The sequence below is a fragment of the Sander vitreus genome, chromosome 8 (assembly GCF_031162955.1).
Source record: "Sander vitreus isolate 19-12246 chromosome 8, sanVit1, whole genome shotgun sequence".
NCBI classification, from domain to species: Eukaryota; Metazoa; Chordata; class Actinopteri; order Perciformes; family Percidae; genus Sander; species Sander vitreus.
In genome coordinates, this window is record NC_135862.1 from 20,482,424 (window position 1) to 20,589,842 (window position 107,419).

Genomic DNA, 107,419 nt, shown 5'->3' on the forward strand with positions numbered 1-107,419 from the left:
CTCTCTCTGCTGTAATGCTCTTTGCTCTTTATTTTTTATTTTTTTTTATTTCTATCTTTATTTTATTTTATTTAATTGAATACATACTGTGTACATATACTTATACTTATATTGTTTATACCTATACTTATGTTGTTTAATATTCCATCTAGAGAATGTGCACCAACAACACCAAAACAAATTCCTTGTATGTGTTAAAAAACGTACATGACAATAAAACCCTTTCTGATTCTGATTCTGATCAGTTGTTTTTACGAACGTCATTTGGGCAGAGCAGAGTTAACAGTAAGCTATGTGGTATGGACATTAACATTATTTTTACAGTCTATGGGCGTTAATGGATGTGGCATTAAAAAGTACTTCCTGATTGGATATGCGGTGCTTTCCTGAACAAAGTTCCTCAATGATGACTTAAAAGCATACTATAGGGGCTTTCCGACCGGAGGGATTTTTGCAGTTCTTAGAACTAAACGTTCCTAGAACACTTTTTTCGTCGTGTTCCGACAGGAAAAATGCTCTTCCTCTGGCCACAGTAGCGTACTTTTTTAGCTGGTACTCCAGAGCAGGGACTTTTCCCTTTTCCCTTTTCCTAGGTGTACTTGATTGGTCGAACTTATAAGTCACGCCCACTGCCAACTCGGAAACTTGCAGACAGAGCAACAACCAACAACGGGACATTTTTAACAATTTTCACCATCTTATTCATCATTAAATTCACTTCTGACGTTTTAGGCGAGAAATTAACTGTTTAGATTTTGAATATAGGCAGTCTTGCGAAAATTGATACCGAATTGACAATTTGCTTCAAAGTTTTCGGAGTTCAGAAGCTCCGTCAAGTGAGGCGACAGCCAGCAAGCGCCTGCCCTGGCCTCTAGCTCGTCGCTCGGCCAGTCTTGCTCAGACACCTCGCGGTAAGCTGGAGGTCTCTCAGACCGCTCTCGTAAATAAGAGGCTTTTATTTCGCCGTTGACGGTTCGTTTGTTTAAATATCACAACACATGTCCATCATAAGATGAATGGGAACCTATGGTTAACTGTCTTTTCGGAGTTAAACTCCACAAGCGTGTCCTGCGGCTCGCCGGCCATCACACACACACACACACACACACACAGTGTCACACACACACACACACACACACACACACGTCCAAAGCGCAGCAGGCAGAGGCTGGGTCTGTTCCGAGTATAATAAAGCCCCGTCTGTGTTGAGCAAAACATTACGTAAATTACTACGAGAATGGACGTGCATTTAATATAGGAAAAGTGCACAAGTATTAGCATCATTTGTTGTTGTTGTATGTGGTGCTAAGGTCTAGTGACGATGCTATAAAGACCGTTGCCGTGCTTGCGTCACTCCCTTACCCCTCCTACCAGTCCCTATGGCCACTTGGCCAGTGGGAATGCAAACGGAAAAAAAGATTTTGGGGGAGAGTAGTTCTTAGAACTGCTTAGAAGTGTACTTTTCCTCTAAAAAGTACAAGTACTATCCAGTCGGAAAGCACCTTATGTAACTTTTCCCTTGGTTGTCTCGTTGGAACTACAGCCAATCAAGCTGTAGTTCCAATGAGACAACCTGTAGGGGGACCGAAGAGGGAAAAGTTACATAGTATGCCTTTAAGAGCTGCTTTATTATTTTTCTACAGTATTGGTATGGCCAGTGGTGGAAGAAGTATTCGGATCCTTTACTGCAGTAAAAGTACTAATGCTGCACTGTTAAAATACTTACAAGTCCTGCATTCAAAAACGTACTTAGAAAAAAAGTATGTAAGTAGTATACTATAGTAGTATAGTAGTAGTATACTATAACCCAAACCCTGATATGTACTTAATGTAAAGTTAAAGTAGGCCTACTCATTCTGCAGTAAAATGTCCCAGATTAGAGTTTTTATATTATATATGATTTTTTTCTGGATTAATATTACTGCTGCATTATTGTGTATGTTGCATTTTTACTGCTATAGATGTTTAAGGTTGTGTTCATTTTAACTCCTTCATATAGGTACGGTAGCTACGGTTGGGTAGTTTAATATACAGCAATGCATCACATTCTATAAGATTATTATATGTTTGTAGCGTTGCTCTCCTGTGAGAACCACGTATCTCTAAAAAGCCAACTTTTCATGAGCTCAGAAAAACAGCCCTTTTTTCAGCTTTGGGACGATGCATTTTCCAGCTGATCCAGTAGGGTTTTTGATAGTTTATTTAGCTTAAGTAGTAGGAGAATTTTCTCAGCACATAAAGGAACACTTCAGCGTATCACAAACAAAAAAGATAAAAATCAACATATCTGGAGATACATGGTTTTCGCTGGACAAGAAGGGGAGGAGAAACTGTAATCTGAAAAGTACCTAAAGCTGTCAGACAAATGTAGTGGAGTAAAAAGTACAATATTTACCTCCTGAGATGTAGTGGAGTAGAAGTATAAAGTAGCATAACATGGAAATACTCAAGTAAACTACAAGTAGACCTACCTTGAATTTGTACTTAAGTACAGTACTTGAGTGTACTATATGTATTTCATTACATTCCACCACTGGGTATGGCTGGCACAATTTGTATTTGGGCTCATGAAGGAAAGGAGGAGGCAGGGAAGAAAACACCCTGGGTTTGATTTTATTGTCATTTCCTCTGCTTAAACCAGATGTCTTGCAATCAGCCATCAAGGACTGAGAACTTGTCCCAGCCATGTTCCCAGTCACGGTGCGAGTCCCCTAGACAGTGGGCTTGGTCCGCTCCCAGGATCCCATCTGTAGGCCTGATAGAGGACTCAGCAACACAATAAGGTGGGATAAACGCCAAACAGATGTTACCAGCCCCCACTTCCCACCCTGTTCTCCCCACAGCTATTGATGGACAAGCCAGGCTTTTTTAGATCTCTCTTGCATTTCAAAGGCGAGGTCAGGGTTTGGGCTCAGAGGTCAGCAGGATAGTTGCGCTGCAGAGGTGATGCTGTTAGACACTTTATAAAGGCTGTTCAGTGAAATGACTGTATGAATGCAGCTGGAGCTCCTATACATGCATTTGTATACTTAGCTGTAAAGTACATCTGAAGAGTAAAATGAAATTACAAGGCAACACTGATACCCAATCTTATGTGTGCTTGTGCAGTTTTCATGCATGTGTCTTTGTTCTTTTGCTTGTGTCCAGTTGTGCATTTTTTAGTGGTGGAAAGTAACTGTGGACAGATCATATACGCAATTACACAAGTACTGTACTTGCATGTAATTTTGAGGTACTTGTACATTAGAGTATTTCCAGTTGATGTTATACTCTACTTCAGTTTAGAGGGATTTTTTAAATTTTTTGTTCCATTACATTATTTGAGATCTATAGATAGTTAAGATATAAGATAATCCTTTATTAGTCCAACAGTGGGGACATGTACAGTACTACAGCAGCAAAGATGATAGTTCAATAAGAGGCATTATTAAAAAAAGAAATAAGAATAAAAACAAAAACCCCGGTGTAAATGTGTGTGAATGTTTATCTGATGAGCAGGTGGCACCTTGTACGGCAGCCTCAGCCACAGCGTATGAATGTGTGTGAATGGTGAATGGTCCTGTCCTGTCCTGTACTATGTAAAAGTGCTTTGAGTAGTCGTAGTTTTACGTTATTTTGGTACCATTTCATTGCTAACATCAGCTATCAGGTTCCCAAACATATGCAAGCTAATGTTAGTAAAGTATCAGTGCTATCGTTATTCTGTATATTGTACAAGATTGTAAGGCAATGTTTACAGCGTAGAAGAGAAGCAACGGAGGTTTGTTTTTTTTATATATTTCTCTGAGCAGTATGAACAATGTCAATGAAACCGAAATTAGCTCTTAGTATCGCTAACGTTTACACGCAGCTGTTCTAGCTGTAGCTAGTCAGTGTTACAACTGCAGTTGTCTGCCAGGGAAATCCCGACACATATGATTACGTTTATGTTACAAGGTAGACAATCCTTTTTCGCCAGGGAAAGTATCCTAGACGTCGTTCTAGCGTTATGCACAACCTTGCTATAGTTAGCCAAGCAACTATAAAACTTTACACAAATAGGCAGAATTACCTGTCGAGAAGAAAGCAGGCAACTTCGGCGTCCGTTTTAAAATCCTTGCTCCTTATGAGCTTTTTCCATCTTGGAAAAGCCACTTCAATATTAACTTTGGTCTTGTTGCTTTGCCTGTTGCGTTGTCGTTTTAATTCTCTTTTTAACTTCCTTGGCGACTCCGTTACATGTCCTCGAGAATAGGCGCAATCCTCCATTTTCAACAGGCTTTCAAATCTGCCAGCAGTTGTAAGTAATCTTCTCCCCCTCCCTGGCACTGAGTGTAAAAGCGCGAAAGGCGGAGGTCCCTCTTTGGCTAATGTATTTTAAAGATGGAGGCGCAACATAGCTGCCGCCATTCGAACGAGCCGCTTGTATGTATTCTGAATGATTCCGAATGGCAGATTTTACGAGTACGAGAATACTTTGATTGGTTGGTGGAAGTAATTACACATTAATGAGCACATATTTGTGAAAGAACAAAGGGGTTTTTGCTAAGAATCAACTCAAAACATTACACAATGGAGCTTTAAGTGAAATATAGGATGTCACTTTAATGGCAACCTTACATCAAATGGGAATTTCTAAGTGTCCTGTGCATCATTAAAAACCCATATATATATATATATATACACACACACACACACACACACACACACACACACACACACACACACACACACACACATACATTAGTATACCACATTTTCAATATAAAGATTGTAGGCTTTGAAATTGACCATAACATACATTTTAATTATCGACTTGCCAAAGAGGGCATGTGGGGTGGAACAGGTTAATTATTAATCATACTGGTCATCAGTATGCAGGCCAGCCTTGTTCCCTCTCTCACTCTTTATTTCTCTCCACTCTTTCCACAGGAGCATTGAGTTACTCTCCAGCCCTGGGCCCATGGAAATGAAATGGATTTCTATGCTTGGGCCTGATGGTGAGCTGGACTCCCCAGTTTGTATTCTCTCACTGAGCAGAGGTCAGCGGTAATCAAGGCAAACACTGCCAAAACACTTTCTGTCACTTTCTGTCTGAGCACACTTAGTCTCACCCCTCACAGCTTTCAGCACACACCACCTATGCTTCTGCACTACTTGTTGTTGTTGTTGTTGCTGCTGCTGTTGACTGGCACGTGAACCAGTAAACAAAGAGATGAACATGTTGTCCCCTTATTGAAAGAGGAATTGAGGCCCTTGGGCTTCTTTAATTGTCTCTAAAGGAGGCTGTTATTTATGTATTCAGTTGTGTTCAGCTTTGCCCCTTCCTGCTCCATTCCTCTCTTTTTTTTTTTGAGCAGGACACTCAGTTTCCCCGGCAACTAGGGCTCCAATCGGCCAGCCAGCTGCAGATTAGTTCAGTGGTTGGGGGGTTTAGGTGGGTGGGAGGAGATGTGGAGCAGGGTGATGATGGAAAATGGAGAGGGAGGAGAGAGAAAGGAGGGAGGAAGGGAGAAAGGGAGGGGGGTGGGAAAAGTTTGAGAAGGGGAGAGAGAAAGCGAAGGAGCCAGCGTCATTCAGAGATAGGAGTCCGAATGAGTGAGTGTGTGTTTAAGAGCTGAGTGTGGAGAAAGAGCTGTAAACATTTTAGCCTGGAGGCTGGACGGGAGGAGGGATTTCCCTGACTTTGTGCCTTTTTCAAACATTTTGTGCGCTTGGAGCAGCACTCTGTCTTTCTCTGTGTGTATATGTGGGAGGTGCAGGCAGGGGCTATGCAAAGTGAGAGAAGTCAGGGGCAGGGGTAGGGGTGTACAAACCGTGAAGGAGAGAGAGATAAATAAAGAGGGGAAAAGGCAAACTACTCGGAAGGAAAGGAACCATGCAAGTGAATGCTGTCTTCTGCGGGGTCAGGTTACGCAAAATGAGAAACTACTCCAAGAGCACTTCATCAGGGCTCACCCAGCTCAGAAAGGTAATGGGATGAGTTAAAATGTGTCTGTGTGTGTGACAATGTATGTTTGCATGTACTTTTTAAAATGTTCTCAAAAACAAAGTCAGTAAAGTTGTTGTACAAATTTGGATTTCCAATTAAACATATTGAACACATACTTTATATACTATACTTTCTTTGACCCAAAGTGAGCTGCTTAGTCTGACAATAATTTATATGGCATTGATTAATGATCCATCTTCATGCATGTGCATCAACTTAGCCTTCTCACGTATTCTCTGCACTCTAAATGCACATGCTTGCGCGTGACCTTGAATGTGTCAGCATGTGTGTGTCCATGTACAGAATGTACTTCTATGCTTGTTTGAAACAATATTGATGGTAAATGTTAGGATGTGGTTTTGTCTGTGTTTATTTCATTCTGTACTGCTTTGGCTCAAGTTAAAGTATGCCTGAGTGTTGCTCAAGTAGTCAGTCTCAAACTGTCTACACCAAGTCCATTACTGCTGCCCACAAGAGACTCATCTGTACCTCACTGAAGTGTCTGAACACACGTGAGCCCACACACACACACACACACACACACACACACACACACACACACACACACACACACACACACACACACACACACACACACACACACACACATAAACTCAATGGCTGTCAGCTCATATCTGCTTATTAAATGAAAAGAAAATGTAGCAAGATGGTTTGGTGACCATTTGGAGAAAAGTGTGCACACTAAAACCAACGCATTCCAAACCAGCTTGTTGAGGGGGAGAGAGAGAAAAGAGGAGAGGATAAGTGAGATGAGCATTCTTCACTGTGAACAAAGGCACCTCTTCATGCAGAGTCCCAGTGCCTGTATTGTTGTGAGGAGGCAGGCAGGGGTGGATACCTCCCCAGGGAGGACAGAGGAGTTCAGGGGGCTCCAAAAAGTCAGCTTGTCAAGGATCAGGGATAACAAGGTGTTTGCAGATTCATGATTAGGCATGATTTAAACAGTTGGTGCAGTTAGGTTTGAAAGTTTTACAATGTACCTGTGGTCATACAATTGCCAGTGCCAAAGTGCCAGTGAAAATGTGGAGGTATGATCTTAATAGTTAAACGTACAACTCGTTTTCTTATTTTTACCACCTTCTGCTTTGTGGCCTTGAAAACACTCTGATGAATTTCCAGCAGCAACAACCTTTTTGGGATGTATAGACAAAAAACAGCACTACCTGCAAAATCAATATTTTTCAGAATGAATGAAAAAGATATCACAATATTGGCCACAGTGTTTGATTGCCAAGTGATTAGAAGAAACAGCTGTAAAAAGCACAACAGCTGTTTAAATGTAACTTAAGAAGTTGATATGTTCCAGGAGAAATTAAAAGGATAATGATTCATATCCTTTACTGACAAAAAATATTATTAAACTCGCAAGACTAACTTCTTCTTCTCTTGATTGCTGTATCGTTACCTCACTGCCCCCAAATGATAATTTGTGGAATTGCAGGAAACATGCATGGCTTTTACATTACATTTCTTGACCCTTTCCTTCAATAGACATGGCTTATTTTTTAGGTAAATACGTTTTATTTACCAATGCATTGGGCAGGTTAATGTACAGGCCTGATTAGCAACTCATGATATGTTTTCCAGCGGCGGTGGCCCTTATTACTGCCCTCTGCAACCAGAATAAACATGTAATATTTAATTTATTTGCTTGTAGCATGCAAATATAATATGCCCTTTCTGCATGTGCTGGTAGAAGTTGTGATACAAAAAATATGGGGACCTTTTCGTCAAAGTATCGCTCTACAGTGCCACTAGTGGTCAAAAACTCCACAGGGCATCTTTAAGTTTAAAGCACATCCATGTATCTTTGTGTTGTGACTCAGCCATATCATTTCATGTGAGATAACAGATGCTCTGTTGCATGTCATAGCACAGTGCAACAGGAATGTCTGCTATGTCCTATAAGCACTGACCCTTAAGAGATGGTTATCAATCAGCCAACATAATCCATCTCAACAGCTTCCTCAGGCCTTTTAGTTCAGCCTGCTGGGCAATCATTAAACCCAAGAACAAGATGGAACATGCAACAGTGGAACATTTCATTTAATATGCTTGATTGTAATAGCAGCTGAGGTACTCTTTGATTTGGGACAACTTTGTGCACTGCCTCTTAAATTCAGTGTTATTTTCATATTGGCATACATGAACAGCTTCATCAGTGTAGTAGCAGTTTCTTACAGACCACAAATCAACATTACTCTGGTCTCCTGTTTCTGTCTGTCCTGACATTGTATTTACCTAACTGGGTAAAGTTAAGAGTTTATTGAATTGAGACTGGCTGTGAGGAGAAGATTTATAGAGTTGGAGATAAAGACAGAGGGGCTGTCTGTCTGCTAGTCAGCAAGGTAATAATAAGTGGGCTGCAATCTTGTAAAGTGTGTGTGTGTGTTTGTGTGAGTGTGTGTGTGTGTGTGTGTGTGTGTGTGTGTGTCAATGGTCTGTCAGAATGGGTCAGATGTTTACATTCTGAGTCAGGGGCAGAGGCTAACTGTCTGCATGACTGCTGTGCAAGACAATGTGTACTGTGGTGGAAAAGAGGGTATTTGTAACCTTGTATTCATCACTCAGATTATTAACACTCGCAATGCCCCAGTCTTCCTCTCTGAGTGATCCATTTTACTCTCAGGCACACACTCATTTGTTCTCTGGGCATTTTCTTTAATTGCATATTTCCCTCGGTTTCTTTCTCTCTTTTTCTTGTTTCACACCAAAATATTAGCTCACTCATATTCATGGCAATCTCACCCAACTCTCTGTGGCTCATGATTTCTAGTATAAACACACCCTGACAGGACATATTAACACATGCAATGCATAAGGTCTTAAATCTACTAAGTAGAGGTTAACAGATTTTTTTTTCTATTACTATGCATGCTTTGTAAGGAAAAAACAAGTCCTGAAACTCAAACACCAGATGTTTAGCACCTTGACTAAGTCTGTCATCTCTCACAACTGAATCAGCTTGTTATTTCTTTCTTGGAAGCATGCTGAAGTGAAGAAATCGGTCTTGATGATTGGTATGAGTCACTAGAGTGCAAGTTCATCCAGGAAAACAGTGTTTAGCTTTATGTTGACGCTATGGCCATAATTTACAAGAGAGTTAACTATTAGATGCCTGATTTACATGCAGATACGATTTACATTCACATTTTATATTAACATTTTACAAACATGTACGTACAATAGGTGTGTGTGTGTGTGTGTGTGTGTGTGTGTTTTTGCGGATGCTGCCAGTGACATCTGTCTTCTCTATTCTTTTCTGCTCAGAAAAGTGACAGAAGGCTTTTGGGAGGTTACAGCCTGTATATCCCTTCTCTTATAGGAACTGGCTTTTGACAGGCACTCCGTGGGGCGGCCTGCATTTTAAAGATCCCACTGGGCCAATCTCCTGCTGTCCCTGAGCTGCTGTTGTCACCACGGTGACATGCTCAGAAAGAATGTGTCCTGTGGTGATGGTGAAATAATTCCTCTCGTTTCAAAGATATGGTGGGGGACCACAGACATTGTCTGTGATGTTGGTAGATGGCCCTGGGTTTAGTCATGATCAAACCCCCCCCACACCCACACACACACACACACACACACACATACATGCAAGCATGGATAATGCATACCATCACTCTGGACATTGGATACTGGAAGCATTTATCCAGTTGGCAACTGCACGTTTTTTTTAATTAGATGCACCCTTAACCCTGCCACACATATATGCACACACTCTTTCTCTTACAGCCGGTCGCTTGCAAGCTGTTGCTCTGTCTGGCAGTTTCCCTCTGCTAGGTGTCTGAGTTGTATTAAAAAGAAATTTGACCATGACTTGAGAGAAAATGGTGGCGCCGACTCTAATTGGGACATTTAACAGGATGTGGCAGGATGAATCCCTGTCCTTCTGCGTTGTTTGCACAGACTGCACTACAGAATGTAAATTTCTAGCAGTTCAGTCTGGAGACAGGGGCGAAGACAAAGCTACAGTTTGATGGCAGGGTGTTGATGTGGGCTGAGAGAATCATCACAGCAAACTGATGCGACCCAAAAGCCAAGTGTTTCAAGCTTGGTTTGGCTTTGCAGCTCATGCCCACTGGCAGCATGTGGCGGTGGCATAAACCCAAAAAGACACACACACTCCAAAACACACACAAGCGCATGCAGAAAAACAGCCAAAGACAGGCTCAAACAGACATGGATATATAGACCAAAACATACTCAGACCCATGGACACAAACATACGTGAACATCCACTGACATATTGTACTTGCACGTGAACATGCATTTACCTTTTTACCTTGTATGTGGGGAAGGCTGCCGTCTGCAAAGGAATACGTCCATCTGTGTTCAAACTGTAACTCTAATGTGGCTGTACAGCTTGTTGATTTAGACTCCAGTTGCCATGTTATCTCATGTAATGAGCATTCCAAGCAAAATGGGAAAAAGGCTACCGCATGCTTTGTTAGTTTGGTTATGTGCTTTGTGTGTGTAATATTTGAGATGGAAAAAGTGGAAGAGCAATGACCTTCAAATCATCGTTCTACTTCTTTTCTCTGCTCTTCTTTTCTTCTTCTCTTTTCTTCTCTTCTCTTTTTATCTTCTTCTCTTCTTCATTATCTTGCAGCCGTGACTGAGAATGAGAATAATTTTGTTTACCTGTCAATTTAGGGATTCACTCTATAATGAGACTTAAAACAATGTCTGGAGGTTTATCTAAGTGAAACAACTTAATGAGTAGATACTGCAGACATACTGCAGACACAGAGGAGCTTTGATCATACCAAATCATATCTAAATACTGTCTTGTTAAGCTCCAGAGCTGGGGAAGTAGTAGTTTTCTCTGTGTGTCTCCAGTGTAATGATGGTTACAATAATCTCATACTTCCTATACTGCTATATAGTGTCAAGTTTTATTTGGTGAGCCTGGTGTCAGTCTATGTCAGTTTTTTTTTATAGTTTTTTTTTATTTCCTCCTTGTCATATTGTTCAGTATTTCTGATATAATGCTGAAATGATTAATCAATTAGTTCATCAACAGACATGTTTGCTCTTTGCAGTTTCAGAAATGCTAGTGTGACTTTCTTTTGCTTCATGTCATTATTTTGTAAATACTTTCTTTTTTAATCAGACTAATTTAAAAACCTTGCTCTAGGAATGTAGTATGGACGTTTAATTTGATTATATCACATTTACAATAGCTGTTTGGTTAAAATGTTTGACACCTCATGAATGTACAGCAACAGCAACAGAGGTGAAATGGAGATACAATGCAAAACAAAACAAAAAAAGCATGTTGCAGTTGCTCTTATTTAGTCTTTGCTAACTGCCTAACATTCTACTACAAAGTACATTTGCCATGTGTTGAGTACAATTTGTCCTGAGGAGCTTATGATGGAACGGCACACCTTTTGATCAGTTTAGTTTGGCTTGCTTTGGCGGTGCTAAACACCCCTCTCCATTTGACTCAGTTTTTTGTTCACTGGCGGTCTTGGCTTAGACTCACAGTTGTCGGTCACTGGGTGTGTGGAGGTCAAAAACGTCGGCTCTGACTCTGACTCTGGAGTTTACTCTCCGGAAGTGCATTTTCCCAAGCTCTCGCCTTGCTTGGCTCCCCCGGGGATCGGCGGGCGAATTATAAAACTGTTTCTGTGCAGGCATGCAGAGAAGCAGGGGAGCAGGGATGGGACGGGGGAGCTCTGGTGGGAACTCTCAAGGGGAACCCTTAAAATGTGAAAGGGGGAAAAACAGGAAGAAAAAGGAGAGGAGAGGATTTTGGCTTTGGAGCTCAGCTCAGAGACTGCGGCTTGGAGGAGAAATTTGATCTGGAGCCCAGAGAATAATGTTAGTGTGTTAAAGAAGCCAGGTTATTGTTGAAAGGATCTGTAGGTCCACTCACTGCTGCACATTTACTGTGGCTGAGCCTGTTTTAGAGAGGAAAGGTTTTACCATTAGGCTCAAAAATCCCACATTGTGTGTCAGCACAATGTAATATCAGATGCTGTAAATACTGCTTACTGTTGGGAGTCTTTTTTTCCCCCTGTGAATTATGGTGTATTCAATGATTCCTGACGTGTAAAATCCAGGCCCTTTGGGAGTTGTTAACAGCAGAGACAGGTATTGTGTGAGGTGCACATGCCATGTCTGTCTCCTGTGTTTGAAGGCATGGTGGGTGAAACAGAATATAGCTTTGGTTGCAGACGACAGAAGGTGTGTGTGTCTATCACCTGGCATATTACCTGTGGCTGTTTATGAATTACCTCATCCATTGAAATTCATCGCTGCCTGCCAAACAGCAAGGCTCACTGCCAGGAAGAGCTCCATGGCTTCTTTTGTTTGGCGAGCTTTTCTGTCAATGGCCTTACTTACTCTGTCAGTGATGATTTATGCTTGCTGCAACCACAGTGCTCCAACCGCAGGTGCATCTACACCAAGGTCTTGTTTCTTACTGCCGGATGAGTCCATGGTGTGCACTAATTTGTCTTTGGAAGGAAGGGAGCTGAATATAGGCAGATTTAAAGTGATAGCAGAAACTTTTCAGATACAGAATAGCTTCATTGTCCAACACAAATAGATGGAAATTTGACTTAGAGTATAACCACACTCTGTTAGGCTGTGCTTAGGTATGGCAGGGCTTTGAGGTAAATGCTAAGAGGTCAGCAAGCTAACATGCTAATGTTGATGTTTTGACAGGTATATATGTGCACCATCCTTAGCATGTAAGTATGCTAAAAAATTATAATTAGCACTAAAGTGTTAGAATGTCTGTAGCTAATTTAATGGTAATCCATCCAATACTTCCATCCAAAGCATTGCACTCAAAACCACAAATGAGATTTTTTTTTAGATATTTTTGACCTGATAAGGTTTGACCTGGTAGCAGTGCAAGAGGAAAAGTCAGAGGATCACCAAAGTATACAATAAAGAATATATCCTCAAGGTAAGCCGGATTTCTGTAGAACTTTTTATAGCTCTCCATCGTTGTCGAGATATTTCAGTCGGGACTAAAGTCATGGACAGTCCGAGCGACCAACTATGTGACAGACCACCATTGTTGTCCCTAGAGCCAAGCCGCTTGCATGGCTAAAACATTATGAATAGAAACAGTAGAATATGGCTGTGCAAGAAGTAGCAAAGTATTAAAAATAAGCAAAAATATGTATATGTCTTAAGTAAATGAAGCTGGTTGTACAAGTGAAAAGTGTCGGACGTAGTTGTGTAAAGAATAAAAAAAGAGAACTTTAGAAAGAAGTTCTAACCCTGCTTACTTTCTCACCACTGCACCAGTTACTGAGTAAAGTCACTGTGACTGTTGGATTATCTGTTTCTGAAAGTCATAGAACTTGTCCCCCTCTGATTTCGCCATTGTGGTTTCAGATGCTGTTAGACAATCCAACAAGCACTTTCGTCACTTTCGCATACTGAGGCCTTTAACATCACCGAATCTTTCAATATTGGCTGAAGCTAGAGTAGTACTTCAGCTTCAAATACCAAGTACCCAATTTTTGGATTAAACAGAGGCAGAGTTGGATGTGGCTGTGCAGGCCAAAGTGAGCGCTGTTTAAAAGCAGGCCCCGGGATGTGTTGGCATGGGCACTGGTCTGTGGAGCCAGCGGGGTAATTGGGAGCAGACTAGGGATGAGTCAGGAGCTCTGCTGATGGGAGCTTTCTGTCTGTGGGGAGGAGGGGCTGACATGTCTGTGGGAGGGAGTCGAAGGACAGATGCTCCACCTCTCCAAAAAGACGTAACATGACACCCTCTCCCAGATGGGGGGATAGAGAGAGATTTGTTTGCTCTGCCTCCAAGACAGATTCATCCTCCTCCTCCACTTCTTTTACTCTGTGTGATGATCTTGTCTTTTTCTTTAGTAAAAAGTAGCTTCTCTTCATTCAGCTAGTAAAGGCCTGTTTGTATTTGTTGGTGATAGGTAAAAGTCATTGTTGGGAAGGAAGAATTCATTTATAATCCAATTTTCAACCAGGTCAGTCCAGGTTTAAAAACTCCTCTGTGCTTAAAAACTTCCACAAATCTTTTTTAATTATCCACTTAATATTCACCTTTCATCAGGCCAACAGTGTCAAAGGCTCCCACTCAAAACTCATATTTCTAGAAGGACTTATCACTTTGAAGACTTTAGAGCATCATTAGCCTGCAAACTGCACCATTTGCAGTCAGTGGAATGTGGAATGGAAGCCACAAACTCCAAAGGGACAGGGAGACCTTCTCCATTAAAAGCCTGTGGTTAAACTGTTACTGGATGGTCATTTGTAAACTCTAACAGGTGGAGTAAGTAAGAAGGGTTTTTAGGAGGATTTTGCTGAGTTTGTCTGAGGTTTCCTTCCGTTTGCTGCCATTTTGACCTTGTGGTAGTCAGAGCTGTCCCATTTATCAACAATGAACTAAATTTCTTACTGTACGGTATGATTTTTTTCAGCAAAACAAACTTGCTGAGCAAAAGCTTGATGACTTCATTTCAGGAGACACATGAGGTCAGTCTTACTTCCACTTCCTGCAAGTCACATCACACTTCCTGTCTGTTTGCGTGCACAAACACAAACAAGTAAATAACTATTAATTTAATGCATAAGGAACCTCCTAAATGATGTAGCATTCGGGTTTCTTGGTTGTGCCTGTGCATAATTACATCCATAGTGGCTAACTCTGTGGCTCCAATTATAATTAAGGTTTGTTTATACATTTTCTGAGGTAATATTTTGGCCCATTCTTCCAGCTCCCAGCGGGATAGACTGTCGACACCCAGCCCATCAGAGTCTCAGTAATAGTAACAACAAACACAATAACAAGAAAATATGTGTGGTGATAGAAATACAACAATGGACTCTGTTGTGTTATATTTAGAGTGGATTGATAAGCAAAAAGCATGCAGGGAGAAATTCATTGTTTGTGGTGTCCCCCGTCAGTTCCTGTCTGGTTCTGTGGCTAACCCAGTTTCAATGCTGTCTCACGTCCATCCTCTACTAACAATGGAGGGAGCAGGGGGAGAAGTAGAGGGGCAAGAGGACACAGCACAGCAGGGCAAATAGGACACTGGGCAGCAGGATTGCTTGTGCAAGAACTGTATGTGTTTGTGTGTGCTTGTCTTTTGTCCCTAAAGGCCAGCTGATAGGCATCTTTACCAGTGTACATCATACAGCACAGTTCCCTGTGGTCTGTGGTAAATAAGGATGGAAAAGTAATGTGTGTGAAAAAAGAGATAAAAAGATTAGGATGAGAGAGAGGTAAACATGGCATGCAGGAAAAAGTAATAAATTCATTTTTCCGAGTTTTGCAGCTTCCAGGCTTGTAATACACTTTCTGGCTGTCAATCGCATGTATGAGCAGATACACATGCAGATACAGGCACACATAGTCAAAGAGTTGGCCTGTTTGGCTCATGTCCAAGGCCTTGCTATGAAATCAGCTTGGGAAAGCAGCAGGGGCCCTGAACAGGACACAGAGACAGTAACTGAGAGGGGAAAAAGAGAGAGGGAGACTGGAGAGCCCAGATAAAATTCCATTGTTTATTTGCCTGACCCTCTCCTTCCCTCCTCCTCTCCATACATCCCTTCCTTTGCCATCAACCCTTCCTTTTGTACTTCTTCAGGAACCAAGCAAAACCCTGTCAAAGCCTACCAGGTCAAGGCAGCATGTCAGTCACTGTGAAATCCCCATAATGCTCAAACCAAACACTTCATGTCAGATCTGGCAACCTTGCAGTGCTCAAAACAAATTGGCTGTACATGAATAATCTCTGCTCCAAATATGCAGAAGCTAAGACATACGTTTCAGTATGAAAGAGAACGACTATTACGATTAAAAACCAGTCCACCTCCATCCTTGCCTCCTATCCATCACTCCCTTCTTCATCATACTTCAGTCCCTGCAACTCCAAGCCTGAGTGGGACTGGAAGAGAGAGAATGAAAGGGAGAAATAAAAAAAGCAGCCAAGTTTGCAATTCCAGAAAGAGAAGGCTAAATGTGCAGTGGTGCGTTAAATTGATTGCAGGCAAGGCTTTGGCACATGCTATAGTGAGCCGTATCTTGTAGGGGATAGGGTCCTCAACTCAGCGTGGGTGCCTAAAGAAAAAGAAGGAAATAATCTTTTTTTTGCAGTATATAAATCCCATTTTGAACTATCATGTTCTGTACTTGTCCCAGTTCTACGTAAAGTCTCACTCATCAGGATGACAAGGTTAGGGGCTGCCTCTTTTTGGTTCCTTTCTGTATTTTGTGTGACTCCATGTCATTATAACTGTGAAATTCAGCGTGGGCTGCAAGAGACTTTGCCCTTTTTAGGTATTTCGAAATGACGGAGAGAAAAAGAGAGCGCTTTGGGGAAGAACAAGCATGGATGATGATGTCATGGTGTTAGCTGTTTCTGCAGGGCTGGACAGAGGGATGTAGGGACAGAGGGATAGAGGGGAGGATGAAATCTTTATGAGAAGCAGCTGTTGGCGAGAGGCAGGCAGGCCTCCAGAACACTATAGCAGCAGCCAGCCAACAGCCCGCTGACAACAACTCAGAGGCCTGATAAAGCTAGCTACGAAACACTGACAGCACCACCTGCATACAGTGTGATAAAGCTAATTCAACTCCACCAGAAAACTTGGTCTGATTATCACCAAGAGTTAACACTTAAAGATAACTAGCACAAAGGGCTCAACAACACAGATACAAACTAAAAAGGCAGACTCAGAATATCACTGTCTGAGTTGATATTGTCTACACTTGCATTGCACTGTGAAATATAACATTTTACAGTATATCACCGACAATAGGATTCGCACAAGTCCTGATAACAGAGCTGTTACTGTATAAGCAGAGCTGTTATATATGAGGAACAGCTTGTGGAGTGTGTATGTATGTGTGTGTGTGTGTGTGTGTGTGTGTGTGTGTGTGTGTGTGTGTGTGTGTGTGTGTGTGTGTGTGTGTGTGTGTTTTGTTTAACTACATTTGTGGGGTCCAAAAACCGGGAATTAGGGCTGCACGATTATGGCCAAATATATTGATCACGATTAATTATCACAATTATTTGTTGATTTTAACCAAAACAAATTGTATTGTCACATAGGCTAATCATAACTGCTTTCACATCCATATTGTGCTACATTCCTCCTTTGTTGAAGGATACTATGAAGGAGTATGCCATTTCAGCTGTTGTGCGACCGCTTTCCAAACATGCGCGTTTGCCGTGAAAAGATACAGGCAACGCAATTTTCTGTTCACATTAACGGTGCGTGTTAAAATCCGGTGCCAATAGGGCACCGGTGCCCAGTATCTACCGGACGAACTAGCAACGCGGATTATGGTGTCACTTAAATGTCTGCGTTGTGCTCTGATGCTCCAAAACAGACGTTAAAGGCAACAGAAACATCAGCCTCTTTCCGACCAAGTAGTTACAGGAACGTAGTTATAGGAACAGTCCACTTCTAAACAGTTCTACTAACTACTCTCCCCCAAAAACTGACCTTTTGTTATTATAATCACAGCCATTTAACCCCCACTATGCAGAAAAGGGAAAAGACCCTGCCCTGAAGTAGGAGCTGAAAGAGTTACAGGAACTGTGGCCAGAGGAACTTAATAATCCCCAAATTGGTCCAGTCAGAACAGGAGAAAAAAAGGGTTCTAGGAACGTTATGTTCTAGGAACTGCAAAAATCCCTCTGGTCGGAAAGTGGCTATCGCTGCATGTCACGCTAGTAAACACTAATAACACGTTACACAGCAGCTAACGTTAGCCTACCATTAGCTACAGTAGTAACTGGATTAAACACGGCTAAAATGCTGACAGCTAAACGGTGTAGTGTGACTGTATTTCACTGTAGAGGATTCCAACAGCAGGACGTACAACAGTCTGCCGCTAAAGCTATGAGCTAAAAGACTCAAACTAGCACTGGTCACTGCTGTTGTCTGAAAAACAACACAGACGGGACACAATTTTGCGTTTACTGGTAAACTGGTAAACGTCGTGACGACTTATGACCGACTATCTGCTATCTGTTGTGGAATTTTCCTCACTCTGTCCTCTGTGACTGTCTACTAGTGATGGGCGGATCGATCCAAATATCGATAATATCGATACCAATGTTGGTATTGATATTGATCAATACCAGTGTAATGAGATCGATACTTTAGTTTTAGTTTCTCTCCAGTATGCACTGCGATCTGGCTGTCTGTGTCTGTGTAAGTGCCGCTGCTTTCAAGTGCCACTCCTGTCACAGTGCAGAGCAGACACACTTTGCTCCTCCTCCCCCCTCTTGTGATTTGATGTTGTACCATCAGGTGACTTAGCAGCGCCAGGCAAACAAGCAAGAAAGCAGCCAGGCACGGCGGCGGCCAGCAGCACACATACACAAGCAGGATAGAGATGGTGCAGAAGAATGGCAGAGAGGAAGAGGAGCGCTGTGTGGATATATTTTCAGGCCAAAAATTAAACAATGGCAAGCTGTATAATTTGTAAAAATGTTAGACACTGTAAGATACAGTGTTGACACAACAAATTTATAAGCATATGAACATTCTGTACTGGGTTTTAATGTATTAATAATCCAAAGGAAAAATCACAAAACCACTCAATTCATTCAGAATTAGCAATTTCATGATGCATCCACCTAAGTTATTAAAAAGTATTGGTATCGTATCGGTATCAGTGATACTGGCCCTGTATTTACTTGGTATCGGATCGACACCAAGTTTTGTAGTATCGCACACCACTACTGTCTACATCTAAACTAAGCTGTGCTGTGCAGGGAACAACTCTGATTGGCTCATGGAGGCACGTGATCAGAGAGTGGTTTACGGAGCTTTGAAAAAAAAAAACGTTGATACAGAGCGTTCTATGAACGGAATGAAGCATTTTAAATATCGCTCGATCACGTGAATTTGATCGTGGGAAGCCAAAATCGTGATCGTGATTAAAATTTGATTAATTGTGCAGCCCTACCAGGAATACAGTATACTTGTGGGGTCCTGACAGCTTTGTGGGGCCAAAATGCTGGACTTTAAAGGGCTGTTTGAGGGTTAAGACTTGGTTTTAGGATTAGGGTTAGAATTAGGTTATGGTCAGGGTGAGGGTAAGCGTTAAGGTTAGGCATTTAGTTGTGATGGTTAAGGTGAGGGTAAAGGGCTAGAGAATGTATTATGTCAATGACGGGTCCCCACAAAGATAGTGAGACACACTGTGTGTGTGTGTGTGTGTGTGTGTGTGTGATCACATTGCCATTGAATGAGTCCAGGATGATTCTTTAACTCCCTCTGTGAATCAAAATTGTCTGAGTTCATTATAACAAAAAACAATTAGGCTAAGTGTCCTCAATGAAAGGCCTGCATGTGTGTGCCGCTGAGTAATCTGTGTGCTGGCTAACATACTCTACACAAGTGTGCCAAGTCCTTGTGAATCAGGGACCCATTTACAACTCTATGACCAGACCATGGTAAAATAGTATTTAGTTTACACGGGGTGCCAAATGTTTGGATTCAACAAACATAAAACCCAGAGCAATTTAAAAGAGAATTATTTGGTTTCATAATCATAGTTACAACATCAAGGTTTTCTTTTCTTTTAGGGTCTCTGAGGAAACTTGAATCAGTAATTTCCCCCTGAGATATCCTCCGGATTGCATGACTGTTGGTTTTCACATCCAGCAATGTCATCAGAAGTAACCCAGCAAGGCCATGTTTCCTCTGTTTGTTGGAAATTCAATCATTTAGACCCTTCTGTGGAGAAGGGTCTAACTGCAGACCTCTCTGGGGAACTCTTGGTCTCTCATATATATTGGAATATATTGGTGTAAACGTTTTAATCTGAAGGGTCATTAGGTAAATAAGATAAAACCAACAAAAGAGTCAACAGGGGATTCTGGGTATAGAAGGTTTAGAATGACTTAATTAAAAGGTATACATGTCTCTTTGAATATCAAACAGAAATCTCAGAAATATTGTGTTGTGTTTGAGTTATTTCTATTCTTACACACTCTCTGCTGCCATCTTCTCCACCCAGCACTCATCCATCCAGCTGCTGAACAATACCACTTCACTTCCTCTGTCACAGTGTCCGCTGCCTGTCACACCTCACAGGCCTAAGGCTGAAGGGGGCAGTTTCCTGTGATGTTTTTATTGGCCTCAGCAGATGGCTTCCCTCAGCCTCTGCGTTGTTATGGTGGCCATCTTGCTCTGAGGGTCAGGGTTAACAATAGTTGCCAATAGCTGTAGGAGACAAAAGCATGCCCTACTCCCAAAAAGAGTTTCCTCAGTAACTGAACGCTGTAAAACTAACAATGCTGTCAAATTTACTGCTTTTACGAGATGCGAAGACACTGCTTGTCAGGTTCAGGCGAGTGCTCGGAAGCACTGTCTTGCATGTATAAGTCAAGTTTGAGATGTGTTCAAGCCCAGTAAGTCAGAATTGTGTGAAAATACCAAATTACCTTTTAAGGCACTAGAATCTCCACAGAACAGCACTTTCTGGTTTGGCCTTGGGGCTCCAAACAATGAAGGGGGACAGCCTAAAAGCCTACACTGTTTTCACAGCGAAACAGTATACTTATATTATTCTTTGCAATATCCACTTTCCTCTTTAGTTTTGACAACCCCTGTCTCCCCAACCCCACTCTCCTCTTCGATTTGCTCCCTCTCTTCATATCTCCCATCTTTCCTCTCCCCCTGTGATATTCAACACCCTCCCCAACCTAGAGAAAAATTAAACTGTGAAACTAGGAGGCTCTATACATTCTTTATAGTCCCCCATGCCCACCCCCCTTTTCATGCAGGGTTTCTGGTCTTCATGTCTGTGTGGGTTTTAGTAAGGAGAAAAGAATCAGGAGGGGAAGGAAGGAGAAAAAAATTGGTTGATGTTTCCCTTCAAACATGTGACCTCTGCTAGGCTCACAGCTGAAAATAATTTGGGCCTTGAGGCCGGTGAATGGCTGACGCAAACCCTCCTCCTCCTCCTCTCTCTGGGGTGGCTAGGCCTCGGGCTGATGGGGGGCTAAAGACAAAGCAATGGAGGGATATTGAGCTGAAAATGACACATTGTACTTTTATTTTGCTTTTCCATAGTGTCCATTTGTTCTTTAATTTTTTTTATTTTATGGAAGAGAAGAAAGGAAAAGCCCCAGAATCATTACAAAACACTGAACCCAGAGGGCCAATTATGTTGTTAACTCAGGGAAGAGTTCAGCTATTTGGCTGCAATTTTTTACGTAATACTGACATTGTGGCTTTTTTCTGACTGCCAGTTGGGACTACAATTTGTGGAATTTAGCTGAATTAGTTTCACATTCCCTACAAAGTCAGGGGGCAAGGGAGAGAAGTGTCAGGGTTAGCTAATGCAGTTTTATGGTGGGGGGGTGTTGGGCCAGGCAATGCTCAGGAAATGTTTAACGGCCTACGGATACTCTAAAGTATCCCAGCACATCTGGTTGAAGTCACACATGCACACACATCCATAAGTTGGTTTGGAATATGGACTGTTTGGCAGGTTGTGTAGAGCTACAGTATGTAGGTGTGTTTTTATATGAGGTTTTCTGTGTGGGTTTGCAGCCGGGTGGCAAAGCATGTATTAGTGTCTCTGTGAATTTACTTAAGAGCAAATGTGTGAATACCTGCCAACAGGAGTTATCCCTGACCTTTCCCCCTCTCTTATGTTAACCACATCTGTGCCAGACAGATGCTAGGCCCCTCTGCTCTATGCCCACTCTCCACCAGCTTTTATAGGCCAAGTCATGACAGTGGGCACCAGTAGCTCTAATTCAATGTTACGTATACGGATAGTCTTGCTATGGCTCCAAGTGGATCTGGTTTTATTATACTCTGACCAAGTAATAATGTCTCCCCCTCACAGTCGCTTGGCATATCTTGTCCATAATATAGAACAGAGGGAAATGTAAAGCGCTGGAAGACACGTAGCACATTAAAGAAGTTATTTTGTGGAATGAAAGGAGAGTTTGTGGAGAGGAGCTGAAGTGCAAACACAAAATTTATGCACAGTACTTGTCTTGAAAATACTCCAGCAATCTGTTCTGGCAAGTGCAAAAAGGTGAGACACTGAATGATAACCTAAACAAGTTGAACTCAGTGCCCTTCTCTGGCTTCCAACTGCTAGTGATGTTTTCCTAATTGAGCTCAATTGCATTACATTGTGGAGTTTTAAATACATTCCATAAGTTTTCCATAATGCTGCATAGGTGCTTGAACCTAATTACTAATCAAGTAGGGTTTTGCCAGTGCATCATGCAACCTGTGAGGTCTGCTTCTATGCAGCTTGGTTCAGAAAATGAGTTTTGCTAGCCACAGAAATGAGAGGTTTGAGCTATTTGGTAGTTTACATTCACACACTAGTTAGATTTTTTCCACCCTAGGGGAGTCCTGCGGAAGCAGCTCTTATTTTGACCTAACTCTCATTTGTCAGTCTGTATGTCTGCCTTTTTAGTTAGTTTTAGCCTATTTAGTTAAAAAACACAAGCTGGAATATTTTCAACTGTCTAAATTTATACACTGTAACAGTTTGATTTGTAAATGTTTTTCTTTGCAACTTCCTGACCTATAATCTGAAATATGGGTCTGCTTTGAATTTACATGTGTTTCGACAAACCATGCACTCACCCCAATATACAAATATATTGTACTAACTGACTGTGTCTCTCTTCGTGTGACTGTGCAGGATGCCAGCTGCTAGCACCATGACCGGTGGGAGGGCCCTGCTGCTCTGTACAAACACTGACAACTGTATCTACCAATCAGTCAACGGGTAGGTGCCTCAAAAGCCAATCAAATATTTTTCTAGTGTCTAGTGTAATAATTAGAGTCCAACATATTAGTGTTACAGCAAATACTATGGTATTGCTTATTTTTTAATAAGTCGCCTTGAGCAAGGCTCTTATAGCCACCATTTAGTGTGTTGAGATGTTCTTTGTTTGTCTGTCATTGTCATATTAACAATAGTCAAGACAGTAAAATTCCTACGCTACTGGCTGGCTGGTATTGCTAGTGCTACTGTTAAGATTCCCTGTACTGCTGCTTTCCATCGAAAAGCTTTGGCTGTTTGTCCTGGAGGAAGAGCAACATCCTCCTGTTTCGTTCCAGAAAACTACCTTGCGATATTCTTTGAAATCAGCTCAGCTAGTGCAGTACAGAGGCCAGCAGAGGCTGCCAATCCTCTTGTTAGTGGTGGCCTTGTTTGTTTATGGTAAAAGGGCAAGGTTATATCGAGTGGCTTTGTAAAAGTAACAGTCCTATTCATAGACCACATGCTTGATTCGCTGTTTGAGCATTTGTGAACCTTGGAATTATCAGTGCAAATGAGCAACAACTGCATTTAAAAATCTGGTTCACTGAAAGGAAGTAATTGGGAATTATATATATTTTTTTAAGTAAACTGCGACTCCCAAAGCGCATTGCAGTAAGAAATAACCAACCACAAAAGTTAAAAACTCTTTTTTGCATGCTTGTAACAGCGCTTGTGGAGTTAGAGGTTGAGCATTGAAGAACTTTTGGGTCAATTGAGCATGTGTGATGCAACGTCTTGTTTCTTGAAGGTGAAGCCATAGCATAATGTTTGATCAGATGATCCTTTAACTTTCAGTTGGGGAAGATACCTCTGAAAGTAGTAGATCCTCCAGCTGCTGCAGGGTGTGACATACGCTGGGAATCTGTACAGTAGTTCACTCTACTCTGCCATCTTATACCTATACACATTCTCCACCACATGTTGCTTGGGCATAAACTGCACTTCTCCTATATTCATCATATAGTTCAGGACTGCTCTCAAGCAAGCTGGAGACACCCCTCTCCATTAGGGTCAGCAGTATAACAATAGCAGGGCTAGAGAGCAGGGCAGAGTTGGCCATCTGGCTTCTAGATACCATTACTACCCCCCCTGCTGCCACTGTCTAATGCCTCTATGAGCACTCTCTCTCCCTTCTGTCATCCTTGCAATATTCATTAGTGCTATTTAGATTATAATGAAGGGATTTTGGTTTGTGCCAATGACAGGGATTGTCTAGTGGAAGGTCTGTTGTTTTAGGGTCTGCCATGTTACTGTAGTTACCATTGCTCAAAAGCTCAGTACAATTCTTTTGAGGAATTGTCAATAGTTGATATGCGGAAATATAATTAAAATAATTTAGTTTTGTCTCTCTTAAAACCCTTTCTCAGCTGGTTAGAGATGCTTTTGTGCCCTTCTACCTCCTTCCCTCCTTCCGCTCAATGACCCCCATCTATATGCTCCATCCATCCTTGGCTGCGGGTGATTATAGACAACTTTCCATACTGCCCATTGTATGTATATCTGTCTCAATCTCTCTTTGTCTCTTAATCACAAAAAAGTGTGATGAAGTTTTTTTAGATAGGGGGAATACACTATTCATTTCGTCCTCCGTCTGCTCCAATTTTTCTGTAACACCTTCACTTAACCCCCTGCCTACTCCTGTTCTCCTTGACTTGGCTCTTCTATTCAACATAGTATTTCCCCTCTGTTGCTTCATGCTTAATGAAAACTGCTGTTTCAACCGAGGGACACGAAAGGAGAAAGAAAAGGGCAAGGGGGAGAGGGGCCAAACTAATAAAACCCAGAGCAATTTAAAAGAGAATTATTTGGTTTCATAATCATAATTACAACATCAAGGTTTTCTTTTCTTTTAGGGTCTCTGAGGAAACTTGAATCAGTAATTTCCCCCTGAGATTTCCTCCGGATTGCATGACTGTTGGTTTTCACATCCAGCAATGTCATCAGAAGTAACCCAGCAAGGCCATGTTTCCTCTGTTTGTTGGAAATTCAATCATTTGATGAATGGTCTTTGGGCCAAAACAAAGTTTTGAGGGCTGGGAGTCGAAAAGAAAAGATGCATGTCTACACTTCGGCCTCTCCCCTCTTCTGTGTATACTTTCATCTCCTCTCCAGAAATAGCTGCGTGTGTTATAAACTTTGACCCCGAAACCCAGAGTTCAAACAGTCGTGACCCAGTAATCTTCCAGGAGTAACTCACAGCTAAAACCAAGGCACCAAACAGACGTCTAAGCAATTTTAACAAGAATTCTTGTTTACCCCATAAAAAAAAAGATCTAGTTGGACGGAATTGTAAGTGCTCACATTGCGTGGCTAATTTTAAGAGCTATGGGGAGCATGATTGTAAGCTATGTACACTGAAGGCAGCGACTGACATTTCTACGAAAATAATTGCACTATAAATTATGGTAGTTGACAACAGTGCAATGTACTTTCTCCCTCTGTTTATCTGATTTGAATTTAGTACACATCAGTTGTGGGTAGTACTGTCCCCTTACTGAGGGAAGACTCTTTGCATGTTTTGTCTGTTTGTTTGGGTATACTTTTGTTCCCTCCCCACAGTCCATCTTGTGATTGACAGCCTGTCAATCTTAAAATATACCTCAGCCCCTTACTGCAAAATGGGCAATTAAGAAGAACTTCAATATCTTATTTTAAGATGATGAAATCATATATTTTCTTACCAATTATAAAGAATAATGTCAAGCACCATTTGCATTTGATTATTACATTAGTTTGGTCTGGATTTGTAATATATTAATGTATGGCAATCTATTCTTCAGCTAGATTTTTAGATCTTACTTTGTATTCCTGGTGTTTTTTGCTAATAATTGCATTTTTTGTTAAAGGCTTAATATCAATGTATGAGAGCGTTTTATGTTCAGTACCATGCGTTTGCATGCTTTTCCTTTTGTTTTGTGTTGCCTCTGTATATAATTAAAGTAGTTTTTTGTGTTGACTGAGCAGCTTTGGGTGTACGAATGTATGACACTTGCGGTTCGTTTGCAACCCTTTTAAGGGTTAAGCTAATATTTCAAAGGTGTATGTTGATTTTTCTATGTTTGGTTCTTTTCTAGGCTCCAGTGCTGTGGCTTGAAGGTCGGGGAGGCTTCATCTTCTGCGGGTCCCCAGCGCCAAGAGGTGTGCGGGTCACCAGGGGACAGAGACAGGAGGGACACTGCTGTGTCCACCAAGTGTCCCCTCTCCCCCCTACTCGGCCTGAGCGACAGCCCGGGTCCTCCTGACACCATGCTGGCTCACAGGAGATCCACCACCACCACCACCGACCCACGGACTCCCAACATGGAGAACGGGCTGTGTGGCAAGCTGAACAACAAGAGCCCAGCGGCAGTCAAGACTGCCAGCATACGTGATAAGATCTCACAATGGGAGGGCAAAAAGGAGCCTGCCCCACCAACTTCTACAGGGACATGTCCACTGAGCACAACACAGAAGGAAGTTGAGACAGTGCGGAAAAAGGAAGCCAAAGCTTCAGAGGTCCAAAGGACAGATAGCAAGAGGTTTGTCAGCTGGGACAGACAAGACTCAGGGAAGGAGAATGTTGGAAAGCTGGGGGATTTAAGGTCTAAATCTCCAGAGGGCCCCACAAACAAGGACAGAGAAGTGATCCTAGAGAGGGGATTTCGGGCTTCCAAGCCAACAGAACAACCCCAAGACAAGAAAAGTGTTTTAACTCATGTTAAGAAACTGGAGAAGGCAACAAAGGAGGTTCCTGACAGACCTTCACTGGCATTTCCAGGGAATTACTTCTGCCCTCCTTCAAAGGAGGAGCTGGAGGATACTGAAAAGAGAGCCAACGAGCCCATTTTTGGGACTTTTGACATTGTTCAACCCGGCGGGTCGCGGAGGAGGAGGGAAGGGGATCCAGAAAACGTATATAGTGAGCCAGGTGCTCCGTCTATAAACCCTCTACCCAAACCTCAGAGAACCTTCCAGCATCACACCCCCCCCACTATCCCAGCTTCAGGGCCCGGCTCAGGGAAGGGAAGGAGGAACTTGCCACCTTTGCCCTGCATTCCTCCTCCACCTTTACCTACATGCCCACCACCTGGAGTTTGCAGGAGACCCTGGGCTGACAAACCCCGGGACAGTAGCAACAGGTAAGAAAATAAGAAGATAGAATGACAAATATGGGCAGATGATGATCAGTCCTATGGCAGACACCCATTTGCTGAAGCTTCTTTGTCCCCAAAGCTAAATTAAAAAATATGTTGAATTAAAGTTGCTTGTGGGATCAGAATTAACCAGTGATGATGGCTCTGTGTATCCTCTGAGCCTTCCCCCACCATTGCTGACCAAACACTGAGGTTGACAATAATCACCACATCTGCTGTAAATCAAAACCACCGGTGACATCATCCTGTTTCTAAATATCCCAAAGAATGAGCTCATTAGTTGGATCTGCGGAATGTACACATTAACTCAACTCATTCCTCTTTCCAAACTCTACTAGAAGAGGAGAACAACATGCAGAATGATATGAGTAATGTCAAAGAGGCCCTTTGCTTTTTCAAGAATTTAAGCCTTGACGGTAAAAATGAATGTGCAAGGCCAGTGGCTATCACAGAGGCTGGCATTTGCAAATGTAAAAATGGTTGTACTTGTAAAGTTCAAAGTCTGAATCTAAAAACACTTATTCTAGCAAACATGTTGGAATATAGAAAAATCTTCTAAGTAGTACTCAAATTCAGATGATTACAATCAAACAAACAGAGCTCTAAGGAAACCAAAAAATGTGAACCCTCCTATTGGAGTACATCTATTGTTCACTTTCTCAGTGGTCTCAATTCTTGTTTGAAGCTTGGCTTGGATCTGTTACATTCCATACCATATGTGGAGGCCTCACTCTGCTCAAGTGTATCAAGCCATGTGTTTGGTCAAGCTGTCTTTATCTTAGTGTCCATTGCAGTGTGCATTTTTGTGAGTGTGAACAATTACAATAAGTTGCTAGTTTATTAGATACACTTAGTTTCACTCAGTGCCATGCAACAACTTTTTTAAAGTGTACAAGTTCAAGGTAACTTTATTGTCCCCGAGGGGCAATTGTTTGTACAGCCAGCAGACAGACATAAGGACAAGACACACAACAATACAGCAAAACATGAAATACCCACAGTATCTAAAACACAATAGTAAATAAATAAATACATACATTTAAAACAGTTCTGGCAAATTGTTTAAAATGGAAATGGAAGTCAGGATAAAAGAGTTTCTGAGTCTATTGGACCTGCATCTGGGCATGGAGTACCTACGGCCTGAGGGAAGTAGCTTAAACTGGCAGGACAAGGGGTGGCTAGGGTCAGCTGCAATGGATTGGGCCTTCTTTGCCACTCTGTTGGAGTAGATGTGGGAGAGAGTGGGGAAGTTGATGCCTGCTATCTTGCTACGTGTCCTGACGGTACTCTCTAGTCGTTTTTAGTTTTTTATGGACAGAGAACCAAACCAGTAGATAAAACAGAAGGTTAAAACAGACTCAATAAAACAGGAATAAAACATTCTCATAAAAGTGGGGTCGATGTTAAAATTCCTCAGTTTTCGGTAAAAGTACATACGCTGATGGGCTTTGGCACAAACAGCATTAGTGTGTGGTTCAAAACATAGCTTGCTATCAATTATTGTGCCAAGGTACTTATATTCTTGTACTGTCTCAACAGGTTGGCCATCAATGATAGTGGGGGGAAGAGGGGGCCACTGTTTCCTAAAATCAATAATTAATTCTTTAGTCGTGGAGACAGTTATGTTTAAAAAGGAGCGCTTACACCAATCATTAAAATCCTTCACTATTGGTCCATGGTCAATCACAATGTTCAGTCAGAAGAGGATTAATATAACTCCATGGTCCTTTACTTTGCTTAACTTAACTTACCTTTATATATCAGGGGCAATGCACAGAAGTTGACATGATGTATAGAGTTAGCCAAATGGCTAGTTTTCACATGCAGTTCCAATGAAAGTTAATGTTAAAGTTAAAAACAAACTAACAGAATAAGACAAGGCAGACAGCATTTTAAATCCTACAACAAGATGTAAGGTGGAGAAAACATTTTCACTATAATTAAATCCAATAGGGCAACATTGAATATGATAAGCTTTAGAAAGATAGGATTAATTGCAGGGCTGTTCCATTGTATTGCAATGGATGTAGCAAGCTGTACCCAATAAAGTGGCAACTTAGTTTAATTGTTAACTGTATGTGTGCATGCATTTGGCTTTGCATGCAACCTCGGATGCTTGTGTGCACTTCATTCTACTGGGCTTTAATCTTTGGCAGTGATGAAACACAGATGTGGTAACTAACAAATGGTAACATCAGTTTTCCTACTTGGCATAGCAAACATTCTTAAAAGCATCAACAGTACACACAAAAATCCTCTTTTTTCTCTTTTTTTATATTTGGCATGTGATTCTCCTAAATCCTTGTAATGTTCTGTCCACCAGGAAGTCCTATGAATTTGAGGATCTGCTCCAGTCATCTACAGAAAGCTGCAGGGTGGACTGGTACGCTCAGTCCAGACTGGGCCTTACACGCACTTTATCAGAAGAGAATGTCTACGAGGACATAATAGGTAAACAATACATATCCATACATATGACACTTTTATTTTTCCTTAACCAAGTCTGCATGTGTCGAAAATCAAGTTCCCGACATGTGGTTTCAAAGTGTTGCATTATCAACTTTGTATAGTATTCGCATAAAATGAAAAACATTATTAAATACTGTAATGTAGGCTGGAGGTTGTCCTATTTTCTATATCCTTCATACACTGCATGACCCTTTAGTTTCATTTCTCATATCAGTGTGAGTCATAGAGTTTAAGACCAGAGTTGATGAGGAGGCCATGCTGCCTTTACTCTGCTTCGGTTTTAATTTAGAGCCATGCTGCTTCACTTTTATTAAAAATGATACGCAGAAATTTGTCCTACGTTCCTATCTTATTGTCTGCAGGGTTATGCCAACCCCACCTAAAGCCTGTTTAATTTCATAATGTACAATAGTGGCGTTGTGTGAGGTCATACTGTAGCTGAGGTTGGTTACTGTGATTGTCAGTGCAGCGGGGGGCATAGAGGGCTTAGAGCCACGGCACATTACTGGCAATCGCTTCAATGTATCTTTGGTTTTAATCCCAGAGACTGGTGTATAATGAGTGCTGCTTGCTTGCAACAGTAAAATTAACTTTAATTATATTTGAGTGATGCCGCAGCTTATTTTGGATTCTTTTATAGTTTCCTCCTTTCATACAATAGTATTGTTCTTTAAAATGCTCAGACATTGTTCACCAAACACTCAGCAGTGTCCCATGGGTAGTGTAACTCACCAGAGCTGTCTACTCAAAAAGCAGCTCAGGAAGGCAAAGATATACAGATAGTGATGAGCAGTTGTGTTGTCCTTTATAGTCTTGTCATCAACCTCCACACGCAAACCAGGTTCACATCAACACACTTTAAACACACGTTCCACATGCCTGACAGTGTTTTCAGATTGAAAGGAAAGCAACTGTCACCACTACAAGTATTCAGACGCATGCCTTGATGACTGATTCAAACTCACATGCTGGCAGCACACGCAAACACACCGAAGAGATTAGTGTGACGTTTCATCAGCTAGCAATGTGAAAAACAGTACACTGATCCCTTGTTTTCCTCAGAGGGAGAAGTATCGGGGAACTGAACGTCCCTCTTTATCCTACGACTTCTTCTGGTCACATCTGGTGGATGGATTGATAGAGCAGAGGGAAGATACAGAGAGACAGATACAAAGAGAGAAAGAGGCACAGGTTTTGGAAAATGAAACTTTCTCACTCTTTATCTGCAGGGGAGGACTGGTGGCTAGAGTCACATTTAGCATTAACTGTTTGCAAGCATCTTATCACAGTGCAATATGAGCGGGGTAATGTTAATCACACTGCTGCCTCTGGTAGCTCTCTGCACATCTGGATTAGGGTCTGGCAAAACAAACATGAATGATATGGATAAATACTTTATCTGCTCTTTGGAAAGCTTGTGTGAAGCTGTTGTATAATCAAAGTGACATTGATTTCTTAGTTTTGAAAGAAAACTATTTTTTCTCCTGAAGATCCTCCATCCAAGGAGAATCCCTATGAAGATATAGAGCTGGAGAGAAGTTGTTTGGGAAGCAAATGCGTTTCACCTGCCTCCTCATCTCCGGTCCCTGACACGCCAACTAAGGTACCTGATTGCCAATACATCACTATAAAAACAAAGTAGATTTATTGGAAGCAGTTCTATACCAAAGTCTCCTTCTAATGTGTCTGTTTTTCTACATCTGCCCTACGCAGCTCTCTTCCAAGCCTGGCTTCTTCAGACAAAATTCAGAACGGCGAAGCTTCAAGCTCCTGGAGCTACGTAAGACCAGCAGGGACACTGGCATCTCCTCTCCCTCACGTATCAGCCCCCCCTCCACACCCAGCAGCCCCGATGACACCCCCTGCCTCTCTGGAGACCCATACAATCGCAGACGGAGGAAAATCCCCAAGGTATGGCAGTCTGAGAGGTCTTTCACAGAGCTCATGCTACTCTTTCGGTGATTTATGGTCCAGTGTACTGCTCGGGGAGGTTCGGAGCTGGTTCACTCATGCTGCCGTCTGGGGATGAGTAAAGCAGGGAAAAATTTTCTGACGGATATTTCCTGTGAGAAGTGTGCCCAGAGGAAGGCCTCCCAGAAGCTGTATTGAAACGATCTTGTGAGGAGCCTGCCATATTTGTTTATTAGTTTAAAGAGTTAAAGATGGACATTTCTTTCCCTTTACCTCCTGCAGATGGTGCTGAAAATAAATGGCATCTTCGAGGCGCGGAGAGGGAAGAAACAAATGAAGAGGGTGTCTCAGTCTACAGAGTCCAGCTCAGGGAGGGGTGAGGCATCAAAAGCAGGCCACAAAAATGACTTGTTTTTACCTTTCATTTGCTTCACATCAATGGGAATTTTGTGAAACTTATTTTTACTTTGCTTAACTAAAAATGATGTCCACCTCTGGACATCATCATCAACACCTCTTTGTGTTTGTTTGTCTGTTAGTTAACATTTGTCAACTCATTTCAATAAAGTGGAAAGTTAGGCTATGGGCCAAGAAATAAGTGATTCGTTTCTGGTAGGAAAACAGATCCAGGTGCAAATCCACTTGAAGAAAAAACAATCTGGCACATGTATTCCATGATTGTCTGGCACTTCAGTTTTTTTGATACAGAGGGGAAGCTGTTTTGGTTGCTGATGCTGAGTAAAAAAATAACAACAGACACTTGTTAGGCAGAAAATATGAAAGAAATACTACTACTGCAATACTAACACTGACATACACTCACACACTAACTAACATGTATATCAAGAGTATATTAATGTAGCTCAGGCCTGCCCAGCCCTAAGTTAAAAAGCAAAAAAATAGGCAAACAATAAATCAATTTATCCTAAATGATACACCCAAGCAAGACAGTTACAAATTGCAACACATTAAACTGTAGATGCTGTTATAAGGTTAAATTTTGTATTGGTAAAATAACAAATAACAGTAGTACATGTAGTGTTTTCTGGTCAAATGTTTATTTGGTCATGACTAATAATTTGACAAAAAAGGTAACTAAAATAACTATAACTGAATTCAAAGTTTATCATCAATACTATCAACACTCGACCCACTGCAGACACGTTTCATCGGGTTACCTTTCCTACGACTCTTACTTTGACCAGAAAGACTTTACAGGTCCATCGCCATAAAAGTAACAATCATGTGTATCCACTTAGTTTTATGGGCAAAGTTACATTCTGTGGTCAGTTGAGACTGACCCATGTTTCAGAGGACTGGGTGGTGCTGTGTGGTAGTGGCAAGAATGAAAGCAATGACAGCAAATTCCATGTGCTTTAAGTTTCCTGTGATTGTTATTTGAACTCTGCTCACACTCTGTCTTATCCTTTTCACGCTTCTCTTTAATTTAGTAACAGATGAGAACAGTGAGTCCGAAAGTGACACAGAGGAGAAACTACAAGGTGAGAACAGAAAACGAATGCCTACACTTACAGTAGCTACATAGGGGATGCCGAGCAGTATAAGCAGTATAAGTATACAATTGTTTTGTATTTATGTAATTTCATTAGTTAAAAATAAGCACAATAGTAGCATGTGTACAATAATAGTTTCATAATAGTTTTCTTTCATTTTATTGTTCCACCGTATAACTAAAATCAAAAATATGCACAGATGATGTGGCCTCACAATGACCATCTATGCATACATGACATTGATGTATTTGCATGACATGTAGTCCTCTGTCCCTCAGCTCACAGCCAGCGGCTGGTGTCGGTCCAGTCCATGCTGAGGCAGACGGGGCGGTACCGGACCATGGAGCGGGATCTGATGGAGTTGCAGGAGAGGAAGCTCTTTGAGTATTTCATAGTTGTTGCGCTCCACAAGACCAAAGCTGGAGTCCCATACCTGCCAGAAGTCACACAGCAGTTCCCTCTCAAGGTAAAATGGGATAGAAATGTTACTGAAGCACTGCCAATTGTATTTAAAAGAAGAAAAAAAAATGCTGAAAAGGAGACATCATTGTAAGTATTATCATCTAAATATATGTCTACTTTCCTACCAGACCAATGGTATACTGTATATACGCTAGTTTATCAGCACATGGTATGGACTTCACTGGTCCATGCAATAAAAAAGGAATAGCCTAGTAATTTGTGAGTGTGTGTGTGTGTGTGTGTGTGTGTGTGTGTGTGTGTGTGTGTGTGTGTGTGTGTGTGTGTGTGTGTGTATGTGTGTGTGTATAACCTGATGGTCTAAGACTTTAATGGTGTTATCCTTCAGACATCATTAAATATATTTGTTTTCACAATTTCTTTTTTTTAAATCCAGCTTGAGAGGAGCTTTAAATTCATGCGGGAGGCTGAGGACCAGCTGAAGGTCATCCCTCAGTTCTGTTTCCCTGACGCCAAAGACTGGGCCCCTGTCGACAACTTCCCCAGGTCAGTTGAAGTCTGACTGCAGCCACGACACTTAACACGTAAAAAAAAAAAAAGGGAAACAAAACAGGGACAGGAATTTACCGGCAGAGTGTTAACAGCTCAGCTGTTTTCCTTGTTAATAATCACTTGTTAGAGAAGAAGCTGAACGCCTAAAATAGAAATGACCTCCTGGCTTGTAAAGATGACTGTTCTTTCTTCAACGATAAAGCGCTGACAGTGAAAAATTATTACAGGGAGAGATGGTGGATTTAGCACCTTACACCTGGTTTGTTATTACAAAATCACCTCTCTTTGTATGGTTTAGATGTTTAAAATTGGCCTTATTACCTAATACCACCTAGCTTAGCCTCTCAACGTCTGCATTGTTCTGAGAAGTGATGATGTACGTCTTGACGATGATGGCTAATAATTACCCTGGAGGTAAATGTTCTATGGGTGCACTGAACTTGCTGACGCTCTCGCCTGTCAAGAAGGTCGTCACCGGTCAATGAGTACCTGTCAGGTACAGCTTAGGAGGATTTGTGTGTAGTAAGCCTGTCCTGAGGGTCTTTCCTCTCAAGTACAAAGTCATACCTTTGTTTGCCAAAACACAAAGTCCAGTCCAGAATGGAGTTTTCTGTTTCCACAACAGCCATTTAAATGTTTTCTAGCATGTCTGACTTATCTTCTTTTCTCTCTTTTTTTATTCCCAGTGAGACGTTCTCATTTGTCTTGACTGGTGAGGATGGAAGCAGGCGGTTTGGCTACTGTCGGCGATTACTGGTATGCTCTTAAAATGCTTCTGCCCCTTGTCACTACAGTAGCTTCTCCTAATTTAAATTAAATATAGTTAATCCCTGATTATAAACATGCTCATCCGATTTCCTCTGCTGCTTTTACCCATCTCTTTTTGTTGAATTATTATACAAGTTGATAATAAATGTTTTCTACATATTTCTTGAATTTGGTTGATAAAATGGTTTAGATTTTTCAAAGTCAGTCTTCAAAGACTGTGAAACAAAGGCTTTGCTTTGCTCCAGTGGTCTAATCCTGCGGTTGTACTTGGGTGAGCAGTCTTGTGACACTCCTGGGTTTTGAAGCTGTCTTTAACTGGCTACTTGTTCACAGCCCAGTGGTAAAGGCCGAAGGCTCCCTGAGGTCTACTGCATCGTCAGCCGCCTGGGCTGCTTTGACCTCTTCTCCAAGGTAGATATCATAAACTAAGCATGAACACAAACGCACAAAGTTTAGTGAAATACATGTCTTGCATGAAATGAAATTACATTGCACAAAACAGCATGTGTTACACAAACACATACACAACCTCACCCGCACTAAAAGAGTGTAGAGCAGTATCACTCTCAGTGCCCACAGAGCCCCACCCACCCTCTGTCCGCTTTACTTTGCCACAGAGCTTTGCGGTCCTGGCTCCAGTACAGACGCATATGTGAACTGCAGCTGATGTGGTTACCGCAGTGGAAAACGTTCACTGTATTAGGCCTTAGATTTATATGCATGTCGGCCTGTGTACTGGGTTTCTAAGGATACACACATGTACAGAGAAGGGTAACTACAATATATCTGCTGTTATAGGAGATGGCAAATAGATTGATAGCTGCCTCTGCATTGGATGTACTCAGTTGCTGCTGTTCTGAATATGCTTCATCTGTATCAGATCAGCTACATAAAAGTGTAATGCGATACAGATGTGTACAGTATGTGTGTTGAAGGGTACACATGATGGATTCAGGCTGTTAGCCATTTGTTGTATTGACTTTTGACATTGTTTGACTGTCTCTCCACTGCATCATGGCAAGATTGAATGTTTGTCATAATAATAGCCATTGTTGATAAAATATAAGTCCCCCAAAGGATTCATAGTTCAGATTCTTAGTTACATTGAGTTGCCTCACCCACCCTTGCCTCCCTAAAATTAATTGAATTAATTTATGGCACCTGAATCCAATGCCATTTTAACTGTCAGTTAAAAGTCTCTCAAAAAAGAGATTATAATCTCAGTGGGACTTTAACCAGAAGAAGAAAGGGAATTCCTTAATACAATAAATAATTATTTCACATGGGTGGACAGTATGGATAAAATCTTCTATCACAGTATATGTAATTTTATATTGTGATATTGATATCGTGATATAGATAATTTTATACATAATCATTTGAAAAACTATTTGTGGTTAAAATAACAAAACAGAAATGTTATATACCTGACAGGTTAAGGTACTTCACCACATTACCACATCAATGCTGTACTATTGGAACACTACCTACAATGGCCTAATACACCCAGAGATATTAAAAGGGATAGCTACCATGTTATAAATGATATGGCAAAATATCTGACATCATATCCAGTAGATATCATCATATTTCCCAACTCTAAGATAGAATAATAAAAAAAGAACAAAAAATTGTCTATTCTATAGAGAGCCGAAGTCACGCCCCTTCCGTTGGACCTCATGGGACCTTAACTCGGAAAAAAAAATATGAACGGTAGTGAACGGGGAGAGGCAAATTATTTTTTGATCCCGTTTGAATTGAGCCATGTATTACAAATATGATGTTCGTCAATTTAAAAGATAGTTTTTCAACCAGTTATCCGTAGGTTTGTCGTAGTACCACTTAGTTTTGTGTGAAACCGCTCAGTGAACTACATCTCTCGTCTCACACAATTTACGTCACCTAGCTTGATGCTCAACTTGCTCGCTAGCTAGCTAGCTTAGCTCTGTTCCACAACACATGTAACATTATCTTACCTGATGTGTTTTATCCAGTGAAGTGTTTTCAGCAGATAAGCAAAAGAACAAGCAAGATCCTCTGCTCATTAGAGTAACGTTACATCCCCGGTACGATACACACAGACATCGTAGCTTCAGCGAGACATCATCCATGAGACATTGAAGTGTGTAGTCTTTCTAATTACGTATTTTCACAGTCTTATACTTCAACAGTTTAAGAATTAACTGAGACTTTCTTGTTGTTATCCATGGCTCAATTCAAATGAGATCAAAAAATAATTATCTCTCCATTGACTCTCGTTCATATTTTTTCGAAAGATAGAGGGTTTTCACAACGCGTCATCAGACCAGAAGTCGCCATATTGGAAAGCACAGGCACTGAAGTAGATCCCGAACACCGTCAAGGAAAATGGTTAATTATTGCCGTGTTTTAGGTTGTACCAATAGGTCAGACCGAGAAAAACATTTGGAATATTATCGACTTCCAAAAGTTATTAAAAACCAGGGAGAGGAATGCCAGAAGTTATCAGAGGAAAGGAGGCGCTTGTGGTTGGCAAAGCTCAACCAGGATCTACGAGGGAAAAATCTGTCTTGTTTGGTCTTTGAAATGAAAAAAACAACTATTGAGAGTGACTTGACTACACCTTGAGTATCGCAATGATATCATACAGTTAAGGTTAAGGCGCTGACACACAGAGCCGATTATCGGCCGTCGGACAGTCTGGCGAGGTCGGTGACTCAAGTCTGTTCGGTGTGTTCCGTGCTGTCGTCCGTCGGAGGAACTGTCGGCCTTTATTTTGGCCGATTTGACATGCTCAGTCGGAGACAGGGCAGTCGGGACTCACCCGGAAATGGCGAGTGGATGAGCCTCTCAAAATTTGACGAAAATCTTTTAAACTGACCTTTGTCAATCTGAAAAGAAGACAGATTCAGCACTATGCATGGCCTATTTCTCGCTTAAAATGTTTTCAGAAACACGTTTCGGTGAACTATTTTAGTACAATATGAGATCGTATTCTGAACAAGCCACCATGACAGTCTGGCTGTGAATTTCCGGAGAAAAAAGACCCACGTGATGCGTTCGTCCTATCAGCTGCCGGTTTTCATTTTCTGGGAAACAATACAGAGAAGCACCGCCTGCTGCTATGGAGAGATATTATGCGCAGAGCGTACGGTCAAGTCGGCGTCGCCTCAGTGTGTTTTGAGGCATTTTTTTGGACCTCGGGGACCCGACTGATCAGTCCGACTGCCTTTTCTGCCGACGGTCGGCCAACTGGTTGGTGTGTAAGCACCTTTAGGTTGATTAAAGACGTTATTGCATTACTTACTTTGGCCTTCACAACACAACGGTCGTTAATGACTTGGTACTGCGTCTCCCTCACCCATCCACACACCATCTGGTTATAAGCCTCCAAACTTTTGTAGGATTTAAGGTCTTCCGCTGTGTATGGGCTCGGCGAGAAAACCAGGTAGTTGACTATATCGGGATATGCAACTGAAGGAAGAATCACCGAGTCGCCATGGATCCAAGAAGAGGGAGCCAACTTGTAGGGATCTGCACCACCAGTAAACTGTAATTTCTCCAAATATCACGCCTTTTTTTGTGGTCCAAGTCCTTCCATGCCTTTGCATCTTGGACGCATTTTGATTAACTTTTCTGTTGTTTAGACATAAAGTATTAAAGTATCCAAAGTGCACAATACTCCATTACTCCATTCAGTTGTTTACACCGAGTGCCTCCAATATGGCTGCGCATCCAGGTTACCGCCCAGAACGTGACATCGGTGAAAACCCTCTATAGGGCCCATTGGCCAGAAGTAGAAGGACGTGACTTCGGCTCTCTATAGTCACGCCCTTATAGATAAGGGCGTGACTTTTCCCTTCGCAAAACCACGCCCGAAAACCGCCACAGGCCAATCGTGGCTTAGCAACCATAACTAGGCGCGGGAGGTCTGTCAAGCTTTTGAGCAAGGGAAACATACTGAAGCGTTGTGCGTTACCCGGTATCCTAAAAGTTTGGACGGGGTGGTGGAATTTTTTCCCTTCCCGAAACCTAAAACCCAAGGAGAGAAATGCCAGGCATGGATCAAGCAGTGTGGGAGGCCCCATTCACAACTAGCTAAATGTCGACAGGATTAACAAAAACACCTACGTTTGCTCCATAGACAGTAAAAGGTTTGCTCCAAGGCAAGAACACGCTAATGTTAGCTAGCTAGCTAACTCAGCACAGCATTGCTTGGAAATAATGACGGTTCTTTGTTCATAATGCATATATTTGAACGTAAAATAAGATGATTAAAGGCAAGGCAGACATACTTTAAAATATATTTCAGCATTTTGTTAATCGCTAAAAATATAAGCAAGAGAATGTTATCATTGCAAAGTGGTCAGGCTAATGTCTTGTGTTTATTCCACAAGACTTATGGATAAGCTGGATACTTACTGGATTTCACTTACTCTGCTGTGCATGAACATAGCTGTTCCTCAATTTGTGTGTTTCCCATTTGAATGGTCAGCGTATGAGGCGGCTCACATTATGGCATGACCTATAGGCTTTAGCTTCAATTTTGATGAAATTATTCTGTAATCGGTTGCATATTATGTCGTGGATATATCCCTCGAATGCATACTGCAGGCCCTTTTTGTCTTGCTCTCTCAGATATTTCACCTGTTCGCCAAAAATTACTAATTATCTCCTTGGGAATGTCTGACACCGGTGCATACATACTGTAATAGACGTGCCAGGCACGAAAGCTTGTCAGGCGTAGCAACAGTAACTAAGGAGGGCGGGGCTTAGCGAAGGGATTGGAAATATATTCATAGAAATATTTTTGATTGCCAGTATTCAAATTACAGATCTTCCTCTATGTTTTACAGATCCTGGATGAAGTGGAAAAGAGGAGGGCTATCTCCCCTGCTCTGGTGCAGCCTTTTATGAGAGGCATAATGGAAGCTCCCTTTCCTGCTCCAGGAAGGACCATCACTGTCAAAAACTTCCTTCCTGGCTCTGGGACAGAGGTGAGATGATTGTGCTGTCACCGTGGAAACAGTAGTTTTTTACCCCATTCTTGGAGGCACACCCCATATGCTTTTAAAGATTATACCACTAATCATTTAGTGTCTTATTTAGTCATTTCATTGTTATACATGTTGATTTGCAGATAATTTGCAAATTTGTGAAATGAAACCCAATGACTGTGTCGCACTAAACTCCCTGCTTAGTTGTATTAATGATATTAAGTTGTGGCTTTCACAAAACTTTCTTAACTTGAACGAAGCTAAAACTGAGTGTATCATCTTCAGTACTTCAGGCACGCCAAACGGTCCAGCTTTGAGTTTGGGAGCTCTGGCTTCATACCTTAAGACAGCAGTCAAAAATTTGGGGGTTACTTTTGATTGCAACATGAAATTTGACAAGCAGATAAACAACGTTGTTAGAATGAGCTTTTTCCAGCTTCGTCTCCTGGCTAAAGTTAAGCCTTTCCTTAACAGGCATGATCTAGAAAAGGCGATTCATGCTTTTATTAGTTCAAGGTTGGATTACTGTAATGCTCTCTATGTTGGTCTGAATCAAACAACTTCAACTTGTGCAAAATGCTGCTGCTCGCTTTTTAACAAATACATCTAGACGTGCACACATCACCCCCATTCTCTACACCCTACATTGGCTCCCTGTGCGTTTTAGAATAGATTTTAAGATTTTATTGTTTGTTTTCAAGGCCTTAAATGGCCTGGCCCCGGAGTATTTGTCTGAGATTTTAACCCTGTGTGAGCACAACCGGTCATTGCGGTCTTCAAATCAACTAGTTTTAGAAGTCCCAAGGTCAAGGTATACACGGTGGGGTGATCAAGCTTTTGCAGTTGCTGCCCCGAGACTCTGGAACAAGTTACCCCCTGATATTCACACTATTACAGATGTAGCTCTTTTTAGATCCAGACTCAAAACCTATTTGTTTAGACTGGCTTTTAATACGTAGTAGTGGTGTGACAATTTCCCTCTCCCCCTCCTGTTTCTATGTAACCTTTTCAGATTTTACTGTTTTCTATGTTTCATTCTTTTTATTGTATATGTTGTTTTATTCTTGGTTCCTGTTGTGAAGCACTTTGGATACCTGCTGGTTGCTGTAAAGTGCTATATCAATAAACGTTGATTGTTTGATTGATTGATTAATGTGTATGTGTGCAGTATGCACATTACTATCTAAAAGTCTATATCTCTCTCTCTCTCTCTCTCTCTCTTTCCTACAGGTGATAGAGCTGTGTAGGCCATCAGATTCTCGTCTGGAACATGTGGACTTTGAATGTCTCTTTTCCTCCTTGAGTCTACGTCTCCTTCTTCGAGTGTTTGCCTCTCTACTACTGGAGCGCAGGGTCATCTTCACTGCCGACAAACTCAGGTTGGCTCCAGCAACATATTGTCCAATCCTTGCAACAGACATCAGTCCAGAGGGGGGTAGAGTAATTGCGGTACTCCTATTAATCTGTTTAATGAAACTGTTGTGACCAGATTATCAAAGGAAGTGTTTTCATGCTGAAAAGATCAAGAGTAAAGAGTTTGAAGGATGTGACAGAGACCTCAAGTCGACAAACATTCATAGGAAAAGAAGATCCTGACAGAGTATGAGAGGAAGGAATGCTGTTGTGTCGCCTGGGGAACAATCACTTCTTTGGAAAACTGTCATGGATGCCAGATAGAAGGAGTTAGGCTTTAGAGTCCAGAGCTACCACGTGTGCACAGTGACGGCATCAGACCCACACAGTCTACATACAACCTTTTAACTGCTGTGGTACACCTGGTTCAACATGTGGGTTAAGCACAATCAGTCATTGTGTCCAATTTCAGTTCTGATTTAGGTTCAGGATTTGTGTATTCCCCTTCATGCCAATGGACTGTTATTTAAAAGTTGGAAAAAGAAACATTTCTCAACAGAGCTCATAAGCAGATCACGAGTCGTTGCACATTCTCTACTGTGGACTGGAAACTTGGCCTCGTCAATCAATTTTTTAATGAAATAACTGTGAGCAGATGCACACCCGGACAAGATTAAGTTAACAGCGTGGGGTGAGTGTGTTTGCTGCCGCTCTATAGTTTTTATAAGTGTTACATCACTCTCCCCTCAGAGATGCTTTTTAACTTTCCTCTCAGGGTAGCAATGGGTTTGTTGGAGCAACAGGAATTAACTTTTAACATTATGTTCCAAATTAAGAAATGGGTGGCAGGAAAGGTTTATTTCTTGAGGAGTTGGTTAGCACCATCTTGTGGTGGAGACTAGACTTTAGGTATTGAGGATATGCTTTGCTTTTAGGAACATTGTTGTGGTCTATTTGACTATTTCTTTGAATACAAATTAGATATCAAGAGAAAGAGCTACTTGCCATTTTGTATCATTATCACTCTCTTGACCTGCTGTACATGTCAAACCTGAATGCAGCAAGTTTACCTCTGTTTTCTATGGGTTGTTGTAGAAAGTCAACATGGTAAACTAAACTTAGACAGAGGTAAATACCAGTAATATACTGGGCATTATATAATGTTATGTGTTGTACAGCAAGATGCTGAATTGTGCTTGCATATTAAAATAGAATTCACTGTACATGGAACCTATATATAGCCACAGGTAGAGAGCTACCTGTAAATAATAATAATAATAATAATAATAATAATAATAATAATAATAATAATAATAATTATGTTGAAATTAAAAGAAAATGTTTGGCCTTAGAAACAATAGCGGACAAAACGGTCTCACTGTTCTGAAACTTTTGTTTGTATCCCACGATCTTCCTCGTCAGATGAAGTTGTCTGGCCAGTTGTCATGAAATCGTAGATATTCACATTAGCACTTTAAGGACATCTTATACTGTGCATGTTGCCTTAAATACTGAGTTTGAAAGTTAATTTTTGACTTTGCAAAGAGTACTGCTTCCACTGCTTTTGAACATATCATTGTTTATTCAAACAATGAAGGTTCAAAAGCTCCAGGATAGCTACTAAATGGACCTTGTGGTGAAATTATTTTAATACAGAAATAATATGATAGTAATGTCCATTATTACAGTTCAGTATCATGCAGTTTTTTGAAGGATTATCTTTTTTTTAAGATAGTTTTTCTACCATACTGCATTATCCCATCCAAAAATAGTTATTAAAGTGCTCATATCATGCTCATTTCCAGGTTCATAATCGTATTTAGAGGTTGTACCAGAATAGGTTTATGTGGTTTCATTTTCAAAAAACACCATATTTTTGTTGAGCTCTCTGTTTTAGCTACAGAGTGAGGCATCTCACTTCTGTTCCATCTTTGTTGGGAGTCACACATGCGCAGTAGCTAGGTAAGGACTACTACCCAGTCAGAAGCAGAGTATGAGGGCGTGCCACGCTAGCAGCTAGGCGAGCATTATAACATGTTACAAAGTGACGCCCGTTCGTCACGGACGTAAAGGCTGGACTACAATAGTGCTGTTTGGAGCAGTTTGTGAACAGTGTTTTCTGTTGGAGATGGTAAGTCCCTTTGGGGTGGACTTTGGGCTTTTCACTTTGTAAACCTATTACATGCACAAAAAAAGATATATAAAATGCTAAAGGAAAGGGAAAAAGCCAAAAAGCATAATATGAGCACTTTAACTATCTGTTTTAACCTTTTTCTCTCTCTTTCTCCGCAGCACATTGTCTCAGTGTTGTCATGCAGTAGTGGCTCTGCTCTACCCCTTCACCTGGCAGCATACGTACATCCCCGTGCTCCCGCCCTCCATGTTGGATATTGTCTGCACTCCTACCCCCTTTATAGTGGGCCTCCTCTCTAGCTCTCTGCCTCGACTCAAAGAGCTGCCCATAGAAGAGGTATGATGAGTTTTTTTGTTTGTGATGTACAGACTGTGGTGCCATTGACTATGGGCCTTTCCTCCACTGTACAATAGCTCCAAGAAATGACATCACTCTCCCTCTGCTCTTCCCTTAGGTCCTGGTGGTCGACCTCGGTAACAGTTGCTTCCTACGACAGGTAGAAACCATAGAAACATTAGGAAAACTGTGAAAATCTATCACCACATGGAGTCCTTTTACACATGTGGTGACTCTACTAGATGTTGTGTGAATACAATATGTTCATTCACTGCAGCATGTTTACTGTGTTTACATCTGTGTTTTTATCTTCACAGTTGGATGATGAGGACTCCATTCTTCCCCACAAGCTGCAGGCAGCTCTTGAGCATGTGCTAGACAAGAGGAGGGAGTTGGCCTGTGAGAAAGGAGATCTGCCCAACGGTAACTTAGCACACTTATTACAGTATTTTATTCAATATATGGATGTTTTTGATAGACATACCACATATACTAAAGACAGTGCTGTAAATTGATCAACATTAAGAAATGGTCTACAGTACAGTTCCCAATCTTTTCAAGAAGTCATCTTTTCACAACATTTTAAGGAAACCTTTACAAACCAATTGTCATTGACTTTTTTTAAACTAACATACCTTTTTTAGTTATTTCCTCTGTCTTAAAGACCTGGTTTAGGTAGTGTTTAAGTGCTCTTATCATTCTAGGGTGTTCAGGGTAACATAACCTCTAGATTTTTAGTATTTTTTATTTATTTGAACTTTCCATCATCCCTGAGCTGCCAGTTTCATTTAATAAAAATACATTTGGGACATTTGAGACACATACTACTTGAACTTGAAGGTTTTCCTGGCCAATTTTTTAAAATAATTTTCCAGGACTTTTGTATATGACTGGGTAGTTATAGTCAAGTATCTTATAGAAGTATTTCAGGATTCCCAAGAGCCCTTAATAATGAAGCTCTCTGCATAGTGTGCATGTATAAAAGGGGCTTTAAAGAGTGATGAAAATCATACTGGAAATTCTGCTTTTGTTGCTATGTAGTCATTGAAAATGTCACATCCCAAAAGTAACGTAGCAGTACACTATAAAGCAACACCCCATCACTGCTTGGTGGGGCCACAAGGAGAACACAGTGGAATGTTTCAATCCATAGAGTAACACTGCTTTTATGGCACAGTTAGGAGTTTTGTTATTACTCATGCACCCTTGGAGTGTTTGTCAAATTTGGGGTTGGGAAACCCATGAGGCTGCTTATACAGAGTTGCACAATATTTGATGTATATATATATATATATTAGGGCTGTCAATTGATTAAAAAATGTAATCTAATTAATTACATACTCTGTAATTAATTAATCAAAATTAATTGCATACATAATTAACGGTGCCTGAACCGATACTTTTTAAGAAAGTAAAAAAAGAAAAGAAAGAAAAAGGGTACTAAACAACAGTTGGTGACATTAAAGAACGGCTTGTTTATTGCTAAGGCCATTTGGTCAAAATTAAATGTTTAATAATAATGTATAACAATAACAATAACTTATTTCACTAGTAAATTGCTGTTGAATGACAAAAACAACCACCAAATGGAAAAAGGACATTTACAATAACTTCAAATGCACCACGAGGCTGTAGTTTACCAGTTTCATTGAACGCACCGTCTGTGTTGTTTTTCCGAGGACAGCTGCAGATTGTTACATACTGGTGTGCCAGTTTAGCTAGTGATCATGTTAACTGGTGATATTTGCATGAAATCAGTGAATATTCAACAAGGCCCTGCCCTGCGTTCTGCTCTGCATCCGCCCCTCGAGTGCCAGAGGTTCACATTTTCACGAAGTGTTTGCAAGTGAGACAAAATAATGGATATCGCTGAAATCACCAGTTTATGTGTAATACATGTCCGTTTAAGCATTATCCATACAAATACAACACATACTGTATGAACGGAAACAAATAAAACAAAACAACGCACTAGAGATCTAGCTGGGATTCAAACCTTGGATGTCATGGACAAAAAAAGTTGATGGACCAGCTTCTACAGCATCTTTTGCACTACAATACACACCACTGAAATGATTTCTAATGAAATTAAACACAACCCTAATCAGTTGACTTGTGGCACAGTTTGAAAGAGACTGTTTGTGCTAAGATAGGCCTAAGAAAGCCTAAGATAGGAATAAAGTGTTAAGTGGGGTCATGCCTGTTTGTTGTACGTCAGTTAGGTTTTGGTATGTGAGGCAAAGATGAACCTACTTTACTGTTTCGAGGCTTGCATTTGCCCATGTTAAATTGTGACATCACCAGTTAACATGGGCGTATATTTCTCTCATATGTTAACCTGTGTTAACTTAGACTAAAAAGTCCAATATATAGATAGAAATCACAAAATCATTTCAGTGGTGTGTAGTGTAGTTGTATAGATGATGTAGAAGCTGGTCCTTCAATTTATTTGTCCATGACATCCAAGGTTCGAATGCCCAGCTAGATCTCTAGTGCGCGGTTTCCATTTATTTTTTTTCCGTTCATACAGTATGTGTTGTATTTGTGTGGATAATGCTTAAACAGACATGTATTACACATAAACTGGTGATGTTTTCAGCGATATCCATTATTTTGTCTCACTTGCAAACACTTCGTGAAAATGTGAAACCTCTGGCACTCGAGGGGCGGATGCAGAGCAGAACGCAGGGCAGGGCCTTGTTGAATATTCACTAATTTCATGCAAATATCACCAGTTAACATGATCACTAGCTAAACTGGCACACCGGTGTTGAATCCTCTACAGTGAAACACAGTCAAACTTTACACCGTTTAGCGTTAGCTGTCAGCATTTTAACCGTGTTTAATCCAGCTACTAGCTAGTGGTAGGCTAACGTTGCTGTCAAGTATAGTGTTAACTAGCGTCACGTGCAGCGGTGTTTGTGTTGCCTGTATCATCTGTTTCAGAGCATCAGAGAGAAGCGCAGACATATCAGTGGCACCAGGTTTCGGTAGCCAGGGTTGGCAGGAAGAAGATTTTTACAAGTAAATGTTCCAATTAATGATCCAGGCAGCACATTCTCGTCTCCCTCCTTCATTTTACAGTCCAATGGTGGCTAGAACGGCTCTGGTTCAAACGTCAATATAATTAATTATAATTGTAAAAAATAATAATAATAATAATAAAAATAGTTATTTTGACAGCCCTAATATATATATATATATATATATATACTATATATATATATATATATATATATATATATATACACACACATGACAAGTGATAATTTTAATTAATCTGAGTTTTCTTACATCCCTAGTGATCCTTGAGTTATGACTGTAAGCTTTAAGTAAGTGTTAAAGTGACACTTGGCACGTGGCTTTTGGTCCAATAAAATGTCTCGAAAACGTATGTAATGTGTGAAAAGTGAGCTGTATGAGAAAGGGAGTGTCTATACATTTCCAGTGAGTAGGACGTTTTTTTTCCTACATTTTGTGTAAGAAGTTTTATTTGAAATACCTCGGCGAGTCGTTGAGTCATTGGTATTGATCAATCTTTTGCAGATACTGGGTCTATTAGTCATTCTGTTTTATAGGGCAGTAAATATGCTGTGATTTAATCTTTTCTATTTTATTCCTTTACACTCCTGTACCTCCACCCAGACACCAGCTCCCTCAGCACAGTGGTGTCGGAGGCCTTTGTGCGTTTCTTCGTGGAGATGGTGGGTCACTTCTCCCTCTTCATTGGTGGAGCAGAGCGGGAGGATGAGTCTGTCTCCTCCCCCACCTTGCCCAGTCCCTCTTCTTCCCCCTCCTCGTCCTTTCAGCGCGAAGCCTTTCGCAAAGCAGTCACGTCCAAGAGCTTGAGAAGGTTCTTGGAGGTGTTCATGGAGACTCAGATGTTCACCGGTTTCATCCAGGAGAGGGAGCTGCGCAGACAGGGCCTCAGAGGTACTGAGATTTGATTACCTGCAGTGGTGTTACAGTACAGTTTATAACAGTATAAAAACTGGTTGAACCCTCATACCTACTGTATGTACAGTTGTGTTCAGAATAACAGCAGTGCGTTTAAAAAAGTGAATAATGCTCAAAATCCTTAGAATAACTTTTAATTCCATAATATCAATGCATTGGGAACACTGCACATTCAATTCCAAATCAAACCATGACCAAAATTGATCAAGTTTGTGTTATACCGTTACAGAAAGTGAAGAAAATGGAATATTCTTTAGAAACTCAAACATTTACTGTACAAACTGAAAAATGTCTCAAGGGTTTGCTTTACTTTGAATCACTGCACTAATATTTAATTGCATAACCATTATTTCTGAGAACTGCTTCACATCTGTGTTGCATGGAGTTGACCAACTTCCAGCAGGTATTCCAGCCCAGGACGATTGAACTACATTCCACAATTCCTCTGCATTACTGGGTTTTCTAGCTGATAGTTTGCTTCACATAGCCTTCTTCTGATCGTAACAGTACTCACAGGTAACTTTAAGTCTTCTTTGATTTTCCTGGAGCTGATCATTGGTTGAGCCTTTGCCATTTTGGCTATTCTTCGATCCATTCGAATGGTAGTTGACCGTTTTTTCCCATGTCGTTCAGGCTTTGGATGCCATTTCAAGGCATTCGAAATCATTTTGGCTGAGCAGCCTATCATTTTCTGCACTTCTTTATATGTTTTCCCCTCTCCGATCAACTTTTTAATCAAAGTCCACTGTTCCTCAGAGCAATGTCTGGAACGACCCATTTTGCTGTGTGAAAGGCACTATAACCAGCATGCACAACATTTGTTTCCTTCCTTCCTTAAATATGGGCAATAATTGACACCTGTTTCTTCACAGAATCAATCACCTCACTAATTGAACACAACACTACTATTATTTTAAACATGCCCCTTTCAATTACAGATTCAATTACACAGAATGAGCAGCATGCATGTCATGACTGTTGGGTCTGTTGGTTTTCTATGACTCTAAAACACTTACTAGTAAATTGTTTGCCATGTAGAAATATCCCTTCTACCAAAACATTTATGAGGTTAGTGATGTTGACTGCTATTATTTTGAACACAACTGTACATATACAAAAATATATTTTTGTGTGCATTTTTGGTCATACTAAAGTTATACTGAAATGGAATTTGTATTTTTGCTAATCATCTATTATCTTTTTTCTAAAAAACAGTTCCTTAAAAGTGTTCCCATTTTTGAAATTATGTAGATATCAATCAGGAGCTTTCAACCTTATTACAGGGTCTTCATCAGCAAATGAATTTTGCTTATTCTTTTTTTTACAAAACTGTAGATGTTCAAACTTTCATTAAGGAAAGTAAACCTAAAGTGTGCACAAGATAAACAAAACGGGGACTCACTCATAGAAAGGTCTTCGAGCGAAATTAATATTTCAATGGATATTCCAAATATAGCCTATTTAAGACTTTGCCTATAATGAACTAGTGTGGAGCTAATTCTCTGCGTTGGTAGGACACACACACACACACACACACACACACACACACACACACACACACACACACACACACACACATCCCGTGCGCGTTGCTCCTCCTTGTGAATCCTAAATAGCGTGGCATCGCAGGGTGTCCGGTACCAGACTGGAGCAAAGACCACTATAGGAGCCGTCAGCGCGGATACAACTTCCCACCGGCCTGGGAGTGCACCATCCCTATTCACTATTAAATCACTGTTCTTTATTATCAATGTTTCATTCCTTTGAAGACATTTGGCAGAGCAGCATTGTCTTTTTTTTACCAAGTTGCATTGCTTTTGTGAACTTCTACTATCTAGCCTACTTTTAGTTCTCAACACAGAGTCTGTTTCAGCCTCCCCTCCCCTTTCCCCTTCTGCCAATTTGCCAATTCCACACACAGTGAAATCTGCGGTGCAGAGGATTTTTTTTTTTTTTAAGTGCTCGTGCTGCCCCCCATGTGTCATGAAAAAATGCCGCCCCGGGCTGCTGCCCGCCTCGCCCGTGCCAAAAAACGCTACTGTAAGAATGAACTGTGAAGCTCAATGATGTAGTAATTACTTTTTAAAATGTACTCTGGTCTCCCTTAAATAGCTCTCAATATTGTTGTTACTCTCCTGACTAAATAAGTTAAGGTTAAAGGTTGTATATGCTGCTTTTTCATGTCATTCCATACAAGTGCCTCATGTTAGTTTGACTACTTATTTTTCAACATTGTCAGTGTTATAATTTATTTAAAAATACAATAAATTTACTACAATGATTCAACTTATTTTAAACTAGTGGTGAATAGTCTTTTTTTTTTTAAACATTTGATTGTAATATTTGCCTTGTTTTTATTTCCAGGTCTATTTGAGGTGAGAGCACAAGAGTATCTGGACTCGCTTCCTGGGAGCGAGCAGCGAGGAGTCAACAAGTTCCTCAAGGGTCTAGGTGAGATTTACTGCATGGCCTCACTCAATCAATCGATCAAACAGTTTATCGACTATAAAAAAACTGCTAGTTCAGTTGAGACACTTAGATCAAATTAGTACACAGCTTTGTTGAATACTTGATTCTGGCTGGTCATTTACAGCATTCTGCGGTCTGACTTGATCATAGACTCTGGAGGACCATTTTTAAATCAATAAAAAATGTTTAAATCAATATTTTTTGTCAAATGATTGATTGATTTAGTAAGTAGCTGTTTAATAAGCGGGATAATGTAGAGCAAGCACGTCATTATTGCGAATTAAACCCTGACAGGGTGATGCAGGACCCCAACGTGAATCACACCGTCGGGGTTTAAATCGCAATAATGACCCGCTCGCTCGACATTATCCCTTACTTGTTATACAGTTAGATTTGGCTTTCCTCTATTTGAGGGAGCACTCAAGCAGCTGAGGCAATACAATTGCAACTGCTTTGCTTAATTTTTCAAGTTTCTTTATAATTAGATTCACATATTTTGCTTTTCTTCAGGAAACAAGATGAAATTCCTTTCAAAGAAATGATGCTTGGAGTCAGGATGCCATGTGTGAAAGTAGGAATACGCATGAAGAGGCGTGCAGTAAAAAAGAAGAGGAAGACACGCTCCCTGGACGTGCAGAACGTAGAGATGTGTCTTTAGGTCAGAACAAAGGAAGACCCTTCAAGTGAACTGGACTCATAGTTTGTGAACATGAGGGAATCTGGGGAAAGTTAGAGTTTAGCTCCCAGTTTCATTCACCAGTCATTCCATTAGTGTTGTGAAGGGTTTACTCAGCTTGGACCAAAACTCACCTCCAACACGATAATGCAATGTCTAACAATGTCTTGTTAGACTTTGGCTTGGGCTTTATGTTTTACAGATTACAGTCAATCCCTGCAGTGTATTGCTGTATAGCAGAGCACAGTGTATATTGTTTTAGGAACAGTGTTCTCCCTTTTTCGATGACTGATCTCACCTATAAAGAGGGAGTGTCACTGAAGGTCACATTTTGTACAATACCTTCCTATACCTTCCAAGTATTTTCTTTAAAAGCTTTTATAAATACAATAGTACAACTTCTTCATCAACAGGAGGCTTTTAAGTTAATTTATATTCTTTTTAGAAAAACTTAATCTTTTTTTTTGTTTTCCTTCAAGTGAGTGCAAAGAAATCTCCTGTAGTTTGTAATGAGCTGTATTTAAGTTTGTAGACCACTTTGGGTTGTTGGGTAAATGTACCACTGTTTTAAGGAAATTAACTTTTATTGGAAAAAGAAAATAAGCACCAAAAGGAAGAAAATGTAAAAGGAAATCAATGTGAATACATCTCTCACTTGGGTTTGAGTATATGGTTTGGATAGACTCAATGTTGAAGGAAGACGTGTATCTTAGGCCAATCAGTATCAATGTGTGTGTGTGTGTGTGTGTGTGTGTGTGTGTGTGTGTGTGTGTGTGTGTGCGTGTCATCAAAGCAACTAGGCTTGCCTTAAAGGGCCAGTGTGTAGGATTTAGGGGGATCTATTAGCAGAAATGTAATATAATATTCATAAATTTGTTTTAATTAGTGTATAATCCCCTGAACTACAAATCGTGTTTTGTTGGATTAAAATATCTATCTACTGTATCTACATACAGTAGGGAGTGGGTGCTTTTCCATGTTGCACCACCATGTTTCTACAGTAGCCCAGAATGGACAAACCAAACACTTGCGCTAGAGAGGGCCTTTTGACATTTTTGCGTTACCTGAAGGCCTCTGTAGGTTCTACTACACGCTTGTAAAAGGAGGGGTGAGGGAACAGGTATTTAGTTGGTTGCAATCTGCAACCTTACCGCTAGATGCCACTAAATCCTACTCACTGGTCCTTCAAACTTGATTGAGAATGAAATGAAACTTTTTTAAATAAAGTGATTTGAATTTTTAAATTAGACAAATGACTCTTTCAATACAATTTCTCATATATCTCCATTTGTTAACTTGTAACACAGAAGTAAAGTAAGACCATGTAACTGTTGATTTACAGTGTGTTTACTTCTTGGATCCTACACTTGTCAAAATACAACCCACCTTCATCTCAATGGGGTCTTTCGCTAGTCACTAAAACAATGTAGTCTGCAAGCAAAAGACAAGGTTGCTCAAGTTATTTCAATTGAGTAATTGCTCCTCCTGAGCTGCAGAAAACATTATACAATTCTGTATACCGTTCACACAGACTGAGTGAGTAGTTCTCCCTGTAGACTTGACATGTAAAATCAGTGGAGTGCCCCTTTATGTGTTCCCTGCACAAGACACTTGGGTCCCCTCCACCTCCAGGGGGCGCTGTCCTCGCATCCTATGCCCTCTTTAAGGGGGGGCCAATGAAATAAAATGTACTTATGGAAGAAAAAAAATCAGAATGTATTAAGAAATGGAAAGAGTGTGGCAAAGCAGTAAATCTGCATTGAATAGGGCAGCATCTCCAGCTGAGCACAACTGCTAAGTGTAAAAAGCCATTTTTAGTTGAGGAAAAAACGTTATATGAAACAAAGATAATTAGTTAGTCAATTCACAACTAAAGTAAAAATCCAGGTTACCTGTAGAAAAGTCTAACAGTGTGTGTCGCTCTTTGATAATAATCCACTCTTTACCCATGATATCCACTGGAGGACTCTGTTACCCAGTTCATGTAATCCTTCATGTGGTGCCTCAGCCACTCAGTCCAAAGTTCAGAATCACATTTCACACAAATTGGCCTCCAGGAATTTAATGTCTTGCACAACATGCCCATAAGTTCAACAATGGTATTCTTTTTGTTTGCTTATCTGACAATATAAGCAAAAGATATGTGAAAACTGGGACTGGAAGACTGGTGCAGGTGGCATTCCCACAAAAATGTTTAAACAATCTTTTATTTCATTGAACTTATACATGTATATTTAGCTTAAAAGAACATAAATTAATAATTTAATTTAACTGCTAAAACACCTGACAAGAGGCAACAATGATGTTTTTTTTAATAACATTCAACCATTTTTAATATCATGTGGTGTAGGAGATACATTTATGTCATAAAGCCTGGGGGAAAAAACAAAACAATGTAACATTAAATGTGTTACAATCTGCTGTGACATACTTAATACCAGCATCATCTGCTTAAAAATAAAGAAATATGGATATAATATGAACTAAAGTTATTATTCATAAGGCAACAAATCCTTTAGTCCAATGTCTGGGCTAATTTGGATAGTTGGTAATTTAAAACGTACACAAAGGTTAATAAACTATTCTTACAAAACAATTCATATTCATTCTGGTTTTTATTCGGTATACAGTATAACATCCTCGCCATATACCCAGGCTGCTGTGTACACCTAAGTCATTGTAAAGAAGTTGAATGCTTTCTACTTCTTACAATCATGTTGCAATGCGTCTGTTTGTCCCTCCTCCTAAAAGCAGTGGCTTTTACGGTATGTCTGATTCTTGATGATATTTCCTTTGCACCCCCCACCCTCTCACCACCCTTTTCTTTGCTTTCCTTTCCTTTTTGGAGCCCTCCCCCTCCTCCTCTCCACCCCTTCGTAATTACGTGTTGACCGGTCAGGCCTGCCTCCCTCCCTCACCTCCTTCTCTCCCTTCGTCTTTTTCTCTGGCTTTTTCCAGGCTTCATGTCATACCACGGCTAATTCCTGAAATTCCTGCCCTCCTCTCGCTTCAAACAAACGGCTTCAGGAAGGAGACGAGGCAGCAGAAAACAATAACAAAATAAAAGACAAACCTTACAGAGTTACTCTTCATTTAAAAAATATATATAATATTGCTCTACCTACCTGCCTGTCTGCCAGTCTGCCAATAGAGTCCCACCAGGTAAGCGCAAGTGTTTTATAATATTTAAAGTGTTGGTCTCATGTTCAGATTTAAGCTGCGTCTTCTGTCGGAGTGTGAACTTTCAGTTTCTTGAATATTATGGATGTGAAGTCAGCATTTCTCACCGCCTTCGCTCTGAATGCTTCTCACTCACTGTCGGAGACAGCATTCCTCAAATATCTCGCATTTCTTCGCTCAAATTCCTGCATTTTTTCCTTTAATTTCAGCGCCGGAGTGTGTGTGGTTTGACTTCCTGTGCTTGCAGCCGGAACTTTTTCTTTCTTTTAATCTTCTTTTGAAGGAATAACTTCATAGCCGCGCAGTCAAACATTAGCGTTTGTCTGGCTACAGTTTTACACCCGGCAATCTGAGATAATTAAAACTGTGCAGGCTATTTATTAACTCTCATGTTTAATTCAGAGGTTTCTTCTCCCTCTTTTGTCAACAAGTGTGAGTAGACTGGAAGTGGCTTGACACAGCACTGGTGTGGCCGGTATTGTTGCATTTATATCTCTGTCTGACATGATTTAATTGTCTTTTTAGCTAATTAAAACATCTGCGTTTTAATGACTCATACTATCGTCAGTGTATGAAAAAGTAGGCTATTCAGATTAAGTCAAAATATACCACATAAAAATACTGTTACAAGTCAATGTTCTGCTTTCAAACAAGCACTCAAGTAAACGTGTACAGTGGTGGAAGAATTATTCAGATCCCTTAAAAATACTCCATTACAAGTTTAAGTTTAAGTCGGGTATTAAAAGTGAAGCATTATCAGCAACATTTACTTAAAGTCTATAAGTACTTACTATGCAGGCAAATGGTCTCTGTCAGAGTTGCACTATTATATTAGGCTACTATTTAATTATTATTATTGATGCATTAACATCCAAGCAGCATTTAGATGTTGTAGCAGGTGGAGCTTAGTCTTGTTGTTTAACATAATTTACTCAGTAGGCTATATGTTTTAAATGATGTTAAAGTAATAACTAGCTGAATAAATATACATATAAAATAAAATACTCAAGTAAAATGTGCAGTAGTGTAAGTCATAAGTAATTGTACTGAGTATTCATTTTATGGCACACAACATTTCAGAGGGACATAATGTACTTTTTACTCAAATACATTTGACAGCCATATAAGTTACTTTGCAGAGTAGTTAAAATGAGGTCCACCTCAACCAACTACATTATCAAGATTCTGCTTACACTGTTATGCATCATCAACAATAATCAATTATTAGATAAGACATTGTAATAAAACACTGACTTGTGTCATTCTGCTCCCTAATGAGTACTTTTACTTTTAGTGAGATTCAGAATGCAGGACTTGTAGCAGATTATGTCTACATTATGTTGCTGCTAAGATATCTGAATACTTATTCCACCACTGGAATTGAGACATAAGTGGTGCTACGGGGACTGTACTTCGTACTGATGTCTTCAAAAGCAGGATTAGAAAATTCAAAACCCCATAACTGTAAGAACAATGGTTAAATGTTGCTACTGTATTGCCCAGTGATTGTTAGTATCGGTTTTTGGCTATGATTCAGCCAATCTTTTATTGCTTTAAAATGAGCAACATTTCAGAAGGTACTGTATTTCATAACTTCCCGAGTGATGTGGTTAACTTGATAATCCTGTTTTGTGAAACAGCCCAAAGACAGCTCAGATATAAGAACAAAGAAACACAAAGTAACTTATAGAGAGGCTGCTAGAGGTTATTTTCATTATCAATTCATGTGCCGATATTTTCTGAATAACTGGTTGAACAGTAACAGTTTGGTCTGTAAAATGTCAGAAAATAATGAAAAAACACAGGTCAGAAGTTTGACAAGACATGATTTTTTTGGCATTTTTGCTATGAAAAATGACTTACTAGATTCATCGATAACCAGTATACCTTTAGATCTAGACAGACTCAACATGATACTCAACTTTACCAAATGTGCTTCCCTAAACAAAGAAAACTATTTAAAATTCCATCTTGTGTATTGTGTAAGTAATGTCCGTCTGTGTGGGTCAGACTTGTAATGCTCTGTACAACTGTGAGTGAATATTTTCGGTCAGTGTTTCGAGGTGACTAACGCAGGGCTTGCCGGGTTTGTGTTTGTGTGTGTGTGTGTGTGTGTGTGTGTGTGTGTGTCTGTGTGTGTCTGTGTGTGTTTGTGTCCCACAGGGCAGCTGAGCAGAGTGTGTTTTCCAGAGGGGCAACAGGTGGATTGGAGCATGGTGACAGTGTGATGAGGGGTGGGAGGGGGGCGACAACACACCTGTCAAAGCCTCCTCTGAAGTGTCTGACAGCCAGAGGAGTTTGGGTTTTTTCCAGGCCTTGGCCCTTTTTGTTTTCAAGGCTCTGGGTTCACTATTGTCTCAGACAGATGAGTTATATTGTAATATGAACTCAAAGGTTGTATTGTTTGCACTGCAGTAGCATTTGTGTGTGTGGGTGGATGTTACTGGGCCTAAAGGTGGATGTGTTTGTTTGTGTGGGTGAATGAGTGGAACAAGTAAGAAAAAGAGGTAAAAAAACAAGCAAGCGGGGACATTTCTGTGTTTCAACCTTGTGTATGCTTGTGTGTGCAGCGTTGCCCTGAGACAGGTCCTCTCCACAGCGGAGGAGTTTTTTTTTTTTTTAAATCTGCTGTGCTCATCCCACATAGCGATCATTCCTCCTCCACTCGCACGAGAGAAACGAATAATGCCTCAGATATGAGCCTTGTAGAACAAAGACTTTCTGCACCCACAGCTCTGTGAAGTGTGTGTGTGTGTGTGTGTGTGTGTGTGTGTGTGTGTGTGTGACTGTGTTGTCCATTGATTCCAGCCAGTCTGATGGATCTTTCTGTTGGATTATCTGGGGCTGATCTGATAGATCCTCTGTCCTCTTCGGCTCCAACTCTTTTGTCAACGACATCTAGAGAGGACAGAGGGTCAAGACTCGCATGGTCCATTAGATAAGGAGTTGAAACTGTGGAATGTGGGAAATATACAAATTACAGCTTGTGTAATTTTTAGAGGCTGCATTTTTGATCGCCATCTTTCCATGTAAACCTGCCATAGGTGTTTTTATTTGGTCCCTTGGGGGCAGCAGAAACGAGCTGTATACACAACATTGCCATATCAACTTTATAAGAATAATATGTCAAACTTGTTAGCACCTATTTACACATCCAGCAGGTTTGAAGTAGTTTCTGCCCACCTGGTGAATGTGAGTCCAATATTCACTCTAATTTTCGCTCTGTTTTGGTCGCTCGCAACTCCTGAGAGAAATATCTGGCTCTGCAACTGCAGAATGCTCCACTATGTTCACCAGTTAGACTAGACCTTCAACTAACGATTATTTTAATTTTTGAATGATATTGTCAATTATTTTCCCGATTAATTCATCATTTAATATATAAAATGTCACAAAAATAGTGAAAGATTATCCATTCAAGTTTCTCAGAGCCCAAGGTTCACATCTTTTAATTTCTTGTTTTGTCTGACTAACAGTCAAAAATCCAAAATATTCAATCTTTAATAATATTAATCAGAGAAAAGCAGGAAATCTTCATATTTGACAGGCTGAAAACCGAAATCTTTTAACATTTCTGCTTGAAAAATGACAATGCATTCCCAGTATCAGCTACTCAATGGTGACTATTTGCTGCTTTTATTTTTCTTATATAATTACAAATGGAGTGGGTTTTTTGGGCATTTTAGGCCTTTATTTCTATAGTACAGCTTAGACTTGAAAGGGGATAGAGATGGGGAATGACAGGCAGCAAAGGGCCGCAGGTCGGAGTCGAACCCACGGCCGCTGCGTCGAGGAGTAAACCTCTATATATGGGCGCCCGCTCGGTTTTTAGACTGTTGGTCGGAGAAAACAAGCAATTTGCACTCTTCACCATGGGCTCAGGAAAGTGTGATGGCATCATTTCCTTTTTTAACATTTTATAGAGTAATTGATTGATAAAATAATCGGCAGATTAGTTGGTAAGTCATGCTGTTTGTGTGTGTTTTTTTTTATATCAGTGTGTGTTTGAAGGAGGTGTTCATTTGAGCATGAATCTGTAACATTTACTGTGTGTGTGTGTGTGTGTGTGCAGAGCTTGGACTCCCACTGGTGCAGCCCAGTGGGACTCGGTGCAAGAGAACATGTACTCTCAGCAAAAACCCAACAAAACAAACCCGTTTGTCTCCGCCGGCTCTCACTGTGACTTTCCATGGCATAGGCTGATCCTCAGACTGTTTCCTGCCTTTACATTCCCGGCCTGATTAGTGGAGATTGTGACCAGTTGAGCTCACACACATGCTCACACACACCCACACTCACCAAATACACACACAAACGCACACCCAGAGATATAGGCTACATGCATTGCATTAGTGGGACCACTTTACTGTAGTTTTCTGTAGTTTTTGAGCGCCACAGACAAACACAAACATACACAAATAATTGTTCACCCTTCAATTCTTTTTATATCTTTCTTAAATATTGACCTGCACTACCATACACTCTGTCCTTTGCACTTCTATCAATTGATTGCTGATAATGACTAAATACCAACAACACAAAGAGTTTACAGCCGTGCTAGCAGCTCTGTGAGGGTAGCCTTTAAGCCTACAGTATTAAGACACTGTTGTGTGTTTTGAGCTAAATGCTAAAGTTACAATGCTAACATTTTCCCAGTAACAATGCTTACATGCTGTTTAGCAGGTATAATATCCATCGTGGTTGTTTAACCCAAAGTACAGCTGAGGCTGATGGGAATGTTATTAGCTTAGCAGGTATTTGCTTATAAAGCAATGTATTAGACAGAGTGTAATTTTGACCTAATGATGGTGCTGTGAAAGGGCCGGATGGGGATCACCAAAGTTGTTGAGACATTTCACTCAAAACCTCAAATATCAACCTGCTGGTGGCACTAAAGGAAAAGTGTGTGTGTGTGTGTGTGTGTGTGTGTGTGTGTCTTTTAGCGTTGCATATGAACCTGCTTCGATGGTTTCCAGGAGTGTATTTAAGCATCTGTGGCTCATGAGTCATGTGTGATGCATAGGCTATGTGTGAGCCCCTCTTTGTTCAAGTGTTTTTCTACCTCATAATTTGATGCTGTGTGTGTGCAATTGTGTTAAGGGCTGGGGGGCAGTTGGGGGGGGGGTTACGTGGCCCCCTGACCGCAGCACCAGCTGGGGGATTATCCCGTCAAGCGGATCCAGGGAAGAGGGGCCTTGCTGGGAGTGGATGAGGGCCAGAGAGGGGGGCAATAGGGGAGTGGGTGGAGGGGGGGTCGTTTTAAGGCTTTGCTTAGGTTAATTAACTTCCAGGACACTTTGACGGAGGCACCGAGCAGCACACTAATGGTTTATAGCCACAAAACTCACAGTGACCTACTGTGGCCCTGAGCTGGAGTTGCAGTTAGTTTAATATTAAAAATAATTTACAAGAACAATGGAAATGTCAAATTTGAGTAATGTTTTCTGATTTATTTTAGAAAGTTTTGTTGTGATTTTTAATGAAGAATAACCACTCGCTTTTGAGTAGCGGCTCGTGATCAAGATTAAGACTTATTGTATTGTGCTACAGAAAGCTTAACTCTTTTGAGTTTTTGTAACTTCATTCAGAAAAGTTGTATGCTCTGCTTTCATTAAAGGTAAGAATGATGAAATACACAATGCACCATGAGGAAAAGTGTAAGATGTTGTCTTTATTTAATTTGGTCCATTTCTTGTTATTTTTTTATTTTATTTGTACATATAAAAGAAAAAAAAAGAAAAAGAAGTATACAATAACATAATAAAACAGTTAGGGTTTAAATTATTTGTTTTGGTTCTCTAATGGGCTTTTTATTTATTCAGCGATTTTGATATGTTTTTTAATGGCAGATGTCTTGGTTTGAACTAAACTAGTACATATATACAGTAACATTACAGTTGGAGTAATGGCTCTTTGGTCTGGACGAGTCTCACTCCCTGAGCAGAAATTTTGCCGTGCTGAATAATTCTTTTTTTAAACATAAACTGAAAAAGCAATCGGTTACTAAAAACGTCATAGCCTCACAAGAGAAGACCTGTTAACTAGTTAATTATGAACAATGTCACACTCACTTCAGTGTCAGTTCAGATTATCTTGTAGGGTCACACTGAATTCAAAGGTTAGATTTATTTTCATATTGTGCACCAGTTAATAGAGAATATATCTAAGGCTGCAACTAACGATTATTTTCATTATCAGTGAATCTGTCAATCATTCTTTTGATTGATTAATTAGTCGTGTAGTCTATAAAATGATGAATACTGAAAAATGTGAAGTTTTTAAATGTACTGTTTTGTCCAACCAATGGCCAAAACCCCAAAGATATTCAGTTGTTGATCAACTAAATGATTAGGTAACTAATCATTCCTGCTGTAAATATATGTAAAAGACAATCAACAATCTGCTTCTCTAGTTAAGTTAAGGCCACAACTAAAAGATATCAGAAGATCACTCAGTCTAAGGTGACATCTTTAAATTGCTTGTTTTGTTCAACCAACAGTCTAAATCATTAACTTACATTTATGTAAAACAGAAAGCAGCAAATCCTCTCATTTTAGAGACGTTGAACCAGCAAATGTTGTTTTTTGCTTGATAAAAGACTTAAATGTTTTTAATCGATCCATTTGTCAATTAACATTGTTTGTATGTACCAATCATCATTTGTTTCAATGCTGCATTAGCTCGCTCTTTAAAAATCACATGTCCAGCGATTGTTATCTACGAACACTTAGAAGTGATTTGAATTCCCCAAGTCTGCATGAACACGTATTTGTATTACTAGTAATGACACTTTGTTATGGCTTGTGAAAAAGTATTGTTGTATCTGGTTGATACAATGACTATTTCCTTTTTTAACCTGACAGGAATACATTTCTGCAGGAAAACACTTTGAATTGTATTATGTATCAGCAGGAAATATAAGCTAGTGACAACTTCAATCCAAAAATACTTCTACTTAATACTTGTACCTAATACTATTGTCAAAAACAATCATACCAAGGTTTGTCCGTGGAGTTTGTCCAGTCTGCTCTCTTAAGTGTTTCTGACTGTCGATTAGTGTGTTGGTGGTGTTTTGTTTGTTTTGGCGTGTATGTGTGTGTGTGTGTGTGTGTGTGTGTGTGTGTGTGTGTGTGTGTGTCTTGGGGAGAATGGCTGACTGGCCGGACGCTTTGCAGGAAGTGTTGTGGAACATCAGGGGGCTCAGAGGAAGAGCGAGGGGGGGGGGAACCAGACTTGGCTGGAGAGTCTTACTCACTGCGTGCAACACACTGACTAACTCACCAAGTCACTACGACCCTTTCTCAACCGTAGCCTCACAATTATAGACCTTTGTACTGCCTACACACATAACACGCACATCCCATGTTTGGGATTATAACTGACGTAATGGTGACTGCTTTTCATTTTGTTGCCCTAAATGGATATGGAGGTCTCTTAGTTTCACAGTGGCAGGAAAATAAAAAAAAACACAAAGCTCTGTTTGTATTGACTCATGAGTTTGAGTTCTTTCTTCACCGTGTCCTACCATCCGTGCCCGTTTCCATTTTGTTTTCTCCCTGCGTGTCCGCCGAGAGGAAGAGGTGGAGACGAGACGACATCTGTCTCCTACTCTCCACCCAAATGTATAGCAATGTGTGCACATCCTAAACAAATTGTTGTGTAGAGAAAACAGGATATGAATCTGCTGGTAGACATTTTGCAAGTCCCCATGCTGTCACTCGCCTGTGGATCTCACTGCTGTTTTTTTTTTCTGTCATTAAGAGCCGATGCATTTCAAGTCAATCCTTTTAATTAGTCAGCTGGTTAATGTTATACTTCCACACCCTAAACAATGCACAAACACATTGATTAGAATCTCTAAGTTTAAAAATACAGTCCAACTTCAGTACTGATGAAGAAATGGGCAACCTAAAAAGCCTCCTGCCATCAGTATCCTGGCATGATCCTCCGTGGCATGCGTGTCTAAGTGTGTCTGAGGACGGTGATCCCACTTTAATGTGTCTCCTCATTTGTTGACTTTAGGCCCCTCCTGCACCCTCCTCCTCCTGCTTATGTCTCAACACTTTATTTGTTTTCACTAACCTAATTAATGAACTGAGGTTCTTTTTCCAAATCAGGATTAGCAGCTGTGGGGCTGATGTGAGCGTGCACTGTTTCATATGACTGCCTTAATGTAGCAGCTAGGTTGTCACTTGCTCTCAGTGACATTTATTTCAGTACTTTTAGCATGAAAACCTTGTTAGTCAGATTTTGGAGGCTTTAATGTGAAGGGTTACATGGTCTGCAAATTTTACACCCCTTGAGTTTACCCCGTCAAACATCAGTGGAGAAAATCAATGTATAGTGCACCGTCATAGGGCTGTGCAATTAATAAAAATTTTAATTCCGGCTCCTAATGATCACACAAAACGGAATAATCGAGAAAAACAATTATTTTGCACGTTATGTTTTGCAAGTCAACTCTTATTTTGTCTTGTGTTCTGAATGAAAAAGTTCAAACTAGAAGGGTAATTTCACAGTTCAAGGTGTTTTGACTGTTGATTTGTTTAACAGTTTTTTTTAGTTCAATAATTGCAAAATCTTTCCAAAAGTCAATGAGTAATCGTGATTTTAATATTGACCAAACATAATTGTGATTAGGATTTTTTTCCATAATCGAGCAGCCCTAGGCTGAAAAGCTATTTTCTGCATTCCTTAATATTTACACATGTTGTGAGTGAATTAATAGGGTTCTGTGAAATCTTTATCTAAAGTATCCTATAAAATGAATCAACAACAATTAATTATTTTAAGTGGACTATCCAGTTTCTTTAATGGGAGAATTGTCTGCTTTTTTTCTGGTGTACTTTATATATAATTGAATGTCTTTGGGTTTTGGACTGTTGGATACAAAAAACAGACAATTTGAAGACATCATCTTGGGTTTCAAGAAATGTCCTGATATTTTATAGCTTAAACAATTTATTGAATGATCGAAAAAAATATGAAGAGATTATATAAATGAAAGTTTTTTTTCTTCCTTTTTTTTCTTCGTCCTGTTACTTCTGTTTTATGAAAGTGTTAATGCTCAGTAACAAAAGTCTTACGTTTCATTACTGTTTTTCAACACAATACTTTTAGGAAGAATCTATGAAATCCTTGCAAAAACGTTCCCTGGACATCTGTTTTTGAGAAACTTCCTCCTTACAGAGCACCATGTCAATTTCATCATGCTTTTCTTGCTTTCGCAGGACTGCCCTGCCACATCCAGACCATCATCATCATCACATCTGTGGATTTCAGACAGGCAGGCCCACTGGTCTCTCCCTTGCTCCATCATCTCCCCCAACCCAGACCCTTCACCCCCTGCTCCGTGGTCCCCTTTCTGTGGTCCCACCACGTCTGCGGAGTGGGTGCCGGCTCCCTCCCCCAGGGGTGGGAGTGAGGAGCTGGGGGACACACTCGACAAACCCCTGGAGAATGATGCAGAGGGTGTGTGGAGCCCAGACATCGAGCAGAGCTTCCAGGAGGCCCTGGCCATCTACCCACCCTGTGGCCGCCGGAAGATCATCCTCTCTGATGAGGGCAAGATGTACGGTACGCCCACCTCTATCGTCATACTATCGTGTACCTTTTCATTTTTGAATGGCATGAGAAACACAATACCTGAATGGGACGGCAACATGCTAAACATTCAGCTAAGAATTTACAAATGATTGTAATTGTGTTACAAGTGTAACATACCGGTGTCTTTTTGTTTTTAAATGTTATAAAGCATAAAAGACATTTATTTACTACACTAACTCTGATAAGTTTTAAAATGACATTCAATTTGGTGAGGGGCGCATAATGACTTGTTTAGGACTCAAAACACATTTTAGGACTTAGACTTTACTTGGGAGGTGTTGGTCTTGACTTAGGACATCATAGCTAAAACTTGAGACTTATTTGGGACTTGCAAAACTGAGGCAGTATCTGGAATGATGAGATTTTGTAGTAGATTAGTTAGAGTCATTGTTTTTTAACACGGTCTAAAGACATGGACACACTGTAATTTTAAAATTGCAAAATCTTGCGGTGAATTTATTGCACCCGTCATCAGAGGATCCGGTCAAGGAGGCAAAATGAATTCCATAAATAATAATAATACATAAATAATGAATTCCATAAATAATAATATTAATAATAATTCCAAATGGAGGAAGCTATTGTATTCACTTTTATTGAAGCGCAAAAGCGCAGTGGTTTGCAGACAGTTATGGGATGGCAGTCGACGGTACAAATCAATTTTTTTTAATAAACTGGGAACTTATTGTCCCGTGACTGACTAAGCGAAACCAACAAGTTTCCTAAGTGATCGTAAGCTAGCTTGTTAGGTAGGAGGGCTTTGTTTTTCATTTCAGATTTTGCCAAACAATGACTTTGTCTCACCTCTGGTATTTACCTCATAATCTCATTATGTGTACTTGCGTTGCTATAGATATACATTAGAGAAATATTGAACTCGTAGTGTCATCATTGGCTACAAAGAATTGACAATTTCTCTCTTCAAACAGCTTGTTTAGCGTGAAGAAATAACAATAAATATTTCTTTTAGATAGACTAGTGAAAAGGAAGTAACAGGCTGTGAACCTCTTCTCATAAAAAACACTACTGCATATTAAACCCACAGTGCAACATATCTGCAGTGTTGTGGGGCACACAGAGACAACTATTTGCTTCCACACACTTCCTACTATAAACTGCGCTTCATATGGTCAGGCAATTTGTTTCACATACTCTCTCCCACACACTGACCCGTTCACCACCATTCCTGTGTGTTCATGTTCCACATAACTCCTGTTTCCTGCAGCTGTCAGCTCCACTTGGTCCCATAGTGTACAGTATGATGGCATGATGTGTCAGAAACAGGCGCACACCATCTAATCACTCATTCTTGTACACACACATGCATACAATGTGCCTTTCATGCAGACTTCAGTTTGTTAGTCTTAGAATCCATGATATTTAGCTGAGAGCGACAACAATACCCTGACACATTCAGAAAGATTTCTTCACCTTAAAAAGCAAAGCTGCATTTCTATCCAATCCTTCAAGATCCGTAACAATGACAAAACAATAAAAAGTAAAGCATTAAAGTAAGATTTGTCAGCCTCATTAACACAGTGAGTTATTTGGGCTAGACCATTGTCCCATTGTATTTCTGGCGGTGATAGTGGAGAGTGCTTTACAGTGTTCCTGTTACCAAAATTTGCTCCAAATCACTCACCCCAAACAAGTTCAGATGAACGGGGATAATTCTCACTTCTTACCCAGAGAACAGTGCCTGTGATTAAATGGCTGCGATGGTAATGTAGTGTGGAAAATCCAAGCGAAATATCTGATGGATTACTTGAGGCAACAACACACAAACTATAGCTTGATATCATACTGTTCATGCTATTTGGCCACAGATCATTAATTCCTTGTAGGCGCCCTCCTGAGATTTCTTTTGCCTTTCATTGAATCCTAAAATAATGATTTGAGGTTTGAGCAACATAACTTCACTACAGGTCTTATTGCATCTTTGGGTAATGCCATTGCCAAACAGGTGTTGGGAAGGTGAGGTGTCATTCCTCTAAGACATCTTGTTGAAAGATGTTTAGTAACAGATGGCTTGGCCATAGTGTGTCCTGCCCGACTGTTTGATAGTAGATCTGCTCGGTGGAAAACGGGCGGATGGAGGTAGTGGTGCTATCAGACAGCCTCTGTCATCGCCTTGTTTTGTCACTGTGCCAGACAGCTCCTTTAACTGCTGGCTTTGCCTAGCCTAGCTTAGCCACCTATTGAGGTCATGGCCATCCTCTGATCAACACGTAAACCCTTATAAAGCCTGAAATAATAGTTGGAGGGGGGCAGAGTAGAGAGGGGCAGGTGGTTCATTCTGTGTCACGGGGATGGGGGGCTGGATGGGTAAAGGTGGTGATGGTGGGGTTTTTGGCAAGGCAGGCACTGAGGTGCCTCTTCCTCCCTGTGGGGGTCAGGGGCAGGTGATGCGCGCCAGGGAGCGCATTGGCCCGCCAGGAATGGCATGTGCGTTCAGGAGCCTGTGGGTTCAAGGCAGCTCGGCTGTAACCCTAAACCAGAATAGTCGTTTACCCTTTGAGCGCCTGGCTGGGGAGGAGGACGGGTGTACAAATAAACACCAAGGTGGGCAGTGGTGTCTTGCATGGCCTCGGGGCCCAGCAGAACGCTCACACCTGTCCCCGGTGTGTGTGTGTGTGTGTGTAAGTGTGTAAGTGTGTAAGTGTGTGTGTGTGTGTGTGTGTGTGTGTAAGTGTGTGTGTGTGTAAGTGTGTGTGTGTGTGTGTGTGTGTAAGTGTGTAAGTGTGTAAGTGTGTGTGTAAGTGTTTCATAGTGAGAGAGGTAGAGGGTGTGTGTACCTCCTTTACTCCCTGATTTTTCTGTGATTTACCTCCCTGTTTCTCTTTGTTCTTTGTCCTCAACCTATTCCCGTTTGTCTGTTGGTCCGTCTGCCTTTCAGTTAACCTCCAGCTGCTCTGAGTTCAACCTAACAGCCTTGCGGCATATCTAGATTTATGACTTGAGAAATGAGGCAATACTGAGCCTGTTCGTGGCCCACTGTGCCCCCATTGGCCCTAAACAGCCCGACCAGCCCTTCCCTCGCAGCCCCTGCAGCTCCCCTGTCTCCTTTCTCTCCCCTTTTATCACCATCCCTGGGGTCACAAGTGGCCAACAACTCGAGTAATTCAAGCAACCACAATCAATGCAAAGCCAATTTGAAGGTCTTTAGTGTTGTTAATGTTGTTAAAGCGCTGATGGGTGGTCCTAAATCAGGTAGCCAAATCAAATATCAGCTGAGAATATCTTTAAACGCATACATGAAATAGTGAAGCGATGGCTTGATGGTTTTAGAAATGTTATTTAGTCTTCTTGCATGGGCTAAATATGGATACATAGACCAAACAAACTTCTCACAAAATAACTGTCTGTGTGGCTATGTGTATGGGAGCGACATACTCAGAATTTTAGGTTGAATTCCCCTCTAAGGAATGAATGCCATTCTTTGCTAAACAATATGATATTGAGTCTCCGAGCAGCGAAACAGAGGGAATGTGTGCTTCTATCCATTGTAAATTCCTCAATCTAATGGAATGTTTTAAGCTCATATTCTGCTTAGATTCATCACATTTTCTTCCCGTAATGCTGTGCGTAGTGCTGGCCCTCGCGCCCGTTGCTCAACAGACCTATTAGCTCGCTTATTAGGGACGGTGTCACGGATATTGTGGCAGTTATGTGCTCCAGCGGTAATTCGACATGCATCTGCCAGGGAAAACATTTCCTGCCTTGTGTGGCTCTCAGCGAGAGACGTGCCCTGTGGTCTGACCGAAGGCCTCATGCTGCAATAATGGAAAAACAGTCCCTAACTTGTAGTGCAGTGGAAACCAATGTGCTGACAGCTCTCACTAGATGAAAGTGGCACTTGACATATGATTATCTTCCCTCGTTATTTACTAGTTAAAAAAACTACTTAGCCATATTCATTTATGTGCAGCTTTTGCAATTGTAATTGTTTTATTTTATGATGTCTATGTAGAAATCTTTGTAAATAAGTGTAGTTAGTGTAGCAGATAAGATCAACAATGTTTTAATCAGTAGTGTCATATTTTTGTGTCAGTGCACATCAAATAATACCCACACAATGAATCATGCTCCCACTAAGCTTCACTTGTGCAACATGTCAACCCATTGTCGGATTTTGTCAGGCGATGCAAATATGTTTTTCGTCTCAAGTCATTCTCATTAAGAATGTGATGTAAAGGTCAGGGGAAAGCAACAGCAAGTCTTCACCCGGGTACAAACTTTGGCAGTAAAGTGAGAGATTCACCAGTGACCTTGACCTGTTGAGCTTTTTGAAGAAGCCTCTGCGGCGTGTGTTTTCAAGTGCTTTTCCTTTGTAACCATGCCTCAGTTCTCTGCTTAAAGAAGTACACATCTGCATTATGTTGAGCTAATGGATGGCTATATGGATGACCGTGATAAAAACAGAAGAAGGTTACAATGTTCATTGATCATACAATTGAATCAACACCTCTCTATAAAAAGGTTTACTAAAAACTGACCATTATAACCTTCATGACTAAACTGTATTAGTTTTAGCTTTGTGTACCTTATAAACTGACAACTGCATTAGCTTGCTATTTAAACCATGGTTCTTATTGCTGCACTGTTCCATCAAATGGAAATATTTTTTATTTAAAAAAAGGGTAACACTTTACTTGAAGGTATCGACATGACACTGTCATAACTATGACATGACACTGTCATGAACGTTTCATAAACATTATAAACAAGTCAAACGTTTATGACTTCTGTCACAGTAAGTGTCATTCGGTTTTTGTCATGACAAGTTGACATTGTTTGGGTTGTCTTGATTATGACAACTTGACATTAATCAAAGTGACATTACCAGAAGTTGTCTTGGTCATGACAAGTTGACATTAAATTTGTTTGGGATGTCTTTGTAATGACAACTTGACATTAACCAGGATATCATTACCAGAGGATGTCTTTGTCATGAAAACTTGCCATTCAATTTCTTTGGAGTGTCCTTATTAAGACAACTTCACATTAAACAGGATGACATTATGTCAAGTTATCATGATTAAGACATCCTCTGGTAATGTCATCCTGGTTAATGTCAAGTTGTCATTACAAAGACATCCCAAACAAATTTAATATCAACTTGTCATGACCAAGACAACTTTTATGACTTGTTTATAACGTTTATGACAGTTCATGACAGTGTCATGTCATAGTTATGACAGTGTCATGTCACGATTATGTCGATACCTTCAAGTAAAGTGTTACCAAAAAAAGTCTTGTGCATCATTTTATACACGTGCTTTCCAGCAAATCTTATATTTTACTAGCATAGCAGACAAGTGGTTTGTGTTGCGCTGGTGGGGGACACCTGAGCCTTGCAAGAGGAGGAACCTGAACCTCCTACCATTTAATCCATGATGCTGACTTTCAGCCTCTCAACGGGATTTGATGCTCTCTCTCTTGTTTTTCGAGGAAACCCCCCTGCTGATAATGAACTCCTGGAATCTCCGCTCTCTGCTCCCTCCATCTCAGTCACTCTCTATCTGTCTGTACCTCTCTTCTCTGTATCTCACAGTGTAACCAATAGGACATGGTGAGCAGTGACAGCCATGTAACAGAGCTGTCACTGTCACTTTATCTAGACATCTCGGATTAGCAAGGTGAAAGGTAGAAGGATCCGAACGAGTCAGACATCTGTTGATCTGTCTATGCGATTAAAATACGTCGAGCCTCGCGCAAACTACCTCTGCAAAAATCTCTGTAATTGCATAGACACTCTCGGGAGGTTGTGTTAATATAACAGCACATCTGTTAAATTTACTCCTCTGCTAGAAATACTATACTTTGTCAGAAATCAAACACAAACCTCATTGGGCTCAGACCGCAGCACCACTGTTTACTATGCTGATGAGTGCAAGACACTCTCTCTCTCTCTCTCTCTCTCTCTCTCTCTCTCTCTATATATATATATATATATATATATATATATATATATATATATATATATATATATATATATATATATATATATATGCTGAATTGTTTGCCTAGACAAATTGCACATTTTTGTATGTTCATCTGACCTGCTGTGCACACAATAGCCAGGCAATTTATTTAAATTAATTAATTGGAAGGGCACCAACTGAACACTGTCTCTATTTTACTTTGTGGATAGTAACTTGACGAGTACATTTCGCAAATTTGAAAAGAATACATTACCATAGCATACATTGAAGAAGAATTTCCTGATATTTATCACATGAAAACATTGGTTAAGAGTTGGGTTAATGTTTGAGGGTTTTGCTTTAAGTTTAAATGAAAAATAACAAAAAATGTCCTAAATGAAAGAGTATATAATTGGCTATTAGAATATATATATTTGACTTCTACTGCTTGTGTCATGTTTCCACATTTCCTATCATGAGGTAAAGCATTTCCCTCGCTTATTATGTATGTTTCATGTTCCTCCATTATATTTACACAGTCATCATCATGCTCATAAAACATGTAGAGAAGGGAATACATCTTTTTTTCATCAATTTTGGGGGAAAAACATTCAGTACGTGAAAACTGAGTTGAAAGATACAGTATAAACCAAAACAATAATAAGCACTAATATGCTTGACTTTGATGCTAGTTATCCATTTTTAAATTATCCAATTTCTGAGTTATACCAGGTAGTGACTTAAGTCTTAATGCTGGACCAGCAGGGCTGTTGCATCACTGGCTCTATATATGTAGTACTTGACTCGCTGCTGATATCGAAGCTTTATAGAGGTCTTTTCAGAGCTCAGTAGGCTGCATCCAGGCACTATCGCTGGGGAAATAACACCCAGCCAAGACATTCCTGCAGCCTAAATGTGACCTTTGTTTTCCAGAGCAGACACAGTGGGGCATATGTGCTGTTGAGGGAGAACGTATGGCTGGCAGATGTGTTTTCAGAGATTATGGCGGTTTGTATACAGTTAGACATACAGGCACAAATGTACACATGCACACACTATCAAATTTAAGTCTTAAGAGTAATTATAACTTAAATTTGATGAGAGGTTCAGCACATTGTAACAAAAAAAATACACACATTCAAGGAACAGTGTTCTACAGAACTGGCTGTATCATTCAAAGTGTTAATTGCTTTTGAGATTAATAATTACAATATAAAGGCCTTATTTTTTAGTGGTGTGGAATAGGGTGATGGACTGATCATTCCTGTGATAGTAGATAGGTTTATGTACATAGGGGGGTGTTATTGTACTCACACACAAACAGGACATCTCGAAGCAGCAGATGCAGGACCCGGTGGGGACCAGTCAGTATATAGGAATGTCAGGAATGCACTGGGCTGAGTTGGAGACACTGAGAAGAAGAGAGAGAGAAGAGAGGGAGAGAGATCAGACCAGGCCAGCGATGACTGCAGTCCCATTGGGGAAGGACAGATTTACGACCAGCCAGGCCCAGGGGTTGAGTTTAGAAGGAATACTATAGTAAAGACTGCTGTCACTATCACTGTCCACCTTTCAGGAGGAGGAGAGGAGAGCCAGAAGGAAAACTGCTGAAACAGTGTTTGTAAGGCCTTTTTGTGATCATCACAGCTCCAGTATTTATTGTTTTGATGTTTTTGATTGATTTAAGGGTAATATATTTGTACTGAAGCACAAGCCTACTGAGTTGTGACTGAAGTAAAAGCACATTCTTAACGTACAAATGAGAAGTTGTTTTAATATGCAACAAAATGAGCTCTTTTCCATCTGCATGTAATTGAACATGCACACATTTTTGTTACCACACAGTGCAATACCCTTCTCAGCTGAGATCTGCAGAGACAATTATGTGCATCTTGACGGAAGTATATATTACTCGTTTGGGTACGACCAGTGGCTAATATTAACTGGCTTTAGTTAAATATTTTGGTGTAAAAGTTTGCAGACCTTGAAGGTTAACTACTTGTGCTACTGTTATAGCATGTTTAGATGTGCATTTCTTTTCTTTGCTTTGAGAGTTTTTGTGCTAATTACAAAGTACAAATTTAGCTTGTTTGCCATTTAAGGTGTTCTGTCAAGAGTTTACAGATTTTTTTGTAATGGTGGTCTATGAGAAAAATGCTTTTTGGGCAGTCCTGCAGTTGGCCACTAGGACAAATTGTAAGCCAGGCTGACCCTGGCATTCTAAGTTCTCATAATACATCCATGGTTCGAACATCTACTAGCTACAAGAATATTCCCTATAAACTCACAAATGATGATGTTTTCTAAGTGCACAGCCCAGCAGTATCCCCTGAACTCTGGATCACTCCGACTTTGTTGCTGCTGTGGTCGGCCACTTTTATGCCCTTTAAAAAATGTTTCCAGAATCAGATTTCGCTCCGACAAGTAGGTGACTGCAGGCAGTGTGATAAACAACATCAAACTGTGGACCAGTGGGTGATGGTATAATGTTCCTACTGACTTTCCTGCAGCCTTGGCTGGCACAAGTTCCCTGTCTGTGCTACTTCCATTGGATATCATGATCTCATCGCTGTCCCCTCTCTGATCTCATGGGTGTGTTGGAGGGTATTTTTGATGGGGCCCTTCCCCAAGCACTCACACTGGGAGTGGCAGGGCATCTGATACGAGAACATGAAGCGAAGCCTCTTTGACAGCCCATTAATGAAGCTGTTTACATGCTTCCTATAGATACCTAGCTAATTTTATATGGAAATACTGTCGCAGTTTGTCTTTTTTATCATTATACCTGGGAAGAAAAACCTTTTCATTTTAATGTAGAAAACTAAAAAGAATGACACGTATGTTAGCATTTTCACAGAAGAACTTTACAACTCATTTCAGTGTCTTTCCTGGTTGTCAAATACCATGGTTTTCATGTTGATCAAGTTTGACAACAACTTGGGCCCAGGAAAAACTGTGTGGCTACCAATGTAAAAAGATGGTCTGGTTTTCTGAATTCATGAAGTTTTTATTCATTTGTAGAGACATGCTCACACATCTGTGACTGCTACTTTGAAAATCCCTATTGGATTGGATACACAATGTACATCTTACTGTACACTGAGTGAAGTTTTTTTAGCAGATAAATTGCTGGGAACTGGAAGAACTTGCTACTGTAATGTGAGGAATCGAGGCAACTTAATGTTCATTTGAGGTCAAGTACTGTGAGGACTTCGACAAAGCTTTCTGTTCGTCTTTTCAAGAGTTTGAGTGCGAGAAAATGTGGAACACTTTCTTAATCCCTGGGGAATTAAAGAAATGTGCATTTAGGGTCTCAACAATCGGCCGCGAGTGCACCTCCCGATAAACACTAAACGGATGAGGAGTTACAGCAATGAAATGAAAATAAGATTGAGACGGAATGAATGCTGCAACTCTGGCTGAAGTGTGTGTGTGAGTTTGTCTGTGTGTGTATATACTGGAGTAGACTGCATTTGAGAGAGAGGTTTAGTCTACAAAAGCCTCACACAAAGGCAGTTCTACAGCTGGGTAATGTGGGTGTGTGTGTATTATTTTTTATATATATAAATAAAAGTGTGTGTGTGTGTTACAGGGGCCTGGAACTTTACAAGGCCTCAGACGACCACTTTTTCCTCTTTTTCTCTCCAAACCAGCTCTAGTTCATTGACGGATAATATCACTTTGTTGTATTATGAACATGTTATTACTTATATTTTGCTAATGGAACTTGGCTGATGACAAAGTCATTCATTAAATCAAATGTTAAATTGGTGTTTCATTTTGTTACTGTATTCAACCACGATAATTCACTCAGTATCAATATTGCTTTCCATTAAGTCCTGCATACATGTATAAAAAAAAAATAAAAAAAAATACAGTGGCACTGATATATTGCAGGCTGCTCTTCAACAGCTTTTTTTGGCTGCAGGGATTTCCAGGAGATGTGGGCTCTACCTTTCCAGAGCCTTTTGCTGCTACTCTTGTGTGGGGCCGGTGTTGAAGCGTACCTAAACACTTTGATGAGGTATAGAGGGACAATCTCAGTTAAAGTTATTTACAGTTATCTTAATGGATGATTCCAGCAACATTACTAATAAGTCTGATCGGGCAGGAAACCTGTGTAGTAAGCATAGACTGTTAATATTATACAGTCTATGGTAGTAAGACAATCAATAAGCCCCAGTTTTTCCAAACTAATTTGGAAGATAAAACAGGCAAACTGTAAAATAATAAACCTAAACACTCCGTAGTAAACATCCATCCCAGTTTACAACTTTTTGGTTCAACTTTTACCGACGTACAATGGCGTTATTATTTCTTTTACACTCCAGCTCAGAATACAGTCGTATAGATAATATGACTAAACTGTTAGCTTGTTTTCAACCTCTCTGATCTTCTGACTACTTGTGTTTTTTGCCCTGTCTGATATGTTGCTGTGTTTGTAATTATGGTTAATACACTGGAAATGATAGCCCAAACTATAAAACCAGGAGGTAGCCTTTCAATGGTCTCGATTTAATATTTAAAAAGCCTCCATCTGGGCTGGCCTCTAGCTCACCCACTAAGAGCGTTTGCCCCATATAGGCTGAGTCCTTTGCAGCGGCGTGGGTTCGAATCCGACCTGCTGCCATTTACTGTGTGTCATCCCCCATCTCTCTCCCCCTTTCCTGTCTATCCACTGTCACTGTCTAATAAAGGGAAAAAATTATCTTTAAAAAAGCCTCCATCCAAAACACAACTTCACACCACAACATTATAAACAAAAGTTAAAAGCCAAACTAATGTTTAAATAATCATCCAAAAGGCATGCCTGTCAGCCTCAGTGGTTACAGCAATCACATGCATTTTATTTGGGAAATCATCCTCTAGTTTTCATTATAGCCTTGAAAAGTTGTACCGTACAGTTTACAGAGGCAGACCTGTGGCTTACAGATTTCGCCCTGCTGGGTATACAAACTGACAACCTAAATTGTTCCTGTAATGACTTTGCAACAAAACTCAAATACTTTCAAAAAGCATTAAGTGGAAATTGATGTCTGAGCAAACTGCGGGTCTCATGAGCATGGGGAAGAAACGGTGTCTTGCATTCCGTGCAAAATCTGATCACTTTTATTGGCTGACGAAATTTCTAATGGGGTTTCAGCCAAGTTTCAGGTTTCTTCTTTTCACCATTTGGGGTCGCTTGATTGGCTGTTTTATGAAGCGTTGTGAGGTCTGACCCAACCATCACTATGTAAGGGAAAATCTGACGGGTTTGTACCAGATTGTGTATCATGACTGACCTGTGTGTTAATTCACATGGAGATGTGGTGCCAAGGGAAAAATTACCGTGTTTAAGAGGTGGTGCAAAGTCTAACGTGTGTGTGTGTGTGTGTGTGTGTGGTGTTTCTGTACTGTATGTGTGTGAGCTTGTGTGGGTGCATGAGAAATCTCCTTTGAGTGCAAGAGTGGTGTGATTCCCTCTGTAACTGATCGTGTTTGTCTTTGTCCACCCTTTTATTAGTAGATGTTTGTAAATGTGCTGTTCTTCATGTAACCAACGGTCATTTTCATTTTTAATTACTTATTTCTTTACGAGATTAATCTGTTGATTCTTTTTCCCCACCAACATTTTTGAGCAATTGTGAGAAATGCCCGCAACTATTTCCAAGAGCACAATGTAACTTAAATTGCTTCTATTGTTAAACCAACTGTCAAAAACCCAGATATTCAATTGATAATTATACAAAACAAAGAAATGCAGTAAATGGTCACATTTGCAATGTATGGCATTTTTGCTCAATAAATGACTTAAATGGTTATTGAAATTGTTTACTAATATCAGTCAATGAACTAATCGTTTAATTGACTTATCGTTTCAGCACTGTCTGCAATATGTGTGTATTCCTTGTATGATAGCTACTAGCCTTTATACAGTCCATCTTACAGTGCATGACTTGAATAGTACAGAGCCCCCCAAGCCATATCATTTATTGTCAAAACTACATTCAAAACAGAATCTCATGACATCCTATTCCTGAATTACACTCCAAAAACTGTACATATATAATTGTGCATACATGTCTATTTGTGTGTTTTTATCAAACTTGGCCATTAATCTAGAGATTTAGTTTTGGAGAAGAGGGTGAAAGAAGCCACATGACCATTGCCCTCCTCCGTAACCGGAGACTCTCGATGGAGGGGAACAAGCGCAAGATTTACTGTGGACGTAAAGGCATATTCCATAAACATTGACACACACACCAGCTGCCTGGCTGCATCACCAGACTGGCCCCCGTTTGGTCACTGGCCTGTGCCTTGTCTGTCCTGAGTCCTGTCCGAGGATCGCATGGCTGCAGCCTCCACCTGCTCTGCCAATGTGACCTGTCTGTCACCAGTGGCAGCGCACAGACACACACTCACTGTGGAGATATGGGTTCAGTGTACACTCAGGGTCAGTCTCAGGCTGATGCAAGCTCTCTCATAGACAGATGTATATACTTACAGTTTTCAGCGTTGACACACTTGACAGCCTTGACTCTTGCTTTAGGCACGTGTGTTTGCATGGCATCTTTTTTGCATTCATGCAAACTCTTCCAAATATGTGCACAAACAGACATGAATAAAAGTTTTTAAGCAGTTAATTAACCTTATTATACAGTGACTTCAGTGACTGCAGCACAGACGTATTTGTATAAATATGTGCACAATAGTGCATATACATTTCCTCATTCCTCCCTCAGGCATGCAGAGCAGGCTCACTGATGATTAGTTAATAGTTAGCTTCAGTAAACATTTGAATCCTTCCATACCTAGAACATGCTCCTCATTAGCCCCTCACATTCATTTCAAGTACAACAGACTTTCTCCAGTTTTTGTTTTGTAATTTAGATCTGTTTTATGATTTAAGGTAGGTAGTGGGATCAGATTCAACTTTATTTATCCCAAGAGAGAGAAATTGCTGAAGTGATGAAAAGTTGCAGTTTGTAGCGGGAAGAGTACATAATATGGATAACAAGATGGTGCATATCCAAAATAAATACAATATATACAATGCCAAAGTCAGATTACCAGGCTCCAAATTAAAACTAAGGACCAAGTTGTATTTCCTTTATTAATTATTACTTCTTAACACTTATTTTATATATCTGTTTACAATAAAACAAGCTACAATTTTGCATGTTGTGTCATTTCTTCTCCGTTAACCTTTCAATAATTGACATGTTAATGTTTTTGTGCCTCTTTCAAGTCTCTATACATTTGAAGGAACCATTCAATACAATATTATAATAAAATTATGTTTTTTTTGGTCCCTTTACAGGAAGAAACGAATTGATTGCACGATACATCAAACTTCGCACAGGGAAGACGCGGACCAGGAAGCAGGTAAGTTCTCTGCAAATGCCATTTGAAGCAGCCCCTATTTTTGAACCCCTCCAGAAAAAGTCCTGTGCTGCTGAGTGATGCCCCAACACTCTGGGTACCCCCCTACTTTTCACTCCCTCCTATTTGGAGGGCTAGAGATGACGATTGATTTAGGGCCAGGGCCCAATGCACAGATGCTGTAGGATCATGTGTCGGTGTTGCTTCTTCACCACCTCATGGATCTGGTGCTTGTTAGAAGGGGAAAGAACCTGGGGAATATGGTGATCTGGATGGCAGACTGAAGCAGGATGGGAGGGGGATTTGGAACTCTATCCTCACTACGGTATCTGATATGGAAGGACTGATGTATGGGCATTGATGGATGTGGAGAGAAAGGGTCCCTGCTAAGTCATCTGGCAGACTCACTGTGGGAATGAGAAGAGATGAGTGGAGATGAGTGGAGGAAGGGGGGCAATGAGGGATCAGAGATGGATGGTGGGACAGGTTGGAGGGATAGAGGGACACCTGCTGGTCCAACAGCAGTAAACCGATGCACTACAGCTTCTTAAGAAAGTTGTTCTGACAGAGACATCAAATATTGCCAACAAAGGAAAAAAAATAAAACTCAAAATAAAACGGCTATAACAGTAATATTTAGTTGTTTATATCTCAAACCAGTGTGGCTAACATTGCCTGAAGGACCTGTCTTTACTAGTTTCAGTTTATAGAGTTTTTGCTTCACAAGTTCTTTCAGATGGTTGGAATTATCTGATGAAGATCATGAATAATCACTGAATTTCAGGCATATGAGGCCCCATGGACCAAAGAAACTCTTAATTGGAGTTAAATAAATGCTCTTTGAGCTTCCATCCAACCATTCTCTAAACCCGCTAACCCTGTGCATGGTCATTGGGGGCCAATGTGCCTTGAGTGAGAGGCAGGGTACTCCGTGGTCAGGTTGTCACACAAATGTATTCACACTCGCACCATTAGCCAATTTAGAGTCTCAAATTTACCTGCATGTTTTCGGACTGTGGAAGGCAACAGAAGTATCTGGAGGACATCCATGTGAACACACAGGGTTAAAGGTTTAAAACTCACCGAGGCAACACAACTCTGCTGTGTTGTCTGTCTTTCAGGTATCTAGTCACATCCAGGTTCTAGCTCGACGGAAGGCCAGGGAGATCCAGGTGAAGCTGAAGGTACGCTACGTGAGTCAACCTCTTTCTGCTTTTTTATATTCCCTAAATGTTTTAGGAAGATTGCTCCTTTTTAATGCACTTATGAGGAAAGATAATGTGGATTTTATCTAATCAATAATTGTAAATCTGCATGTGTGTGAATCCTACTGCACAGATTTGCCTGTGCTCACTGCCAGAGGAAGAATAGTCATAGGGTGTGAATAGTATGTTGCATTTTTATTTTTTATTTTATTTGAGTTTAATCAAGTTGTGCAGCAGCAGATGGAAAGAGGGTACAACCATTATTACCCTATTTTATTCCCTCTTATAATGAAGCTTCATGTTTTGTTAAAGGTCAACATCCATGGCCCCTGCGCTGCCATGTATTCACATCCTATTAACACAAAGGCACAAACAATTGGCTATTTTAATTGCACCCTCTAATTGATGCTAGTTTTAAATGCGATGCTGACACGTTTCGATGAAATGTGAACATATTTCTGGAGGCCTGAGGCTTAGTGTGCATGATTATGAACAAGATGAACCAAACGCAATTGTCAGGAAACAAATTAATCCCTGCATTATTCCTTCAAGGTATTACATTTGATAAGTACCTCAATAAAAGTGTTGGTGTGTGGTACGCTGAGAGCTTACACATCCCTGTCCCCCCAGTACTTTCTCAGTTTACATTTCTCGTCTACGTACACCCATATACTCACACTCACAGCAGGCAACAGGACTCTCCCTCACCTTGGACTGCAGCCATGAGGGTTCAGCTGGCAGGGCCCAGCACTGGTCACAGGGTTGGCCTGTGTGACGGGCCTTTTTAAATACGTCTTTGGTGTAACTGAGATCCCTACCACATGTACCCCCCATATTTCAGCTATGCCCTTGTGTTCGCTAGTTCTGGAAAGAAGAATGCACTGTGTGGCCTTGCCCATTAGGGCTGGGCGGCAAGTGCTTGTAGTCCTCTGTGGTTTGGAAACTGCTGAAGGAGTGGATTAAAAAAAAACAAGCGCTGTATCATTTTACAGTATAGCACAGGAAAGACAATTTTGTAGCTATCTCACTATTTTAAACGCAGTGGCATTAGCATTTAGCAATTTTGATGCAATTATTAGCATATTAACAAATCACCCTGTTGCCTGCCTTGTCTTCCAGTATGACCTCCAACAGGAGCTAGTTGTCATCACTGGCTTGCCCCTGCCAAAGCAATAAACTTAACTCCTGACCCAAAGGCCCTTGACTGTAATATCACCTTCTCTTCATCGCTCTGCCTGGCAGGGATTCACTGATGATGCAAGCTGGCCTCGGCCCTTCATGTCCCTTTTTAGGGCTCTGCTTGTGTTACCACTGAAATGGGGCGCCAACTTAAATGGAGTATGAGTGCTCTGCCTTTACCTAACTGTCTGTTTGTCTTGCTCTCTGTCCCTCTCCATAGGACCAGGTTGCTAAAGACAAGGCCCTGCAGAGTATGGCCACCATGTCCTCAGCCCAGATCATCTCACCTACGGCTTTCCAAAACAAGATGGCTCTCCAGGGCCTGTCTAGGCAGGCTTATCCCACTGCTAGTGGGGTGAGTCTCTGTCAACTACACCATTTTGAAAAAGAAATTGAAAAAATACCTTTGACTTCATCCCAAAGTCTGTGGTTAGTGGTTTGCTAATTGTGGCCAATAAGCAGTATTTTTCATCACTCTATACAACGATATATGTTCATAATTTCCCTGGATGTTGGTTAGTTTTATCTTGAATTTTACATATTTGAGACTGCTTTCCTGAACATTTTTTCACATTTTAGATAAATGAACCTGTAGTTTCGCCACAAATGATTTGACCTTTTTAGAACTTGTGTGATGAAGTTACTTCAGAGTCAAAGTGTCCAAAATATATTAAACTTTGAGAAAGATCAAGATCAATTTCATCTTTGTTGATTTGACATATTAAAGCTTGGTTTTCTTTTTCATAAGAAACACCTAAACTCTGCGCTTCTGTTTCGAAAAGCAGAGTAAACACAACACAATTCATATCTGACAATAAGTGTCAAAGTGGAACTGTTTAATATAGTTTGCACTCTTTTTTTCCATCCCAGTTTTGGCATGGCACACTTCCAGGACAGCCAGGAAGCCACGAAGAGTGAGTATCTATTCTTTCTGCTCTGTAGTGCTACAGTATCAGTTATTTCTCATGTTATCAGCTTAATAACCATCAGATACATTACAGTCAGAGACTGAATTTCAGAACAAATTAAAACACATCAGCACAATTATAAAGAAAAGTCTTCAGCTGTCTGACATTCAGCATACCGCTCTGCCCCCTGCGTCTTTGGGGGTCAGGTGGTCCAATTAGTATGTGAGATGGGGTCATGAGGCCAAGATGGTGCATAACATACCTCTCCCTCTCTTGTCTGTCTCATCTCCCCAGCATTAAGCCCTTCTCCCAGCAGAGTTACGCCATGCAAGCGTCCGGCCCGACCCCTATAACAGGTGGGTGCTCTTTCTCAGTCCTGCCGTGTTGATAGATGGCTGTCAAGCCGGAAAAGTGATGAGAAAACCCTGATCGTGATGAAGAACTTGCACAAAGTTCAGAGAAATAGCTGCAATATTGCTGCATTTACGTTGTCGCACTCAAAACGCACATTTACACACTCACTGCCCACCTTTCTGCAGGTTATGAAAGCACAGCAGGGCTGTCAATGTCTCCCGGTGCCCCCCCTTGGCAGGGTAGAAGTATTGCCAGCTCCAAGCTGCGAATGCTGGAGTTCTCCGCCTTCCTGGAGCAACCTCAGGACCCAGAGAGTGTGAGTAGGGTGACAGGAGATAACTTTGTGTCATACTACAAAACGGTTTTTACTCTTCAAACAAAGGTTAGTTTCATTTATCTATTTAGTTTCTATTACTATAGTTCTTGCCCACCAAGTCTTATTGACAGGTGCATTAGAGTAAACACTCACTTCAGTGTTTTGTTCCTCAGATTCTTTGCTTTTTTCACTATTTACTTTGGTCTAAATTTTCTTAAAACTACTCGGGCACAGACTTTGGCACGGAGCTGTTTGAAAATAAAACTGAAGAACCTAGTAGTTAGCTATAAATTTTATAATATCACAATACCAGAAAGTAACATTATTTAACAGAAAATCTCTATAAAATCTGTAGATATCGCAAATGTCTTGGAAAAGACTCAATATTGGTATTAAACACTTTGGTGGTCTTGGTGTGTAAAAGTATGACAGCCGCACACAAAGAACACAGGATAATCTGCATCAACACATGAAGAATATACACACCAGCACATCATGAATGGAATGAAAGAAAAGGGTGGGACCCTTAAAACAGGTGATGGGATTTATTACAGTAAATATGATTCAATGGAATAACAGGCCCAATGTGACAGATGTCCTGGAGTGCCTAACCGTGCACTTGGCATTAATGCCAATTTAGCAAACTGGACACTTGTCATTTTTGGCTCTGTTCATTTCCTGATATGCACTTTTGTCTCTCTAGTTCAACAAGCACCTGTTTGTGCACATTGGCCAGTCCAACCCGAGCTACAGCGACGCCTATCTGGAGTCTGTGGATGTCAGACAAATCTACGACAAGTTCCCAGAAAAGAAAGGAGGCCTGAGGGAGCTGTTTGACAAAGGGCCACACAACGCTTTCTTTCTCGTCAAGTTTTGGGTAAAACAATAAAAAAAAAAAAAATCTTTTTAGAGAATTCCAGTTTCTCTAAGCTTTTTTTTAATTTCAGCTGATAAATCACTAATGTCAATTAAAACGGGTTCTTATACATCTAAAGCTCAGCCCAATACTCTGTGTGTGGTATTTTTCATACATCATCAGATAATATAACCCTCCCCAAGTCATCACAGTGAATACTCTTGTTAATGTTTTGTTGCACCTGTTGGCTGTCAATGGCCTAGCGGTGTTAACTGTGTTGAGATAGCTTAAGCATCAGAGTTAAAGGAACTTATATGCAACTTAAAGTGGGAATGAATGGAAAGTCATTGCTCCCATGACCTAATTGGTGGTTTATGTCGGCAAAGAAGGCATTGCTGCTCAGCATGCATTAGGTGTGTGTGTGTGTGTGTGTGTGTGTGTGTGTGTGTGTGTGTGTGTGTGTGTGTGTGTGTGTGTGTGTGTGTGTGTGTGTGTGTGTGTGTGTGTGTGTGTGCAGCCTTGGGAAGAGTGGCAGGCCTGATCTTTCACCACGGGAAATGTGAGCCCAGGCACCTGTCTCGGCGCTATTAGACTGAGTCCAACTCTCATGCCCCATATACTTATTTATAAGTAAGCCCCCCAAAACACACACAGAGACAAACACACAGCGCCCACCAGCTCACCATTACACACTAAGAGAGATGAGCGAGTTAAGCATGATGACAAAGTAAACTTAAGATGCAGGCTTAGGAATGAAGACAGATGGTGGAAAATGTGTGATATTGTTGAAAATAGTGGAAATATACAAACCTGAAAATGGGTCTATATACAGAGCTAAATCAGAGCGAGAGACAGATACAGAAGGAGATTATGAGGGTTTAATTGAACACGTCCATTTTGTTCATCGCAGCTGATCTGGCCACCTTGTCTTACCTCAGGACAAGACCTTTGGTATTTGTATCATGCACAACACGTACACACTTTACCTCAGGGCACCTCCCACCACACGTACATCCGCTCTTTATTAAAGTGGCTTTTATTGGCACTTCATTCAAAAGTTTTGCTACTCTTTATTGTGAATTTCCCTCTGGGGATAAATAGCTACATGTATCCATCTATTTTGCAGGCATGTTAGTTTAACAGCAGAGGTCAGGGTTAAGCAAGAGGGAGTGAAAGTACATTCACTTTAGAAACCCTACTTGTTAAAATCAATGTGCTGGGATTGTAAAGCAGTGTTGTCACAAAGTATGTCAGAGAATCACTCATCAAACTGTGTAATTCATCAACCGACACACTACAGTTAGAGAATTTCTGCGCCATTTCCTGGTATATGAAGAGCTTAGGTTGAAATTTCAATCATAATGTCTGGTATATGAGCACCTAAGAAATACCGTACTTGATTATTAGCATAATTAGATAAAGCCCCTTTGCTCAACAAAGAAGAAATTTAAAAATCAATAGGAAATACAAGGCAACAGACGTAACCTTGGTGGCCACACTGTTGGATTGCCAAGTGATTTGCAGTGCACGCAATGGTGACCATTTATCACTAAAATGAAAAAGAATTATGTGTGCACACTCTTTGCTTGTGATTAAAAAAAAAAAGTCTGATCTGTATTTGGAAAGTCCTCCAGTTTAGTAATCCCTGTCCTCAAAATTCTTGTCTTGCAGCATCACAGATACGAGATGGCAAGGTTATAATGGATGTTAGGCACTTGGGCATTTAAAACAAAAACATACAATTTTGTTTTTGCACATAGAACAATTAACAATCAAGGCATATAGAAAAATATATAAAATACCCACTGTCTAAATACAAAGCATATATTTGGAGCATACCAAACCAATATCAACTGCCCATAACAAACCATTTCTCACCTATATTTTTTCTATTCATAAGAGAGAGGGACAGAAAACAGCATCTCACTCATGCTAAATTCATCCCAAGCACAGACCAATGGCACAGACCTAGAAAAAGGACCCAAACACATCCATGAGGTAGAATTGGATGAATGGGAAGTTTTTAGGTGTTGTTCTCTCCTATGGATGGAGGTTAGACTGCACCAACTTTGCTGGGCCAAAATAAACTCCTTATGTTATGTATAAAGGACATGTGCAATCTGACTGAGTCATGAGAGCCTTGAGAGGTTGTCTACGATTAGGCATCATGCCTATCATGCTCTTCGTCTACTATAACCTCCCTCTCCACTGGGGGAGCAGGGCTGTGTCAGTAGCACCTGAGTCATGGACCAAAGAACTGTTGTGCATACCAGGTCACCCAAACACATCCAGACGTAGGGACAAGCTGTTAGCACCAGAGAAACCCGCAGTGAACAATGGCTCTGGTGTTCAGTGATCAGATCAACATGCACCTGCCACAACAGAGTCCAAATCTGACACACAATATTGGGGAGCAGTCTCCACTTTTCGCATGGGGGATTACCTTTAGACCTAAAGTCAGCCACAGTGTGTTGCAGGTCAGAAATATATGGCACTCTGAAGAGAAGATATGTGAAGCCATTGTAAGTTCTCTGCAACCTTTAGAAGTGGTGTGGATCATTTAACTACTGTGGTTTGGTGCAGGTCTGGAGATTCTGATGGTAGAGGCACACAATGCTGCCTCAGTGAAGAATATCAAACCATCATCTCCACTACTACTGTGAAACATTGTGAAACATGATTGCCGTCATTCTCAGATCACATTTTGTCATTTTGTCAAAAATGTGTTGCGTTGAGGCCACTGGTGACTTGCAAAGCAGATATACAGTATAAACTTCTATAGCTTTAACGGCTGTGGTTCGGAGTGCCAAAGACTGTGAATGTCAAGTTCAAAGTACCGCCTTGCAATCTCATGCCACCAGATGGCTTGACATTACCCTTCTCACATGTTTGACTGCCACATTATTTATTGTAGAGAGGCATTGGTAGACATTGGTGAGTGACACCATTTTGGAAGTAGTCTTCTCCAGGAAAGAGCAGCTGGTCAAGCCATGGTATTTGATTCAGGGGTGAGGGGAAGGAGGGGATGAGTAGCCTGGCCATATATCATAAAGAAAAAGGGAGCAAGACAGCAAGAGATAGAAATAGGGACACAGACAGTGTGAACAAGAGATAGGAATGGCAGGAGATACAGTGGGTGCAATGTAAGCAACAAGTCAATCATCACTGAAATATTACTCTTGATTCATGTCATAGCCCGGTTGAGTCAACAGTTACGACATATGCAACTCCCCGCTAGAGAAAAACAAGCTCATAACACTGTCCCCTCTCAGTCTGTTCATCTTATTGTATCCCAAGGGGGTCCTCCAATTCTCGAGGCATCCATGACAAAAAACAGAAATGCTACAAAACAGCTGGGCATTTTAACACCCATAATGGAAAAAAACCCGGCCAAGATGCTCTTGGCCATGAAAATAAGCAAAATGAAATCCTCAACACATCTGAAAATACGCTAACTTTATTTACGCCATCGTAAAAGAGGGGAAGAGCCCATTTGATGTAGCCGCAGTGGCACAACCACGTGGTAGGTCATGACTTAGGGGTGTGCTGAGGTGCAGGTTGGCATGGTGACGGTGACAGGCGACTGGCCCACCTCCAAAGCTATGGCATTCTAGATTGAATTTCCAGCAAACCCCCCTGTCGGCCGCTGGCTGCCCTGCCCTGCTCCCACCTTCCTCCTCACCCTACTCAGCGCCTGTGGCCCTGTCCTAACGGATTGTCTCACGCCTTTGAAGTGCCGAGGGAATCCGATTTGAGCTGGCTCTGCTAAATTGTTACACAGCCAGCCGGCCCACCATGATCTAATCAGCCAATTGCATGCTGCTGATTGTAATTGGATGAATTCCCTCGCAGGCTGTTAGGCAAGAAAGGAAAGACGGTTCGGGGAGGGTCACTATGCCCCAGGGATGAAGACAAATAGAGGAATTACATGAGCCAGGGATGAAGATGAACGGGGTGATGAAGAGATGAGAGGAGGCTGAGCGGTGTCTCAATGGCCCATTAGCAGACAAGAGCCCGACAGGGGAAAAGGTAAAGCAGCCCAGCTGTCTGACGGAGGAGACGACACCTCAGTTTGATACAAAATCAGATTATACTTGCCTCAATTCAAACTTGAACTAGTGGGAGGATCAGAGATAGGTGAATCTGCATCCACAAGAGAATAAAGAAACTTGACTCTGTGCTGTGTTTTAAATTGCACTTGTGAGGTCATGTTTTTGACATAGGAAGTCAAGTTCACAAATGTTTGGCATCGGATTAGTTTCAGTTGTTGCTAGGCAAAGCTAGGTTTCCTTTTTTTCAAAATGGTGAATGTTTTTATTTACTGGATTTGAATATCACGTTTAGTAATAAAAAATTGTATAAAAGTAACTTGGGCTTTTGTGAACGTGTGAGCTATCGGAACTATTTCAGTTCTGTGGTTGTTTATATTGTGTCTCATATCAAGTAAGGATCTTTTTACCTTGTGTACTGCTGCTTTCACTTGCTAACAGTTACCTGTTCTTGCCTTGAAGAAGGTCTCCGACCAAAAGCTTGCTAAATTAACTAGATCTTTGCAAAGACTTGAGTGTGCAGATGCTTTTTTTTCCATTAGTGCTGTGGGTTCTTCAAATGGACGATACACAGCATCTTGTGAATCTTGAGGCTGGATTTGACAGCGTTATATTGGGTCAACAAGGATCTGGCCAGTGGATGCCTCTTGGCTTTACAGAGAAGCATTCTCAAGCTTTGTTGAGCTCTGTGAGCAGAAAAGTAGACCCTGGTACTTTGTTATATATTATGGATATAGTTCTGTATATCCTTTAGGTTTAAGATGTTCAAATGTGGAGCAGGGTAGTGTGTGGTGTAGCACACACAGGAATGTTAGTCGATCCTGACGTGTTATCTGTTTCTTCCCTGTAGGCGGACCTTAGTGTGAACCTGCAGGATGACAGCAGCTTCTTCTATGGCGTTTCCAGTCAGTATGAGAGCTCTGAGAACATGATTATCACCTCATCCACCAAAGTCTGCTCCTTTGGCAAGCAGGTGGTGGAGAAAGTGGAGGTAAGAATACTCAGGGTTATCGAGAATCTTTTTTTACTAGTGTGCCAGTAGTCAGACACTTACCCTGCATTTATTATGAAGCGTTGTTAATTTAAAGTTGCATATATTGTAACACAGCTTCTTATCATTTCTGACTGAAAAGATAATGGGCCCTTAGGGCATGTGTATTAGAGTCCTTCTCTGCCTGTGGTGACTGACTTCCTGCTGGCTCCCTGCTCACATGAACAGCACATTTACTCATACAGCTCAGACTTATTACTTTATATTAAACCTAAAGGATCACATTTTCATATATTATTCGTGACACCCAGTCTAAAATGTATCATAATAATTTTGTAGCTGTTTTGTGAAAATTGTGTAAGAGAAAACATATTTTTTGGCTTCACATTATATGCAGTTCTGATAGTGGACACTATGTCTAAATGGCCCCACAGCAGACGGGAAGCTCTGCAGATGCTACTCAGCACTACAAAAGAAATGTACAACGTACTCTTCTGCAATGATTCTGGGGGGAAAATGCTTAATTTATGTTTTGTTTAGATGATACTATGTAACTATGATATTTTCCTCAAAAAATTTAAACTTGTGGCCAGGTTAGCTCAGTTGGTAGAGCAGGTGCATATATGTAGAGGTTTACTCCTCGCCGCAGCGGGTTCAACTCCAACCTGTGGCCTTTTGCTGCATGTCATTCCCCCTCTCTCTCCCCTTTCATGGCTTCATCTGTCCTGTGAAAATAAAGGCCTAAAAATGCCCACAAAAATAATCGTTTAAAATAATTAAACTTCAAAGCTACGACAGTAACTGACAGTGCTCTTGATACAAGGATTGAATTTTGGTTTCTGGTGTTAATTAATAAACATCTTCAGTAGGATTAAGCTGTTACAACTACAGAAATCAAAACAGCATATCTAATTATTGTATTAAACTGTTATCGTTATGGAAGGCACAGTGACCAGTCTCATTATAATGTTTCAGTTACCTATAAATGCAGTAAATACTGTAGCATTCATGTCCATTTCAGGTTGTTTTTTCTTTGAAACACTGACTTTTCACATTTAGATCCAATGTTTTAGGATCATACAGTTCCTACAATTATTAACAGTAAACTATATATGTGGCTACAGTCCAAGCTGTTTGCATCACTGATTGCTCAAAAGCAAGGTGATATTTCAACATAAAGAGGTCATGACCGTTTCAAAAAGCACTATCATCATCCAGAGGAGTTAATAACTGCTAATGGGGGAGATGGATTCCAGTCAATTACCACTGATCTGTGGTCAGTAAACTGACATGAGTAACACATCTCCACAGTATGACTAACTATTATGCTTCCCGTTAACTAGACACAATAGTGGCCCTGCCCCCATCTGCTGCTGATGGATTGTACAATATAAACTCATACACACACACATCCCTAGGTAGGGCCATCTGCCTCAGCAGACCACATGATGATATTTAATGTCTTCATCATTTGATTACTCTTGTCACGAGAAATATGTTTATTGTCATATATGGCATGCCATATGCTGCATTAGGTATATTATATTACACATATTACAGCTTATCACATAGATGTTCACATCCAATTGAGTTTCAGTGGAATATGTATCCCTTTTGTTTTAGATTTTGATATAGATTTCACATTTTATCCTTTTAATGTGTTTTTAATTCTCTTTGCACATGGTATATGTTCTCATATATTGAACTGTATGCTTTTATTATGTATTGTACATGTTTTTCCTAGACGGAGTATGCACGTTTTGAGAATGGGCGCTACGTGTTTCGAATCCACCGTTCCCCGTTATGTGAATACATGATCAACTTCATCCACAAGCTTAAACACCTGCCGGAGAAGTACATGATGAACAGTGTACTGGAGAACTTCACTATCCTACAGGTACCACTGAATCCGAGATATACTGTACATGTGTGTATAGAGACTGGGGATTTCAGTCCGTCAGTCTGTTTGCATGCATGTTACTCTACTGGTATTTTATATTATTATTATCTTCAGGTATTCTCTTAAATATTACAGGAATAGCAAAATAGTTTGGAAAATATGCTCATTCTCTTTAGGAGTTAGAGCTCATACCTATAAGCTAAAAATGCAGCTACAGCCAGCTGCCGGTTAGCTTAGCTTAGCATAAAGACTGGAAACAGCTAGACTTGCCCTGTCCAAATAGTTTTTTTAAAATCAATAACCGGCATCTCTAAAGCTCACTAATTAACATGTGTGTTTAATCTAGATAAAAACTGAAATGTGAAAAGAACAAGGTGTGGTTTAACAGGGGCTATGTGCCAGACAAGACACCTTTTTGGGGGGTTAGGGTTATTCAGGCAACCAGCAGAGACTCTGATTGGGAAAAACCATTCACGTCAGCCTCTGACTAGTAATTTTGAGTCCAAGATATCTAGAATTTGACAGCGATGATACCTTCCTGCTGAAAAAAGAACCACAGAAGTGTCAACAAACTGCAGTTACAGCATCAAAATAAATTATTACTATTATTATTATTATTATTATTAATAATACTAATAGAATCAATTCACATGATTTAAAATTAGCTATACACTATTAGTTTATTTGTTTGTTTCACTTGTTTAGGAACCATTACAAATTTGTAACACATCAAGAAGCTAATTTAGGCAATTCATCTGGTGTGACCACAAGTTTAGCAGTGGGGTAACCAACTTGGACACTCCCAACACTCCCAAGTCTGAGGTTTTCTTGTTCGTCCAATTCTGCCAACAACTTTTTTTTTTTTTTTACCTTCAGAGGAACACAGCTAGCCTGGTTCTATAACAAACACTTTATCACATTCACTGTTAGCAGACTGTTAGCTCTGTTATCAGAAAATTCTGCTTGTGGTATAAAGAGGCATGAACAGCTAACACTGACTTAAAATGTATTTGGATATGAGTCAATTGTCTGCAATACATGCATTCATTGAAACACACTCAGTGTCTTTTTATCATTCATGTATTTCCATTAAAACCATTCTAAGACGTTAAAGCACACGGAGCCACATGGACGTTCAATATGTGTACTTTTCCATTTCAAAGTGCTTTATGTAGGCAGCCCACTGTCATAAATTGATATGGTTGTGCTGTGTTATTTCCTATGGTTAACCTTGTTAGACCATTCACAGCTGGTTGCAATGTTTCACTGCCCTATGAACAGCATTTTATATGGTTTTGCAGAGTTGAAACATTTTGTCCATTTCACTGTAAGTTGGACTTTTCTGAATGATCCGATGTGCTAGAGCAGACACAAAAAGGGAAGTGAATAGAGTGGAGTGTATCACCATAGTAACAAAGTGGTCCTCAACACCAGGGTTCAAAGACATTGGTGTCCCTTCCATTGGGGGCTGCATTCCTACTGGCCAAGGAACAATGGCCATATTGAGCCCACACTGACGACTACATGGCAGCATGTCATTAGGTTTCTCAATGGGCTGATTTAGCTCATATTAACCATGAACAGCTCCTGCACAGACATGCATACACAGATACAGATGGGTGCACTCACAGATTCCACATTACAAGGCTGAGCACAATGGATCGATATGCCTCATGTAAGTGCTGTGTTTGATGCAACGCATAATTAATTAATGAAGTTGTGTGCTTGTTTTGTGCCACATTGCCACACTCCTCCATGCTTTTTTTTTTTTTTAGATACATTAGTCTTACACATAATTTAGAATAACAGAACATATGACCAGAGAGATCATTCATAATTTATTATTCATCTTTAGTTAGTAGTGTTATAGTAGACTAGACATTTCTATCTATTACTATATATATATATATATATATACTATATTACTATATATATTATTACTTAAGTGTTAATCGTAATTTTGTCATAACTATCAATCTCCAAAGCCCAGTATGGTTGTATTCATATAGCTAGTGAATGAGTATGTCAAAGTATGATCATATAATTATTGTTGCTATAGTTTCCTTAAAAGTGAAGGATCATGCTTTATAAGGTGACTAAATGTATAATAATAAAAATAATAAGAATAATAAGAATAATAAATAAAAAGAAGTAGCTGAAATATGTTTGAGAGCAAAGAAAAGAGCATATGCTGCTATTAGATTTGATTGACATAACATACTATTTTTGCTTGATTGTGTCATACATTCAAATACAATTTAAAGGCATGCATGAACATACCTCATAGGAAAACCATGGCTCTACCAAAACCACACACACAGTGGTTATATTCTCCAGTGTGGTCCTGTGAATAAACTAAATCCCTTTGATTTACTGTAAACCAACATGTTGGGCTGATATTAGGATTTTACAAACTACCAGGTATTGTATAATCATGTTGCCCACTGCCTCCATGACAGAGGTGGATCCTCGACAAGAACTGCAGAATAGCAGCGGGTAAAAACGTGTAGTCACTTCATTTCTGAATCTTTACAAATTATGTTAATTAATTTGATTGTTTAGATTATTGGTTATTTTTTTTTATTTAAGGGAGCAATTTATGGATTTCAGTACAGTCGTATGATTGTTTATATTTTGTCAAAAGCTCAAAGGATTGCAAACTAACAGAATGTGAATGAATTCAGTTTTACTAGTAAAAACATAATAACCAAGGTTAGATTTTTATCCCCCACAGTTTGACTGAGCAGGACCTTCTGTGTCTTCTTTGTCCACAGGTGGTGACTAACAGGGACACACTGGAAACCCTCCTGTGCATAGCCTACGTATTTGAGGTGTCCACCAGTGAGCATGGCGCACAGCATCATATTTACAGGCTAGTCAAAGACTGACACAGTTGGAACTTATCTGCCCTCGACCCAATGTAGCACCTCAGTAGGCAACACCACTAAACAATGGACTACTTCCTCTGTAAGCTTAAAGCTGAAACCATACAACCCGGTCAGAAGCCCAAAGAAACACTGGCTTTGTCAGCATGCCCAGGAACACTATTACTGCTGAGGAAGAGGTGGATTTGGGATTGTGGAAGCTAGAACCGGCTCTTGCTTTGTCTGAAAAGTGGCAAGGAAAAGAAGAAGAGGACCATGATATGCGGTGGTCTCTATACCAAAGGAGCCAAAACCTAGCTGACAAGACCTGCATGAGAACGTTATCATTGGTGGTGTTTTTCATCTCATTTTACTAATGCTTGTTTTTGATTTAGATTATTTTACACACATGCATGTGCAGGGATGTTTGCTACAGAGGAGTTTGGCTGCCTCAGGGTGCCACCTAGTGACTTAAATATAAATAACAATGGGGGAAAATAATAAAAGCGGACTGAGAATCCCTCCTTTGCACATCCATAAAATATCACTGTTTTTGGTGCCAATCGTTTGTGTTTTTTGAGTAATTATGTACAGTACAGTGCCACATCCATCTCCTCTAGAGTTATGGAGATAAGAGGCTAAAATGATTTAAAAGAGCTATTGTATTCACTTTGTTTGATGTTTGATGTTTAATGTTAAATGTTTCTTGTCTTGTCATACTGTTATGAATTGAAAATGATCTGACTACAACAAAAGGCACATAATAACACTGCTAACTTGAACCAGATTTAGATCTGTAAAATGATTACAGAGGTTGACTGTAACTGTAACTTGCCCTGAAGTGTCAGATGAAAATACAAGTGTTTCTTACATAACTCCTCTGTTGCCGAGTTTTTTTGCATTCCGTTCAATTGACTGCAATATGTGACATACTCATAACGGTATATTAGCCTATGTCATATGCATGGTTTTGTCCTCAAACTGCATCATATTAGCTTTGTCCTAATTTCATACTACATACAAATTCTAAGCAGGTTTCACAGTATGTTGTGCTTCAGAGGTGACAAAAGTAAATATATTCAAAGATTTCTGTATGCATACTAAATCCACTTGATTATTGAGTGTGCTGTTGATTGCCACTATTGTCCCACAATGCAATGTACAAAGATAATGAAGAAAAAGCTTGCAGCTGCAGAAGAACAAAACTAATTGCAGATGCTAGTGCTCCAGCTCCAGGAAGACGTCAAAGACGAAGGTAAGTATATAGAGCTGCAATTTACAATTATTTTCAGTATTGATTAATTTGTTGATTATTTTGTTGATTAATTGTTAGACTACACAATGTCAAAACATTTAAAAATGTCTGTTGCCATTTTTCAGAGCCTAAGGTGACATCTTTAGGTTGGTTGTTTTATCTGAACAGTCCCAAAACTAAAGATATTCTATTTATAGTGATTTCAACACTAATTGTATCTTTGTAAAAAGATTTTGCTTTCCCTTTAACTCTAACTGGCAGTGAAGTTCCAAAGTTGCAGTTTGATTGATGTCCATCTATGCACATTTTGTATTATTTTAATGTCAGTACTAAAGTACATTTGTTATCTTGAATGCAAAAATATTAGAATAAGAATAGTACATGTTGAAAACGTTTGTGTGTAGTATGGAGTTCAGTCATAGCTATTGTTTAATGGAAGCGACCACTTCCATCTGGTGGTGTTAAGACATCATTACTCATTTCCTGTCCACATCAATTTAAGCAGTTTAAGATGGTGAAACTTGTATACTGGGTTGAATGCCCTTATACTCAGGTCGGTTCTTTAAGTTTAACATATATGAAAAATACACACTTGCTTGGAGGCCAATACCTGTAAGTGCCCATACAATCCACCAGTGTCTTTTACAAACCAAAGAATACATTCTGGTGTGAAGTTCCCACTGCACTCCAACTGGGGCACAGGCTAGATACTTTACTGAATACTTTCAGTCTCTAAGTCACTACCAAATCAGTCTGCTAGGATGTCTGTCCTATCTGTCGAGCTTTACTGTGTACAGTAAAGACTTGTTAGCATATTGTATAATCTTTCTGTTAATAAAATTAGAGAAAATTCATTTAGAAGAGGTGAACATATAATATGGAATCTGAAGAAATGTTTGTTTTGTGTTAGCTAGGACTGATTAAATGCAATGGTATCTTCTCCATTTTAGTAGGAGTAGGATTGATTATTATTTCTATATTCAAACCATTTCTACAGAATAGTTTCCCAGTAAATTGCAGCCTACCACTTGCACTCCACAAGCTCTTTATCCAAAAAGGTGCTTTCAACTCCCAGGTGTAAACTGAGAACGTGGCACTGTGATGGAGGGACAAGCTCACAAAAGGTGAGAGAAACGGCCTGAGGCTTATTCTGATAATCCCATTTGAAAGAATTCAGGCAGATTGCTCCAAATTATGGCAATCCACTCTCAGATGTCTGACCTCGCTGAAAACAGATGGCATGTGTTGTGTTTGTGAGAACAAACGTTACAGCCTAGTTCCTGCTTAAACTAGAGCAAGATTTACTTTACAGTGAGTGTGCTATGTGGTGTCGTAATATCTGCACTGTGGAGATTCATCCAAATCCTATCAGGATAATTCACAGGCCTAAATAATGACTTTGTCCTACACGTTTACAGAAGGTCAACCATTTTAAAGCAGATTTTAGTAAGACAGAAAGTCAAAAGAATAAATTGGTTTCTCTCATTTAAGTAATTGCCTCTTTATGGCCTTCAAATCAAAAGGGGTGGACAAATAACAGGAATACCTTCCTGTATTCCAAAACACCACAAACTGTAGCTTTGAAAAGGCCACAGAGATGAGTCAAATACAGGCACTGAACATGCTGTAAGCTTCACAAAGATTGAGAGTGAAAGTTTATTTTTGACATTGAAAACAGCATTGAAAATCAGTCTTTTTGTCAGTTGTTGTTTTCCAGTTCAATGATGAACTTACAATCTCAGTTTTTAAGCCAGCATGGACAGAAGTCATTGAAGTGCTCAGACTTTTTTTTTTTTTTTACATTTTCATGAGCAGCACCATCTGCCAAGGAAGTGGAATGTGATGTGATCAACTTCAGAGAGAGAGAGAGAGAGAGAGAGAGAGAGAGAGAGAGAGAGAATTATATTATCTTTTACTGTATACTGTAAGGTGATTCTGTTATTGTGTCCCACCCCTGTATGGTATTCCTAAAATTGTAGTCTATACTAGCTTTGCAGATTAGTTCTGCTTTTTGTACCAGTGTCCTTTATTAAAACTTATACAGTAGTTGGTGCCGTTCTGTCAGAAAGGTAGATACTGTAATGCTAATCAGCGTCTGCAATATAGCAGCCATGGCTCAGCCTGCACACCTTACGGAAGGCTGGGTCTCCACCTCCTCTTCCAGGTGCGTAGCTGTGACACACCTGGAGAGAGACTGGCACCAGTTAAATGAGACCACTGGCTCCACTTCATGCCTATCAGCTCCACAGATATGTCGATGCTTTGTCCAGATTATAATTTAACATGGTCTGATTTACATTACGCGCAATGAATGTCACATGGGGTGTGCTGATGGTTTTGAGTCTGGTGTGCCACACTGAGTCGAGGTGCTCACCGACCTCGTATTATAAGAACTGCTGGATTCGACGCTTCCCTGGGATTTTCATCGATATCGAGGAGTCTCAGCGGAGAGGAGCGCAGCTGCTTAAGTATTACCAGGAGGAGACGGCGCTGAAATGCAGCCGCACCTGTTGCCTCACGCGAAATTGTGAGTAATGTTTCATAATCAAGAAACACACACATATTGAACTGTATAGTGGCATTCTTTAACTTTTCGTTCATTTGTAATGCCTCCACTGATCCTCTACACTGATTTCATCGTCTTTGCTCTTACAGTTTCCTGTAATCTGGCCATATTTCACTATGATACCACTCAAGAAAACGTGAACTGCTTCCACCTGCACTGTCCAACACTAGAGAGCTGTATTCTCAGCCACAGAGGCAACGTTGTTCTGTACAATATCACGAAGGGTAAGTAAAGTGTGAGTCCTGAAAATTCCTCTAATTCACGATTATGTTGTCTGTGGTTATACTTTTACTCTCCCTGTATGCATATAGACTACAGCCAGGGCATATTACATTCTCAATTTTTTTTGTTAATTTTCACTACATATGAGCTATGACCAATATGGAAAGTAAGTAAGCAGTACACTTACATTTACTGAAGTAGCCTACTAAAGCAGGCTATTATATTGAGGTACCTGTATTTAGCTCGAGTTCATTTTCAACCACTTCATTCGTGATCTCATAAAATGTTAATATACTGTAAATACCCAACAGTAGCTAAAATGATCACCACCTCGATGAACTGCAGAATTACTTGAGACAAAATTAATTAATCTCGGTAAATGCTTTTAAATACAAAATGAAAGAAATGGAGGCAGACTCTTTAAGATGTCAGTGTTTTTAATATTTTTTCCTGGCTGTTTTAAATCGATGAATTGCTTTGCTTTATTTTAGTTCTAATAACTTGGCCCCTTTGTGGTTTCTTTGTCTGTATGTGTTTTTTATATGCTGCTGCCTGTCTTGGCCAGGTCACCCTTGCAAAAGAGATTCTTAATCTCAATGGGTTTCTACTGGTAAATAGTAATAAAGGTTATAATAATAATAATAAAAACTACAATACAATGCTATTTGCACGTAATATATAGAACAGGACTCAAAGGTAAAGACTAGTAAAGGATCTGAATACTTCTTCTACTAATGAGGTCTATACTACTACTGTTACTAGTACTACTACTACTACTACTACTAATAATAATAATAATAATAATAATAATAATAATAATAATATTACAGTAAAATGAATGCAAATGAAATAATTTAATTTATTTTAGAAAAACAAAAAAGCACTGATTATCCATGATTTAAATTGTTAGCCACATTTTCAAAAACCAGCATGTTTATACCAACAACCTATGTCGTTGTTTCCTAGGTGCGGATCCTGACCTGTTGGTGTTTGGAAAATACTTCACCTCCAATGTACGCGTGTTACCCCACCACTACAGTCGAGGCAACGCCTCAGAGCCGCTGCCCTCAGACAAACGGCAGTTCATTCATCCACCTCCGCTCGCTGCACTGCCTCTGACTTTAGCACCCACAGTTAAACCCCCCACCACAGAAAGCAGAGTGCTCACCACCTCCACCCCTGCCACCAGTTCCACTACGCTGAAGAGCACCAGTCAGCCTTCAGCAGTTCCCACAACTACAACTGCCTTGTCCTCCACTCCAAAGACTCCATTAGCTTCAGGGAACAATGCACTAACAACAACCCTGACCACCTCCACTTCTCTTGCACCGAGCTTTACGCCTCCTTCATCTACCACAGCAACCACCCTCAGCCCTTACAATCCCAAGACCACTCCCGCCTTTTCTACCCCAACTGCACGGCCTTCCACATCCCCTACCCAGCATCACACCACCACCTTCTCTCAGTTGGCCACCAGCCCTCTAACTTCCATGACCCTTATGGGCAGTATAAAGAGCACCAAGCAATACCCCAATGACACCAAGGGCAGTTTGGAGAGTAACCACACTGGAGGCAGTGAAGAAGGACAGGGTGTCAGCGGAGAGGACACCTTCGGGGGTTTGGGACCTGGGTGGCATGTAGCAGCTCACACCTTGCTGGTTGCAGTGGCCATCTGCATCACAGTGCTGCTGAGCTGCTGTTGCTCCATTCTGCTGGTCGTGAGTTGGAGGGGTCAGAGGAAGAGGATGGGACACTACCGAACATCGTGGAGAGGGAAAAGAGGCTCCATGCGTCTGATAAAGTATGTGCTGGTCAGAGAAAACTCCTGAAATTAGGGCCAAGACAAAAAAAGATGGAACCCTATTTTTTTTTCTTTTGTTTACAGCAATATTTTTAATGAAGGAATCCAGGATGAAATGACATTTGACAAATTAGAATTTGTAACGACTTATTTTTGTAAAATAAGTTTCACATAATGGATTATTTTAATAGCAGACTTTGCTTTATTTTAAGGAGATAGGGATGACAATTGAGTTACTGTCAACTGATGCATTGAGGTTCTGTATATTTAAACTGAACAGGCAGAGGTATTGTGTGGTTTAGATGAGATTACTAAGTATGTAGTTGCCATGATTTTGGTTTTACTTGTGACGCAGTGACTTTCGACAGAAGATCCTAACTCGGCCAATGCATTTGACCGCAGCAGTTTGCCTCAAGAAAGACGATATGATGTCCATTTGGCTGAACTACATTTTGATTTACTTCAATGAGTTTAAATTGATGTTGATGCCAAACCTCAAGAACTTTGGCCAGTTGTGTTGAAGGTTGAGGTACTATTCAACAACCTGCTGCTGAAAGCATCCTTTCACTAGGGTGCCACTGACAGTGATGAGAGTGGGATGGAAGCGGACTGAAAGGGGATTTCATTACATAAAAGCTTTAACCATCATGCACACCAACTTCCCAACTTCAAAGACAGAACAACAGCATACATTAGGCTTTTATTTTTGTATTAAATACCTGATGACAGTACATTTATTTAGGAAAATAAATACAGTGGTGGAGAACCTTGAGGTTGTAATATCCTCATGTATAATGGAACAGTAATTATCTATAGTAAACTGTTGTTTGTGTTACTGGCACGTAGATGGAATCCAAAATGATACATGAGGCCACAAGTATTAATGTTTTTGTGGTCCCTGCTGCTCTTGGTCACCATCTTCATGTAAATAAATGTGTACATTAAGCTGTATTACAGGTTGAGTACTTTCTTGACAGCCTCTTTGTACTGCAGCATGGTGCTCTCGCTTTCTCCTTCATTCTTCAACCTTGTGACAGCGTCCTTATACTCCTGCACTTCTTTTTTTCCCAGCAGCTGCTCTCGCACTTCATTGCCTTCTCCTTCCCCAGCCACTTTCCTGCGTACTAGCATATCTAAGATGTTTCTTTGGGACGGGCTGTCCTCCCAGCTGTACTCCTCCATGTCTGCCACAGTCTTCTCAGCCTCCCAGGCCTCTGTTTTCTGAAGAATGAGAAAAACAGAACACATTTGTTACCTTTAAGCGTGATTTATGGTTCTGCGGAGGCTCCACACGGATCTTTCGCCGTAGCCTACGCAAGTGGCCTGAAGTTTACACTTCTGCGTTGGTGTGTGCGTCGATCTAATAGCAGGGCCGGCATGTGTGTGGGGATTGAGTGGTAGAGCGAGTGAGAGAGTGACTGTGATTAGCTTCGGAGCGAGTACCGACTCTAGAGGCATAGTGGGAGAAACAAAGTGTCTCCCCTGTGTTTTCTGGCCAGAGTGGGAAATCTGTAGCAGGAAAAGTTAACCCTCTCTTTGATTTCATGTTGTTTATGGAGAAGGAGAACCAGGAAATGAGAGTAGGGGGAAATGCAACGCTACCAAGCCACAGGCGAGCAACGTGCGTCGCTGTTTCTCCATGTAGTTACATTTTTCGAGAAGGGCACGTCAGGCGACAGTGTAGGGTCCATTTCTCCACGTAGCCACGGCGTAGATTTAACGCAGAAGCATAAATCACGCTTCACACACAGACTGCAAATGAAGGTGATTTATCCAAATTGACTAAAAACAGGGTTGTCTGTAGCATTACATTTGAACTGTGTATAATTGTGGAAGAGGTTTGATTTTTTCTGCAGAGTAGAAAGAAATGTAACATTAACATTTTATGGATCTTGCTCAGTCTCTAGTTGGGAACACATTACGGCAACAGATGTAAAATATGGGGGTCCTTGGTCACCCCTCACCCCTTCTTTGATGCTCCTCTCACAGAGATAGTATTTCTCCATATGTAGTGCTCCCTCTGCTGCCTGTCTAGCTGTCATCACATTCCCTTGAGAACAATACACTCCATTGTGCAGCAGCTTAAAGCAGGGCATCGACAGAGCCTCAGCTCTGCTGCTCTCCAGGTGTTTGAGGTTAATGACCATCATTACCGCTATACATATCTTATCCGCATAACATCCCGTCTGGAACAAGTCCACGCCCTAGTGAGTGAGGAGAACTTGATACTTGGGAATACATCAGTAGCTTCCTTTGAAATAATGAAGGCCTAATAAATTAGTAGTATTAGTTTTAGATGAAAACATTTTCTGCAGTGTGCCTCGCTACAACAAAGAGGGATCTGCAGATCATCCTCATACAAGCTGACTAACTAAGTCATGTGTTACTGGCAAAGTTCCAACCTTCTTCTAATTAAAAACACCATGTCTGTCCTTGCATCCGTCACTAGGTAGTTTGGTCACTAGACAGAATAACTAATAACTTGCCAAGAGACAAATCATCTGTTTTCCAAATAACGTTTATATTTCAGGGAAAGGACAGGTGTTGGGCATAGAGGCACCAACTTAGATGGAGTGCCTCTAGTGGTAAACTTCCCTCCGCATTGGAGGCAGCTTTGAGGGGTCAGCCCCAGCGCCGGCCTGGATTAGCACAAACTGGAATTAGCAGGGAAGGTCCGTCTCCCTGAGTGGGGAGATAAAATCACCTCAGTGGCTGCTAACAATTGGCCTCTTTGTGGGCTAGCGTTACAACCTGAACGCAACGGCACTCTCACAGCTTCCACAAGCCTGCTGGACAAGCACTGTGCCTTCCATTGTGAGTCTAAAAGGGCAGTGGACAGTGTTCTGCTTCCTGGCTCGGACGCCTTTCCCAACTGTGAAAAGTTTTTTTTTTAATGTGACTAAGCCATGACCGGAAAAGCTCCTAAAGGCAAGGGTTGCACAATAAGGAGAGTCACTTTCTTTTATGTGGCTGGCTGCAAATTCATGTGAAGAGCGCCTGGGCTAATGACCTGGTGGCAGACTTCTCTGATGTGGCATGGCTGGCTTAATGTGAATTAAGAGTATCAGGGTCAACACCTGATAGGGGAGTCTGTTTCCCCCCAGTCTGTGGAGAAATGTCAACTGGACAATGCTGCTGTTTGCCATCCTTCTGCCTATTCAAGTCTGATACCTCCCTAATGGGCTCAGTCGCTCAGATCGCAGAGCAAGATGGACAAGAATTCCCCTGGTGAAAGGTACTGGGCCATGTCGCCAGCCATATGTAAATGTCACCAAAAGAGAAAGATGCAGATGGAGGAATACACATCTTGTAAAGAATGCAATTTTTGTAGAATATTTTATTCCTCAAATAGATTAATACTAATTTTTCTTGTATTTTTACGAAATCTTAATGCACACTACACTATTTTGCCAGTTCAGTGCCATTCCAACACTCAGCTAACACCAACCTGTAAATTTACATAATACAATACACATACAATACAACTTTATTTGTCCCTGTAAGGGCAATTGAATGCAGCAGTTTGCCATCCAGATTAATAGATACAAACCAAAATGAGAGAAGAAAGAAAATATGTTTATCACAAAAAAGACTAAGGTTAGGTACATGCAATTGGTAATAAATCTATTAAAAAATAAATATCTAAAAAAAGATTGGAACCTCTAGACACAAACGTCTCCCTGCTCACAATACCACTGTTATCCACATGCATTATTTTGACTTATTTCATAGAACTTGCACGTTTAGTTAAAGTAATAACTTTGCTAGCAGTAGCTTTACAGTGATGAATTATATTACATAATACATCAAGTGAAGGTCCTGCAGTTAATGCAAGCCCTGTGATAGCCTTTAATGTACTGTAGCATACTGCAGCTAATCAGATCAGTTATCATTCATCTGATCTCAAACAAAACCTCTCAAAGTGACAGCAGGGCTGCGGTACAATTGAGAGCTACCAGTCTTTAAATGGATACTTGTTGAAAGAGGATATAAGATCAGTAAACAAACGGGGAGAGACTGGACAAAAAAAAAAAGGCACAGGTGTTTGTTAGGAGTCAAGGTACGGGCTGAAGACGGATCTAAAATGTTGTTATTACTCCATTGGGCTTATGGGTAGGGGCAGTATTTCCCCTATCCAGTTCCTGAGACTGATGCATCTACCTGCTCCATGTCATCTTCAGTGGAGACAGAAATGGGTTCAGTTGAGCAGAGTAGAGAAAAAAAAAAAAATAATATTTCAACTCACCCAAGACTCGTGGTAGAGGACAGTTAGCAGGTACATGGCATAGTCATAGTTCTGCTGTCTCAATGGGCAGCTGGTAGAGGGAGGGAAGAAAAGACAAAAGGGAAGAAATTCAGGGCATTTGTTTTTTCTCGCTCACTTTATTATTAGATATATTGGACCATAAAGACGGAGTGTTTACCTGTCAGTTGTAATGGTGAGGACATCAGTATCTTTGCAGTATCTCTCCCCAACTAGTTTAAGCATCTTCTTGCGTGCATGGTCATCCAGATTTAAACTGGACAGTTTTACCTGCGATGGCAATGATACAATTAGATTAGCAAGGGAGAGAAATAGTTTAGGTAGCTGTTTCTCCATGTAAAGCTTTGCAATGTAAAGAGAAATACACAGACAAAAAGATTAGGGCAGATGGGATTTCACTATGTACTACATCTCCTGTCTGAATCTCTATCTCTTTAGATCAAATAAAACCCCAACCCAAACTAAGAACAATGTTTGTTTTTTAACCTATACGGAGCTTTGACTGTATTGATGAAAATATTTATTACATATTCGCTGTGGTTACATTTTTTTGATCTGGAACCACATGTCTGGCATTCTGGCATTTTGTTTCTAGGTTTTTCAGCCTGCCTAAATACACGACAAAATAAAGAAAAATGCAACACTACTACATTCGCTCATCATTCAAGATTGATTGCATTTGTGTTAAACCGAAAATGTGAGATTTGCCCTCTAATCTATTTTTCTGCCTAATCCTCCTGGATTAATGTCTGAATAATTCCCACCATGCTGATATAATCTAAGGCAAAGTTTCAGTGGGGCAGGTGGCTAGTGATTAATGGTAGAAATGACACATTTCCACATGGGAAAATTACAAATTTGTCAAAAGGCAGTTCAAATTCCTGTATCTGTGTTGTAAAGTCTGATTTCATCTGACATGTTTTAGAATGCAAAAAGCCTGTTTCATTAAGTTGTGTAAACATGCAGCTTCATCCAAGAAACAAAAACTTTATTAAGGTTTAGCAGAGCAGGACAGTATTATTGTCCACATGTGGAAAACAATTAACTTGGGAAACCCCTGACGAACTTCTGGCAAATTTGAGATTTGCTCTGCAAGTCCGTCTGGCCAAGAGCCCATTCAAGCCCATTTCCAATTTTCCAAATCGAGGCACCAATCACAACCGTTGAGTCGGGCTTTACGCGATGACGATAGCGCAGCGACGGGGAGCAGCTTTTTGTTTACATTCAACATGACGGCCACCGAAGCGCGGCAACCCGTTGATGCCGCTGTCGCTGCTACGTCACCCGGAACGTTGGTCTGATTGGTTGAAGGACTATCCAATTGCGCCCAGAGGCATTTGAGCGGCGTCCGTTGGTGACGCCCCTTTGGAAATGAGCTGTGAATGAAGCTTGCCCAGACCCACTCTCAGTTACAACTGAGAAGGGTCTGGTGTCAACCAGGCTAGAAAACAATACAAGCAGCAAAGATAAAATGGAACAGAATAAGAACAGCTTTCTTTGGCATAGTTAAGCCAGATGAAGGACTTTTCAGTAAATGGTGTTTTGCTCTCTTTTGCCCTTTATATCAACCTGTGAAACTAAAACAATGAGGCCAACACCTTCACATTAAAGTACGTGATTGTTAAAATATTAGCTACATTTCGCAAAGGATCTGTTTTTGTTTATGACCCATGTAGAACATCTCTTAATGTAATTGCCATTTGCTAAATCTTTTATATTGTTCTATTTTAACTGGCCAATTATTGGTATATTGTGTTTGAAAACTTATTGGAATCTTAAGGGTGAATCTTCTATTTCATGGATTGTGGTTCATACATGTTTTTACATCTTCACATGTATGGTTCTGGTCTGTGGGGAGGGTCGCACATGGCTGGATTAGTAGTAGGGGGGATTAAGAGGAATATCAAAATGTCCCAACAAATGTGTCAATGATGAAATGTTTCGTTACTTTTTTCTGTGAAAGTACAAAGTTGTCAAATAATAAAACACAAATTTCTGTATAACTTAAACTACTCTAGTCTTAAATGTAAAATAGTCATATAGGGCTGTAATCTCTCTGTAGATGTGATGGCATAATTTCTTAGGTTTGAGGTCACTGGACAATGAACGTCTCTCTAAATCACAGGAACATGTCAGCTGGTGATTATGCATCTCTGTAAATCTCTAATCTCATTTTACATGTCAGGTTTCTGCACAAATGACTTTCTACACAGAGTTGAAACCCAGTTAAAGCAAAGGCCATCAAGTAAAAGCAGTCAAAACCAATTTATAGAAACCAAAGACAAAAAAATGGAACAGCAAGGAAACTCACTTTGAGATGAACAATGCGAGCTTTAGGGTTTCTGACAGACAGGCCGGCAGACACGTAGTCTGTGCTTCCCACTTTGATAGGGAAGTGCTCGTCACATTTTGCGTCAGTGTCCAAGGCAGAGGGCCACTCAGTACAGAATGCTAAAAGCAGAGAAAGACATTCGTACATAACTGGAATACGCCTATACATTTGTATTTAAGTTATTAATAATAATATATTGCTGCTAAACACCACAAAATAAGAAATAGCATTTCTCTTTACAATTAAAAAAAATTACGTTTCAGAGCTTCACAGTGTTTCTTGATGGCTGCCGGTGTCAAATGAAGAAAATTTGGTATCTGAAAGAGATTATGAGCCAGAGATTATCTGAATGTTCAAAACTGTTCATTTATCAATAACACAAAAATGTTCTGCAGTCTTAATATCTACATCCCAGAAAGTGTAAAGCAAAACTCAAACATCACAGAATTTTTATGAGTCTACAAAAATCTACAAAAAATATTTAATGCCAGATTTCATTGGTTTTAAAGGGCGTAGTAAACAAAATCGCGTGGGAATCGGAAAGTCGCTGGTTCAAATCCCCATCCGGAAAAAGTATGGAGTGTGGACTGGCAGCTGGAGAGGTGCCAGTTTACCTCCTGGGCACGGCCAAGGTGCCCTTGAGCAAGGCACTGAACCCCTCAAACTGCTCCAGGGGCGCCGTACCATGCTTGACCCTGACTAGCCTCTAAACTGCAGGTGTGTGCTGTGTGTGTAAAGAGGGGATCTGCAAAAGATACATTTCGACTGAGTTACCTTGTGTGGATTGACAAAAAATAAGTAATTTAAAGTAATTGTATGGTGAAAAAGTAAAAAAAAATTCCAATGGTCAAACATTAGAATGGGATGCACAGCAGTTTAGCCCCTCGTGGCAAAGCGAGATAATGAAATCAATATTGTTAGGCTGCACGGCAGGGTTCCAGCTGTGGCTGGTGAAAGTAGTGAATCCGCAAGTAGCTCGAGTCCAGATGGAACAGCTGGTGTCTGGACATATCAGCTCAGTAATCCGGGCACAGAGCCATCAGTACTGCAAGAGCATCAACCAGCTACAATAATACATATTAAAAACTAGGAGGTAAAATCTACATAGACAGATAGGATACATACAGATATAGCCCTGCAACTTAATTCAGTGACCAATACATAAGCATTTGTAGTCCTTCTTTGTCTATTTAATATTGTTGTCTGAGGAGATAATCACCTGTTCTTTTTGTTTCTTCTTTAAGTCTGAAAACGGCAAGCTGTGATTCTATGTAAGTGATGAGATCTGACCTTGATCAGCTCCAAGTTGCCCTTCTTCTCGGGAGGAACGCCTCCCTTCACAGGGTAGCCCATCCTCACAGGCAGGGGGACAGAGCTCGGTCTGAAGGGGGTTGCTGCTGGATAAACTGCAGTCCAGTCCTGATCCACTGGCATCTTTTCTGTCCTGGGCTCCCCTGCCTGACACAAAACATAAAAGACAAAAGAAGCTTTTTCTTTAGGACATTATTTAAGAACGTTTCTATAAAGAAATCATAAGTGCTAGTCTAGTCAATAAGAAACATCATCCAATTTTTTATTGAATATCTTGTCTCATTTGAAATATGTAATGTAATATATTGGGAAACCAGACATAAAAGCTGCACACTTACAGTTCTCCTGGGTCTTCTGAAGAATCCTCTATCGCCTCTATCAGGAAGGCCTAAAATTCATAATGTTTCAAGTTTAGCCACAAACTTACATGTATAAATGTCCAAAAGAAATGCGGTAACAGCATTTTAATTGATGCTGCTAACACGGTTATCTGTAAACACATTATTTATGATCACTTGTATTTTTAACAATACACTTACTCATAATAATAATAATATTATACTTTTATTTTTTCTTGATTAACACACATGCATCAAATGTGGAGAGATGTCAGAATAATGAGTAGCAGCACAGCGCCCCGAGCAGTTGAGGTTCTGTGTCTTGCTCAAGGGCACCACAGCAGTGCCCTGGTGTACTGGCACCTCTGCAGCTACCAGTCCACAGTCCGTACCAGGACTTGAACCGCTACCCTCCAGTCCCCAAGCCAGGTCCATACGGACTGAGCTACTGCTGTACTGTATATAGTAAATAAGAGCTGAAAGTGTATTGGTTTAACGATAACGATTTGTCAATATACAGAAAAATAATAGGCAACAATTTGGTCATTTTTTGTTATTAGGTAATTTTTCAAGCAAACATCCCAAGCTAGTTGCACCTATCTCCAGTTTTTTAAATTATGAGCATTGGTTGCCTTTTATGATAGTAAATTGACTATATTTGGGTTTTGTGGAGTCAAAACAAGCAATTTGATGACATCACCTTGGGCATTGGGAGATTGTGACGAACATTAATCAGTTTTTGTTGTTGTTGACAAAACGATTAATTGATTAAAGAAGAAAATAATCAGATTAACTGAAATCAACAATTGCAGCTCTATAACTAGTAAATAGGCTATATAGTATTCTAGTTCTTTCAGATTAGGCTAGACTATGGATCTGTTTTTGAGGTTTTATGCACCATCTACTGTGGGTAGATTATAACAGGAAGAGAGAGAACATGTGATCTCGGTAGTGACATAATGAACCAATAAAATAGATACAGGAGCCCCTGTCAATACACGAAGATAGGTCTGGCTACGCGAGACTACTACAGTTATAAAATCGGGATGTTCGTGGAAACAGCTCCTCATGCGTCCAGTTTAGAAGTTTACACACTCTTAACTGCAAAGTACATCACTGTCAAGGAAGAGGAGACACCTTAACATGGCCTTGGTAACTGCATTTCAAGCGTGCAACATGCATTTCTGAACTATTTTAGCAGCGACAGAGAAACTCACCTTTATTTACATTAGAAGAATGTATAGACACATCCGTCGCGTATGTGACTCTGCTGCTCACTGATTTCTGAAGTCCAATACCAGAAACATTTATTCGACCTAGGGACAGAAATGCCTTGCTTGCGTGTGAAGCCATGTTTTTCCAACTACTACGGACACCAGCAAGGGACAAACCGCGAGATTTGCGAAACGTTTAACTTGGCGCAGAGTGTGTTTAGTGCCCCCTACAGGTGAAGACAGGTGTGGAATCACAGCTTGTGATTTATGATGGGAATTCATTCAAGTGGAGGTATACTTAGAAAAATATTTTGGTAAAAAATAATGGCAACAGCCTTTCTCCATTCATATTTACACTAATGCTTTATCTCGGCGTTTTATCCGCCAGCAGTCGCTTTTTGAAACATTCAAAAGCGTTCAAATACACCTGTAACATCATATTTCCGAGGTAGCAAGTCGTGAAAATGGCACTGAGCCTCAATGAAAACACACCTAAAGTAACGGAGTGAGGCATATGTAAGCGTTCTTATTTTTTGTTAGAACCTGTTTAAACCATGGATGTAAACACACTTGAAATGTGTAAGGTCAACTTTGAGTTGACAGCATACAGAGACATTTGACGGAGTGGCGGGAATTGTTGGACAGTGTGTGTACATATTTATTATGCATTTACCGGATCTAGCATAAACAGAGGAGAGCCTGCATGTGGGGTAAGTTTGCAAAGACGTTTGTCTTATTTTTTGTGGTGTGGTTGCCCAGTTTGTACAAAAAGTAGCTAGTTTGAAATGGGGAAGATAACGAACAGATTTGTTAACTCTCCTTATTACGTTTATGACAACCGTAGAACGTTTTGCTCTTCAGTGAAAAACTAGGTTAGGCTATATGTTTATTTCATGGTGTTAATGCTTTTACATTAGGCTCCATATGTATGGACCCATTTAATCTTCACTGAGGAAACATGCGAAAGTGCACGGCCGGATTAAATTGTTAG

At 40.5% G+C, this 107,419-nt stretch overlaps 4 protein-coding genes across 6 annotated transcripts; 3 read left to right on the top strand and 1 right to left on the bottom strand.

Moving 5' to 3' along the window:
* The first annotated feature begins 5,536 nt into the window (after positions 1 to 5,536).
* LOC144522388 (DENN domain-containing protein 2A) lies at positions 5,537 to 51,766 on the top strand. Its single transcript, XM_078257427.1, has 20 exons — positions 5,537 to 5,950; positions 22,638 to 22,724; positions 25,838 to 26,881; positions 29,220 to 29,347; positions 30,856 to 30,968; positions 31,079 to 31,276; positions 31,559 to 31,652; positions 32,728 to 32,778; positions 33,069 to 33,256; positions 33,647 to 33,756; positions 34,449 to 34,518; positions 34,864 to 34,941; positions 39,366 to 39,506; positions 40,737 to 40,885; positions 43,152 to 43,329; positions 43,448 to 43,489; positions 43,647 to 43,752; positions 46,975 to 47,262; positions 49,651 to 49,737; positions 50,266 to 51,766. Exons 2-20 carry the CDS (start codon positions 22,639 to 22,641, stop codon positions 50,295 to 50,297), a joined length of 3,183 nt encoding a protein of 1,060 aa, XP_078113553.1. The 5' UTR covers positions 5,537 to 5,950; position 22,638; the 3' UTR covers positions 50,298 to 51,766.
* Positions 51,767 to 53,421: 1,655 nt separating this feature from the next.
* tead4 (TEA domain transcription factor 4) lies at positions 53,422 to 92,000 on the top strand. 3 transcript variants are annotated; one of them, XM_078257428.1, is made up of 12 exons: positions 53,422 to 53,593; positions 62,842 to 63,187; positions 76,442 to 76,506; positions 77,625 to 77,696; positions 79,108 to 79,242; positions 79,758 to 79,801; positions 80,090 to 80,151; positions 80,335 to 80,465; positions 81,169 to 81,342; positions 86,221 to 86,361; positions 88,106 to 88,258; positions 91,036 to 92,000. In XM_078257428.1, exons 2-12 carry the CDS (start codon positions 63,181 to 63,183, stop codon positions 91,147 to 91,149), a joined length of 1,098 nt encoding a protein of 365 aa, XP_078113554.1. In that variant the 5' UTR covers positions 53,422 to 53,593; positions 62,842 to 63,180; the 3' UTR covers positions 91,150 to 92,000. The 3 variants fall into 3 exon arrangements, with proteins under 3 accessions (XP_078113554.1, XP_078113555.1, XP_078113556.1); XM_078257429.1 differs by having other exon boundaries at positions 77,625 to 77,687; XM_078257430.1 differs by lacking the exon at positions 53,422 to 53,593 and having other exon boundaries at positions 63,092 to 63,182.
* A 2,687-nt stretch (positions 92,001 to 94,687) lies between these two features.
* On the top strand, positions 94,688 to 97,060 carry mansc4 (MANSC domain containing 4). Its single transcript, XM_078257431.1, has 3 exons — positions 94,688 to 94,907; positions 95,036 to 95,170; positions 96,135 to 97,060. The coding sequence occupies exons 1-3, from the start codon at positions 94,688 to 94,690 to the stop codon at positions 96,995 to 96,997; spliced, it is 1,218 nt and encodes a 405-aa protein (XP_078113557.1). The 3' UTR covers positions 96,998 to 97,060.
* Positions 97,061 to 97,656: 596 nt separating this feature from the next.
* On the bottom strand, positions 97,657 to 106,582 carry mrps35 (mitochondrial ribosomal protein S35). The gene is made up of 8 exons (XM_078257432.1): positions 106,432 to 106,582; positions 105,215 to 105,264; positions 104,856 to 105,023; positions 103,822 to 103,882; positions 103,545 to 103,684; positions 101,394 to 101,503; positions 101,216 to 101,285; positions 97,657 to 98,190 (listed from the first exon to the last, which is right to left on the bottom strand). The coding sequence occupies exons 1-8, from the start codon at positions 106,565 to 106,567 to the stop codon at positions 97,921 to 97,923; spliced, it is 1,005 nt and encodes a 334-aa protein (XP_078113558.1). The 5' UTR covers positions 106,568 to 106,582; the 3' UTR covers positions 97,657 to 97,920.
* Between the last annotated feature and the right edge of the window lie 837 nt (positions 106,583 to 107,419).

Bases quoted from the DNA above. Each gene is read 5' to 3' on its own strand.
- tead4 (XM_078257428.1), top strand. The intron at 77,697-79,107 runs GTGAGTCAACCT...CCCTCTCCATAG, and splicing joins TGAAGCTGAAGGTACGCTAC to GACCAGGTTGCTAAAGACAA. The intron at 88,259-91,035 runs GTACCACTGAAT...CTTTGTCCACAG, and splicing joins AGAACTTCACTATCCTACAG to GTGGTGACTAACAGGGACAC.
- mrps35 (XM_078257432.1), bottom strand. From the start codon at position 106,567: ATGGCTTCACACGCAAGCAAGGCATTTCTGTCCCTAGGTCGAATAAAT. The intron at 105,024-105,214 runs GTAAGTGTGCAG...GTTTTGTGTCAG, and splicing joins TCAGAAGACCCAGGAGAACT to GCAGGGGAGCCCAGGACAGA. The intron at 101,504-103,544 runs GTGAGTTTCCTT...TTGCCATCGCAG, and splicing joins CTCGCATTGTTCATCTCAAA to GTAAAACTGTCCAGTTTAAA.
- mansc4 (XM_078257431.1), top strand. From the start codon at position 94,688: ATGAATGTCACATGGGGTGTGCTGATGGTTTTGAGTCTGGTGTGCCAC. The intron at 94,908-95,035 runs GTGAGTAATGTT...TTGCTCTTACAG, and splicing joins CTGTTGCCTCACGCGAAATT to TTTCCTGTAATCTGGCCATA. The intron at 95,171-96,134 runs GTAAGTAAAGTG...GTTGTTTCCTAG, and splicing joins TCTGTACAATATCACGAAGG to GTGCGGATCCTGACCTGTTG.
- LOC144522388 (XM_078257427.1), top strand. From the start codon at position 22,639: ATGCCAGCTGCTAGCACCATGACCGGTGGGAGGGCCCTGCTGCTCTGT. The intron at 34,942-39,365 runs GTAGATATCATA...TATGTTTTACAG, and splicing joins GCTTTGACCTCTTCTCCAAG to ATCCTGGATGAAGTGGAAAA. The intron at 43,753-46,974 runs GTAACTTAGCAC...ACCTCCACCCAG, and splicing joins GAAAGGAGATCTGCCCAACG to ACACCAGCTCCCTCAGCACA.